General features: G+C 44.9%; 3 protein-coding genes across 9 annotated transcripts; 1 reads left to right on the top strand and 2 right to left on the bottom strand.

Moving 5' to 3' along the window:
- Window positions 1-341: 341 nt before the first annotated feature.
- Window positions 342-21,044, bottom strand: Gskip (GSK3B interacting protein). 3 transcript variants are annotated; one of them, XM_003462997.5, is made up of 4 exons: window positions 20,913-21,044; window positions 4,818-5,076; window positions 2,039-2,242; window positions 342-1,791 (listed from the first exon to the last, which is right to left on the bottom strand). In XM_003462997.5, exons 2-3 carry the CDS (start codon window positions 5,073-5,075, stop codon window positions 2,081-2,083), a joined length of 420 nt encoding a protein of 139 aa, XP_003463045.1. In that variant the 5' UTR covers window position 5,076; window positions 20,913-21,044; the 3' UTR covers window positions 342-1,791; window positions 2,039-2,080. The 3 variants fall into 3 exon arrangements, with proteins under 3 accessions (XP_003463045.1, XP_005000546.1, XP_023417798.1); XM_005000489.4 differs by lacking the exon at window positions 20,913-21,044 and adding an exon at window positions 20,619-20,808; XM_023562030.2 differs by lacking the exon at window positions 20,913-21,044 and adding an exon at window positions 9,563-9,731.
- A 43-nt stretch (window positions 21,045-21,087) lies between these two features.
- Atg2b (autophagy related 2B) lies at window positions 21,088-89,838 on the top strand. Of its 5 annotated transcripts, XM_063241185.1 has the most exons (43): window positions 21,088-21,639; window positions 33,058-33,220; window positions 35,474-35,626; window positions 36,077-36,179; window positions 37,620-37,800; window positions 39,438-39,617; window positions 42,820-42,916; window positions 43,403-43,588; window positions 44,693-44,847; window positions 44,941-45,049; window positions 46,259-46,520; window positions 48,035-48,185; window positions 49,020-49,112; window positions 49,232-49,420; window positions 51,626-51,899; window positions 53,122-53,224; window positions 54,941-55,145; window positions 55,598-55,740; window positions 60,281-60,438; window positions 60,790-60,962; window positions 61,577-61,727; window positions 63,333-63,532; window positions 63,664-63,744; window positions 65,331-65,437; window positions 65,810-65,902; window positions 66,551-66,621; window positions 67,163-67,239; window positions 67,391-67,561; window positions 69,346-69,487; window positions 71,350-71,552; window positions 72,191-72,417; window positions 74,109-74,217; window positions 75,150-75,344; window positions 76,020-76,121; window positions 80,922-81,000; window positions 81,562-81,766; window positions 82,644-82,713; window positions 83,440-83,522; window positions 84,137-84,258; window positions 84,457-84,611; window positions 85,227-85,376; window positions 86,626-86,725; window positions 88,602-88,790. In XM_063241185.1, the coding sequence occupies exons 1-42, from the start codon at window positions 21,478-21,480 to the stop codon at window positions 86,707-86,709; spliced, it is 6,117 nt and encodes a 2,038-aa protein (XP_063097255.1). In that variant the 5' UTR covers window positions 21,088-21,477; the 3' UTR covers window positions 86,710-86,725; window positions 88,602-88,790. The 5 variants fall into 5 exon arrangements, with proteins under 5 accessions (XP_063097255.1, XP_063097253.1, XP_063097254.1 ...); XM_063241183.1 differs by lacking the exon at window positions 86,626-86,725 and having other exon boundaries at window positions 21,089-21,639; window positions 88,602-89,838; XM_063241184.1 differs by lacking the exon at window positions 86,626-86,725 and having other exon boundaries at window positions 21,089-21,639; window positions 44,696-44,847; window positions 88,602-89,838.
- A 28,355-nt stretch (window positions 89,839-118,193) lies between these two features.
- Window positions 118,194-126,607, bottom strand: LOC100379265 (SH2B adaptor protein 2). Its single transcript, NM_001172734.1, is given in 5 exon segments — window positions 118,194-118,458; window positions 119,297-119,444; window positions 120,647-120,917; window positions 121,973-122,583; window positions 126,582-126,607. Coding segments are annotated over 4 exon segments (1,218 nt in total). The 5' UTR covers window positions 122,580-122,583; window positions 126,582-126,607; the 3' UTR covers window positions 118,194-118,266.
- Window positions 126,608-142,867: the final 16,260 nt, after the last annotated feature.

Consider the following 142,867-nt stretch of genomic DNA (forward strand, 5'->3'; position numbering starts at 1 on the left):
CTTTTTCCTTTACAAGTGAAATCCAGGCTCAGTTTACCTGGTTAAACTGTTTACCACAGTACATATAGGGAAAATGGAGGTTTTATTTTATTTTTCTGAGATAGGGTCTCTTTATGCAGTTCAGACAGGCCTTGAGTTCACTTTGTAGCCCAAGGTGGTCTTGAATTCAACGATCCTCCTGCCTCAGCCTCCCGAGTGCTGGGATTACAGGCATGAGAAAATGGAGGTTATAATGCTAGGTTTCTCAGGTAAATCTGTTTTATGTGGTAATAAAAAGAGTAACTCACTTCACCCTAAATCAAAATGTGACGACGCAAAACTAAAACAATGGAAACTGTACCTCTTGCAATTAATCATTTATCGCAAATGAATAATTTCAGTTTTTAAAGATACAAGTGCTTTTCTTCATACTTAACTCAAGTATGAGTAAACAGATTTTATTCGAACTTTACAAATATCTTTTACAGTTAGCCTGAGATTAATGAAGCATGAGAAAGGTCAACCTGGTTAGACTTCACTGCCCAAATGGGAAAGCATCTGAACACAAAGCTGAGAAGGAACACAGTCACCAACACAAAGCACTGCAATGACACGTGACCGTGGGGGCAATGCAAACAGCTCTGGTGTGCTGTGGTCCCACCTGATCTATCTTCTCTGCTTGTGCAGGGTGCTGAACCCAGGGCCTCGCACCCGTCAGGCAAATCCTCTCCACTGAGCTGCACCTCCAGCCTTCGCAGGAACTCAGAGCCTAAAATGTCTATTTTCAAAAAATAATGACGAAATGCCCTGCGGATGATAAACTGATGAAGGTGTGTCTGGGTGCAGGGCTCTAGTTCAGTATTCTAAAGCACCTGCTTTCAATGACTGTTAAGAAAACAACTCAATCTTTACTGTTCAGTATGTACTTGAAAACATGCAGCAGCATGGTCAAGTGGTTTAAGTTTATAAATATCAGTGCTGGTAACAAAATAGAAAATACAGAGGATCTCTTTGTCAAATAGGAAGTCTCTGAACACTGCACTCATCCGTGGGTCTGAACTCACACGGTCCACTCACAGTACACTGCACACGGAGGGGAGGTGGGGAGGGGTTCGCGGAATACCAAAGCCGCGCGTTGTAGAAAGGAAACGTGGGAGCAAAAATACTTTCTGCATATACACTGTACATCATGTAAACAGACATTCGGAATAAGAATCAACACAGGTCAAAGTACTGCATTCCGGGAAACCAGGAGCTTCTCCCTTTGCAGTCACACACAGCGAGGCTGCTGTTTGTTGAGGGTGGAGCCTGCTCCTGTATTTGCTCATGTGCTTAGGTATCATTATTACATTCATTTGCTAACAGTTCCTTCTCTGCTTAGATGGCTGGCTGTGGCAAACGAGGAACACAGAACTATTTTGGTCCCTGTTTTTCATTTAACACACGTTAAATCATATGTAAGGGATTCACTTTTCTTTTTTTTGGTACTGGGGATCAAACTCACAACCCCACACTTGCCAGGTAGGTGCTTATGCCACTGAGCTAAATCCCCAGCCCGGGATTCACTTTTCAATCCATATTTGTAATACAAACAGACAAGGTGAAACAGTGAATTTCAAAATTTGTGCAGGGGAAACCAGTTGACAGTTTGTTTCCAGTAAGGCTAGTCCCCAAATAATCCCTAGGAAGTCAGTCCAAACCCCTGATGTAGCAGGCTGCATCCAAGCTGGAAGTTGGGCAATTCTAATTCCTATATTACTGTGCAAATCTAGAATTTCCTATGTCAAAGGGAGCGCTGGCAGCATCGAAGCCCTGTAATAAAAGAATGAAATACTGATTAGGTTCTGAAATGCAGAGAATTCGTAGGAAGAAACTTAAATGTCTCAGTGACAGTATCAAAGCAATGGCCTGAGACTCCCCGTCATGAGCCAGAAACTAAGACAATTCATTAGTCAGTAACGTTCTGAATGTGACGCAAGTGGTAAGTACACAAAATCAGAGGTGCGTTTTCTACTAGGGCTGAACGGAGAGTTTCAAGTTCAGCGCCTAAGTTCTGTACCAGCAGCAGCAGCAGCAGCTCCCTCCACAGGAAGAGGCAGAGTCACGACTGGCCGTCCCTCTTCAGGGCCTCCAGTCTCTGCAGCAGCGCGTTTCCGAAGGCTTCCCGGTAGGCGGGGCTGAGTGTGTCCAGCAAGGAGTAGACGGTCTCGTGGTAGGGCATCTGCACGTGCTCCTCCACCTGGTCAAAGGCGTGTCCCACCACCTGGGGGGAGAGACCAGTGAGTGAGGACCGCTGGGCGCTTCTCAGCCAGCCCCTACCATTCACAGAGGACAGGGACGCCAACAGCAAAATGCTCTCTGCAGAATGTTTTTCAGAAATCGATTTACCTATTTCTGCTCTTAAAAGGAATCAAGAGAATGAAATTTACAGTTTATGCAAAAACAGTATTTCATTTCCCATTTCCAAAACATACTTCTTTTGGTCCTATTTAATTATATATGTGCTGAGGATCTACTACATTAATGCATAATAGGTAATATTAGTTCATAATTTTTATTAGTACTTAGATTCCTTTTATAAGGAATTCTAGATATTATTCCTGGAAATTTAGCTTTTAACAATCCTTTTTTTTGGTACTAGGGATTGAACAATTCATTTGGTAAGTTTCATCTATTTAATTAAATCGTTTTAGTAACTACTTAGCTTTATAATTAGTAAAGTCAAAGGGCCACTTTCACCTAGTACTAACAAATGCTCAGTCCATGACAGAAAAGGGAATATTACTTTGTGGTTCTTTTTTTCCCTTTAAGCATAACTGAAGCTTTTATTTCTAACAAGATTATAAGATGTATCATGATTCAACAGTTTACCACAGGACAAGATTAATTTTTTGTTGACTTGACTAAAATTTGTAAAGCTCCTGCAGAAATTTTATATTTTAATTTTTTTTTTTTTGTTACTGGGGACTGAACCCAGGGTCTGTCACATGCAAGCATCTTACCAGAGCTATGGCCTCAGCCCAGTGACTTCTACTGAAGCCACCAAAATCCCAAGTTCACGTTAGAAACAGAAGCTGTTTTCCAATGACAAAACAGTACTTGTTTTCCAATGACAAGTGGAGGTAGACACCTAAGGAGAGCGAGTCTACCTCCTCAGCTCCATACTGCTGCAGCCCGCTGCTGTGCAGGACACTTCTGTCCGGTCCCCATTCCCTGCCACTGGGATCTTCCTGCAGACAGGGATCACATCTTGTTTTGTTTTGTTTTTGGTACCAGGGATGGAACTCACAACCTAGCACTTGCCAGGCAGGCGCTGACACTGCTGAGCTAAATCCCAGGCCCCTAGCGATCACATCTTAATCATGGTTTCACCTCCAACTGCGGACTTGGGACGGCTGCTCAATAAAAGCTAAGTCAATCAGACTGAAAGACAAACGTTTGAATGCCTATTCATACCAGGTTTGATGGCTGATCTGAGTCTTTCAGATAATTTATTTCAGGCCGAGGATTTAGCTCAGCAGCATAAGCGCCTGCCTTGCAGGCACAAGGTCATGAGTTCGATCCCCCGTACCAAAAAACAAAACCAGGTAATTTATTTCTATGACCATCCCCCAGGTCCTTTTTTGTTTCTCAGTTCCAAGTTATAAAGTAGGGACTCAGAGAGACTGAGTCCCCATGATCATTTACCTCGAACATTTCTAATTCTACCAGAACAGACAACTGAAAATTAACCAGTGTAATTCAGAATAAATTTACCTTCGTCACTTACCTCAAAATCCAGTTTACCTGTTTATATTTACGATGCCCTACAGCTTCTAGTACAAAGGAAGCACTTTTGAAAGGAGGGCACCAAAACTGGTGAACAGGGCTCCTAGAGCTAAGCAGCTACCTGGGTGGCCGCTGTGAGGAGCCCTACTGCTTTTTCAAGGGGTGTGCGGCACCCACGGCCCCACTGGAGGGCAGGAAATCAGTGTACTTAACGTGACATTACGTCATGTTTGTGCTCACGTAGGCCTTGCTCTTTATCTTATGACCGGTACAAGTATTTCTGACCACCACGGAAGACTGGTTAGGAAGTTAAATGACTTCCCAACAGCTACCCGTGTTCAGTGACTTCTTCACAGCAGAAGCTTTTTCCTTTTTTAAAGCTGCTCACGGGTGTCACTCTCCATTACCATAAGCTAAGGTTCGGGTTTAAAGGACATGGAAGGCCACTCTGCCTAGAGAAGCTGACCTGTAATAGGAAATACATGAAACAAAGGACTGATGGACACTGCTGGAATCTCAGGATTTCATTGGGATTTAATTCCAAGCTGACAGCTGGAAAAGGTAGGAGGTAAGCACATATCTTGTGCTAACAGAAGAGATGTCTGTGTGGTGTGAGGTGCACAAAGATTTGGGACCACAGTGACTGCAAACCTCACTGATTGCAGAGAACAGAATTTTGGGGGACAGATTTAGCTATAGGTGAGAAATTTCATGGGTGATGGTTAAAGACATAACAAGGTGAAAATAGGACTTTTTTCTGATCTGACAAACTTCAATTTCCTCATGCTGATCAGAAGACTTTAAAATTAACAAGAACCAGATAGGCATGATGTACATGCATGTAACCCTAGCACTTGGGAGGCTGAGGCAGGAGGGTCATGGCAAGTTTGCGGCCAGCCTGGGCTACAGAGTGAGACCTTGAAACTAACAAAAACTTCCAGGAAGTTTTCCTTAAATTTTGGAAGCTCCCTGATAACCAGTTTTTCTTGAAGGCCCGTACACTCTCCAGTCCCCTGTCCTTTTTGGCAAGGTGGCAGGGTTTTTTTCTCCCAAGGAGAAGAGTGAGTTACCCGAAGCCCTGCTTCCGTGAGCTCCAGGCAGTATCTGTTCCGCTCCTTGGTCTCCACGTTGATGTAGGCCACATCATCTGCACAGCGCAGGCTTTTCGAAACAAACATGTTCTTGACCGCGAAGAGAACATCGTTCACCACGGCTTCGGCTTCTAGTCTCATGTCTTTGACCTCGGTTCCTTCAAAACCATTGAGCTCTGAGCTTTCTTCAAATCCTGACATATTACTCAGCTCCATGGGATTATAGTCTGTTTCCATCCTGCAAAACAGTTGCACATGCTTTTAATAGGAAGCTGTGAAAAACCCTGCTTGGTTAAAATAGCTGTTCTTCAGCTGGGTGTGGCAGTTTGGTAGTCCCAGCACTTGGGAGGCTGAGGCAGTAGGATGGCCCCAAGTTCAAGGCCAGCTTGGGTTGCATAGTGAGTTTAAGGCCAACCTGGACTACGTGGTGAAACTCTGTCCCGAAAAACCAGAAACCGAACAAAGCAGTTTTCTTTATGATTGCTTAGTATAAAGCAAACTTGCTATCTTTTTTTGGGGGGGGGGGATTGGTCTGTCTAAAACCACTGCCAATAGTTCTCACAGTAAAATTATAGGTATCTTTAGATTTTTCAAACAAGGGTATTTTTCTCACCAACTGCTAAGAAGTCAATTCGCACTAACAAGTGTTTATATTATTAGTTTTTAGCTGCTTCAACCAATGGCTCAGTAAAACCACCACCACACACTTAGCTTCCCATGTGTAACTGTTCCTCTTGTACAGACCTGCAGACCCTGATGTGTTGGGTAAGGACCTCTCTCTGAACAGCTGCCCTTCAAAATTCACCCTTCTAAAAGGCCGTGCTCACCAGCACAGGAAAGGGACATCACAATTCTCACCTACTCTGAGATTTTTAAATTAAGTTTATTGGTACATTTTAGCTACACATAATGACTACCTTTTTAATCTGTGCCCAATTTGAGGGACAAAAGGCGAGAGTTCATCATTTTATGTGTATTTCCTTGAATGAACACTTTTTGGATGTTTATAGGATATTTCTAGTTCTAAAATAACACAGTCATAAAAAGCAAAACTGGAAACAAACTGAAATCAGAGTTCAAGTTCTCGCCTGTGAAAACTCATCACCTCTCTGCAGTATCCTTTATAACTTCTGGACTTGGAGTTTCATGTAAGAAAGCCTTTCCTCCCTCAGGGTTACATTTTAAAAATCCCCAGAGCTATCTTTGAAATTCTCGTTCCATTGGTGTTAGGTCTTTGGTCCCTCTGGAGGTTGTTTCCTGCAGCTGCATTTTCTGGGTGGACACCTACTACCCTAACACCACTCACTACACAACTCAGTGTCTCCACATATTTGAACTGGCACATCTATTGTATTTTCAAAAACACTACTTGTTATGCTAACTTGATCTTTCATTACTGCCAGGCTGCCGTCATTAGTTTGAGCATTTCTTCTGTGAATGGAGCACAGCGGACTCTCCTGACAGTGAGCACTGCGGTAATTGGAAATGTATAGAGGAGACAAGCTAGTAAATGTGAACTGCACTGGAATGGTAAAGGGGCTTCAGTGGACAAGACAATGTGCTTTTCTAGCAGGCTGCACCCGTGAGGACTGTTTTCATTTCTCTGGCATGCACGAAGGATCCGCTGTCTTGAATGAGGCACGGCTCTGCATTCAGTCTCAGATTCAATTAACACTCATTTCCTAGCCCCCGGGCTCTGGGTCAAGGTCTGGTTGCCCCTTTCAGCACGCTGGAGAGGTCAGGCTAGATTACTAACACTCACTTCCTCAGAGGTGCCTCACAGCCTGTTTTCTGACAGTGCCGATGGCTTGTATGTGATACCAAGCACCTATTACATCATGCATTCCATTTCTTTTTCTAAAATTATCTACTTGTGCCCTTGTTTCTGATGTTCAAAATTCTTTCCGTTAATACCGGGCGTGGTAGCTCACGCCTGTAACCCCAGCATTGGGAGGCTGAAGCAGGAGGATCATTTTGAGCTCAAGACCAACCTGGGCTACACAGGTCGAGTTCAAGACCAACCTGAGCTCAAGGCCACCCTGAATTGCATAGCGATACCCTGTCTCAAAAAAAGAGCAAAATTCTTTCAGTTAAGTTAGTGGCTCTTGATTTCAGCTGCTCACTAGCCTTGCCTGGGAACTTACACAGATACAGATGCCCTGGCCACCTGCGGTGAAGCAGAACCACAGTTGCTGGGAGACAAGGCAGCTTTGCAGAGCTCCTGGGTGATTTTGCTGTGCAGGCGCGGCTTGAGTTTTCAGATTTTTTTTTTCCCTCAATGCTGAGCCTCAAACCCAGGGCGGGGCTGGTGCATGCTCTGGGCAAGCCCACTGGTATGAATTACACACTTGGTCCAGCGCCAAGCTTTTTTTTTTTCCCCAAATAACTGTTTTCTACTTATAGATCTGACTGACTGCTACCCTCCAGTTAACAGAGTAGCTTTTTATTTGTTTGTATTTGTTGCTCTGGTCTTCTCTGACTGAAGTCACCATGAAACTGCTTATCCCATCTATTCTGTTACACTTAGTGCAGACAGAAAAGGCAAAAGATCCCTCAGGCTTCGTGCTGCCGGGGCGGGCGGACCCAGGCAGGCAGGGAGCGCTATGGGATACAGCCCTAGCTCTCAAGCCACTTGCTTCGGAATGGAACAAGCCACCGTCTTCCTGCTGCCCAACAGCTCTACACCTTAGCGATGCTAGAGTAAAATGAAGGAATAGCACACCTCAGGCCATTTAGTTTTTGTCATCTATTGTTTTGGTGTGTGTGGGAGTGTCCTGCTGTGTAGCTCAGGCTGGCCTTGAACACACTACGTAGTCCAGGCTGGGCTCAAACCTGCGATTCTCCTGCCTCGGCCTCCCAAGTGCTGGGATTACAGATGTGCACCACCACACCTAGCTTTACATTTTGTCTTCTTGAAGTTTAAACTAAAGCTGAAAGAAAGCTTCCTGGATCTTTAGCCCCAGAAGATTTAGATTCTGCATACACAGACTCAGTCTATTTCAGAGGCCCATCTGCGCGTGTGAAGGGAGTCTCGCATTTTAGGTTGCTCACTCCTTGTAACTCAATGCAGAGGTTACTACAGTTATGGTAAAGAGTTAAACGATGCTTTAAAATTCTAGGTAAATTTTTTTTAAAAGGACAGGGAAAAGGTAAATGACATTTTCTGCTACAGGAAGCAACAGCAAAACTCTTCCGGGCAGAGTTTCTATAGCTGCACATCAGCCATGCAAGAGCAAAGCTTTGCCAGAGGGACTCATGTTCTAAGGGTCCTTTATCTCATCTCCACAGCACTTTACCAAGCCCCCATCGCTAGCAATGAGACGATCACAAAATTACCAACTACTGCTGGAGCAATCTGCCAGCAGCTAAAATCTAATGATGAATTATTATACATGCACACAGGTATATCTGCTTTCTGAAAATTCCTTTCTCTTAGTGCAATCAACATATTGCTTAGTATCATGGTTTTATATACAAGATGCAAGCCCATTTCACAGTGTTACCAGTTCAGAAGATTTTGCATTGTGACTGCCTGTAGATTTCTAACCATCATGAATACCAAACATCTTTATTTGCTTGTGCCACCAAGTAGCTCAATTACAGACACCCGAAATAATAATTACATGAAAACGATGTTTATGTGAGGAAGTCAGACAGTTTATAAAGATTTCTTTTAGCAAGAATCTAAGTCAGTGCAAATAGGGCCTTAATGATGGGGAATGATGCAAAGTCTGGTACTAGAAAGGAAGACATCCTAACAGGGTTGTAAAATAGGTCACCAAACTGCTGCAGTGTTACAATCAGCCCCATACTGCAAAAGGAGAAAGACGTCTTCCCCAAGACTGTGAACTCTCAGAAGACTTGCTCAGGAATCTTTGATGCAGAAAACTTAACGTTTGATGATGACATACAGCAACTAAAAATATTTTAGTATTCAAGCACCCCACATGTATTTTCTAGTAGAATTATAACGTATTTTTGTTGGCTGTAACTGACTCTTTTTTTTGTCTTTTTCCTTTTTATCAGGTACCGGGGACTGAACTCACGACTGCCTGTTTACAAAGGCAGGCACTTATGCCACTGAGCTAAATCTCCAGCCCCTGTAACTGACTCTTGGTTATTAATATTTTCTCTCCGGCCTGATACCCAGGTTTTCTGGGGGACTCAAAATGCTCCGTTCCCGTACTGAGAACAGTAACTAAGCAAAGGGACTGAGACGGACTCCAGACGCAGGGACACTGCTGATGCTATCCAGCTCTGAAAACTCCCTCTGGCCTTTGAGTCAGAATAGTTCAGCCGCAGCACCCATCCCTGGCTGTGCCAACTGTTACCTTGAGAGGGGTCACTAGTCCAAGGATGATGCTGACAGTGGGAGAGAACAGAGCCAACAGTCACGAGGACGCACAGCCCGAGCCCGTCCTGGTTTCCCAACCGCTGCACTTTTCAGTTACCAGGGCCAACAGTTCCCTTTACTTTCCTGGCAGCAGATGGCGTCTTGGCCCAGGAACCCATCCCAAATGAAAAGCATGCTTGAGCTAGCCCCGTGTAACAGCCTGAGAGAGGTTAGAAGGGTTTAAAATACAGAACCCCAGGACAATGGTGAGTATTTTTGTGCTGGCTGTGTAAAAACTGCTTCACAGAATCTGAGTATCAGTACGTGCCTGAATTAGTCTCCCACTGCTGTGTAACCAATCACCAGAAGCTTAGCGTAGCACAGGACTTACCCTCCCACAGTTCTGCAGGTGTGAAGGCTAAGATCAAAGTGTCCACAGGGCTGGGCTCCTTCCGGAGGCTTCACAGAATCATCTCCAGCTTTTGGAGGCACCTGAGTTCCTTCTGGTCCCTTCCACATCTGCCCCTCCTTTCCTGACTCTCGGCATCTCTTCAGTCTCCCTGCGATTACATTGAAGCCCCATGCGATTACATTGAACACACCTGGACCCGATCCTTGGTGCTGTCCAGTCTCAAGTGTGTTAACTTAGCCACACCTGCAGTTCTTTCTGCAATGTAGGGGCAAATTCAGAGGTTCTGGGAGTTAGAAGTAGACATTTCCGAGGGGCCATTACTCTAACTGCCGTAGTGTCCCCACACTATTCACAGGAAAAGAATAGTAAAGGGATTTCTTTTAAATGCTTCTCTTTTTTCCATTCTTTTTCTAAAATCAGTACCAGGGATCGAACTCATGACTGTCTGCTTGCAAGGCAAGCGCTTATGCCGCTGAGGTAAATCCCCAGCCCCAATGCCTCTCTTTTTTAGAGAGAGTTACAACTAGCTTTAATAAGCAGGCAATATAAGGTGCTGGGCAGTTTACACAGCACCAGGTACCCGCCCTGCTCCTTGCCTTCTCATCACCAATGCCAGCATCACAATTCCAGCAAAATGCGGCAGGGAGGCCCTGGTGATGCAATTCATGACACCATCTCAAGGTTGCAAGGGGCTCAGGCCTGTCTTGGGTTAAGAGCTCTGTCCAGTTACTTGATGCTGCATGGCAAATGGCCTATCTAATCAGATTCTCTCTCCAACAGTCTGAAAAGAACCAAAAAACATGAAGTCAGCTGGTGACTTAGTCCACCTTCTGCTGCTGAAACAAAATACCTGGAACTGGGAACTTTCTAAAGAAGGGATCTGTTCAGCTTGCCAAGCCTAAAGTTCAGGACTGGGCAGCCCAATCTGTTTGGTGGATGACATGATGAAGTACAGGCAAGTAGGGGAGACCGCATGGTGACATAGGAAGCCAGAGACCAAGGAGCCATGCTGGCTCTTTTGATAGCAGGTCATGCTTGTCAGAATGAACCAGCATTCTAGGGGAATGGTATGGACCACTTCTTAGCACAGCACCCCCCCCCCCCACCAACGACCTCACCTCCTAAACACTCTGTCCTAGCTTTTTGGGGGGCAATGCTGAGACAGGGTCTTACTAGGTAGTCCCGGCCGGCCTTGAACTTGCTTATGTAGCCCACAGGGGCTCAAACTCACAGGGCTCCTCCTGCGCCGGCTCTCAAGTGTTGGGAAGATGAGTATGCCACCCCATTTGGCTCTACCGTAGCTTTTTAATATTACCACACCGAGTACCAAGTTTCCAGTACTGCGATTCTGGGAAACGCACACCACACACAAATCACAACAGCTGGTGACACTGATAGGTTTTTCCACATGTAGCTCTCTCTGGCGCTGGACAGCGCCCGCTTGTGTTCTTTAAACCCGCGTCAATCCTCCAGCTTTACGCGCATGTGCAAAGGCTCGGCCTATCAGCTGCCAGCGTGTCACTCCGCCCGCCCCTGCTAGGTTCCAGATAAACGGCCGGATTGTTCTGGAAGCTTCTGAAGGCTGCGGGCGTGGCTTCAGCAGCCCCCTTCTCCTGTTAGGTCACTCGCTCTTCTCTCACTTGACGGGAAATCAAACAGGATTGACAGGACCGGGCAAGGAGTGACAGAAACACAGCGCTACACGTGTTAGGAACCCTGATGAGTCACCTCCCGAGCGGACACCTTGTAAATGCACTTCCGTCCCATATCTATACAGTACCATGTATATTCAGCTGCGACTCAGAGTGAGAGCGGTGGATGTACTATGGAAACAGGAGAAGGCACACGCGAAGGCAGGCGTGTTTCTTCTTTCTTCGCACAGTCACTTGCAGCCTGAGTCGCGGTGTTTGGTTTTAGCAGACGCGGCCCCTGGGAGGCGGGCGGGGCAGGTCCAGCTCTGCTTTCTGCGAGGAGCCTGCGCCCCATGCCGATGCCGCCGCACAGGGGGCACAGCCGCCAGAACCACCACGCAGGCGGGCACCAGCGCTCTGCGCGGCCACCGGACAGAGGGCGATGTGAGGGTGAGGGTTCTGTAAAGGTCTCGGGGCTCCTCCTCTGCAGGCTCAACAAGCTACTTCACCTAAGGCAGTCCGGGTGCGCTGCTCAGCGCAGCTGTTACTCAGGCCTCACCCTGGCCAGCGTAACACAGGCGATGAACTGAACATTTTACTAATGTTCATTTACTGAAATATTGAAAACATATAGAGGACATGACAGTCAAGTGAGTTTATATCACGGTTGAGACACATCAGTAAATATAAAAGGCCATGAACTAAATTTCTCACGAGTAGCAAAATTTGGAAGGAGAAAAACACTTAAATCCTAACTCTTCTATGGGGAGAAATCAGCCATCAGGGTTTGAAATAGCAAACATACACAAATTCCCTCCTACACATTAAATTCTTGTTTGTTTGCTTGTTTATTCATGGCAATTACACTCTGGGACTCACACATGCTAGGCAAGTGAGCTAGCACTAAGCTACACCTTTAGCCTCCCAGTCTTGTCTCTTTGGACACATTTTATTAATAGTGTTTCATACCTCATAGTGTACTGATATATCCAGCATTCTGTTTGTGAGCAACAGACTACCAATTAAAGATGTCTACTGAAAGCTTACAGTTTGATCTGGAAAATAAGTATGGGAAATACACAAATAGTAAAGCCATAAATACATAATTATAACCAAAGCAATGTACTTCTCTGTGAGTGGCTAGTGATTAGGGAAATACAGACACACCTTGGTCCCACTACAAACTGTCATTAAACATGCATGAACGTGCCTTGGCCACATAACTTCATCATGTTTTACAACACAAATGGACAGAAGCCTTTGTCGCTCTAAGAATCCTGACCGCCCACGATCTGTGACGGGGATGTGGACTGCACTTCACTCTCGGAACAGGTCCGTCCAAAGTGGCCTGTGATGGACCTGACAGAGTTAAGGACAGCAGAAAGGCCTGAGGAGTTGTGACGGATCCCTCATGTGAACAAGCAGGGGCGGGAGTATGGACAGTGAGGCAAGCACGGCTAAGGGCAGCCTTAACTGAAGTAGAGGGACACTGTTAGCGGGAGGAATTAACAGGGCGCTCAGGCCGAAGCAGCAGTTTCATTCCGATAATAATGGGCTGGTCTGAGGTCTTGGAAGGGAAGTAACAATGTCCTTATAGCTTAAGTGGTTTTAGTTTGGCCCATCTTTTTTTTTGTAATCCAGTCTGGTAACCTGTGCCTTTTAAATGTGGGTGTTTAGACTGTTTACATTTCTAAATACTATTACTGTAATCGATAAAATTATTTTATATTTAATCACATAGTTACTGTTATGGTTTAGATTAGAATGTCCCCAGTTGCCTGTGTTTAGAAGCAGGGATTTTGAAGGTGAGTGGCTCACGAGGCACTACACCTATCTGTGGAAGGATCACGGGTGAGTTCTAGCTAACTGCGGTTCGGAGACTGAGCTTGGATGAAGTATGTCAGTGGGCACGCTTTCCTCTGCCATGGCGCTATCCACGGGACAGCCATGGACTCCCAACCCATGAGCCAGATTAAACCTCTTCTCCCTCTAAGGTGTGGGTGTTGGGTACCGTGTCTCAGGGATGAGAAAGGTGACCGATTCTACCCCTCTGTTAACTTGTCACCAGATATAACCTGTTTCATTTCTTGCTTGAGAAATTTCCTTCAACACTTCTTGGGTGCAGGTCTGGTGTTGATGAATTCTTTCAACTTTAGGCTATCTGAAAAGTCTGGTTCACCTGCATTGTTATGACATGTTTTGCTGGGCACAGAATCCTAGGTTAAAACATCATGTTTCGGTCTTCTAAGTCTTTACAAAGGTTGGTTCCATGGTCATCTTGTCTACACGGCTTCCTGCGGGAAATCTGGTGTCAGTGTTCTTCTGATAAACTTGGCTCAGGCTTCTTTTCTTGGGGTTTGTTCAGATCCTAGCATATGTGAATTTATAGTTCTCATCTTTTAAATCTTCCAAGTTTCTGCCTAGTTCGTGTAATCTCTTCTGTAGCTTTTAGTTTCTGATTGCCCCATCTACCTGTTTCACGGTGTTAATCTGGGGTAGTTTCAACTGATAGATTTTTCTCCTCACTGTGTTATAGGCTGCTGTGTGCCTGGTAATTTTTTTAAAAGCAATTTTAATTGAGTAATATAAAGGCACATTTAGTTAAACGTTTTTATATGAACTCAAGCAAGATAAAAAATGTAGCCAATTTCTACTTTTACGCGCAGTGATTTTGACTGGATGCATAACACTGATTTGGGTGCTGGCTCTTTATATCCCTCTATCACTAAGCATTGTCCTGGGATTTTGCTTTCAATTTTTTAAAAAATGCGTTAATGCTCCATTTAGTGACTAGTTAACTTTGCTCCAGTAGAAAGGCAAAACTTTCTCACTTTTTAACCAACACCCGTGAATTACAAGGTTTTTCCATTCTGGCGCTGAGCAGGAAATATAAGTGGTTTTCCTTTAGCCAAGAAAATCGCTTCCCCTCCTTCCGGTTAGTTCTTTCCTAGCCCATCTGTCCTCACCTGCAGGCCCTCAGTACCCTTCCTCAGCTCTTGCTCTGTGAAGTTCTCTAGTTTCTTGAACCCTGTCCTGGCTGACTCCACATCCCTGGACTCTTCCATCCATGTCATTAATTTAGGGGGACCACCAGCCTTCTTTCCCAGGCAATAAACTGGGGCAACTGGCTTATCTTGTTTATATTCTGCCTCTCAGAGATCACTGGCCATTGCCTGATGTCCAGTCTTGAAAAAGCTTGTTTCATATACTTTTGCTAATTTTTTTTCCAAAGGAGAAAAGATCTTGGCTTATTGTTTCTCAGATTTTAGAGCGCTGTCATTTGGCTCCGAGGCAGAAACATCACAATGAAATGGTGTGGCAGAGGATAGCTGCTCCCTTGAGGCAGCAGGAAAGAGAGGGGGGGAGGGGGAAAAAGGGGAGAGGGGGAGAGGGAAGGAGGGAGGGGGGAGAGAGAGAGAGAGAGAGAGAGAGAGAGAGAGAGAGGGAGAGAGAGGTGTGTGTGTGAGAGGGCGGGGTCGGGCACAAGCTGGGGACCAGGCTGCATCCCTAACTTAAAGGCACACTCCCAGCAACCTGCTTCCCCTGTTGTCTACTGTTCAGGTGAAGGTGGGCCAGAAGCAGAAGTTCCACCAGTCAGTTTTGCGCGAATTTTGCAATCCTATTCCATCAGTTTTTCTTTCATTAACTTTTGCCTCTTCCACACTACTCTGTTTTTCTTCCACACCATTTTCAACCAGCTTTACTGTCTTGATGGTTCTTTCACTAACAAATTAAGATACATTTTTGACACATATACTATTTTATTTGGATGATAGCCTTTCACCCCTTTCTGTGGTGCTGGGGATGGACCCTACATGCTTAGCATGTAGGCTAAGCAACTGCTATACCACTAAGCTGTACCCCATCCCAGACCCATGACTTTAACTTGAAAAATATATATTTTGACTTTTTATTTTTTGAGACCAGGCCTTGCTATGTAGTTGAGGCTGACCTTGAACTCATAGCAATCCTCCTGCCTCAGCCTCCCAAGTGCTGGGATTACAGATGTGCCCCACCACATCTGACCGGACACTACTCCGAAGACTTTTAGACGTATTTGTTTCAGGATTCTGTGTCAAAACTCAAGACAAAGATGACCAAATGACCACAAACTCAAAAGCAGCACCCTAGCAGGATGGAACTGGTACCACTACTAATAATCTGTGTGTCTGTACCATTGCCAACCACGCAGATGGGAGCCCAAGATACCCACTGCACCAGGGCCTGGCATAAACCTGGTCTTTCAGAATATTTTTTGAATGAATTAAAAACAGAAAAATTCTCGTTTCTCCTCAAGGTGTGCGACTCAGGTGTGTGACAAGTAGTATACAAAGACATAGGATAAACACGGTAGACACTCTTGGAAAGCACACATCATCCTTATAGTATTGATGTGTAGGATATGATGCTAAACTGCTTTGAATAAAAAACCCCAAAAGTACAGAAAATATTTGGAAATCTCAAGCCACGTTCTTTTTAGGTTGCATACCTAAACCTCTAGAGTCTCCTTTGCCTTCTGCTAGGAATATGAGTGAAAAGTAAGTTTGAAAAGTACTAACCCAAGGAGTTAACTAAAAAAGGTGGAAATGTCAAGCACTGTGTGTGGCAGGAGAAAGTTACAGACAGATGAAGCAGTAGGTGGAAGGTTAATACTGAGTTAGGCATCTCTAAGGCTGTAACTCTGTTCATTTATGCCATTTATTTTGCGATAAGCAATTAATGATAGTTTTAATTTTTTGTACCCTAATTTTTCTATGGTACGATGAGAATTTAGTTTGGCTTCAGAAAGAAAAGGCGATTAAAATTCTGTAAACTCCTGGAAAGCACGCCGTGCAGGAAGCAGACTTTTTGTGTTTTGGAGAGGTGAGGCCGGCAGTGGTGCACCTCAGAGCCTGTGCTGCAGCGGGCTGCTCTATCACCGAACTCGAACCCGAACACGGGAGAAGGTTTGCCACCCGCAGGGAGGCAGCTGACAAGCACTGCTTCAGTTATATACAAGCCTCACTCCAAGAAGCCTAAATGGGTTATACCTGAAGCAGCCGTTTTGAAAATTCAAAGATGCATAGAGTATGATTAATAGCATTTAGAATTTTGTCAAAGCTAAAACTTGGTTTAACCTTTTTTTCTGTAATACGTAACATTTATGTCTGTTTTCAGTGTTCTGGGATATGCAGTTTTGAAATGAAAAATTTAAAATCTGAACTCAATACACACTTTTCTATTTATGCATCACAAACCAAGCCACCAGCATGGCACTGGGCTTTTGTTGATGCGGGCATGTCTAAGGGTGAAGACATACCTGGAGTAATTTGGGAAGTTTTTAAAACTGTAGGGAGGAGCAACGCTGTATTTCAGTAAACCTTTCCTTCAGAACAAAAAACTGTAAGTAAGATTGTCAGAGAACAGTCAAATGCTTTGAAAACCTCTCAACTTCTGCTTTAAAAACCAGAAACTGGCAAACTCGTTTTTTCCTTCCTATATAAATCCATAAGAAGTAAGGGTTAATTAGCACAAAACTTTAGTACAACACATTCTCACCACCACAGAACAAATCAACAGAGATGTAAAACAGAAACCCTAACTGCGGCCACTCAGGCCTTGGTTCTCTAGGGGACAACATGCTGGTGTCAGAACCTTCAAACACGAATTCCTTCCAGCTGCCGTCCCTCCCTTATCCTGGTAGACTGCACCGCCTCCTGCACAGCTTCAAAATGATTCCTTAAAACACCACACATCAATTATTTAGCAATTAGCTCTTTCTCATCTGTTGGTAAAATTTTTGGGCTGTGCTCTTTTGTGTTTTTAGAGGATTCATGAAACCATTATTAAGATACTAACTACCAAATTACTTAGCTTACTCGACTTCACTCTATTTCGTCACAAATTTATAGCATGAAAGAACTGGAAAAACTGGGGAGGTCTGCTTCGTTCTTCAAGACAGAACGGACGGAGTGATGGTTGTATATATGGTCTGACAAGAAAGAGTCCAGGAGTCGTCCAGCAATCACTAGTATTCAGTAGAGAAGAAAGCCTGACTTTTTAGCTGACATTGTAACAATCAGTGGAGGGCTGGGACTGCAGCGTCTTAATCGTAATTACTATTATTTGTACCTCACACTATGGTCTGGAAAATCCTTTCACCGTGAACAAGAAGTGGCCAGCACAGTGTGGTGGTCAAGGGCCTCTCAAGCAGCCTGGAACATCAGCTAGGTCACTTGGCTACCCTGCAACTCAGGACAGTCTCTCTCAGTTACCTATTTGTCTTCTCTAAGGCGAAGCTTGCAGTAACATCTGCCTTAGGAATATGCACAGAACAAAGAACTGAACACAGTCAGCACTTACACTGGCGCTAGGCACCTGCAAAGTTCAAGGAATGTGACGTGTTAGCTGTTACACACTGAAAACAGTTTCTAGAAGAAAGCACTGAGTATGTAACTCACGGTGCTTGACTCTTAAGTTGGGTGCTTTTTATGCAGGATGTAGCTGCGGCTGCTCCTGCTTTTCTGCAGGACTCTTCCAAGAGTCCTGGAACTTGGGAGCTCATTCTCCTTAGCTGTAAATCTTAAAAAAGGTCAATGACACCTGGTTGCCTTTTCTTTCACATGTTGATTCCTTTACATGGATTTCTGTGAAGGACAATTATGTTTATTTTTAGGGATCCCACAAGCTTATTACCTTCCACTTACCAGGCAAGCGCTTGAGTCAGTGAGCTAAATCCCCAGCCAAAAGGGCAATTATTTTTGCATGACTCATTAGTCTACGGTATCTCTCTTCTAACCTGCTACTTCAAACTTCTTTATGTAATTTTTAAAAAGTTGACAATATTTAATTGGGCAGTTATTTTCATTCTCTAATTATTGTTAGGTGCTGGCATTTTGCACCTTTTTTTTTCCTTTTTAGTACTAAGGATTGAACCAAGGCTCAGTGCATGTTAGGCAACAGCCCAGCCCATTTTTATTTTGCGAGAAAAATCTAAGTTTCCCAGAGTGATGTTGAACTTGTGATCCTCCTACCTTAACCTCCTGCGTAGCTGGGATTATAGTAATGCACCACCAAACCCAGCAGAATTCTGTCTCTGACAAAACACAAAAACAGCACTGTGACTTGCACGTTTTATCTTATGTGACCTAAAGATGCAACCAAACAGGCACTAACATTTATGCTGAATTTCGCTTATGAGAAGCATAAAATGTACAAGGCACATAATGCTTTTACTAGGAGGCATTTGTTATTGCAAAATCTTCAATTTTTACTTTCCTTTCTTTTTTTTTGGTCTTTTTTCTTTTACTGGTACCGGGGATCCAACTCACGACTACCTGCTTGTAAGGCAGGTGCTTATGCTGCTGAGCTAAATCCCCAGCCCCCTTACTTTCCTTTCTCATAACTGAAATTGCGGATACCCAATGGGCAGCTTGAATGTAACTGTACTACGAAGGAAACCACTTATTAAACAGTTACTGAAAGAAGTCCAGTCTTGGCTGCTTGTCAAGTCTGGTTTAAACCTCCCAAGTCCTAATTCACTGTCAGTTGAGATTCTTCCTTTTGACTTTTCACATCGTTTTGTTTAAATTCCTTTTATGGAAAGTACTGTAGTTAGTTCTTACAAACATGTTTTATTATCTTTAAAATATAGCTAGAACTGCTTCCATCCAAACACCTTCAAAGCAACCACTCTGGTCCAAATCACTGAGCTCCAGGCTGAATTACTGCAATTTTCTAACTGGTCTTGCTGTGCTCACCTGTAGCTCCACCCCTATGTGGGTGGAGCACTGACACCATCAATCCAAGCACTAGACAATGAACCATCACAAATGCGCAATGCAAACTCATGAGGCCTGGGGCCACAGACATAACCATGACAAAATGTTTCTTCTGGCTCATGGTTTCAGAAAACCACTCACCTCATGGCTGCCAAGAAGCAAAGAGAGAGCTGAAACGGCCAGGATCCTAATTCACTCTTCAAAGCATAGCTCCAGTGACCTGCTTTCTCCCACTACGCGGAAGTTTCCACCATTTCCCATGGCACTACAGGTCAGGGACCAGCATTCCAAACATGATCTTTGGGGAGCCATTTAAGATCCAAACTATAGCAACTGCTTTACTTTTTCCTATGGCATTCATCACTACTTGCGAATTACTCAGTTTGACTGTTTTCCCTCCCTTTAATGAAATGCAACCTCCATGAAGAAGGGGATATAATCTGTTTACTGCTGTGACCCCAACATCTGTAGCAGTTTCTGCTATACAGCAGGAAATCAATAAATATTAGATAAATGAACAGACCTTCTACTTTAAAATATCAGCTCCTTGAAGGTTCGGGATTTTTTTTTCTTGGTGCTAGTGGCTGAATCCAAGGCAGCCTGCACTAGGCAGACACTCTTAGCACTGAGCCCCAGCCCTAGCTTCTTTCTGCATGGTTATTTTGTTTACACTTTCTACAGCACTAACTATAGCAACTCTTATTTAACAGGCCTTTAGAATATATTTTTGAAAGAAAAGCAAGGGAACTGAAGTTCCTGGGGAAAGTCTACAAAGAATGAGCGGCATCAAAAATCCAACAACCATGTGTAGTGGAGAACACACTGGTCTTAGTTATTTTAGTGTTTTTAAAAAAAATTACTGGCATCTATCTATCTATGTATATATCATTGATCACAGGGAGTCTGAGCCAGCACACGGGTTTTAAAATGGAAAGGCGGCTGTGCAGAGCAGAACCTGATCTGCATCTGTCAATATTTCTAATCCATGTTAGCATTCATGAAATGGTTGCCAAGACATTTAATATTACTTTTTAAACTCGTTATCTGAATTAGTTACCCTTCATTTAAAAGCTGTCTGTTTCAGGCCTTGACTAGGTCTGCGTTCTTCCTACACCATTTAATCTTTCTAAGAGTTTGGACCTAAGGGATTAATAGGGCTCACACATGGAAGAGACAGAGACGCAGGTTAGCAGAGATCAGTGGCAGGTTCAAGGTGGCTTGGTTAGTAAGTGTCAGGAGTTTAACCCAAGATCTCTGGCTTCCCGATCGGATCGCCGCACCCGGGCCTCTCTGGGTTGCCTAACTCAACAGTCAGCTCCGCCTCTGCATGATTTGCTACCTAAAAGGCAGAATTCGAGTGCGTAGGTTCCCAGGACAGCACAAATCCTACTTTACCGAGGTCCCCGCGGAGTTGAGAGGCTTTGGCCATCTGCCACGTTAAGTACTTTTGCATACAAATGCCTTGAAACCCCAAGTTTCTTGGTCGTTCGAGCAGTCGACCCAGGAAAAGTAACTAATCATATAGGAGAGGCGCTCTGCAAACCGCAAACCCCTAGACGAAGAGCGGCGAAGAGCAAGCTCTGGAAACAATGCCTGCAGGAAGCGGGGGACGACAACTTGCTGACAATAGGCACCGGTCAATACCTGGGCTGGGATGCCTGAGAGGGGCTCAGTCCTCGCAGTGCGGCTGGCGGCGCACAGAACGCCTGTTCCCGAGGGGCCGGGATCTGCTGGACGCGAACACCCAGGCTGGATCCGCCCCCGGACTCCCTCAGCAGGACCCGGGGGCCCACCTGCCCGTCGCCCCTCACCGCCCGCCGCTGTGCCGCGTCCCGCCCGGAGAATCTCGTTGCCCGCCCGCCCCCGTTCACCCGCAGCCCGCAGCGCACAGCCCGCAGCGCACAGCCCGCAGCCCGCAGCCCTCCCGGCGGAGCTCACCTGCGCGCGTCCCAAGCCCTCCTCTTCCTCCCTCCGGAGGCGTTTGGAGCCGACCCGCGGCACCGCCCCGCCTTCGCCCTGACGCTCGCCCCCCTTCCCACCACCGGAAGTGCACCGGCCCGGGCCCTTTTCCCCGCCTCCCCGGCTCTCAGTTTTGCGTCACTTCCGCCTGCCGGACCGGCGCGCAGGAAGTCTGGGTCTCGCGAACGCGCCGGGAGCGTCCCTAAGGTCGGGAGCGCGCCTGGTAGATGACAACAAATTTGTCGCGCGGCGGCGTTGGAGGTGTAGCCACTGACTCTGCCGTCTTCCCTCGCGCGGTGTCTTGCACTCTCTCTCTGGGCCGACTAGGACCGCCGGAATCTCCCGGCAGAGGCGGCAGGTCCTACTCGGCGCCTGGTCCCCATCGGGCCTAGCGCCGTCGCCTCGGCGCGGGCGATGGGGTCGCGCTGAGGGACGACAGCGCCGAGCCAGCATGCTGGGGCCGCCCTGGGTTTAGACCTCGCTGCGGCCTGCGGACGCCGGCCGGACCTCGGGACCGGAGCTGCCGCCGCCGCCAGCCGTCACCATGCCTTGGCCGTTCTCAGAGTCCATCAAGAAGAGGGCCTGTCGGTACCTCCTGCAGAGGTACCTGGGCCACTTCCTGCAGGAGAAGCTGAGCCTGGAGCAGCTCAGCCTGGACCTGTATCAGGGAACCGGATCCCTCGCCCAGGTCCCCCTGGACAAATGGGTAAGAGCTGCAGGCGGCCGGCCTGGCGGGATTCGCTCTCTTCCCCAGGGCGATCGAGTGACTGTCGCCGGGGTTGGGGACAGTCAGTCCCTCCTTGGGAAGTGTTTGGACCTGAGTGTGGCGGGGCTTAGGGGTACGTGTCAGAGTGTTGTTTATTCTGTCTGCTCCCCCACATCGCGTGTCTGAGAAACTTACCAGATGTGATGGAGTCTACACACCTCAATTAGGAGAATGACAAGAGTCAGGGCTTCAGGGTCTGTGAAGGGGCTGAAAAGAGCCTAGGGAAGGAGGCGACCGGTCCTGTCCTTTCGGTTTCGGGGATCGCAGGGTTTTGGGGCAGACAGACCCTGTTTCATTGGATGCTATTCCGAAAGGTTACGAATGAAGAGGACCGTTGGGATGTCAAAATCTCCAGTTACTTATTTTGAGTTGGCTGCTTGCAGACCTTGGGTTTGCCTGGTTTGACTCAGTACAGCGTTTGCCGTCTGGAAGCAAGTTAGGGGAAGGCCTCCTTGTCCGGTTTGCCTGGTCTGCCTGATTGTATGTTTACAAGGCCAGCTTGGCTTCCCAGCCTGTGAATGGTGGTGGGGTGCTGGGGAGTTGTGCCTCTTAGCTTCACATGGCATTGCAAAAGCGCGGAAGCCGTGATTTTCAGACGTTTTAAAAGCCTGTTTTGTGCTTGTCATCCAGAGGCGGTGAGTTGACTCATCCTGACTTACAAATGTTTCATGCGTGTTTCACTTCCCCATGTAGGACTGTACCTGCATCTGTGGGTCGAGTGGATAGTACTTTACCACTGTTCCACTTTGTGTTTGTGAAGAATGGAATGGCAGCCTTCCCACCTGCCACCCAGTAGAAAGGCTTAAATTGTGGTAGCTCCTGGTTCTGACATTTGTTTGTGGGAGAGAATAAGAATAACTGAATAATATATCAGTATGTAGATGACTTAAACTAGGGAAAGTATGCAGGATTGTTAAAGAGCTCTATTTGAGTAACCCATCCTACAGCATAGTAGTCTAGGCTGCTATGATTAGCCAGGTAATAGTGACATAGCAATTCATTTGAATTCAATAAACATTAATGGAGTATACATTTCACGTCATGTGCTATATTAGGGTACTGTGTAGGTGTAATTCTTACCGGAAGATAGGAATTCTGATAGATATTTTCGAATTTAACCACCCAGGATTCTGTGCCTTTGGTACAGTTATGAATGATCTCCAATGATGAGGGTTAAACGTTCATTTTTTTTTTTTTTGGTAGCGCTGATGATCAAAGCGAGGGCCATGCACATGCTAGGCAAGCCCAGTACCACAGAGCTGTATACCAGCCCTAGACACTTACAAAATGGCTTTTGTAGGAAGAGTGACTTTCGGTGTGTTACTCTTTAATAAGTTGACATTAACCTTAAAAGGCAGGCGTTTTTGTTTTATAGTAGTGTTAAATAAGTCACACAGTTGTTGGGTATTACTGTGAGGATTCAAATCTGTTTAATTCCTAAGCCTATGCTTCTTCATAAAATACTCCATTAGTCAGCTTTCTCGTTGTACCCAACACCCAACTTAAAGGCTGAAAGTTAATTTAGCTCCCAATTTCAGGAAATTCACTACAAGGTCGGTAGGCTCCAACGCAGAGACTTCATGGTGGAGGGGGATGTTGGGACGACATTAAGCAGAGCAGGGGAACGGGGCCAGAGAAGAACAGGTGAGGGAACATACAGAACTCAAGAACACACTTCCACGACCCACCCACACCCAAGAGCATACTAATTTCCAATGGAGCCGACATGTCAGAATTAACAGCCTCACACGCCATAGCTAAGAATGAAGAGGAGGCAGTTAATGTGTATTGACTGTTTATTTATGCTGGGCATTGTTCCTATGGGTGTGTGTGTGGGGGGGAGTTATTTGATCCTCATGGGAAGGCAGAAGTGTTTTATGTTGTTGTTGTGTGTGTTTTGTTTTTTGAGACAGTGTCTCACTTTGTAATTCAGCCTGGCCTTGAATCAACTCTGTAGCCCAATTTGGCCTTGAATTCCCAGCAATCCTCCAACCTCATCTTTCACAGTACTGGGGTTATAGGTGTGGCCCACCACATCCAGCTCCAGAAATAGTGATATTTCAGTTTTATAGTTTGACTTCAGAATCATTGGCAAAATAAGTTATGACTACACCTAGGATTGTTTTACTGTCATCAAAGTATGACTTATATCAACAAAAATGACAATAGCAAGGCAGAAATATTTGCTGTTGTTGATTTTTAAATTTTAGTGTGCTGTGTTAAGGATTAAGGTCAATCTTGATGTGATACCTGAATATTAACTATTCAGTTAGGGTTCTAAATTCATTTCCCCTTAACAGTTGAGTTCAGTCACTTTCATGGCTGAAAGAAAGATGCAAAGATTCAGAGATCCTAATGAAAGAATTATATCCCAGGCTAAATTACTACTGATTTAATTCTTGTAACTATCAGTTATGCAAAGAATTTTCTTTAAATTGACACTGATAGTCTCTTCTCCCCTGATCTCAGTTACCTTGCTAAGTAATTGTAAAGTGCTAAATTTTTATATGTGCAGAATATGTTAAGCTTAACCACTCCCAACTCTTTGTTCAAAAGATTTAGGTTGGTTGCAACAGTCTTCATGTTTTCAAATCTTTTGTAATCTTTGTAGATAATGACTTTTTAAAAATAGGCTTTTTAAAAATAGACATTGTTTTGAGTAACAAAATCATGGAACAATGGAAATATTTCCAAATATAGTTTTAAAAACCATTCTCTCCATAGTACAAGTACCTTCTAAAAAGGAATAATTTTCATATTTGTAATTATAATGTTTGCTTACTTTGAAAAAGCGGAAAATACTGCTAGGTAACATATACTAGCGTGGCCATTCATCATCATGTAAGTGGTTGGCATTTTTACAGCTATACCCTGGATAAAAGGAAACTGCTCATCTCTAAACTTGAGTTACAAATACTTGGCCATAAGAGAAACCAGGAAACTAGAAAGTTATTGTCGCTTACTGTCTTTACACGACTTGTCCTGCTGGATTTCTGTCTTGCTGTGGTTCCATTCCTTTCTATCTTCCTGTCTCTTGTTTTTGGATGGGAATGTTTGCCCTGTATACTGTAGTTGGTAACGTTTAGTTTCCTTTTGATCGTACAGGGGCTCACAGCTAAGAGTTTGCTTTTGAGTCTCAGGAGACTTTGGACTTGGACTTTCCAGCAATGCTGGAACTGTTAGGATGTGGCAATTTTTAGAGATGGACTAAATGGCTTTTGCATGGGTCTTTTGGGGTCAGGGGCAGAATATTATCATTTCTATCTGAAGTCCCCACAAAGCCTCATGGACTCTTAAAGTGGGGCTTTAGGAAGATGGTTGGGTTATGGTGGCTTAGAACTGACTGCTGTTAGGATGTGGAATCTGGTCTAAAGAGTTGGTCACTGAGTGCATGGCTGGAAAGGTTTATCTTCCTCCCTGACTCCTTTTTTCATGTTCTGCTTTCTGGCTGCCATGACGTGAGCACCTGACAGTGCTGTAGTATCACTTTCTGACCGCTTGTGTTTAGAAATTTAAATTAGTCACAATTGTGGGGCAGAAACTGTGGTGCATATGAACAAGAGAATTCCACCAAATTGAGTTTCTTAGATGGTTCTCTGATGTTAACATCACTATCACTGCTGTCACTGCTTTTGTATACTTTAAAACATGTTGATCTATTTTAACTGTTCATTTAAATTATAAAATGAATTAGTTATTCTGTTATTAGTTATTAGTTACTTTTCTAACTGCTGAGACATAATGCTGGACACCTACAAGTTAAGGGAGGAAACGTTTATTTAGTTCACAGTTTGTAGAAGTTTCAATCTGTAAATCACTGGCTCTATGGTAGGGTGGCATGGCAGACAGATGTCATAGAGGAAAAACAGTTCATGGCATGCAGAAGGCGGCAAAGCAAGCAAGGGCCTTAGCAGCTTCTTCCTGTCCTTTTTATACTCTATCTTATTATACTTAACTATTTTATACTCTTAGCTACTTAGGACGATGTCAGACCAATCAGTGGACTGACTTAGTAATCACACAATCCCAAACTAGCCACATACTAGATTCAGCCACCACTGAAAAAGCCCCACCTGTGACCACATGAGGCTTTGGGGAGACTTCTAGACACAGCCATAACATGCTCATTGCAAAGGAACTCAAACAGGAAAAACACATGTAAAGTAAGAAGTAATTGGCCTTTAATGATATAAAATTGACATTAATCAATAGCTTTTCTATGCCATAATGAACTGTCAAAGAAATCAGAAAGCATTCCATCACATTAAGCCAAACAAAGCAGCAAGTAGGGATCAACCTACCCAAGGAGGTAAAGGCCTCTACAATGAAAATTACAGAACACTGAAGAAAGAGGTTGAAGACTGAAAGAGTGGAGAGATCCTCCACGTAGGCATATCGTTAAATGACCACATTACCATATGCAGCACACACAGAGCCAGTGCAGTTCCCACTAAAGTTCCAATGACAGCTCTTTGTGGCCTCTCCTGTGAGGATGAAGACCGTTCTCAGCAGCAGTGGGGCTGTCGACATTCCAGTGTCCACGTCACTCTGAGGGGCGCATAGTTACTGTGAAGGGCCTCCGAGGAGGGACTTCAACCACACCAAGGTGAAACTTGGTCTCCTTGGGAAGAAGGGACTCTGGGTTGACAAACAGTAGGAACAGAAAGGAACTGGCTGATCTGTAGTCAGGTACAGAATGTAGTCAAGGGTGTTACGCTGGGCTTCTGTTACAAAAAGAGCTAGTGTGAAGAAAAACCAATGTTAAGTTACATGTTCCTTTCAATTCATGGTTCCTTAGTAATAATAGAAAAATAGAACTCCTTTACTAGTTAAACCAAGGCATCAGATAGAGATAAAATAGAACATAAAAATTAGCATGAGCCATTTGATTCACATTTAATTAGCACCTACTATATACAGGGTGCCACACTGCACCATTTTATACCTATGTGCATTCTTGGGTGAAGAACATACCTGTTGAGTGTGGATGGGGCAGGTGCTGGTTGCTCAGTATCTCAGGCCCCAAGGGATGAACTGGTCCTTGAAGGAAATGACATTGAGCTGGTTTCACATCAGCTGCTTTGATTCAGCGAGCCACAACACAGTCAGAAAAGACATTAGAAAAGTTGTGGGAGGCGTCTAGTTCTGAAAAGGGAACAGTCCAGCAGCCTGGTGGATAAGATCCCAGAGTTGTCCAACCAGCGGAAACAAGCTTCTGGGTTACAAGACCAATTTGTGATATTTTAATGATAATAAAAGATCTCTGTTGAAAAAGATTCCAGTGACTTTCTTCATAGAATTAGGGAAAAATGATCATAAAATTAACACAGAAGCAAAAACTCAAATAGCCAAGGCACTGTTAGCAAAAAGAGCAAGGTTGGAGGCACTGCAGTACCCAATTTCAAGGGCTCCTACAGGCCAGACTAACAAAGGCGGGCGGCACAGGCCCCAAACAGAGCAGTGGAATACAACGGGGCACGCGTAAGTGAGCCGTGCAGACCCCAGCCATTGGGTTCTTAGCAGGAGCCCACAGCTTGGTAACTGGGGAGAAGGCGCTGCTTACCTGGACTAAAGAAGATGGTGGGATCGATGACTAGTGGAACGAGTGATCAGGATGTGGCGTCGAGTTTTGGTTTGCCTTGAAAGATCATAATGACCACTTACTAAGTACTTATCGTCTCTATCGGGTGCTTTCACGTACATCATCTTATTTAAATTGGGCCTTGATATTCTTTATATCATGAAATTCAGTAGCGTATTTAGGCACAGTGTTTGTTAGCAGGGTAGAAAGATTTAAAACGCAAATCTTTCTTCTTTCTTTCTTTCTTTTTTTGAGACAGGGGTTGCTATGTAGCCCATGCTGGTTTCAAGCTTGTGTTTCTGCTGCCTCAGCCTCCGGAGTGTGCTGGGGTTTACTGCTGTGCATCGCCACACCTGGCTCCTTTGTTCTTTTTGTATCCCACCCTACCTTAAAAGACTCGGGAATGGAGCTGGCCCTGATTTCTCCTCAAGAGCAAATATGCAATAGTAAAAAGTATGTCCTGTTTATTATGGTATTATGACCAGGTGGTGTGTCACATGGTTGTAATCCCAGTACTCAGAGGAGGCTGAGGCAGGAGGACTCTGCAATTTCAATCCCAGCCTGGGCTCCATAGTGCGTTTAAGGCCAGCCTGCAGTGCATAGTGAGACACAAACAAACAAACAGGGGACTTGGGAAACCTGAGCAGCACTGACTTCATCTTGGAATTTGCCCTCTGGCAAACTTCTGGCCCCTTTCCTAAAGATCCTAATTCTGCAGATTTATGATGCTGAATCTCAATCTCTCTCTCTCTCTCTCTCTCTCTCTCTCTCTCTCTCTCTCCCCCTCCCCTTCTCCCTCTCCCTGTCTTTCTTTCTTTCTTTCTTTCTTTCTTTCTTTCTTTCTTTCTTTCCTTCCTTCCTTCCTTCCTTCCTTCCTTCCACAGAGTCTTGCTGTATAACCTAGACTGGCCACAAACTCATGGCAGTCCTCCTGCCTCAGCCTCTCAAATGCTGGTATTACAGACGTGCTCCTGAAGCTGAGTTTATAATGCGTACCTGGGATAATCTGATGCATGTGGTTTAACTACATCTTTAAAAAACACAAGTACTAAATGGATGGAAAGTTTTTCATTTAGTTGTAAAAACTTGCCTGTAAGCCAGCTCCAAACCCCAGTACAGTTTTGAGAATTATAGTATGTTAGCACATCATTTTGCTTAGCCTCCTGCAAATCCTTCCATTGTGAAAATATACAGTATTTTCCTCTTTTAATTTTATTTCTGCAGTACTTCATGGAAGATGTTTTGTAAGTTGCTTATTTTTTCTGATCAGTTGCCATATTTGTAAATGCCATGTTTGTTATGCAGAACTACATAATTCAGAGCACTATTGTGATTTTAATGCAGTAACATAGGGATAAAATAGTGCAGTGTGGTGTCCAGTGTATTATAGGTGCTAATTAAATGTGAATTTCTCCAAATGGTTCTTGCGAATTTTTATGCTGTTTTATCTCTATCTGATGTCTTGGTTTAAACTAGTAAGAATGTATCATTTTTCTAGTTAATATTAAGGAATTATGTATTGGAAGGAATATGTAATTTAATGTTAGCTTTTCTTACCATCAGGCCACCTTGATGTTCTGACAGGGCTCATCATTGAACTACTGGGTAGGCACTCGGGAAGCTAACGATCAATAGTCAGCATTTAAAGTTTTCATTTGGTACCAGGAACGTGTTGTCTCACCTGTGGTCACAATACCCCTGTGAAATGGTTACAGTTCTGCTTTTATGGAGGAGAAAATTGAGATCCAGAAGTTAATAGCTCATCCAACTCCCCCTGCTAATTGTGTGACTAGCCTGAGCCCGTTGCCTTAGCTCTGATTATGTGCTATAGATATGTCTTCTAAGTTCTCAGTTAGAAACCTATGCATTTCTTGTGCATTTTAAAACTGACAAGTTTTTCATTGTAAGTTTAAATAGTTGTAGAGGATAATGTGTTATAAATATTTATATAAAATTCAGCTTTTAAAATTTTGTCAGCCATTCTTCAGAGGACTCACATCTAAAATATAACTCAAAAAGTTAGACTATCCAAAATAAAAGACTCCATCAAAAATGGGCATTTGAAATGAATAAACACTTCGAAGAAAAATTACAAATGGCCAGTACACATGTGAGAAAAATGTCCAGCATCCGAGAGAATTGCAAATTAAAACAACAGTGAGATTTTTGTCTTACCCTGGAAAGAATGGAAACAGAGATATCAAATAATATTGGCATGGGTGTGGTTAAGAAGGAACCCTTCTACATTGTTGGGTTGTGAACTAGTACATGATGGAAATCAGTGTGAAGAGTTCTCAAAAACTAAAATCAGAAATTTCATTTGACCCAGCTATTTCCCATCTAGTAATCTTCCCCAGAAAGCTGAAGACATCATATTACAGTGACACGCGGATAGCCATGTTAATAGCGGTGCAATTCATAGTAGCTGAGTCCTGGAAGCAGCCTACAGGTCCATCCACAGATGGGTGCATAAAGGAAGTGCAGGGTCTGCATGCAATGGGACACTGTTTGGCTACAAAGAAGGATACATTTAAGACATTTGTAGAAAACGGATACACTTGGAAAATATAAAGTGAAACACATTAGACATACAATCCCAAATAACATGGTATCTCTTTTTTGAGTATGGCAAAATGTAAATAAAGAGCAAAATAAAGGATTGTTAGAAGGAAATAGGGAGATGGATATTTTGCAAAAGGGAAGGGGTCCAGAAGACTGAGGGTGAGGTGAGAAGGGGAAAGGGAAGTAGAAAGCTTTAAGATGTGTCATGGACGTATTCCAGATACCCTCAATGGACATAAACAGATGCCGTAACATGAACTAGAAATAATGATGGTGATGATGGAAGCAGGGAAAGGGGATTTAGAGGAGGGAGGGAGGGCGGTGGGGGGAGGAGAAGAGGAATAAAAATCAGAGGTGTTATGTACCTGCACCTACTCCTAAGATGGGTGTAAGCTTCATGTGTTGCTAATGTGTATCAATAAAACGAAGTTTAACAGAGAATACGTAAAAAATACAGCGCTTTCAGCTGGGGAGGTAGCTTAGCCGCACAGTGGCAAGTGTGAGTTTGAGTTTGATCCCTAGTACCAGAACCAAAGCAAAACAGTGTTTTCATCTAATACGACCTCAGTTTCTATCGTTACTAATTTAAAAATGCCAACAAGCTCCTCATTAATATGAAAGTTTAGCATTATGCCCTTTTCCCTTAACTTTATATGGACATTCATCCTCTGCAGAATTTGATTGCAGTTTACGCAATTTATGTTTAAGATTTACTAGCTGGCAGGGTGGCGCATGCCTATAAATTCCAGCAGTCAGAGGCTGGGGAAGGAGGATCGCTGTGAGGGTGAGACTAGTTTGGGCTACCAAGTGAGCTCAAGACCAGCCTGAACTGCATGGTGAATCCCTGTTTCAAAAGATGAGAAAAAAAAAGACCTATTTATCATGTTGTTATTTCTCTATGATCATATTTTAAAATTTCCTATTACCACCAGGCTTTTTGCAGATTAAATAAATATTGTCTAGCAATTCCTTTAATGGTTTCTCCACTTTTTTCCCTTTTAATTAGTGGTTGGTCTAGGGCTTACCATATCAGCACCTTCTTCCCATAATCATTAGGATTTAAGTGTTATGACTTTGCATATGTATTGTATTGTTGTTATAGTCCCTGCTAAGTGTACAGGTGGTGAGAAAAGTATAAATAAGTTACGTATTTTAAAATTAAACATAAAAACTTGTAGTAGAAATAAAATAATACATGTGGGGTTTTTTCCTCCTCCCTAGTTGGTTCACAAATCTATAAATGAATATACTTACAACTAGAATTCAGTAGGGACCAACACAAATTTAATTCTTAAAATTAAAAAAAATATGCTTGATAAATAGTGATGTCTTAAATAAGCAAATGGGAATTGAAGAGTTTGTAGTGACAGTATTATTTAGTTCTTTGCATTTCTTTGAGTGTCATTTAAAAAAATTTTTGTATAACAAGGGACCAGAAAACGTACTGCTGGCCCTGCCAGGAGAGTTTTTATACTTAGTACATAAGGGAAGACTTAAGAGGAAGGCATGACATTATCGAATAAGTGAGAGAAGGAAGATTATACCGAGAACTGCAGGACAGGAGACTGGACGTGACGCCGCCCCTGAATGTACTCTCAGTAAATGTTAAGCAAAAATGTATTTGGAGGTTGAGAACTGGATGTTTATACCCATCGCCCTGTACTCTTACATGGCCTCGTTTGAGGATGGCCTACTTAGGGAATCTCCAGCGACAAATCGTGAGGCAGTCCAACCTCCCTCTCGGTGTTGGGCTGCAGACCAGTGGTGGCGAGCCTGTGGCTCAGGTGCCGTAGCGGGTGTGCAGAGCCCTCTGTTTGCACGCGGGTCAGGTGTCTGAGTATTCAGTACCCAGGTCTAATTGCAGGGTCGGCCCCTTGTGACGAACATGTGGTTTTCAGATTGGAGTTTGGGCGCTCATCTGTCAAGTTCACTGTCACTGGTACAGACAACAGACTATAGCGCTGCTCTGCACATTGCACCATCCAGGAAGTAACTTGCCTACAAGCTGGTGCTTGGCAGTATTTGTTATTTTGATTTAAAACAGGGATTGTCTGATAAAAGTTGCAGTTGACTGATCTGCTCAGTGTATTTTCCATCCGATCTTCCCTTTGGTGTAGTCTGGTTTGCCCTGTGACCCCACTGAAGGGCCCTCGGGGTCACCCTTCAGACCGTGCTTCCAGCAGGCAGACGTCTCGCTAGCCTTTGGTGCTCTTGCCTGCTCTTCTCTTTCGTATTGGCTTTCCACAGTTTGCTGGGTTATTTTCTACCTGTTTGTGTTTTTTGTAGTTTCCTGTCTTTCTTAACTCGTTTGTTAAGTGTTGGTATTTCTCATGAGCTTGATTTAGTCTAGGCAGGTTTCCAAAGGCTGTGTCCTCTCACCTCTGTGCCTGGAGTTAGTCACTGTCCCCACCCCACTGCCTGTCCTGAGCTCTAGACTGGACTGTCCAGCTGCTTCCTGCACGCTTCACCCAGGTATTTCCTCAGATGCGGAGTTCAGAACTGATTTCCGTAGATTTCCACTAACCCTAACCAGCTTTTCTAGGCTCTGCCTTGGCAAATGGCACTGCTGTCCTACCAGTTGCCCGAGCCAGCATCGTTACACACAGTCTTCCTGCCTGCGTTTGATTTTCCGCTGGCTCTGCTCTACGTGACGCTTGGCGCTGGAATTCTCATGGCAGGCATGATAAAGACGTCCATGGCGTCAGATGGAGTTCAGACTCTTCATCAAGCAGTACACGGCTCTTTGGATTCCACGCCCCTGACCCTTTAGTCTCATCTCTCTGCCTGTTCCCTGCGGCACACTGTGGTCTAAAGCAGCTTTTCAGTTTCATGTAGTCCTGTACCTCAGATGTGTGTGCTAGTACTGTAAACCTTCCGCCCTCTTGGAATCTCACATGCTGCTGCCTCTGCCTGGCCACCTTGCCAGTTAATTCCTTCTCGGCCTCTGGTCTCAGTTTGTGATCACTCCCTCCAGGTGCCCAGGCTAAGTTATATCTGCTGTTCAAAGAACACAGGTGATCTCCTCAGTTAAAAAACTAGTCACAGCAGCGAAATGTGTCTCGTGCTCTACCATCTTGTATGCTTTTAAATTGGTCTCTGCTTTTCTTATCTGTGGTGCTTGAATCATGTCTTGTCATATTCACGTCATTGAAAAGATTCACAGTTTTGCACTCTTGTTCCTGTGATTTCAAAGTAAACTTGGTTTTTCTCTCCAGAGTCTTAATGAAATCCTGGAGTCAGCAGATGCACCTTTAGAAGTCACTGAAGGCTTCATTCAGGCAATCTCGCTGTCAGTTCCGTGGGGCTCTTTGCTGCAGGACAACTGTGCGCTCGAAGTGAAAGGGTTAGAAATGGTCTTTCGCCCTCGACCTCGTCTCGGTAAGCGTGTTGTTTCTGTTTTATTTGCATCTATTTTTACCCTTCAGAAATTGAGAAAGTAACCTACTGCATTAAATTCAGTGTTTATTACTTTGCATTGTATTTGGATATATAAGATGTGTGTCATTAAATCTTTAGAGTTATATATTCTCTGTTTACTCACAGGAACTTCAGTGTACAGATACAGTGTTTTATGTAAAAAAAAAAAAAAAAAAGGGACTTTTCCCCCCTGTACTAGGGTTTGAACTCAGGGCTTTACACATGCTGGCATCCACTCTTTCATAGAGTTACACTCCAGCCCTGTTTAAATTTATTTTGATACAAGATTTTGCCACATTGTCTCTGCTGGCCTTGAATATATGATCCTTCTGCTTTGGCCTTTTTCCCAGTTGGGGTTACAGTCATGCACTACCATGGCTGGCTATACTGATTTGTGATTTAAAAACTCAAAATAATTGTGTCTAGAATAAGGAAGGGTTCTCAAAGATTGATGGCAAATTTTTTTTTATCTTTTTGAGACAGGGTCTCGCTGTACATTTCAGGCTGGCCTTGAGCTCACTTTGTAGCCCAGGCTGGTCTTGAACTCACAGCGATCCTCCTGCCTCAGCCTCCCAAGTGCTGGGATTACAGGCATGAGCCACCCCAGCTCGATGAGAAATATTGAAAGGATACAAATTGAACTTGAAACCAAATCTTGGAAACTGGAGTGTTAAAAAAGAATAATAGATTAAAACAATAAAAAAAATCCCAGTGTTCATACTGACATAAATAAGCATGTGAAGTGGGCAGGAAGAAGAGTATGTTCTTTTTTTTGGTACCAGGGATTGAATTTATTACCTTGAGTTTACCAACCAAGTGCTTGAACTGCTAAGCTAAATCCCCAGCCCAAGTATGTTTTCCTTTATAGTAGAATACCTACTTATAGAATGTAGGAAAATGGATGAGCCAGACAGGATTAATAAGTCTAGGTAAAGTGTAGCTATAGCATACAATAATAAAATTTTTTTTTTTTTTTTCCTTTTTATCGGTACCAGGGATTGAACTCACGACTGCCTGCTTTCAAGGCAAGCGCTTATGCCGCTGAGCTAAACTCCCAGCCCCAATAATAAAATTTTAAGTCTTCTATTAATTTACAAGAATATCTGTCTTTTCACTGTGATAAGTAGATTAACGCTTCCCAATGGAAAGTAAAACTTAAAGTATTTTTTCATTTGAAAATATTTAAAGAGCTTTAAAATTCCATTTTGGGAAGCAGTAATTCTAGTAATCTCCATCAGCTTGTTTTGAATGTCGTAAGGGTGTGCAGTGGGATTGTCTCTGGGTGGATGATGGGAAAGGATTTCTCACGTTCGTGTTTCCTCCTCCCGGGATGCTCTTCTGTTTTGTACAGTTGTACTGATTTCCAGAGCCTGCCTCATCTGCTGCCCTGACTAAAGTTCCTGTTAATTCGTGCAGCTAGGAGAGTTAGCTTTACAGGAGTCAGCCGGTTAGCTTCACAGTGCTTTCTGTTACTATGTAATAGTTGCCTATTAATTCTCCTTAGCCATATGTTACTACTTCTACTATGCCATAAGCTCTGAGTGCCGAAATTTCATAGTTAATTTACTTTTCTGTTTTCTGATGCAGGCTTAGCAAGCTATGGCTCATAGATCACATCAGTCCTGTCACCTGTTTTTATAAATAAAATGTTTTTAAAAGGTAGCGATGCTTATTCACTTTCTGTGAATCCTGCGGATACTTTTGTACTGTCATGGGAGCGTTGAATAACTGTGAAATAGAACATGTTGTCTGCAAAGCCTAAAATATTTACTATCTGATCCTTTACGGAAAGTATTTGTTGTCTCCTACTCTAAAGAATTTAAAATAGTACCATGTAGGGCCAAGGATTTAACTCAGCCGCATAAGCGCCTGCCTGGCAAGTGTGAGGTGGTGAGTTCAATTCCCGGTACTGCAAAAAAAATAGTACCATGTACCTAAAAATACATGTTAAATTCTTAATATATGGGTTGACATTTCATAAGAAATATACAGTGAGAGCAGATGTCTCTGAAATTTTTTCTAGGATCTTTTTTAGTTGTTAGTAAGACATATTTCAATCTTGAGAGTAATTTCTAGAATATTGCATGTCCAATATTCTCCTCCTCCAATAAGTATTACTTATTATGTTAGCAAGCTATTTGAAATGTATTTCTTTAAGAAGTGGTATGGTTGTGATTTGAGAAATTGTTTAGGATTAATCTCTCTTTTCTGCAGCAACTGGTTCTGAGCCTATGTATTGGTCAAGTTTCATGACCAGCAGTATGCAGTTGGCCAAAGAGTGTCTTAACCAGAAACTAACAGATGAGCAGGGAGAAGGATCCCAGCCCTTTGAAGGACTTGAAAAGTTTGCTGAAACCATCGAAACAGGTTTGGTGTTATTGGACATTTTGAAAATTTCAGATTTTAGTTATTAACTTGGTATCTTGAATAAGCCCCATGGAAGAAACTAATTCTCTTGGGCTGATTTTAAAAGAATTACTGTTCTCATTTCATAACTTTAGAGTTGAGATTAAATATTGTAATTAAATATTTAAAAAAGACTTTTTAGAGTCTTTCCTTGTTTAATTTGTTAAGTTGCAGAATGACGAGATAAACAGACAACGAGATAAACAGTGTTAGGCATCATTTTAAGTGTCCGTTGAGATGTGACTTGGGGGAGTACTCAGTGAGGAAGCTGCTGGATACAGAGCTTAGAGTACGTGACTGTAAAGGAAAGACAGCTAGTTTAGTTCTTAAAAGGCCCTACAAATTAATCTTTTTATTAAAAGTATTTAGTGTAATACGGCTCTTCCACTGATGATTACCTCTTTACTCTAGTACTAAGAAGAGTAAAAGTCACTTTTATAGACACAGTTTTGAGAATTGAACATGTGCCAGAGAACTCCAAAACTGGGACTGCACTTGAAATTCGAATAGAGAGGTAAGTATTTTTATATCTGAGCGGAGACAACACTATTATGACTGTCGATTAAATTTCAGGGTGCTGGGCCAGGGCCCTGACAAACCTTGAGATCTGTCCCCAGTGCTGAAAAAAAAAAGACTAGAGGTGTTGATATTAAATTAACATATTGTATAATTTGAGAGTAAAATGCTACTCTCTAAGTTATGTTTTAATCTCATTACTGAAAACTTACAGTACCACTTGGACTGTAAATATATATAATACTGTGTTGATTTCAAAGCAGTTAATATCAAATCAAAATAATCTATTGAATGCTACTAAATTTAAGTTGCTCTGGAGCTTTGGGGTTTTCTTCATGTGGACAGTGAAATGAATATAGGCGTGTTTCATTAATGAGACTTGTTTACTTTGCTGTCCTTATTCTGAATGCTGTTTCTGTGAGAAAGGGGAAGGGCAGTTTCTTTTGAGAATTCTGTGGGGATTATTTAGAGATTAATATGTGAAGTAGCGATTAAATGCAATAAACACAGTGCTTTTAACTTTTTCTGTACACTCATTGGATCCATATGAAGAGCTCTATAGAGTGGAGAGCGACTTTCATAGGTACACCTGAGTGTGGATCTGAGGTGGTAGCCGTCCACCTGTGTCAGTGCCTTATGCCCTATCAGCAGAAATGGCAGGAGGACTTTGTCCAACTGAGCACCAAAGACACCTGGTAACTCTCGGAGTCCTGTACCAAGATGTGTTACGGTTTCTGTCTTTCATAAAACACTTACTAGTAAAACAGTTATTGTAACAGATCTGTAAAATTAGGAGCCATTATTTAGCTGAAATAGTAAAACAGACGTCTTGAGCGTTTAGAACCATTTGTTTTTTTTTTTTTTTTTTTTGAGATAGTATCTTACTCTGAAATTCAGGCTGGCCTTAAACTCACTGTGTAGCCAAGACAGGCCTCCTCCAATATGAGGCAATCTTCCTGCCTCAGCCTCCTGAGTGCTGTGATTACAGGCATGTACCACCACACCTTGCCCTAGAACCACATTCTTTACCTTGTTTAAACTGGATATTGGTCATATAAGAATTCAAAAATGTCATTCTTTGTCAGACTTGTGACTTGGAACTAAGTGTTGTCTCACTGCTACCAAGATACGTTGTTTTGTTTGAGGGCATGTTGGAATTGTTTTTCTTGAAGGAAACTTTAGGAAGTTGCTCAAGCTCCCCAACCCCCTAACTTAAGAGACTTATAAAACTTACCTTTCTTGGAATTAAGGTCTCTTTCTGAAATATTTATTTGAAGCATAGTGACACTGACCTACATTGTGGGCACTATTAGTATAGGCATTTTCTAAAGAGAACTAACGCCTGAAAAATCTCTTTAGAAGTTCTTCATCATTTATCATTGCAAGTAAGTTTTCCTGGAGTTTTACACAAATGCACTCTTTGTTTTTTAACTTTCAGAACTGTATACTGTGATGAAACTGCTGATGATTCCTCAGGAATTAATGTACATCAACCCACAGCTTTTGCTCACAAATTGCTTCAGCTCTCTGGAGTGTCTCTCTTCTGGGATGAGTTTTCTGCATCAGCAAAATCTTCCCCCGTCTGTTCAGCTGCAGCAGTGGTAAGGAAAAACACCCAGGTACAGATTTTTGGAAGGCTAAATTTAAATGAGGGTGTTGTAGTCAGGGGTTGCAAGGAGAACAATTTCATACAGGACACAGAATTTATAATATTATTTTATGATGGTTACCTAGAGTTAAATTCAAGAAAGTGCGGTAAATTTGTCCACAACACTAAAGACCTGGAAAATCCAGCTGAGGGCCTTGGTCCCCCAGCATTGTCCTGCATGAGTCCAGCTGAAGACCTAGAGCCCATGACAGTGCCTATTGCAAGTCTGTTTCATGGATCTGCACTGGAAGACCCAAAGGTCAGCGGTGGAAGCTAAAAAGTCTATGCCACTGGAATGAAGGATCTGGGCTAGTAGGTTGAGGGTTCCCCAGTGGAGCCAAGAAGCAATGCTCAAAATAAGGACCAGAGCTCCCCTGAAAAGTAGCACAGCAGCAAGGAGGTTGTGAGCTCCCGTGACAATGAGAACAGCCAAGCACATGTCAGGAAGCCAGCAGGGCAAGCTTCTCTTGGAGACTAAACAGCACAACATCTTCTTCGGAGCCAGGAAGCGATGCTCCAAGTAAGGACCACAGCTCCCTCAAAATGAACCACAGCCACTTTCAGCGACAAGGTCCTGAGCTCCTCCAATGATAATGGTCGAGTTTCAGTCAGGGGAACCAGTATGACAAGCTCCTCCAGAAGAGCCAATAGCTCCAGACAACACTTAGGAGAACCCACATGCCTCCCTTTTCCTCTCCACAAGTCCTTTTATGCTGGCAGCAGTCCTCAGGTGGGCCATCTACACTCAGCACCAGGCTGATTTAATTCAGCTGGTGTTAAGTTGACCACCAGTTTTTAATCCATAACAGAGGGCTATGAAATTTGCAAGGGTATGTAGTATAGGTTAATGCCTCTGGTTTGAGAATCGACACAAATATACAGTGATGGCAATATGTATTTCAGAGATTTTGAAACATTCAGAACTAATACCTTTCCCCAGTTTGCTGTTCATTAGTTTGCTAGAGGGATGTTGGATACTATGTCTTGGGGCAAAGTGGTATATTTACGTGTAATATGCTTTTACAGGAAATTCAAGAATTAAGCAGTGTTCAAAATCACCTTCATAATGAAGGTATTGCTAAAAACTTATCTTACAAATCGTATCTTTAAAAAAATTTAAAAATTAAGGAGCTCTGTTAATTTTTTTCAGGAGCACAGATTCCGTTGGTCAATCAGTCATTCCATAATTTCAGTTTTTTTTTTTTTTTTTTTTTAATTGGTACCGGGGATCGAACTCACAGCTACGCGCTTGCAAGGCAGGCGCTTATGCCGCTGAGCTAAATCCCCAGCCCTAGTTTATTCCATAATTTACCATTTACAGTATTTCACAAATCAGATTTTCTTAATTATGTAGGGTCTATTAGCTTTTCTTATTGCTATAACATGGATAGATATGTGTTTCTTTTGTAAAATTCTTTTCCGTGATTTATCTTCATTCCTAAGGTACTATGCTAACCATCCTGCATTTCATTTTAGCTACAAGACACTGGCTTATTCATTATAACAGTATGATTTTTTCATGTCAAACATTTTAAGTTGACATTTGTTTTAAATTCCAGTATATTTCCACTAACCTACTTTAGTTACTTTATTCTTTCATTGTTGTAGGAAACTGAGCCAAAGCTGTCACCTAGCTGGAACCCCAAGATTGTTTATGAGCCTCACCCACAGCTAACTAGGAATTTACCTGAGATAGCACCCTCAGACCCAGTGCAGATTGGACGGCTAATTGGTCGGTTGGAATTGAGTCTCACATTGAAACAGAATGAAGTACTTCCTGGAGCGAAGGTCAGTTTTTTTTGTCTGTGGTAAAACTATGACTATTCTTTAATCGATAGTTTCCTACTGTTCGATTACTGTAGGATCTGCTGTCTCCAAGTCGGCATTTTACTCTCAGTTAGTGTAATGTCTTAGGGCATGGTATACCAGTAAGACTGCCTTCACCCTATGCTGCAAATCGGGGTTTATGAAGGGCTGTCTTCTGTGCAGTCCAGAGCCAGACACAAACAAAACCCCAAAACAAAATGAAAAGTGAACCATGTTTTGTATTAAGGATAGTTAAGATGACTGGGAATTCATTATGCAGTCTCTCTTTGGGAATTGCTTGCCAGGCAGGAGCTTATATCCCCAGCCCTACAGTTTTTTCTACCATGACAAAATTAAGAAATTTAAAAGGGAAAGAGGTTTGGAAAGTGAGGTGTCAACTATAGAAGATACTTAATTATGTATGTATGAATAGAAGGACTATTTTCATCGTTGTATAATATAAAAAGAGGTTGACCTTTCTTATTTGCCCCATAGCTTTGAAGACATGGTTTAAAGATAATTGTACTTATTCCCTAACAAATATTGATCTGTACTGTTAGAGAATCAGAAGCTTCATAATTACTTAACCAATTAAAAATGTATTTGTTGCTGAGTGTGCTGGTTCATGCCCGTAATCTCAGCACTTGCGAGGCCGAGGCAGGAGAATCATCATGAGTTTGAGGTCAGCCTGAGCTACATACACAAATTTAAGCCCCAGCCTGCACTACATAGTGAGACCCTGTCTCCAAAAACAAACAAACAAACAAAAAATATATTTGTCACACTTTATTATCTTATTTTGTTTAAATCAAGAGGCTATTTTTCTTATTGATCTACATAGCTGTAGATGTTTGAGTGACTGCTGTCAGGCCCTGTGCAGGTTCTTGGAACAGATGCAGGGATGGGTGGGATTCTGTCTTTGCCTTAATGAAAGATACCCCGAGGAGTATATAAAGGGCTGTGGGAACACACAGAGGGAGCCACTAAGTACTTGGGAATGTGGACAAAAGGATTTCTGGGGATTGAAGAGTTCCCGGAATTCCTTTCTTGGATTTGAGATACTTGCCTAGCCTTGGAGGAGGAGCACAGTGCTGAGTAGGATGAAGACTTTCCTGGTACAGATTACTGCTCTCCCTCCTCCCATGGTGTGCGATCCTTTCCTGATGTCCCAGTCTTTCCGTGGGCACAGGGCTAGTTAGAGGAGCAGGGAGCTGCAGGTGTGTAAACACCCAGGGAGTCCCCTGCTGTGGCAGCCTCTTTGGCAAACCATCACATCTGTGTCTGGGGAATGCATCTGCTTGAGAAGGAAGAACACAGCAGCAACTATCATAGTTGTGTTTTTGACTAATTATATGTAGTCTTCAACACTGATCTCAGGCCATAGGCTGAGAAGCCATAGTCTCCAGCATTTGTGTGTGTTTGGTCTTCATGCAAAAATTGTGTGTTGATTTGCATTAGTGCTCTTTATGTTGTACTTTGAGAGTTTTGTATATTAGGGGATAAATGAACACCTGAAAATTTTGCATGGTGACCTTGTAATCCCAGGTGGGATTTAATATTTAATGATACTATTATCCTTGCCTATACAGTAATTTTTGTGTAGTAACTTGAGTATTTTTGATTTTGTTTTTATTTAATGAAAGTGAGTGCTAATATGAATATACTATAATGGAAGACGTGAATATTGTGAAAATAAAAGTTCTATAGATTAACACTGAGGAAATATAGATAACCTTAATACAGTACAGAGAAGATGCTGTTCTTGGGAGGCCCAAGGTGCTAGGGCTTTAGCTGTTTGTAGTGTTCATTAAACCTGTCTTTCAGCTGTGGATTCAAAGGCTAATGGAAAATGGTGTTTTCTTCTTTTAGTTCCAAGGTTAGTATTCTTGAGTAGTAAGTCTCATAGTTCATGTTCAATTTTGGCATATGTTTTTGGGAATGCATTATACAGTATATGAAAGTAGGGGGCTGCCTGAAATAAAGACTTTCTTTTTCAATACTATGTACACTCAGTTGAAACTTTACTTAGTTATTTTTCTACCTTTTATATTTTTGAAAGAAATACAAACTTTGTTCTACATGTGCCAGATTCATAATATACTAATAATGAAATATTTCTTTAAAAATTGAAAATGAGACTTTCAATCATTTGAATGAAGATCAGAGATTTTATTCTTACTACCAAGAAAAAAATCGACATTTAGGATTCCTATTTAGGAATCCTAAATAGTCAAAAATACATTTTCCTGCTCTCCTTAGCTTTAATTGAGGCCATGGCTTGGAATGTCAGCAATCACCTAAAAATACTTTAAAAAGGTAGTAATGATAACTTATTAAATAGTGTATTATACTCTTAGATAGATCATGAAAACTTAGAGTCATTGTATATTTTATTGTTTTTAGAATCAGAAGAATTTATTTTTTCTTGGACAAGAAGCCATTTTTTATCTATCTATCTATCTATATATATATTAGTTGAATTATTTTCAAATGGCATAATGCTGATGATGGAAGTTACTCTTAGCATGTTAGAACCTAAGAGGAGGTAAATGAAAAGTGAGGGAAGGATATACATCTTTTCACAAGGTAGTGTAGTGAATAGTGAGTGAGCCCTCACTCCAGGAAGAGAGTGTGATGAGCTTTGATTTCCGGAAGGAAAGGTGGGTGGACACTCGCAGTGATCAAGGAAGTCCGCCTGAGTACCCTCTTCTGGCCTCATTTCTGCCGAGGCTGCTGTCCTCACAGCCCAGAGGGCACGGCCTCCGTGGAACACAGGGGGACTCTGACGGGGGCAGCGTTGTCAGTGTATCACCTGTGAGCAGGCCTGCGAGAGCCAGCTGCGTTTGCTCTTGTTCAGATTGGGCTGTAAGGACCAGGACTTGGGTCTTTCGAGGGGCTTACTGTTCACTGTTCCCTTACTACCAAGTGTCACGGCCTTCTCCAGCACCAGATACTCGGAAGGCGAAGGTAAAATGTGCGGCCCTGGGCTTGCCGACACGGGTTCCTCTGGATGTTCCCTTTTGGTTCAGTGCGCTTTAGGGCTTTTCACTTAGACTGCACCAATCAGTAGAACCTTAGGTGAAGGGGTCTAAGATAAAGGTAAGTGTTTATCTCAGTGCCTTAGATGTATGAGATTTATGGTGATGACCTTAAAGGGTACTCATCATGGATTTTTCTTTTTAAGTTGGATGTGGATGGACAGATAGACTCTGTTCACCTGTTCCTGTCACCAAGGCAGGTCCACTTGCTTTTGGATATGTTAGCAGCTGTTGCTGGGCCAGGCAAGTATAACTCTACTATTAATTTTTTTGAAACTTTAAGTAATATAACATTCATATAGGGAAGTATAGTTTTGAATATGTAAAATTAAAGATGTGTTGTAAATAGGAATCCTAAATAGTTCATTGTATTGGAGCTTTTGAATTGTGTTACAGCAAAAATTTGCATTCAGATAATTCGTATTACATTCTTAACTCTTTCAAAATTGTTCTGATTTATTTCTTTGATTGGGATAGCACTTTATACAACTGAAAAAATGTAATTTTTGAACGTAATAAGTAGCACACATGTTAAAATAGTGTTAATGACTAGTGTCTATCACAGAGGTAAGTTGTCTGTTCCTGGCCACTCAGGAATAGTTGTAATTTTACACTGATTGTGGTATTCAGTTGCCATTAATCTAGCATAAATGGGTTTCGGGAGAGAAATGCTTAAGTAAATTACTCCAAATTTAATTACTGTCTTGCTTTCCTTTTGTATACTTGTAGAAAATTCTAGCAAAATAGGGTTAGCTAATAAAGATAGGAAAAACCGACCTATGCAACAGGAAGACGAGTATCGAATTCAGATGGAATTAAACCGGTATTATTTGAGAAAAGATTCCCTGTCTGTGGGTGTATCTTCAGAGCAAAGCTTTTATGAGACAGAAACGGCTCGTACACCTTCTAGCCGTGGTAAGCAACTTGGTTGACACCAGAGTCACACCTTGTCATGATAGGTAAAAGTAAATTTAATTAGCAATGAAAGAACAAAAGACCCATAATATGAGAGTTTTAGTTTATGACCTAACTACAGCTTTATAGCGATGCACCAGTGCACGGTTGCTATGGCTACCTGTTTTTGGTTGTATAATTTTGTCTTATCAATTATTTTCCTAGGGAAAGTTCATTTATAAGATATTGATTTACACAAAGATAAATTGATAGTGATTCATCATTTTGTCAAATTATATGCTCACATAATGATATACAGTAAGTTCTTTAATAGGAAACTTTTTTATTACTCTTTCGATCAATTATATATAAATATGAATGCTTTCATGCTTTTTTTTGGTACCAGGAATCAAACTCACAACCTTGTGCTTGCCAGGCAGGCACCGTACCACTGAGCTACACTTCCAGCTCCTCCATGCTTATTTTACATTCACAGTTGTTGCTGAGTGTTTAAGCACTGATAACATAAATAATAAGAATCAATTTAACTATGGAATGTTGAACCAAATAAAAAATTAAAACATTTTTTGGCCTTAACACACTTTACTTGCATGAAGGTAAAACATTTTCCAAAAGAAAGAATTGAAATATAAATAGAATTCTAAGTAATGAATTTGGTCTTCTTTTTTGTCTTTAAAAGGTAGTAGTACTATCCACTTGAAACCAGAGATTGCAATATATTTATTCTATCTGTTTACATTTGGGTATTTATGGAGGCTTGACATTGAACTCAAAGTCTTGCACTTACTAATACCCACATTAAAATCTGAATTTTGACTTCTAAATTGTCATATGACACTTAAAAATGTACCTGATAAAATCTTAGTATATTTTTAACAGCAAAATATCCGTTAGCCGGAGAGCTTAACCTTACTAACTTACATTCATTCAGTGGAGTTTTCACTGTGCTGTTAATACGGATTCAGATAAATTATCCCATTGGAGTAACGAATACTATATATCAACAGTATGAAGGAAGAAGACTGTATTAACGTGTATTAGCCAGCTCTAAAGACTTGACTCAGTGGAATTATAACATCAGTAATGGCATTTAATTTTCTCCAGAAGAAGAAGTTTTCTTCTCCATGGCGGATATGGACATGTCCCATAGTCTCTCTTCTCTTCCACCCCTCGGGGATCCCCCAAATATGGATCTGGAGTTATCACTAACTAGTACATACACAAATACCCCAGCAGGATCCCCATTAAGTGCTACTGTGGTAAAGTATTATTTAATATATTCTTTTTATTCTTGAAAAGTTGCTTCTAAAATTCTGTGCTTTATTCATGTCCTCTGAAACATCCTTTCAAAGCTTCAGCCAACCTGGGGAGAGTTCCTTGATCATCCTAAAGAGCAGCCCACGGTGAGAGGGCCAGCTTTTCCACCCAGCCTGGCTCACCCAGCACCTTTGCAAAAGGCAGGTGAGCATGAGGAGGGTGCTCGTTGTCAGTTTCCACTGGAGTTTTTGAAAATTTAAAAATTAAAAAAATTGTTTCTTTTAAAAAATATCTTTCTACCTTCTTTTATTTTTATTTCTTTCCTAAATAGATGTCAGTTTTCTTTATTTATTTTTACTTTGATGCTGGAGATTGAATTTAGGGTCAAACATGTACTTGCATTTTTAGCTTTTGTTTGTTTCTTTGTTTTGTGTTTCATAAACTTTCTTTTAGTTTGGGGCATTGAACAAAGTTAATTCACAGTGAAGTATTTTAGAATAGTTGCTCATTTATTATATTCTTTGTGTATTCAGATATTGTGATATTGTTAGTGAAAAAGTAAACATACCAGTTTCTTCTCCTTTTTACTGTTAGGGCACTAGGAGTCCTCCTAAACCAACGGTTTCCCTCCCCACCTTCCTTCTGTTGCTGGGGAGCTGATCTTGGCTTGGCCCATGTCAGCCACACACTCTGCTGCCGAGCTGCTCCTCAACCTTACAATCCAGTGCCTTTTTGCCTGTGTGTTTATTAGTTCACTGTTTACATAGTCCTTAAAAAGGGAACCTTATATCTCTACTCTGCACTTTGGTTTTGGGGTGCGCAGTGGTGAAAATGGAGCCCAGGGCCTCATGCATGCTATGCTGGCACTATATACCTAAGCTACACAGCCCTTACTCTGAAAATCTTTGCTGGAGTAAACACAAGGCCCAAAGAAAGTTCAGTGCACAGTTTTTGTTTAATCTTGATTTTCCCATATAGTTTTATTAATGCAAAAACTTTGTTCATGTATTATGATTGTAGTATATGCTTTGCTATTTTGGAATTGAAGATTGTACCCAGGACCTTTGCACCTAACTACATTCCCAGCCCTTTTTATATTTTGTTTTGAGACAGAGTCTTGCTAAGTTGTCCAGGTGGGACTAGATCCTTCAATCCTTCCACCTCCCAAAGTGCTGGGATTACAGGCATGCATCATAGGACAGAATGTAATGTACTCTTTTGTACTGGAAATATCAAAGATTCTGGATATGAGATAGAGCAAGATAACAACTCATTTTATCTTAATTGTTTAATATCATTTTATTGTGTGATCAACTGTGTTTAAAGCTAATATGTAATTGTTTTATGATTTTGGTTCATGAATTATCTTTAAATATTAAACTTACATATATAATTTGAACACATGTATTTCAGCTCTCCCATCTAGATCCATTTCAATGGATGAATCCAGGCCTGAGCTTATTTTTAGACTAGCTATTGGAACTTTTTCAGTCTCTGTGCTTCACATTGATCCTTTATCTCCACCTGAGACATCATTGAACCTCAATCCATTAACACCAATGGCTGTAGCTTTCTTTACTTGTATAGAAAAGATTGATCCAGCAAGATTTTCAGCAGAAGATTTTAAGTCTTATCGAGCAGTATTTGCAGAAGCTTGCTCACACGATCACCTTAGGTAAACTCCTTTTTGTTCATTAATATCCTCGAGAAATAGGCAGATGTGGACATTTGCCTCTATCTGTCTGCCTGTCTGCATTTGTTTTCATTACTCATGTTTGGTTGATAAATGAGTGAAGTATTCTTGCAGTACTGCAAAGGTGTATGACGTCAACACTCTCACTCAGATTATGCAGAGCAGTGCAGATACAAGTCTTGACAACCTAGAGCTTTGCTAAAGTATATCTGTAGCTCCTTGCCCTGGTTTTGCCAAGGTTCTTTGATGATTTTGCTCTCATCCCATTGCAACTGTTACAGCCATGAAAATGTTGTTGCTGGCGTTAGCAGGACCAGTGGTAGTGAGAGCAGAACTCACAAGAGGGGCCTTGGAAACGGTCCCCTGGCTGCTAGCCAAGAGGTGAGAAGCAGTACTGAGGCTGGTCCTGAGCTTGGATGCTACAGTTTCTGCTTCTTCAAAGAGTATCAAAAGCTGTCCAAATTGCCAGTGATCTCTTATGAGCTGAGTCCTAATAGTTGAGGAGATAATTGAATTTGTAGGTATGGTATTGTTAACATGCAAATACTACTTATACTGTAAATTGTTGAGTGATGGATTAAGCGTACTGATTTTTTAGAAACTACCTGAGGGTTTTCTTTTATTGTAATATTTTTGAAGTATTAAAATTAATATGCAAAGTAGCTTTGATACCTACCAAAAGTTACCCTAGAGATTAGGGCTGTGATATTTATAATCAAATTATAAAGACATTTCCCTACCATTTTTGACAAGGTTTCAAATGTCTACCAGTTGGAAAACATTACAGATACCAGCCGGGTGTGGTGGCACATGCCTACAATTCCAGCACCTTGGGAGGCTGAGGCAGGAAGATTGCTGTGAGTTTGTGGTCTGCTTAGGCTGCATATTGAGTTCAAGGCCAGCCTGGACTACATTTAAAAAAAACAATTCAAATAAGGTGATTTTTCTTAGCTGGGCATAGTTCCATACCATGCCCAGCTAATCTGAGCACTCAGGAGACGGAGGTAAGAGGATGGCTCTGAGTTTGAGGCCACCTTGTCTCAAAACAATACCAAGAACAATAAACCCACAGAAAGTAGGGATAGACTTCCTTTGGATTCTGTCAGTTGAGGTTTTAACAATATTATGTAATACTTTAAGATAATTTTAAGAAACAGTTTTTAACTTATTTTATGATTTGAAGCATTTTATCTACTGAAATACAAATTTTAAAGTATAGAAGAAAGAAGGGTAGTGTTGGGAAATAACTGTATCTTGGAAAAAATTTCCCAGCAACAAAACTAATTTGTCAGGGAATAGGAAATTTGAAGCAGTTGCTCTGGTTACTGTCCTTAGGAATAAACTCTATATTAGTTATTGCTCGTTTGAACTTTTTGGAATAAGTGGTGAACTAGTATACGTTATGAACATTTGTGTATTATTCTCTGACTGTGATGCATTGTTAATCTAGAAGTACATGGATACCCTTAACTACTGCCTGTTTTTTTTGATAATAGATTTATAGGTACTGGCATCAAAGTATCCTATGAACAAAGACAAAGGTCCGCTTTGCGGTCTTTCAGTACGGATGTGGCCATTGGCCAAATGGAGCTTTTAGAGTGTCTGTTTCCCACGGATTTTCATTCTGTTCCTCCTCACTATACAGAGGTAAATGCTGTTTAGTTCCTTTGGAATTATTCTTTAAATCTGCCTTTTTTATGAATTATATAAACAGCAATGGTTTTCTTAAAAATGTATAGGAGGAAGTCATAAAGGAGAATTACCACTTTTTGTTTTGTTAAAATATTTAAAAATATGGCATCCAAGACAATTGTAAATATATAAAAATTTTAACGTAGGATTGAGTTGTTTCAGAGTATCAGATTATGGAACAAATGCTTTCATTTTATTCATTTGTGGAACACTTAAGAATTCTATTACTGCGCGTATACTGAGGGGCTGTTATGTGCTAAAGCAGTATTGGAGACAGGTAGAGAGTTTTGCATTCTTCACCATCAATATGATTTTTTTTTGCGAAATGTAAAAGTGTGACCTAGAGAAACTTCTTAAAATTGGCAAGATAACATTATTACTGTTTCCATTTTATTTTTATAGTTTTTTTTGAGGAAAGGTCTTGCTATGTAGTTCAGGCTAGCTTGAACTAACTGTGTAGCCCAGGCTGGCCTCTAACTCAAAGCCAGCTTCCTGCCTCAGCCTCCCGAATGCTGGGATCACAGGTGTACGCCACCACACCTGGCCTATGGTCCTTTCCTGGGCATTGGTTTATTTGAATTCTTACATTCTGCAGCTGAGACCCCAAGTGTCACAGACGTAACTAACTGGACTAAGATTTGCGTCACTAGGAAGTGGCTGGGAAGAAGCGCAAAGCCAACTGTTCTGACTTCAGGGCATTCTTCCCTTTATTACTTTGACACCTCTGTGAATTCATGTGTTAATTACGCTTGCTGTCATACTTAATCTATCTTCATCTTTGTTTTTAAGCTTTTAACCTTCCATTCTAATGAAGGATCTGACATCCATCCTCCTCTGTGTCTTCAGCTTCATTATAAGCATTCAGAGAACAAAGGAACCCAAGTAAGATCTTTCTGTGTGATTACCTCCTGCAACATTTAAGAGCTATTTTCTCACAACTGTAAGTGTTTGAACTAATCTTGTATGATTAGTGATGCAGGGATATCTTTTTGTTTTTAAAGGGTCATCAAGCAAGACTTACTTCGGTTCCTCAGAAGGCAGAATTACAAATTAAGCTAAACCCTGTGTGTTGTGAGCTGGATATCAGCATCGTGGACAGGTTAAATTCCTTGCTTCAGCCACAGAAGCTTACCACCGTGGAGGTGATGGCCTCGCACATGTACGCTTCATATAATAAGCACATTAGCTTGGTAGGTATTCAGAAAGTCAGAAGTAATCATAATTAGTAATGAGCTTACTGGGATAATTTCTTAAGCCAAATCTGCTTAATAGATTAAATAGGACATTAAAACGGCATTATTTGTAATGAAAAATAGGGATCCTTTCGTGTTTTGGTAATAGGCTTGCTAAGTGTTGATACTAAACTAATGAACCTTTATGCAGTCACTCTAGATGATGGCTATGAGGAAGGTATAGTGACTTGCAGGAGCCTTGGGAAGAAGTAGACTTGTGGTCATCTGGCTCCACCTCCCAAGTAGCTGGGATCATAGGCGCTGGCTCCCCCCAAAGGAAATAAGGAAGAGGCTTGGAAGTGGAGCTCAGAGTCTCCGAGTCCCTTTCCCAGTACTGGACGCAGAGATGTCTTAAGTGCAGAAGTAGATTGTATTATTTCACATAAACTTTCTCTAAGCTATGTGAAGAATATTGATGTGTAAAACAGGAAGAGCAGAAATACAAAAGTTGGTAGCATTTATGTTACAATTAAGTTAGAGTTCCTTTTCTGTTTATCCGAATTCTGTAAATTATGACTGTAACATCAAATTTTACCTGATAATACATTTAATAAACTCCTCTCATTACCTGGTTTAGAGGCGAATAAACTCCTCTCACTACCTTTTAGAAGCGAATGCTGGGACTGAAATCCAAACCCACTTACTCATCACAAAGAGCCAATTCTGTAATTAAACCTGACTACTGAGCTTTTAGTTTAGAAAAAAATGATTTATACTATAACATCTTTTGTCTTAAAAGCAAAACTAGTGACACATGTGCTACAGGTTCACTACCACTGATCTAAACAGGTTAGTCCTAAGAACAGAAGATGTACTTCTGCAAATAGGAAGAGCTTCACATTTTATCACTAGACATGTGGAGTCTTTTCCAAGAAAAACAAGCCAAGTTTGTTGCAAGAAGTTGAGAAATTTTGGGGCTAAAATTTGGGGGCTGTAGACACAGGACCAGACATAGGCAACTTTAGTTCAAAAGACAAGGAAAGAGAGATTTATTTTCCTACTTATTTGCTTTTCTCTTATGGTTAGTATTCACATGAAATCCATGTTCTTTAGCTTTTTTATTCTCACCAATTGCTAGGTATTTTAGGTTCTGTTGGCTCATCCGCATTTGCTGTTAACAAATACATGGACTGGGATTTTAACTTAATTTTGTGGATTGTTTTTTGCCTCCGAGTGGGGGCCAGTATTCAAAAGTCAATATGGGAGTTGATAGAATAGGTTTGTTAAAAATTCAAGTCTCAGTGAAATGGAAACTTTGTCTTTCCTTTCTTTCTTTTCTTTTCTTTTCTTTTCTTTTTTTGAGACAGGATCCTGCTATGTAGTTGATGCTGGCTTGAACTCACTGTGTAGCCCAGGCTGGCCTCAGACTTGCAGTAGGCCTCCTGCCTCAGCCTCCTGAGGGCTGGGATTGCAGGCTTGCACCACTACGCCTGGCCAGGAGCTTTCTAGTTAAGAGATTAACAGACTGATTCAAGAAATTAAGGAGTATTACCATTTGCCATGGACTAGAACTTTATCAGTTTGGATACATTCTAGAGAAAAATTAGAAATTGACTTTTATTTGGTAACATGTCCTTTGAGTCTTTTATTGTAACATGGTTTGGATCCCTGGTATATACGTTTTGTTTTCTAAGAGCCATTTGATGGATCATACCCTTAGATTGGATAGGAGCTCAGAGTGAATCACTTAGTAAATATTTATTTAGAATTGTACCAAAGCTTTAGACTTAGTCCTGAAAATAAGATGAATCACATACAGGTATTTGTTTTTGACAAAGTTATCTGAGTTTGCAGAAAGTTTTTAAAGTAGCTATTGGTTGGTAAGTCTCACAGTGAATATTGGATACCATAGTGATTTTTAACTGTATAAGATTTATCAAAAGGCTAGTTTATAATTTTTTGTCTTTGGTTCAGCTTTTATTTTGATGTATATATGTTTCTTATCAGAGTTTACTGCCATCAGTTCTGACTTTTACCAATAGTGTTGCGTTGTAAGATTTCATTATACTAAATTAATATGGTAATTGATTGAATTTGTATTTTAATTCACTATACTGCCTGGGGAAATAATGATTGTACGTATTATGATGTTGAATACTAATGTCATTTATGTTGATTTACTTAATTTAATATTTTGACATTTTTTGATGTTTTGTGTTTTAGCACAAGGCTTTCACTGAAGTATTTCTAGATGATTCCCATAATCCTGCAAATTGTCGGGTGTCAGTACAAGTTGCCACTCCAGCGTTAAATCTTTGTGTTCGCTTCCCAATACCTGATCTTCGGTCAGATCAAGAAAGAGGACCGTGGTTTAAGAAGTCACTTCAAAAGGAGATCCTTCACTTAGCATTCTCAGACCTGGAATTTAAGACCGAATTTGTAGGAGGATCAACCCCAGAACAAATTAAATTGGAACTTACTTTTAGAGAACTAACTGGTGAGATTGAAAGTGCTATAAAAGAGACATTGTAGATATAAATAACTGCTACTGAAGCTTATAGGGTGAAAAATATGTGGCAGCTCCAAAATGGAATCAATGAAAGTATATTGTATTAAAAAACAGAAACAGCATTCCACCACTGTATACCCATATGTTACATGTCAGTTATTTTTTAAAAAATTACAGGGCATGATGATTTAATCACTTTGTTAAAATACTTAGTTTCAACTGAGTATGATAGTGATTTTACCTGCTTTCCACTTGTATGGGTTTATATTAGCTAGAATATTGAGGGTGAAGCACTTTACACACATTATTTTATTTCCTTTACTTATCAGAATATGGCTTTTACAGTTTTATAATTTAGTAGATGAAAGAATCAGTGTGCCTAGAAGGAGATGATGTCCAAGATCACATTGTAATAAACAGAAGAATCATGATTCTAATTCAGACTTGACACCAGAGCTTGAGTTTTCCACCAATCATACTCACTCTAGTGACTTTAGACTTTTCTGTATTGCTTTGCTGTTGTCAGCCAGAATGAGCATAAATGTAGAGGGACCCAAGTCTGTAAAGCAGTCCAGATCTCTGACCTGTAGCTCCTGTCCTGCTTCCCTGCCCTGGCTCCCTCCCCTCTGCAGCCGGGAGCCCTCTTCTTAACCCTTCTTGGAACAGGCTGCGAAGGGTCCCTTCCCTCTTCTCTCTGAAGTTTACAGACCTTTGGAAATAGATCGATTTGCCAAAGTAAGACTTCATGAAAGAGCCATGGAATTATCTGGTCATTCCTTACCTCCAGTGCCAAGAAGCTCCTTACTTGGGAGGAAAACATTCTTTTCAGTGGCAGAATTCAATGAAAAAACATGCAGTATGTAAAATTATTTTGAATAGTGCTTGGTAAAAAAAAAGACATTTAAGAAAATGTGGAGATCTTTGTTTCTAGTGGTAGATTAGCTATGTCAATTTCTCTTTTGTGAAGAAATCATTATTTTAATATCACCTGGCAAGTTTACTACTTCTCCATTATATACCATTATACCCAAAACATTGGTACTTGTGAAATTTAGCTTGAATACGCATGTCAAGTGAAAGCAGGGTGAACGAAGAGATGCTGGAGAACTTAATGGTGCATTGTTACCTTCAGGGAAGCTTTGCTTCTCTAAGGAGAAAAACCTTGGAGCATTTGACGATGCTATCCAGTAAATCAGTCTTGTTTTATTAGGATCATTCCAGGAGGAGAAAGGAGAGGCCTCTCTTAAGTTTTTCCACGTGTCTGGAGGTGTAGATGGAAATACAGCTTCATCAGATGACTTTGACTGGCCACGGTAAGCAGATGAGTAGGGGTACTCTTTCCAAAGTGAAGTGTGCTAGTCTTTTTAACCAGCATTTTGGGCATTAAATTTAAAGTAACCTTAGAGAACCAAGAGGATGTACAATAAAGTTGAACACTACTTTTTGAAAGGTGTATATTAGGTACTAGAAGAGCGAGAAGGAGGTACAGGTGTGTTTTGTGGTGTCAAGCTACCTGATCTAATTAGAGGGACCAAAGACTCAGTAGCCACCCTAAACATACTTTGGGGGCTACCATAGGAGAGATGTTATAAGCCAGGTGTGATGTGAGCTCCTATAGTCCCCACCACTCTGGAGGCTAAGGCAAAAGGATTGCTTGAGTCTGGAGTTCAAGGCCAGGCTGGGCAATACAATGACAATGAGATCCGTGTCACAAAACAACAAAGAACAAACAAAAGAGAGATATCATAAGTCACCTTTGGGTGGTTGTCAAATGCATTTTATAATCAATGGTTTTGGTTGATGTTTTTAGATCTGAGGAGCTTTACAAAGTTTGAGTCCCAACCTGAGATTCTGGCATAGTGTATTTAAAAGTGATACCAGATAATTCTAGTATATATTTGGACTTGGACAACCAGTGCTCCATGATTTCTTAGGCAAGAGGAGTCATTCCTTGGATTATGTTAACGTGATAGTGGGCTTTGATCGTATTTCAAAGAACTTAGTTTACTTGAATTAATAATCTGTTGTGATATTGAACACAGTTATTTGAAAGCTATCTAAAAGTTATCCTTTTGGGTCATTTTCCTGCTTGCCTTCTTTCATACCTGCTCCTGCTGTGTATTAGCCTATCAGATTCTTAGGACCAGCACCTTCGATACCGGTTTAATGATGAGCATGAGTTTAGGCATGAGTTTTTATCAGAAGAACCAGATCTACTTCATATAGGTGATTTGGAAGCCCAGTTTCCACTAGGATATCCATAAATTAGCAAACAGTTATGAGAGTGTACTAGAAGCAAACAGTACCAAGTCTTAGGGAAAGTATGTTGAGGTATAAGAATGCAGGTGTCTGAGGGCTGTGTGCCGAATCATCGGAATGGGCTGCCATGGTGATAGAAAGGGGAATGAAGAGCCTGGTCGGTCACCTTCTGTAGAAGAAGGAAGGGAATGAAGTTGTACTCAAGCCAAAGCTTGTCAACTTTTACAGTCAAAGGCTGTGTTAATGAAGTGATACCGTGGAGTTTGTAGCTACAAGCAACAATAGAATAGACAGTTTATTACTGAATTTCCTGCCTGAAAGTGTAATTTTGTAGTTGAAGTTCAAAACCCACTCCCTAATCAGTCTCTGCATTTCCCAGGAGAGGTGTTTCTGTAACACGGGGTTTCTTAATAGCTAGGCAAGCATTCCACTGTGCAGAGCAGTCTGCGTATGAGAGGGTTTAGTTCTTCTGTAACAATTCAGAGGCTTAGGCAAATTTTGCTGGCTGTAATGAAATATGAAAGCAAGGCCTTTGCCCTCAAAAGGTCATATTTTTAGTTAGCCAAGTATAAAATGTGAGTAGTTTTCATTTACTTGTTTTAGTTTTATACTTTTGAGTTTACAACACGTTCAGCAGTGAATTATTAAGCATAGATTTTCTAAAGAAATCTAACTCTGATTAAGAGCTAATTGATGTTCTTATTAGTGTGCACAAAGTTTTCTGTTTACACTTAGGTCTTGATTTTTAAAATGTTTACCTTTGCTGTCAGAATGGTACTGAAAATCAATCCCCCGGCCATGCATTCCATTTTGGAGAGAATAGCCGCGGAGGAGGAGGAGGAGGAGGAAGAGAACGACAGTCACTACCAGGAAGAGGAGGAGGGGTGCGCGCATTCCCTGAAAGATGTCTGCGACCTGAGGCGGCCGGCCCCGTCTCCGTTTTCTTCCCGTAGAGTGATGTTTGAAAATGAACAGGTAAAGGAAGGGTGTGAGCACGCAGCACGGCTGTGTTGGAGTCTTTATTCTCCTGTGGTGCTGGGGACTGAGCTCCGGAGGAGCTAGCTCTAGTCCGTTCCCAGCCCTTTTAAATGTTTTTGAGGCAGGGGGTCTCACTGAATCGCCCAGGCTGGCCTTGGACTCGCCATCCTCCTGCCTCTACCTCCTGAGTGGTCGAGATTACAAACATATGACACCACGCCCGAATTGATTTTATGTTTAAAAATCTTCTCTGTGTAGTGTGCTTGCTAGGTTTTAATTAATCCCCAAGATGGATTGTAGTTTTTGTCGTGGCGGTACTGTCCCCAGGTGAATGTTGGGTGCTCATTTATTTGCTCACGTATAAATGCTGTGGGTACGTAAGGTGCTACTGCTTCAAACATAAAATTGTTATTAGATGTCTTTTTAAGAATTAAACTATTGTGTTTTAGATGGTGATGCCTGGAGACCCTGTAGAAATGACAGAGTTCCAAGATAAAGCAATGAGCAATTCTCGCTATGTGCTGGAACTGATGTTACCAAATATTCACATAACACTGCCTAATAAAAGCTTTTATGAGAAGCTTTACAATAGGTGAGTTTAGACACATTTAGTTGAATCTTTGGAGTCAGCCTTTCCGCCTCACTGGCTCTGTGTTTCACCTCTTGCACTCTTTTTTCCCTTGCTTTTTAAATGCTGTCTGTTGTCGGCATGTACTTTGTATAGCATTGATGGCTGTGTAACTGTCGCCATTATGATGTGCTGTTGTCCTAGCAGAGTCTCACCTGCTGTGTCCCTGGGCTGCTGGCCATGAGGTCTTATTCCTTTCACCCCAGAGTGGCTGGTTGCCCCCTCACCCTGTAGGCTACTGAGCAAAGGCTGTTTTTCCTATGCGGGCAACAACGTGCAGGGAGTTAGGAGACTGGTGCAGAGAGCCGGCAGGTGCGGCTTCCCCTCAGAGCCCTCGGTGCCTATGCGGAGGGGAGCGACTGTTGGCATTCAGAAGGCTTCTTGTTGGAAATCTACTTACAGACTTGTGTACAAAATTTGTATTTCAGTACCCCTCAACATGTGTATGAGACGGATGTGTTGACAGTAATAAACTGCTGATTGTGAGAATTTCCCCAGCCCCCAGAAGCCTCAGTCTCTTCATCCGCAGAGTGGAGAGGAGTCTGGGCCTGCTTCAGAGGCTGCTTGGAGGACTGGACATGTAACCGCCAGGGGTTCTGAGGGGCGATGCTGAGCTCTCTGATAGCACACCCGAAAGACGGTTGTGCGAGTTTCCAGAAGGCCTGGCGTCGTCATCATAGCTTCCCACATGTAAACGAGTTGTTCTAAATTCCGCTCAGCCTGACAGCTCCCCCATGTTGTTCCTGCTGTGTGTCGTTTTTTTTTTTTTTTTTTTTTTTTGGCGTCGGAAGTCGAACTCATGACCTCATGCTTGCCAGGTAGGCACAGTGCTGCTGAGCTAAATTCCCAGCCCTCTGCTGTACGTTTACTTGGTATCAGCTATCCCTGGCTTTGTTCCTTAACCATTAACACTGAGTCTTCCCTCAGATTGACACGGACTATCTTAGAATCAGTTAAGTTCTAAGTAGGACCTCAAGGTCACATGAGTTCAGTGGTGTTGACAATAGAGTCACAAGACAATGTACAGAAAGAAATGCCCAACCTATATTTCTGTATAACGCACAGTATAGTCACACATAATTTATAAATTCATAATTTTTTTTAACTATTGGCGTTTGTTTGCACGTAATCTAAAGTTTGGAAACCACACATCTGCAGATTCCTTGGCTTTGTAGGTGGGTGATGGCTGCTCATTGCTGCCCTGTGTAGGGCTAAGTCTGAGGTCAGGGAGCGTCTGTCCTCTTCCTGTCTCAGGGGGGCAGGTTTCTGTTTGTTAGATTGGGACATAAGACTGCAATGCAAACCATGAACTTCAGCTGTGAATGTACTCGTTTACCACTTCTCCACGCAAGGGCTGCTGTGTGGCCGCCCCAGACCCCTGGGCGCCCGCAGGCTTGCAGGCTTCTTGCATCCGCCTGCTGTGTAGCTGCGATTCCAGGGATATGCTGCTGTGCCTGGTTCTGCCACTTGTTTGAAATATAGGTCAGGGCCTTTTCTTTGAATATGAGCTGTTGGTTAGACTTCCACCTTGTCTTTTTTGCATAAAGTATACCCAGAATTATAAAGATTACTTATACTTTGGTTCTGGTTCCTTTACAATGTGGTGAAAAAAATTATTTTCAAGGTAATCTGAGGGTAGAGTCATTGTAAATTCTCAACATTTTCCCACACCAATCTAGGTATTTAAAATTAATCAGTTACCACATAGTAGTTAATTAAACTTGTACTTAAAGTAGGAAATACAACCCAGTTGTGTTGTCCCTTGGTGACTATCTAAGATGTGTAACTTTCCTGTTTGAAAAGTTCTCGGGCGTGCTGGAGAGCAGTCTGTCGGTAGCAGGCAGCCGTGGTGGCGACAGCATCGCTGTGGCTGTCTGTGGCTGTCCGAGGCTGCTGGGTGTCGGCTGCTTAGCTGTGGGAGCCGCCGGAGCTGCGCGCTGCCGCCGGAGTGGAGAGACTGTGGGGAGCCTGTGTGCCGCCTTCTCTGCTGCTTCGCCAGCTTCAGGCCCTGGAATTACAAGAAGTGGGGTTAACTGCCTCAGGGTGTGCGTGCCTTGCCTCTTACTCGGCTTTGCATTTTTAAGTTGAGTTTACTTAATTGTTCAGATAATCTCAGACAGGCAGCTTACAAAAACAGTACAGGAGAATTTCCCCTGCCCAAGTGTTTGAGGGGACGTTGCTAATGTGATGCCCCCTTGGCCTTAACTGAGGACAAGCAAGGACATTTTATATAACCTTAATCATCCCAATCAGGAATTTAGTATTGATCCATGCTATCTACTCAGATTTTAGTAAATGTCTTAATAATGTCCTTTTATCCTTTTTTTAAAAATCTTGTTCTTTTGTGCAGGCATTCTAGCCAACTCTGCCTTTATTTTGTGTACTTAGAATACTGGTTTATTTCTCTAGGATCTTGGTTCATTGTCTCTTTTTGGAAAGATAGTTCCAGGTATAGGAAATACTTTTCTGCGTCACATATCCTTTAGAATATAAAAAATGTAATGCTTATCGAGCATCTCTTGTTTCAGGCTCAAAAACACAGAGTCATGCTGGTAGATCCTTAATATCGTAAGCACCTAAATGTCTTTCTCGATATTAAAAACCTCATCCAGTCAGGTGTAGTGGTTTACCTGGAATCCCAACATTCAGAGGCTGAGGCAGGAGGATTGCTGTGCGTTCCAGGCCAGCCTGGGCTACAAGGTGAGTGTAGGCCAGCCTGAACTGCATAGCAAGACCCTGTCTCTAAATTCAAAAAAAGAAGAAAGAAATGAAATAAAAACATCACCTGACATTTTATAGTATTAACAGTATCAAGACTGTATTTGCACCCCCATATAATCAAGGACACTAGTAAAATGATATGAAACCTGTAGGTCACGTGCCATGAGCCCCCAATTTTATTTAAAGTAATGTGTTCTCTTTAACCTATGAAGAGCAAATAATGCTTGCAGGAAGTAAGGTAAAGGAAGATCCTTTCCTGAGCGAGTCTTCGTTTCATACCTTTCTCATGCATGTACATACATTTTAGACCAACATGTGCATTTACAGTCTTTTGTCTTTCCTGTGTATGCCCAAGAAGCAGTAAGTACCATGGTGCTTTTGGGCATGGCTGTCAGTGTGTGTGAGATGTGGCAACCCTCTGCTGGACTTTTGGCATCTTTCATAGTGATGGCTCCTAAAGGAGGCTTTTTGGGTGGGGTTTGTAACTCACCGAGAGTCACTCTACCACCAGCTCAGGAACCCTCGTTGGTTGGCATGGTGGTGGGTATCACACTTGGCTATACTTAGGGTCCACTTCGTCCTCCGTGTGAGATATCACCCGCTGCCTTTCTTCACCAGCTGCCAGTGCCTGGCAGAGGCAGTGGTGACTGTGCATGGCTGCCTCTCCAGTGTCGTGGGGCTGGTGGTCTTGGATAGGAAAGGAAGAAGCAGAGCCAAGGGCTAAAGGTGTGGTGAGGGCAATGGGTAGCTGGGAAGGACGTGCTGTGGGTCCTGAGCTAGCATAAGGCTTCCTAGAGAATGCTGCTGAGGTTGGGTTTTCCTGAACCCATGGAGAGGGGTAGAGGGGGGAGGTGAGGAGGAAGGCTCTGTGCGTGGTGGCAGGCGTTTCTTGGAAAGGTAGGATGCACTGGTAGCCTAGTTGCCACCCCACTGGTCACCAGTGTTGATTGGGTGTTCTAGCAAGTTCTTCCCTGCATTCCGCTCAGTGAAGGTGGCGCGAATCTCAGATCTTTTTAGAGAAAAAGTGAATTGAGAGTGATATTTAATCTGGACTCCCATCCTAGCTCTTCTGCTAAGTGGCTGTGCGACCCTGGGAAGGTCACTTATCCTGCACAAGGCAGAGTCTGGGTGTCAGGCGAGAACAGCCATTCTCCTGGCCACCCGCAGGACTGCGGGGCGGCCCGGGGCTGAAGCAGGAGTGCTCTCATTGCCAGCGGTCTTCCTTTTGCTCATTGTGGGCTTTTATTTTTAGTTGGCTTCTAAGTACAGTTAGATGTGCAGTAGGGGGTGCTGAGCTGAGTGTGGGGCACTGGTGGATGCAGGCGAGGATCTGTTTAGGTGTCTCATGTGTGAGGATCTAGTCATATATCTCAGGGCTTTGCCGTGGCCATGCCAGTGCTTTTTTCTTTTTTTTTTTTTTTTTTTTTTTTTAATTTTTTATTTAAAGAAAAGGAAACAAAAGAATACATGGAGATTTTAAAAAGGGGTAGAAATGATACAAACTTACAGAAAAACAAACGGTAAGAAATTGCTGGTTGATAAGTTACACATTGTCATCTTAGAAATAGCTGTTCATGTTATGGAATTGAAGCATTTAGAACCGCTCCGCCAGTGCTTTTTTCATTGAGGTAAGGTCGTTAAAAAACTCTTTCATAGCATCTAACTTCCATTTCACCGTTTAAAAAATATTTGGTTCATCAGATCACCTGCAAGTGTATTCTTTACTGTGCCATCAGTTAGGAGAAGGGGTTATGTGTTTACTTCTCAGTTTTTGTCTTGATAGGATCTTTAACGACTTGCTGCTCTGGGAGCCCACAGCTCCCTCCCCGGTGGAGACATTTGAAAATCTTTCCTATGGGATCGGGCTGTCCGTGGCCAGTCAGCTGATTAACACCTTCAACAAAGACAGTTTTAGTCCACTTAAATCTACTGTTCACTATGGTAATGTATTTTAAATTCAGCCTAACTTAAAATCAGTACAGTAGTTTCTATTTCAAAAATGTTTTCTTTATATTTTCCATTTGTAACTGTATATCATAATTTCTTTGATAATTTGCAAGGACACTTTCGTATTAATATCATCACTTGACTGTGTTATCCATCGAGTAATAGCGTGCACATTAAAGTTCAGAGCTAAAGAGAAACATATAAAGGCATGTTTTTATTGTCATCCTCTATTCTTTGTACAAGTAAGCAAATTACAAATAAAAATATTTATGTGCAATTTTTTAAGTTGCCGTTGTATTGTAATAAGTTCTAAGAACTATGTAATAGCATAGTTTTTTCTCGTAGATGAAGAAAGTGGATCTGAGGAAGAGACTTTGCAGTATTTTTCTACTGTTGATCCCAATTATCGTTCCCGTAGGAAAAAAAAATTAGACCCTCAGAACAAGAACTCCCAGAGTTTTCTCTCAGTTCTTCTGAATATTAATCATGGATTGATGGCAGTGTTCACGGATGTAAAGGTGAGGATTATGGATCATAAATGCACAGTGTTTTTGAATGCACCTGATTGTAAAGAATACAAGGCTGGGATGTAGCTCGGCGGTAGCGCACTGGCCCAGCATGCATGCGCCCCAGGTTCATTTGCGCCCCGTGACTAAAATAGATTGAGGTTGTTTAGTGCTGGGGAAGGCCAGTGTGGAGGCTCAGCATGAAGGTAGACACTTCCAGCACACAGCAGTCATTGCCAGGCAAACTTCCTTTGGAAAACGGGCTAATTTTGCTCCTGAGGTGGTAACTGCTAGTTGGTCTGCTTTAAGGGAAGATGAAATACAGAGCTTGATGGCCAGAAGAGGTCTTGCCAGCATTTAATTACTCAGCTGTTAGTGTCTCCATACTGACTGGTGCGAGAGCGGGCTGCTTTCATGGCAGTGTGGGAGAGTCTCCTAAGCTGAATTGGAAGTGTGTATTCCAAGAGAGGCTCTTCTTTTTCTGTACTCAAATACCAGATTTGGGCAGCTGAGGATGGAACTCAGGGGTAGAGCACAAGCCTAGCAGAGTGAGGCCCTGGGTTCCACCTGCAGCATTGAAATTAAAATCTAAATTATAACTTCTCTGTTTTTCTCATTTTTGTTAGCAAGATAATGGAGAACTGTTGGAAAACAAGCATGGCGAATTCTGGCTGGAGTTCAGTAGTGGTTCATTGTTTTGCGTGACAAAATACGAAGGTTTTGATGACAAGCACTACATTTGCCTTCACTCTAGCAGTTTCAGTCTGTACCACAAAGGTAGGGCAGATGTGTATTTGTTCATTTCCATTTGCACATGTTTAAATTTCTTGATTAGTAAAGAAAATCTGGTGAGAACAGAACTGTGAAATTGAAAATTATTTTTTGTATGAGGATCTGATCCCACTGTCAAAGTAATGCTTAGTACAAATTAGAAGTTGGCTTACGTTCTTTTTTTGGTAATGAAATGATGAAAGTGGAATTTATTTACTGTACAGTTCACACCTGTAAAGTGTGTACCTCAGTGGCTTTACGGTTTCACAGAGTTGTATAGCCATCATTAGAACAAGTTTCTAAAACAGCTCCGCAAAAAGACTTTCCTTAGGGGGCTGGGGATTTAGCTCAGCGGCATAAGCGCCTGCCTTGCAAGCAGGCAGTCGTGGGTTCGATCCCCGGTACCGATAAAAAGGAAAAAGACAAAAAAAAAAAAAAAAAAAAAAAGAAAGACTTTCCTCGAGGCCCTCCAATCCTGCCTTGCCCTGCTGCCCTTAGCCATTTTTGCTCGAGTTTCTGTCTCCATGGATTTGCACATTCTGAAAGTTTCATACTTAACAATAGTTGGGATTGTACAACATATCATCATCTTTCATTTGACATGTTTTTAAGGTTTGTCCAAGTTATATCAAGTATTTCATTCTTTTTTATTGCTGAGTAATATTGTGCTATGTGGATATGCTTAATCTTATTTATCTGTTTATTAGTTGGTGGCACCTTGCGTTTCTTAGTCTATCTTAAGAAATGTTTTCTAGCCAGGTGTGGTGGTGCTTGCCTGTAATCCTAGCACTTGGGAGGCAGAGGCAGGAGGATCATTGTAAGTGCAAGGCCAGCCTGAACTGCACAGCAAGACTGTCTCAAAAAGACAAAAAAAAATTTAAACTTACCAATAAAAGGAAAAGGAAATATTTCCTTTTGGTTTTGAATACAAAATTTATCATTCTTTGAAAAGTTGTCCAAGTTACTTTCTGAGTAGGTATCAGATACACATTTTTGATGTTTATAAGGTTTTCCTCCTTACATTTCATTTTGCTTGCATTTCAGAATCTTAGGTTTTTCTTTTTTAAATGTTTGAAGTTGTGCCCTGTCAGTCAGTTGTACCTTTTTATACCAGTGTTAGCAAAGAGGAGTAGATAATTAATACCACCCGGGTTCTTGGTCATCACACTGCTAGGATTTGGAAGTACAGGTTCAGTATCTCTAGGCTAAATAAGAACCGAAGTCTGAAGTGCTCCAAATTCCAGAACTTTTAGTGCTAACACAGTATCATAAATGGAAAAGTCCACACCTGATCTCACATGATTGGTTGCAGTTAAAATGGAGGCACAATAAAAATATTGCATAAATGGTTTTTAGGTTGTGTGTTTAAGGTGTGTGTGAAATAGGAATTTTGTGTTTAGACGTGGATCCCCTCCCCAGATACCTCATTATGTACATGTGAAAATTCAAAATCAGAGAATGTCCCAATGTAAAACACTCCTGGTTCCCGGCATTTCAGGTAAGGGCTTCTCATCTGGTATGTGGGTTTTTGTTTCGAGTTTATAGAAGTCCAGACAGAGAACTAATTTCAGGTAATTGTTTTGTTATATTTTCGCCCCGTGGTGGATCTAGGCATAGTGGATGGAGCGATTCTTCCCACAGAAACACGCCTGCCCTGCTCAAGCCGCCCACACTGGTTGGAACCTACTATTTATTCCACTGAGGAAGATGGGCGCAGTAGAGCTGCTTCAGATGGTGTGGGAGGGGATAATCTCAATATGCTCTCTGTTGCGGTCAAGATACTGTCGGATAAGTCAGAGTCCAATACGAAGGTTTGTGTTTTATGCCTTTTTACTGTTAAGTACTTGCTGTCATTTGATTACTAGCTAGGACTGATGGTATAAGACGTGGGACATTGCTTTGCTCTGGTGGTAAATGTAACTCCTCGTGTTGTTCTCTGTAGGAATTTCTCATTGCTGTAGGACTGAAAGGAGCCACCCTTCAGCACCGAATGCTTCCGTCTGGGCTTAGCTGGCATGAACAGGTAGGGCAGCTCTTACACTGAGTTTATTTTAAAGTTGATATTGGCATATAATGCACTTAAAGAAAAGGTTATGAGTCATAAATGTTCTCCAGGAAATTATCATAAAGCAAATACTGTGTGTCACCGTGCTTAGATTAAGAAATACAACATTAAGATTGCTGCAGAAGTAATAGATTTTTTTCTTAAAATTTGGTTCCTCAAACTTGTCAGTGACAGAGTTGGTATTTTGGCATTAAAGAAAAGTAAAGCACTCTGTGTTCAGGACCAATGGATGCCTGTCATGAATTGCTTTACAAGCAGGAGAGTTTGAAGTGCCATGATTTCTGCCCCGTCCCCAGGCCTGTGAGGCTGCAACCCCAAACCCACTTGCTTACCCAAAGTTCCAACACTGCAACTGAACCTGAATAATGAGGTTTTAGTTTAGAAAAAAACTACTCTTACATTAACCTCCTTTGTTTTAAAAGAAAAACAGTAACATGCGATTTGTCACCACTGCTCTAGGCCACTAATGTGATGCTGCTTTAGAGCACTTGATCAGGGTTTCTGTAATTAATTTCCACTTGAATAACTTCTATATGGCAGAGGTAAGATTCAAAAAATTTCGTTTTGGCAGCGCTGATGAGCAAAACCAAGGTTTTGCACTTGATAGGCACATATTCTGTTGCTATATTCCAAGTCCCATAAAAAAATTTTTTTTAAGTTTCTATTATGTTAGATTGGTTATTTTTGAGTAATAAGGACTTTAAGTATGAACTTTGAGGAAGAAACAGATAAATTTTGAGGTCAAAGTAAGCTTTTCTTTATGCGAGAATGAAAAACAAGTACCCTATGATTTTTTAATATTCCTTAGAAAGAGGAGTTTTTCACTGTTTTGGGAAAATTAAATTATTTAAAAATTTGAATGTTCCGAGGGCTTAGGAAACACAAAGCTGTTTGCCTGGGAGTAGATGGTTAGGATCAACATTTAACCAGCTGTAAGGGAGTCTTCCGTGTTTCTTTAGAGCTGTGGGAACAGGCGGGGGTCAGAGGGCCTGGTTTCCAGGTGGTGTATACATTAAGGAAAGTGAGCTTTCTTCAAGAGTGACTTATACAGCAAAGTAAACCCCTCACTGGTTATTTAGGGAACCAGATTTTCTTTTTCAAATAGTCTTCAACATCTTTTAGAAGATTGTTCTGAGAAAAATAATGTGAAATTATAGATACTTTGTTACTAATCAAGATATGATTTTCTGAGATCTTTTGGCACTACAATTGTTGAGTGGATGTCTGCATTTCAAATTGTAGGGTTTTTCAAGTACTGTACTCCTCACAGTTTTAGTTTCATCGTACATATGTAAGGTGTACAGGACAGTGAGATGGCTGCGCAGGTGGCGCTGAGCATGTCTGTCACCTACTGGATTTCCCTTGCTTGTGTGTGTATGCAACTTGAAATGAATTCCTTCAAAATGATTTTTCTTTTACCATTATGAATTTCCAAATGAATGAATACTTTTTCTGTGCAATACTTTGTTTTATACTCATTAAATATATTACATCAAAATTTTTTTTCTTCTAAAGCAGGGCATTTTATATTTTTGTGATTATAGATCTTATATTTCTTGAACATTGCTGATGAGCCTGTCTTGGGATATAATCCTCCAACTTCATTTACAACTTTTCATGTTCATCTTTGGAGCTGTGCACTTGATTACAGGTAAGATCACAAATGTAACAAAAATCCTAAGTGTGTGTTAGCTAGACGTGGTGATGGCTGCCTGTAATCTTAGCGTCCTGGGAAGCTGACACTGGAGGATCATAAATTTGAGCTCACCCTGAGCAACTTAGGGACGGATGTGTGATGACTTTGTCTCAAAATAAAAAAAAGGGCTGGGGAAGTGGCTTGTGAAAGGTCCTGGGTTTAATCTACAGTGTTGCAAAAAAAAAAAAAAAAAAAAAAAAAAGAAAAGAAAAGAAAAGAAAAGAATACTAAGTTTTGAAAGCTATGTAGTTTATTCAGTAGGGTTAGATTCAAAATGTTTTCTAAAAAGATTTTCTCGTACATTAAAGTGATGTCTTTTTATTATAGGCCACTTTATTTGCCAATCCGATCTCTTCTTACAGTTGAAACGTTCAGCATTTCTAGTAGTGTTGCACTGGATAAATCTTCTTCTACTCTCAGGTACTGGTGTTGATGTCACTGTACGCTAAGTGTAGCTATTCAAAACGTATTAACTGATGTTTAACTAGCTAGTTTATTCAAGTCTCAGTCTTTTGTTAAAACCATCATTCCTCTACTTGTAGTCATGTTCTTTTGTCTAAGTCACTCATTCCTTTTTCTCTGTTGACTTGCCCTATTCTACTCTTTTCATTGTTGTGTTTAATTCTTGGGAGTCTTAGTTTGGTTTTTAGAACATTCGGTAAACTTTGCAACAATTGACTCACTTTATCCTTGTAATTTAAACCTTGTGAATTTGGAAGCCAGATAGAATATGGTGGAGCACAGCTGTAATTCTAGCACTCTGGGAGGCTGAGGCAGGAGGATTTCAAGTTTGAGCCCAATTGGGACAATTTAGCAAGACCCTGATGCAAAAATAAAAAGATCTGAGAATGTTGCTCATTGCAAAGCTGAGTTCATTCTCCCATAACACTTAAAGATTTCTAGCAGTCTTTATGACAATGAATTTTTTAAAAAACTAATATTAGAAAATGCACATGAATTTGATGATGTTTGTGTCAAAAAGAATGATGCCATTAAGCTTAGAGGGATCATATGGTATATTTTTGAAGCTTAGCTTTTCACATGTTGGTTTTATCTTTTTTTCTTCAGAATAATCATGGATGAGGCTGCTGTACATCTTTCCGACAGATGTAATAATGTCACTATAAATTTGAATAGAGGTAAGAGTTAAACTCTCTAGTATATTAATACTGCTTTGCTTTTTGCGTGTGATTATTGGAATGCATTTTAATTCTGGAGGGATGCTAATTAAGGATGTCGTTAAAGATCTTTAAAGGTTAAAGGATAGAGTGATAATGTGCTGTGTCCTCTGGTTTTTTTTTTTTTTTTTGGTATCGGGATCAAACTCATGACCATGCGCTTGCCAGGCAGACGCTTATGTGGCTGAGCTAAATCCCCAGCCTCATGTCCTCTGTTTTTTAAGTAGTGACGTTTCAGTTGGCAGTTATAATATTCTTATAACACTAACTGCATGCACCAAATTATATGTACTACAAATATATATTTAGTATAAGACAGTTTGGTTCTAACTAAAAATAAATTGTAGGGTGAAACTAGGCAGCATGTCTATCACATTATAAACATTTGTAGTACTGTCTAAGATGAATTTTAAGAAATGTTACATTCCTTAGGTGTTGACTGGATAAGCAGTTTTTGAAATCTGTACCAAGGCATTTTATTAATTGTATTTACAAATTTTAGATTATGTTCGTGTGATGGACATGGGACTTTTAGAATTAACCATAACCGCAGTGAAGTCCGATTCTGATGGAGAGCAAGTAAGCTATTCAGTGGAAATTTTCTGTGTACCTTATTCTTGTGATGTGGCAAATGATCCCTATTTTACTTAGCATAAATCTAAATGAAAAACGAAACGTTCACCTCTTGTTTGGAAAACATCCCATTCCTCTTCCTCTGCATCCTGTGTAGACTGAGCCCCGCTTCGAGCTCCACTGTTCCAGCGACAGCGTCCACGTCAGGACGTGCTCAGACTCCTGCGCCGCGCTGATGAATCTCATCCAGTACATCGCCAGCTACGGTGACCTCCACGCGCCCCCCAAGGTGGCATCAAAGCCCGGCACCCCGCAGAGGAAGTCAAAGGTACGCAGCACTGTTCCCCTCTGTCCCTGCCTCGTGCGTGCCGCGCTGGTGACGCCAGGATCGCCAGACGGCCAGCAGGTAGAAGAGTAAGGCTGAAGTGGCCGCTGCCTCTGTCTTGTGGGCAGGGTGAGAGCTGGGCCTCCTGGAGAAGCCGTCCACCTTTCCACAGTCTTTGTTCCAGAACACGAATCTTCTCAACAAGTGTAATGTGGTACTTTCTTTCTAGGGTTAGGTTATTTTCATCTGCTTTCAGGGAAGAAAGAAAGCGTGTATGAGAGGTGTGGTATGCACAGTGCCTGTAAGAATGCGGAGCCGAGTGGGTGAGGGTCCCTATGAGAAGCACCTTGTTCTGTAAGGAGATCTCCCCTTTGTTAACCTGTGATGCTCCCCGGCTTCCAGTGCTTTCCTTCCCCCTCACAACAGCCCAGTGAGAAGCTGACGATTATTATGTTTTACAGATGAGCCAGGTAAATCCCAGGTCATTTAGGAGATTTGCCCTAACTAGGAGAAGCAGCAACAGACTCAGCTGTTTTGTTTCTGAGTTCAGTGATTCTGACCTTTCGTGTTAGGCTTGCACACAGTCCCTCCTGTGTAGCATTTACCTTTTTCGGGTCATTTTTCTTCATAGTTGCTTTTGTGAACAGATTCTCAATCCACTCAGTGCAGGGCACCTCTATATACTTTTTAACATTTCATTTCATTTTATTTTATATATTGGGAATCAAAGTCACAACCTGCCTCTTGCTTGCTAGGCAGGCACTGTGCCACCAAGCTATATGCCTGTCCAGGGCACCTCTGTTAGCCAGGTCTGCCTCTGTGGCATTCTCTCTTGTTCAAGACCCTTCCACTGTGTGACACTTCTGCATGTGGCTCCTTGCTCCTGCTGTACTTCCACTGATAATGTGATTCATAATTCATTTATTCTCTGTTAAAAGACACTCCCCAGCTTACTAAAAGTTACTTTAAATTATCCTCTTCAATTTAGATCTTTTCATTTTAGACTCATGCTTACATTTTAAAAACCACAGCCCAGGACCAGGTGTGGTGGCACATGGCAGTAACCCCAGCTGTCAGGAGGCTGAGACAGGAGGGTCACTGTGAGTGCAAGCCCAGCCTGAACCACACACTGAGACCCTGTCTCAGAAACAAAGTAAAACAAAGCAAAATGAAACAAAATGCGTAGCCTCGACTGAATGCGTCTGCCGCTTCCTGCAGAGCGATGAGGCAGCAGTGTTGCCAGGGTGCCCTGTGAGTCATCTTAGTAGTTCTCCTCCTTTGCAGACCCTCGCTGTCCCGAGGAGTCCCTCCTCTGTCTGCACTTGTGAATGACCTTGCGGCTGTCAGATCTGAGCAGATCAAATTTAGTATGCACCTCCTGCCCCAGCTGTGACAGAGCTCTCAGCTTCCTGTCTCCCGGAGCATTGCCCCTGCAAGATCATGGTTCTCTGTGCACCTTTGAGGTGATGACACCTTTGTTCCTGGACAGTGACAGTACTGACAGTGAAAATGTAACAGCTGCTGGGCAGAATATGGAAAAGTGTCTTGTCCTCTGTCTTATGCTTCTGTGAAATAATATTTTCTAGGATAAAATAAATGGAATGAATTGCCTCTTAAAGAGTTATTTTCAGGTTTTTTTTTTTTTGAGGCAGGGTTTCTATGTTGCCCAGGTTGATCTCTGGGGTCAAGCAGTCCTCCTGCCTCAGCCTCCTGAGTTGCTGGGCCTACAGACACTTGCTACATTGTTCACGTCTTCCACTGTTTTCACGTAGGGCTTTTGTCTGCAGGTAGAGTCCAGTGTTCAGGCCTCCTCACGTGGACCTGTGCTTCCTGAAGCAGAGCAGCAGATCCTACGAGACCTGATGAGTGATGCTATGGAGGAGATTGATATGGAGCCAGCCACTTCGACTGTAAAACCACAAGCTAATGGTAAGGCTGGGACTTTTCTCTGGGAGTCCTGTGTTGTATTCTCATAGAGTTAAGGAAAAGATACTGTGGGTTTTGGTGGATATTTGTTAGCTAGTGAGCTTGTGTTTAGTGAGTGTCTGGTAGATAAATGACACAGGTTAGGGTGATATGGGGCACATAGAGTAGGTGGGACACAAACCTTGTATTTTGATAGCTCCAGTCTAGGGGAACAATTTGACACTAGATGATACTGGTGCTTAGAGTGACCGACACGTGACATAAGGAAACCCCTCACAATGTGGCATCTGCTGTGTTATTTGGAAAAGGTTAGGATAGCTTCATGAGACTGTAGTGAGAATGAGATGAGCTGCCCTTTAGAGGTGGTGAGGGGGTTAGGACGTGGAGAGGAGGAAGAAGGCGGATTGTCTGTGGCGCAGTGTAGAGGCAGACATGAGCCTTGCATATCCACTGTTGCTGGTCTCCCAGGCCACAGACACTCCTGTGGTGACAAAGGTCAGACACAAAGCTGGCTGAGAGGGAGGTGCCGGATGATCAAAGAGCCTTGAAAACCACTGGAAGCATCTGTATGTTTGGAGGCCTTGTTTTCAAAAAGTTTCTTTAGTTGAGTAAATACAACTATTTCTATTATGGAATTTTTTTTTTTTTTTGCAGAAGTAAAGGTTAAACCTAGGGGCTCATGCATGCTAGGCAAGGGCTCTACATCCCCAGCTCTTTTTAAACTTCTGAGACAATGTTGTTAAGTTGCCTTGATTGGCTTTGAACTCACAACTCAGCTGCCTCAGCCACCTCCCAAATTGCATGGCATCTTAACTTTTAAGTTTTTCATGGTGTTATAAAGTTTGGCTTTCATTTTAATTTAGGATAACTGAGGAAGCAAATGGACTTGTAGCTCCCTGTGTACTAATTTGTAATAATACCAATAGGTGTCTTCACACAGGAAAGGAATACTTAATGAGTAGTTGCTGAAAGGCTTTAATAGACAGCACCCTTCACTGAGCCCTCGGCACTTAGGAAGATGTGTGATGCAGAGGGCTGTCTTATGAGTTTAGAATCTCATGAACCGGCCTCTTGAGGCCAAAATGTGACATCGTTCACTTTCGTGTTCTTGCGCACATCACAGTGTTAGGTTTAAGTGTGTGGAGAAGGAATCAGTGACTTTCACATGTAATATAAATGTATGAAGTGTGTGGCCGCATGCAGATTTTCACGCATGTGCTGTCTTCTGTGAACTTTATATTGAAAGAGCTGCCTGAGAACAGGTGCGCAGAGTGGGTATGTAGTACTGAAGAAATTGTCATCTTTCCATCGCTTGGAACTCTGCCCTCCTCTCCTCCTAACACATGCTTGGCAACTGTTCCTCCCTCCCCTCCCATAGCAGAGAGCTGTAGTTTTAGGAGAGGCTTTGCTAGATAGAGCCAGTTTCCCTTCCTTTTGCAGCATTTTCTAAGAAGTTTCTCCAGAGCTTTATTCATGGGACAGAATTTTCAAGAGTTTGAAAATCTGGGCAAACCAAAACTCCAGCCAACCCTAACCTGTCATTACCGAATTCTCGAGCTTCCCCAATGCTAAATAGCAGAGGGAGCCATCTACTTTAAGACACTGCCATTTTCTGTTTTTTGAGAGAATGTCGAAGTTATTTTTAGTCTTTTATGAATGGCCTTTGATATATTTCTGCCCCTGGATGAGGTGTTTCAGGCCAAGTTGTTTTAGCTCTCCTAAAACCCTCGTTCCACAGAATTATTGTAGGACGTGGGGTTTTGCAGGTGAAACCATTCAACATAACATGTGTCTGGCCCTTGGTTAGGCTGCTTAGTGTTATGTCAGTGTTGGGAGCATGCCAAAATGTTGGTTCTTTTTCCCAGGTGTTTTGGATGAACACTCGCAGATTCAGGAGCCATGTTGTTCAGACCTCTTCCTGTTCCCAGACGAGAGTGGAAATGTGTCCCAGGAGCCAGGGCCCACTCACACCTCATTCACCCACCACCCGATCAGCGATACCATGGCAGGTGTGCCGACTGAAAATGACGACTTCTGCATCCTTTTTGCACCAAAAGCAGCTGTCCAGGTAATAAATTGTTCACATTTTGAGATCTTAAAATTGTGTTCCAAATCAAGTTAGCAGCAGGATTCTCAAAGAAAAACCTTTAGATTTTATAAATTCTGTACAGTTCAAATTATTTAATTTTGTAGTTCACTGTTGGTGCTTGTTGTACTTTACATCTTCAGAGCTGCATAGGGAGGCTCTGTCTTTGCAAGGTTCCTGCATAGGTTTTGAACTGCGGAGGTTGTGTAAATTTTTTTTAACAAAAGCTCTCTAGCTCACAATAAACGTATTATTAGGTACATGATAATTTGGTCAGTGTGTGAAAGTTTGTCAGGTTTTGGTTAAGAACTCGATACTGACTTTAAATAACAAAACACACACATGGGCAGTCGGTGCCTTTTTTATTATCAAATACATAGTAGGAGCCAAATTGTAAGCTATAAAGAAAGCTCATGGGGTAATTTATATGCAACAGGAATGGAGTTCATTTTCTGTATGAAGCGGAGTGTTTTATGTGATAATTACTATTAGAAATTACCTCACGTTACATACTGAAATTCTTTAAAAGAATACAGACTCAAAAATGCCTTTGAGATATAAGCCATGAAGAGATCTTTCTGAAGAGATGAGATAATGTGTGACCTGTTGACCGATTTCAGGAGAAGGAAGAAGAACCGATTATAAGAATCATGGTTGACGATGCGATTGTGATCCGAGAGAATTATTTTAGCCTGCCTGTCAAGAAGACAGATACGAGCAAAGCCCCTCTACACTTTCCAATTCCGGTAATTCGGTATGTGATTAAGGAGGTCTCCATTGTATGGCATCTGTACGGAGGCAAGGATTTTGGAGCAGTTCCTCCCACTTCTCCAGCAAAAAGTTTTATGTAAGTTAACTCCTGTGTGTTTATTTGGCAGACAGTATCTTCTCTCCATAGGAATTGCATGGACTTTTCTTTTTTTTTTTCCATGTGGGACAGTTGCTCTTGAGCCTGTGGGGAGCAAGCTGGCCCGAGATCTCTCCAAATCACCGACATGGACTTTTCTTAAGAATTTTTTTTGGTACCAGGAATCGAACTCAGGACTTTGCTTTTGCCAGGCAGGTGCTTGTGCCACTGATCTACGTCCCAGGCCCTATCTTAAGAATTGATGTTAGTATTTAAAACTGTATAATTTTTTTAGAAGGGATTTTGTTTTTCTTTAAATTCATTTTATTTCGAAGAGAAAAAAGAAAACAATTTCAAAACACATCAGTTGGGGGAAGGGGCAACAGTGACACATACATGGCACGTTGTCATCCCCAGATCATTCGCCCAGACAACAAGACAGCTGCATTCAGTTGTCTGAACCAGGCCAGCACAGACCTTTCTCTTCAGTGAGCTCAGAGAAATCATTAGTGTAACTACCTTAGGTGTGTTTATGTACTTACCCAGGCATGTGTACATTTGCTGTTTCAGCCTCTCATGCTGACGAGACAGTGCAGTGTTCACACACGTCAGTCTGAGTTATTCCTTATGAGTATGGTCTCGTGCTCATATTATGAGTTATTCCTTACGAGTATGCTCTCGTGCTCATACTTATGAGTATGGTCTCGTGCTCATATTCATTTACCTATAGAAGTCTCCAGTTTATCATTCTTTATGGTTCCATTGTATAAAATACCACATCTTTTTTATCCATTCCTCCGTTGATGGGCATTTAGTTTGTTTCCGAGATCTGACTGTTACAAATGGTGCTGCTATAAATATGAGTGTATGTATATAAAACTATATAATTTAAATGTCACTTGTAGTTTCCCATTTGTCAACTTATTTATATTGCTTGTTTTATTTACTTAACTAAAATATGACTTATATGACGTTCATTTACCATAACTTTTAGGTATCTACCATGTGCCTGTTTCTTAAAAAAATACCCCCCAAAACAGAAAACCAAAAGGCCCAGCCCTTACCTTAGTTCCCAAGAGAGAGACACAGCCAGTCACGTGGGTGACTGGGCGCAGTGCAGTGCACACCCTGTGCCCAGCACCCTGTCCTGTGGTGCGTGCAGTGCCCTCTGCACAAGAACGCAGCGCTCCGCAGAGCAGGAAGAGCTAAGACAGGCAGCTGAGGCCTGGGGGCCGCATTCCCTGTAGAGTGGGGACAGGCGTGGACAGTCCCCGTGGGGCAGTCAAGTTTGGGTCACTCTTTTAGCACTGTGTTCAATGTAAAGTTACTTTGAAAGGCTGGTGACTGGAGTAACTCCTCCCGTGATTACACGTTCCTGTTTTCACCAGCAGTCTTGGGACCTGCGGACTGCCCTGAGAAGACAGTTTGAGGTAGCAGGAAAGGAGGTCTCGTTTCCGGGTATATCCTGCGATGTGGGCCCTGGCGTCATCATCAGGGTTTTCCTAGTTCTAATTGTGTACCAAGCAGATGACGAATGGCATTAAGAAAGTACATTTTCAGTATCTCTAAATAGGAAGGAGGTAGCTAGTCGTGTGATCTTATTTTCTCTTCTCAATTTTCTGATGTCATTCATTACATTTCTTCAGACGTTCTTATGCAGTATTTTTTCTCTTTTTGGTTTCCGTTTTTAGTAGTCCCCATAGTTCACCTTCTCACACACCCACAAGACACGGACGTAATACAGTGTGTGGGGGGAAAGGAAGGAACCATGACTTCTTAATGGAAATACAGTTAAGCAAGGTAAGTTGCCAGTTAAGGAAAAAAATCCACCTAGGAGTGTTGGAAGGCTCGTGGGTCACCCACTGCCCCAGGTCTGGACCTTACGTCCTCACCTTTGCATTAGAATTGTACAGGGGTCCTGTGTGAAAGACTTACCTCTGTCCTTGGCTGTTCTGAGAATTCTGCAGTGTTTTTATGCTGCCTTGAGGAGGGTCCTCAGAGTTGAGTGAGCTCAGAACCTCCGGGGGGCTTTTTAAGACCCAGGCTTCTGGGCCCAAGCCCAGGCTTTCTGATACAGCCAGTCTGAGGTGGAGTTGGAGAATTTGCATTTTTAGTGAGTCCCCAGCTGGTACAGGGACTCCTTGTCCTAGGCCACTTGGTGACCCACTGTCCCAGAATATCTGGGAAGCTGCCTGTGGGTAGCGCATATGACAGGTCCTTTGGGAACCAGTGTCTAGGGGCCATAGAGCTAGGCCACTGAGCATGGTGTCCTCATTGAACTTTGTCCGTGTGTCGAGGTGTCCCAAGTGTCGTATTTTAGGATAGCGTGGAGATGATGTCATGATGACAAGTCCCTATTCATATTTAGTCGTATCTTTGCCCTCTTTTGCAACTTGAACCCTGCTTCTATTGATTGATTTTTTGTGTAATTTCATTAGCATGCAAGATGATAATTTTATGTCTTCCAAATGGGAATTTTGCTTGAAAATGACAAGAGATTTTACTAAGGTCAGATAAGAATTGTTTGTGAAGTTTATCCAGGCCCGATAGGTTGCAAATAGGTCAACATTGAATAAATATTGAACAAATCTCATTTAGTCATTCAAAAGTGGAATTATAAGCTGAGGTAGAATTAAAAAAACAATGAATAAAATGTTGCATTTTAAAGAGAAAATCTTTAAAGAAAAAAATTCAAATAAAGCGTCCTGTATTCCTTTTCCATGTCAATTTAGGTGAAGTTCCAGCACGAAGTCTATCCCCCATGCCAGCCGGATCATGACTCCAGCCTCCTCGAGCACCCTGTCTCTCGGCAGGTGTTCATTGTTCAGGATCTCGAAATTCGGGATCGCCTGGCAACATCACAGATGAACAAATTTTTGTACCTGTATTGCAGCAAAGAAATGCCTCGGAAAGCTCATTCCAACATGGTGGGATTTCAGACCTCATTTTGTTGTTAGTTTTAGAGATGCATTTTGTTGTTGTTATTGTATCTAACAGCAGAAAAATTAGAGTGAGAAAAATCATTAGAGAAAAGAATTTTAATATGAAAATTCCTTTTAAATATGCTAAAGTTTTATGTGTTTGTTTTGGGTACTGGGATTGAGAACTCATGACCTCACGCTAGCCAGGCAGGCACTTGTGCTGCTGAGCTACATCCCCAGCCCTTTTAAAAAGTTTTAAAAAGTTTTACTTGTCACTTCTAGGGCCCATTAACTATAGTTTCTTGATACCTGGAGAAAGCCAGAAATCCATAGCACAAAATAATTAGGATTGCTGGAAGTGTTCTAGAATTCTAACGTTTTTAAAATTTACGATAGTAATGGTTAGCTCAGCACCTTGCAGATTCCTAGAAGTTGGCTTTGAAGATGGGCTATGGATTAGCTTCAGCTCTGGAAGCTTTTTTTGCCTGCAAGTATGGTATCCACCCGCAGTTTTTCCTTTAAAGAGAATTCATGTCTAGTATCAGATTCTTAGGGTTGTGAACCAAAAAAATTAGATTCGGGCCTTTATTTTGAGTTCACAAAAGTTTTTTTTTCCTCTCATTTAATGACAGCAAGGTTATAGCATTGGGGAAAAACAGTTTTCTCTTTCTTGTCTTGTAGTTGACAATTAAAGCGTTACATGTGCGTCCAGAGTCCGGCAGGTCACCGCAAGAATGTTGCTTGAGAGTGTCATTAATGCCACTTCGCCTCAATATTGACCAGGTTTGTAGCGTGGGCATGGGTCATATAATTGTGATGAGATAAATGCCATTTGTCTACAGTAAAGGAACTGCTGTGTTTATTACCGTTGAACTTTTGTGAAAGTAACATAAAGCTTACTTCCGGTAAGCCGTAGGATGAATGCATTAGGGTTCTGGAGCCCGAACTTGTGGTGAGTAAATATTGCCAATGTTACTTCCAGTATCCATTGTCTGTGACTGGGACTAAGGACCCACCACTGTGTGTAGTCCTTATGGACCTGCTCCTCCTCATTCAAATACATAAACATTTCCAAGGACTGTTGAACAGTTCCCTGGTGATGAAATGATATAAGGGATTGTACTGTAATCACAGAATCTGGAAGAAATTTTTCTGCCCTGGGAAAAATAGAAATTAATAAATTATTACCTAAAGACTTTTTGGCACCAGAGATCAAACTCACAACCATGCTTGCAAGGCAGGCATAATTGTTGAGCTAAATCCCCAGCCCCTCTAAAGAGTTTATAAACAGCAGATTTATGGAAAGAGATAAAGAAACCCACCTTCCCATATTCAAGCAAGAATCCAGTCAAGTTCTTCTGGACCTTGATTTGTCCCACAGAACTGCTTAAAACATAGCAGGGCTCTTTGAAAGCCTTGTTTGGGATTTACAGGATAAGAGACTTACAGCAGGGTGGGGAAGAGCCCAGCTTTGGAGTTAGCCTGGGGTCGGAGCTCAGCTCGGTAACTTTTCCTAATTTTGTGGCTTTGGGTAAGTTATTTCTCCAGCCTCCATTTTCTCATTGATAAAAACAAGAGAAACAGTAATACATGAATAAGTTTTTTTTTAATGTTAAATATCTTTGTGTATGAAGAACACTTACCTTGGTGCTCGGTGCTCTGTGCTAAGGATGAGTAATACTACCTGTTGTGATTAGGGTATAAAAACTGCAGAACATGAATGGAGTTTTAAAATCCTCTGCTTTAAGATAACCTTATATTGACCTGAGCTCAGATTAGGAGGTATTCACTTGTGTGGTGGCATCATTCATGTGTGTAATATTGATTAGCTATTGCTTATTAGTTACTTAATGAAAGTTGAATAATCCATTGCAAGCAAATATTTCTGGATTGAACTTAAATATTTAGGTGGTAAATAAAATATAGGCACTTCTTAAGGAAAAATGTACTGTGAAGTATACAGAGCTATGGCTTGATTTTACAGTAGTGCTTGTTGGTTTTGAGTTCTGTCAGACTTTAGATTTATGTTTTCTCATAAGAATATATTTATATATCCACATTTTAATATAGTTAATCCACATATCAGCAAAATAGAAATATAATGAAATAATCATAGGAAAAATCATCTGTGGAAATCACTGGCAGGAGCAAGACTTGGACTATTATTCATATTTGTTGCATGACTTTACCAAACTTAGCAAGCTTAATATTCTGTAATAGTTTTTTTAATACTGAGCATAATTTTTTCTTTAAAACTCTAAACTTGATGACTTTAAAATGAGGAAATATTAATCTTAGAAAAGACAGGCAAAATTTAAGATTATATGGAGGAGAGAATGGCAATAATTCCTTAAAACGTAAAACCTAGCAAAATAAAGCCATGCTACAGATATGTATCTTGCTAAATGAATAAAATCCTTTCTAGTTTACATCTTCTAAGATTGACATACCATATTTTGAGATAGTAAACCACTGCTGAGTAGAGAACTTTTATCTCGTGAGAACAAATCAGTTGATAAACGATACTGCTTTGAGTAATGCTTTTCTTAGCAAGCATATCCTGTCCTTGATTGATCTTAATCTTCATTAAGTCTGAAAGGAACACATTATTTTCTTTGACTGTGTGATTGGTTGATTGACTGGTTGACTGGGTCTTGAATGTAGGAGGCAGTCACTCTACCACTGATCTGTTAACTCTAGCCTCTTCATTTTGTAATCCAAGCTCATCTTGCTAGGTGCCTAGGCTGGTCTTGAACTTTTTGTCTTCCTGCCTCGGCCTCCCGAGTAGCTGGCATTATAGGTGTGAGCTGGGGTTCCTGGGCCTCTCCTGGTTTTGCACAGCTCTCGGAAGTTGAGTGCAGTTGCTTCCGGAGTGCATTATGCCCTCGGCACAGGCAGCGAGCACCACAGACAGAATGAGACCCAGCCAGAGAGTGAGGGGACAGCTGGACGTCCTTCCTGGTTTCCCAGGCTCTGGTTCATCTTAGTAGTATCCTGCTTGGGAGTGTGTTTCGGGAAGACATGAATTAATTCAGACTGTTTCCTGACTGCCCGCCTTATCCAGGTTCCAAACTGGGATGGGGGATACAGGGATGGGTGAGAAGGCTCAGTCCTCAGAGATCCACAAAGCACATGTGTTTAATATGCTGTGGTGAGCTCAAGTAATAAGATGGGTGATATGCCCTGCCAAAGGGGAGCTTGGGGCGCGAGGGGTGCCCAGAAAGGCTCTGCGGAGGCAGCGATGCCCGGGCCAGGTGTGCGCGGTGCTAGGGAGCTGGCTGGCCGGCCAGAGGAGACTGAAGGCACGGAGCAGGAAGGGCTGGGAGGAGGGCCGCGGTGGGGGCAGGGAGCACTGGGGCGGGCGCCCCTTGGCCGTCCTGTTTGTCAGCCTTAGCTGCTTGGGAAGCTTTTAACACTTCACTACAAAAATATTCACATATTTTTGTCATAGCACCTTAAAGCTAGACATAAATATTTTACAATTAAATATTAATACCAAAGTTTTAAAGGTTTAAAAATTTGAGTTGCGGTGTAACTAATAATAAAATACAGATCTGAAGCACTTAGTGGGGCTTCGACACACTTACACACTTGAGGAGCTCCATTCCCCGTGACGCACAGGACAGTCTCTAGTGCGCTCGCCGCCTGGGAGCACGCATTCCTGTTGACCGTCAAGGTCGGGTCCGTCCTCCGGTGTGGCCGAGCGGAGGCGGCCCCTCGTCTGGCTAGCTGAGCCCAGCGTGCCAGAGATCGCTGGCTTTGATTGCGATGCTATGCAGCGCTGCCATTCCTCTGCGGGCGGCCGCGCTTGGTTTGTCCGCTTACCTGCTGATTGACGTTTGCCTTACTTCTTGTTCCTGTGGACGGACGTGTTTTCGTTTTTCTAGCACACAGTAAGAGCAGGATTTGTGGCTCATGGGTTGGGGATGTTCCCCCCACGGGGCGGCACGCTCTCCTGTGTGGCCGAGCCTGGGCTGTGAATTCCCAGCGGAGCCCTGAGCACCTTGGGCCCGGCAGGGCGGGGCTTTGCAGCCCGCGCTGTTTCTGTAGTGCTGTGGTTTCCGATCGGATTTCCCGTTTGGTGGTGTTGAGCATCCTTTCATGCGTTTATCAGCCGTTGGTCTAGCTGCTTTCATGAAGTGTCTGTTTCTTGTTAGCTTTAAGACTGAGTCCTTATGGAACTAGATGTTTAGCATAAATACCAACATAAGAAAAATGTGAGACTATTTTAAAAGCTACTGTTTGTGTCCTTTTGTATTTTTGTGTACTGTCTCTTTAGTCTTCCTTTTTTTCTTGAAGAACAAATGGCTAACTGAAATTTTCTACTTTCTCCAAAGACATTCTTGGAATGAAAACATATACTGCATTAAAATATCACCATCTAGTGGTCAAAGAGTAGCACTACATATACTATTTGTTAAAACGCAATGCTTGATATAATACAAATAAATTAATAAATGCAAGTAATGTAAATAACATATAAATATGCACAGGGCTGTAAATGTGTGAAGCCTAACAATCCACAAACCCACTACCTGCCTCAGTGCTACAACCCCTCTGTCCCCACGTGCCTGGTTACCTGGCATTTTCTTTTCACCTCCATCATCTGTTTGTGTCTGTGATAAATGGGGTTGCAGGTGATCAGATCCTTGGGAATTGGCAGACTTTTTTTGTGTGCTATCAAATACTGTGAACCTGTAGTTGACCTTGTATTTTGGTGTATTAATGTTTTATATTAACTTAGGACCTTTTGAAACGGAAGGGAAGATAAGGAAGATAGGCGCAGCCATCTAGTTTTTAAATCCTCCAAGATGTGTATATCAGCTGGAGTGCGGAAGGCAAAATGAAGCTGCCGCTAATGGGCAGCTGTAACCGCAGTATCGGGCCAGCCACGTGTTGTTGTTTATACTCACAGTTTCAGAAGAGACCTCCGGAATGGATGATTTTGTTTCTCCTTATTTTGAGTATCGTGCCCAAAGAAGAAAAAAAATTGAAGCAATTATAGCATTTTGGGAAAGCAGAAATAAGTCAGTAAGAACTTTCAGGGCACGTGTTAAGTGCCCAGTGCGTGTGAGCTGCTGTTACTGATAGTGACATAACCACCACCAACTAATAGTGAGAACCAATGAGGAGGAAAAGGGAAAATGCTGTTTCTGTGACAGTTAAAAGGCGCTCGGTCCTCTGACATGATTGCCTGTCATTTAGATGTGACTGTCTGTACTTACACTGATTTTGTTTGCCGTGAGTTCTTTTTGAGAATATATTTATATCTTTATTCTCACTAGAAATTTAGAATTCATTCCTAGCTTCGTAATGTTTACTTTCTCTATTTCTCCATGTTTGCCTCTATCTGTTAATTTCTCAATGCGTTATGAGAATTAATGTGTGTATGGAATGTGTGGGAGAGAGAGAGAGAGACAGGGAAAGAGACAGGGATAATGTCTGACACGGTGAGCATGCAGCCAGTATAGCTGCGTTGGGACAAGGAGGAAACGTGAGGCTTGAAGGGTCTCATTTCACAGTTTTAGAAGCACCGTAGATGTCCTTTTCCCCTCTGGTTATAATGGCATCTCTTCATTCTAGGATGCCTTGTTTTTCCTGAAGGATTTCTTCACAAGTCTTTCTATGGAAGTAGAACTGCTGCTGACTCCAGATCCAGAAGGTATTTCACACATGCATTTTAAACATCCCTAACAAATACAGGTGCCTTCACTTCAGATGGGCTTATGTCCCAACAAGTCGATTTCGAGTTGAAATACTGAGTGAAAGCACACGCACAGCATCTAACTACTGAGCGTGCAGCTCAGCCACGGCCGCTGCAGAGTGCTGGCCACTGAGCCCGGGGCTGCTCCACCAGCCTCGCTTCGGGGGAGAGCTCAGCTGCACAGCGAGGCTGGGCGACTGTCACAAGCCAGCATCTGATGTGCGGTATCTGCTGCCCGCACCTCCCCTGATGCGGTCGCTCAGTTGGTGCCACACCACCACTGAGTCAGACCTTGTTCAGCTGGTGCTGCTTATATTTACACTGATTTTATTCATCTTCTAAGTTCTTTTTGAGAATATATTTTTCTTCCCATATACGTGTGTGTGTTTATCAAGTAATGCAAATACAAATGTAATTTTATGTAAAAGTAATAATTTAAACTTTATTAATTGCGTGGTGGCAAAACAAGTTACACTAGAGAAGCATGGCTGGTTTTCAAGTGTGTGCATTCCATTTCAGTTAAAAAGTCCCCTGGAGCCGATGTCACCTGCAGTTTGCCAAGGCACTGGAGCACCTCGAAGGAGCCAAATGTAGTTCTTTCTTTCCCCGGGCCAAAACAGCCTTCCCAAACTGATAGTGCCAATTCAGGAGATATGGCTAACGGAGTGGAAGAGGAGTTATCAGCTGAAGAAGCATCATTTAGTGATCAGCCTGTGTTTTTTAGGTAAGTAATTCAATTTTGCAGAGTTCTGGATGGCAGCGGTGAGCCAGGCTTGTGACTCTGCATGAGGGAGTTAATGCCCAGAGGCCGTGTGCCTTGCTCAGGACCCAGTTAGTGGCTGAGCCTGAGCTCGACCACAGTCTTCTCAGTCGTGAATCCACGTGAGTCCGTGCTTTGCCGGCAGTGGTGTCGTAGGCTCTCCTTCGGCGTGCACGCTCTTTCACTCTACAGCTGTTGGTTGGGCACCAGCTCGGTCTGTATTGGTCTCAGTGTGTGAAAAATGTTTATTTAATCCCACTTGCAGGTTAAGTACTCTGGGCTGTAATCTGTGCCACGGAGCAAAGACGAGTGGGAAGGGGGTACCGAGGGCAGATTACTCAGGAAAGCAAATGGAGACGAGTATCCAGGAGACGAGGGCGGCAGCCGCCTGCCCTGGAGCTGCCAGGGCTGGGTTCACACCGGGCTCCAGACGTGGCTTGCCCAGGGCCACAGCAGTCCCCTTGCTTCTTCTCTTTCTGACTTGTTGCTAGTAATTCTATTGACTGGCTTAATCTTGAAGGTCACTTTTATTAACTTATACTCTGTATCCTCTGTATTGAGGATATCTACCAAAATACATTTTTGAGAGAATAAACAAAATTTAATAAATTAAAACTTTTATGAAAAAATTTAAACAAAATGTATTGGATGACTGACATTCATTTTGATATCTTACCTGAAGAAAAGATAGAGTTCGAAGATATTCTCTCTTATTTTAGTTGTAAGACACTCATGTGGTATATGTTTTTCGTTTCATTCTCCAGTTTAACAAATTAATCTATACCTAATGTCAGTAATCAGCAATCAGAATATAAATAACTCATCCTTTATTTATTTCCAGAGAATTCAGATTCACATCAGAAGTTCCTATTCGACTTGACTATCATGGCAAACACGTATCAATGGATCAGGTTGGGAACCTTTGCACAGATATGCTCTATAAAATTATCTAGCTTCTTTTTCCCTGATGCACTCAAACTATTTTTAACTTCACTGTGTTGTAGTGTGTGTGTGTGTGTGTGTGTGTGTGTGTGTGTGTGTGTGTGTGTGTACAGTGTATGGCTTGGTTTAGGAGCTTACTTCGCTTTGTGATTCTGGTTGCAAAGCACACTGATCATAAGCAGTTCACAGGTGATGGTTAGGGTCAGTCGACTTTATGGAGAAATCGGGTTCACTTCTCACCCACTTTGGTTTGTGACCAAAGTCATGGAAAGAATTAAGGTAATACACCAAGGTACCACTATGTATAAACGAAGTATAAGGTTTTTAAATTTAGTTCTGTTTTTATAAATTAAATATCAGTTATAAAAAAGGAAAAAAATTAAATATCAGCTGCTTAAGTCCCATGAATATATATTGGGTTGTAGATATTATTATTATTTATTAGCAGTAGTAATATTTTTTTTTGGTACTGGGAATTGAACTCAGAACCTCACGCTTGCCAGGCAGGTGCTGTACTGCTGAGCTATATTCCTGGCCTGGGTTGTAGATGTTATAAAATACATTTTTTCCTGTAAGCATCTGAAGTATTTTGGCTTCATTAATCAACACTGCTTTGATTTTTTACATAGCCACTGTGTTAAACGCTGAGTCTGTTGTTAATTTACAGATTAATCCGGACTTTCTTTATTTTAAAGGGAACGTTAGCTGGGATTTTGATTGGCCTGGCCCAGTTGAACTGCTCTGAGCTAAAGCTGAAGCGGCTCTTCTATCGGCATGGGTAGGTTGCTTTATTGTGTGAGACCCTGAGCTGAGGTTGCTAATGCTGGCTCGCTAGCTAAGTGTGGAGCCTTAACTTGTGTGTGTCACTGAATTATTTTACAGTGCTATCTACAGGAACCTCCTTTCCAGAAGAGTCCTGTTGGTTGCGGCTCATTTCTATTCTAAGGGGGAAGTAGTGTGAATAGGGCAGTATCTTTCAAAAATAGGTACAGTTTAGAATACTCTTAATAATTTCTGAAAACTGTAAATTAGCTTTTTCAGTGAGAAAACTTGAAACTCTCAAGGTCATAGTTCTTAGCAGCAGTTAGTAGCTACTTGTAGACTTTAGCTTAATCTTGTGCCAGAGACTGACATGTTCAAGGAATACCAGCAGTGGAGTGGGGCATACACTGTCTGAGCCGTGAGGAAGTCAACCTCACATATTTGTCTATATCTACCTAGAGAGGGGATGATTCAGATTGGGCCTACCTGGCTGCTTTGTATTTCTTTGTGACTTCAAAAATGTTAAAGCTGTTTTTGGAGCATCTGTAATATTTTGTCTTGAAATTTGTGAATTTCTTGTAAGTAGGAAAGCCTTTCTCACTTGTGTGTACTAACAGTCACTTGCTCCAGCTTGCTAGGTGTTGACAAGTTACTGTCCTACGCCATCACTGAGTGGCTCACTGACATTAAGAAGAACCAGCTCCCAGGAATCCTGGGGGGTGTCGGGCCTATGCATTCCCTCGTACAGTTAGGTGAGTGTTCGCCTTTCCCCCCTTGTGCACTTACGAATGGCCTTGCAGGTCTTCACGGGCAGTGTTTCTAGAAGACCTCCGTGTCTGCTGACACACATACCCCTGTGCCCCCATTTGGAGCTTGAGAACTCCAGAGTTAGGACACTCCCAGAGTTCTGAGCGCCGTGACTGAAGGTGCTTTCTTTCTGATTGTTGTAGTCCAAGGCTTGAAGGACCTGGTCTGGCTGCCCATAGAGCAGTACCGGAAGGACGGCCGCATCGTCAGAGGTTTCCAGAGAGGCGCGGCTTCCTTCGGCACCTCCACAGCGATGGCCGCCCTGGAGCTGACCAACCGGATGGTCCAGACCATACAGGTACCTCGCCCTGGGCCACCTTGGCCAGACCGGGGCAGACACGGCAGATGTTTGGGCTCTATTGTTTTTAAAACAACACTGAAAATATGCAGAGTGTTGAGAATAGATATTTCGTGTATAGTTATTCAATATTAGGCTCACTTTATTGCTCATGCGTCCAGTACTAGCATAAAAGCAGTGAAATGATAGTCAGATTTGTTTGTCTATTTCAGGTAGATAATAGCCGTTAAATTAGCGGGGGCTGTATTTCACCAGTCTGTCTGAAAAGATCGTAGCTAACAGGAAAGCTTACCTGAATAAACAGTGGAAGTGTTAAGGCTTCTTCCAATACCTATTAAGCTGCAGAGATTAGCCTGGAAACCTTGAGCATTTTCGTGGAGATGAAGGGACTGAATAGTTCAGCTCAGCCCAGTCCGAGTTTTCAGTGTAGCTTCCATGGTCATGTTGCAGAAGTCACAAACTCTTGTGCCTGGTGGAGCCCTTGGAGGAGGCGTGGATCCTCACTCTCCGTGGGAGATGCTCCCCGTTCGAGGAACTCCCTGTGGGAGGAGCGTGCCTGTGTGCGGCTTGCCAGGCTGTCTTCTGAGCTCTCTCTTCCTCTGACAAACCCACCAGGCAGCAGCAGAGACCGCTTATGACATGGTGTCTCCTGGGACCCTTGCTATTGAGCCCAAGAAGGCCAAAAGGTTTGCGCATCACCGCCTAGCCCACCAGCCAGTGGACCTGAGGGAAGGCGTGGCCAAGGCCTACAGCGTGGTGAAGGAGGTGCGTGAACACTGAGTGTGAGCCCCAGCCCTCCGCGTGCTTCCCTGCCCTGCCCTGCCCTGCCGGTGAGCACAGCCGGCGATCTCAGGGTAGGCATGGGCCCGGCACTGCTGCCAGCACCACGCGACACGTTTGTGGGAAGCGAGGGGGAGGCTCGTGATGCTAGGCCCCCAGGCTTGTTCCAGTTTTGTCACAGAAGTTTGTAGTCATAACAAAACATGCCAGGGTTTATAGTGTAAGTTTCCAAGCTGGTATCATTCCACAACTTATATAGTTCAAGACATATCCATGTTGATAGAGGCAGTCCCATTAAGTGATTTTCATAGTATTCAGTGTAGAACACACACTTTGCTGTTGGCGGACCTGCATTCCCATTTTTCTCTGGAACACTGCTGGGGGAGCGTTTATCTGCATGCACCTGTGCAGCTGTATCTGCGGGGCGGAACCGGTGAGCTGAAAGTGGCGGTCCTGACTTTGAGGCAGCATCGCTGACCCTCGCCTTGATGGTGTGCTAGTGAGCCTCGGTCTTTCTCAGCGTAGCAGGGCCATCCCCAGGCCTCGTGTATCTGGGCAGCCTTCTTATCCGACACAAGCTGGCAGTGGGTGTGTGACTCGTGTTTTGGGATTTCAGTAAGGGTATTTTCTCAGTCGTGGTCACCTGACAGTCAGAAGGGTGTCGCCAGTCCTTCACCTGACAGAAGTAGTCTCTGTGGCCCCACATCTGTGGGAAGGCCTCTGAAGTGTAGGGCCAAGCAATGTATGGGTGGGCATTGAAAGGGAAGTCCAAAGGCCAACTTTTTTAAGAAAGAGATTTAGTGGGGAGCCCAAAGAGTATTACAAAGCAGACCTGCTCCTCACAAGAGACGTGCCACAGGCCAGGTTTGGAAAATGAGCCCTGGAGTTCAGGGCACAGCAGGGGTCTGGCCGCACAGGGGCGAAGCACTGTGATGTGGAGCATTTGCAAGGTGCTTGCCTAAGTTACTGGCTATATCCATTTAACATGAGACTGATGTGCTTGCTTTCTTCCAAATGTACTGTGGTATTAGAGGCTTTCGGATGAGAAAACAGCTCCCCGGGACAGCAGCACCCCGTTGTAGTGCAGCCAGGAGGTGGTGGGCCAGGACTGGAGTCTGGAGAACTAGATCTGAAGTTTAGTTCTTCTCTAAAATGCAGCAGAAGGAATGCAGGAGGGAGGGTCCTTTACTAAGGGGTTGTTCTGACTGGTGAAATGGTTGTTACTATGTAACAGGTGAATAGAAAAGTCCCAGATGTTCTGTGGAGAGCTTACCCTTTCCCTCAGGGGTTGGCAGACTCGCCTGCAGGCCACATCTGACCCAAGCCTGTCCTGGGTGAGTGTATCGGTCAGCTTTCTGTAGCTAGGACAAAATACATGATACCCACAGTGTAAAGGAGGCGAGATCTGTTTGGCTCACTGTGTCGGGGTGTAGTCCATGGCCAGCTGGCCCCAAGGCCGGGCTGTCATGGTGGAAAGGTGTGGCAGAGCAAAGCTGCTCACCTCGAGGTGGTATGGAAGCAGAGCACAAGGGAGAGGGCTGGGGGGGGGGGGATAGTGCCCCAGGGCGTGCCTCCATGACCACGCAAGCACACCCTACTCATTGCCTTGCAGTAATCAAGCTGACAGTCAAGATTAACTGTCACAACAAACCCTCGAACGATGTTTCTTTGCAGTTGGAAACAATTAGAAAAAAAATGTGAAAAAATTGCCCGCCAATCTCTGGCATCTGGCCCTTTGTAGAAGATTTGCCAACCATTGGTGTCATTCTGTGTAGTGTGAACAAGTCCTTGTGAGTGTGGTGGCGGTCACCTGGACGCATAATGTCTTTAATTCTGACAAACACCTAGGAAGAAGGCAGTTAGCTAAGCGATGAGGCTGTGGTTTAAAGGTACTTCCGTGTTTCCATTCTTGGTGGTGTAGTAAACTAGTGTCTACAGTTGCTAGGACAGGGAGGGTGGCAAGGCAGGCATGCCGGGAGGTGATGCTGTGTGTGTATAAATGGTAAGTTTCTTTCTACTCTGTTCTCTACTGGCTGTTACATTCTAGAGAGTTTTAAAGTAGCACTTACATTTCTTTTTTTTCTGGCACTGGTGCTGGAGTGAGTGTGTGTGTGTGTGTGTGTGTGTGTGTGTATGTGTGTGTCTTTGTCCCTGGTGTTAGATGTTTTGCTTGGTGCACTGGGTAGAAACAATATTTCATTAGCTTGCCAATGTGATGGCTAGATTCTGGGTAGATTCTGGGTTAGGGACAGGTCTTTGATTGATCTCCCTGGGGACCCAGAGTCCCTTCAAGGTGTACCTGTCACAGTGGACTGGTGCCTCGTGTCCCCTGGGGAGTTCTGAGTTACAGAATGGCAGAGATTCAATTCATGTGAGGTTTTTTCCCTTTAGCTGCTGTGCACATTCATGTGTTCACCCTGGCTTAGCAGTCGTGCTTGCTTTATTAGCACGTGTGCAGTACCTAACGATTCCAGTCATTGTGAGGAGCTGGTCATGGAGACAGCACAGCTTAATCTAGGAGGGAGCACAGCTGTGTCTCCCTCCCTCCCTCCCTCCCTCTCTCTCCCTCTGTCCCTTGGTTCGTTCCCATTTGCAAAACGTGTGTCTCCCAGTCATGATTACTTTAATATTAAATGGTGAGAAGACAGAAATGCTTCAGCTTTGTTTCTAATAATTAGGCAACAGGTTCCTGCTCCACCTTCTCAGAATTTTCCATTTAACCCAATAAAATGTTCTGTTTGGGGTTTTATGTGAGCTGAATGTTCCACAGATACCTTTTCAAATATGTAGTGAGTAATTTGAAGCAGACTCAGTGATTTTCTGGAGCGCAGTAGAATGAACTTTGCTTGTGTTGCGTCAGAAGAGCTATCACTGTAGCCTTTTCGTGAGTGTGTGTACTCAAGCTCTGTTTGTGAAGTCGATTTAACGGGAGTGATTAATTGTACCAGAAAAGCTACCTTTGATCATTAAATAGTCCTTGTGAGAAATTGTGGTTTAGCGACATTTTCCACTTACTAATGTCCCAACAGAATATTAAATCATAATAGTTGCCTCTTTCCCTTGTAATCGGAGTTTTGTCATAAAAGTAACTACCGTGGGGGATCTCAGAAGCAGGGTTTCTGCGTGTCCTATCGTGGTCCAGGGCCGAGCAGGGTTGGTGCGCTAAGGGTCTCCGGCAGTGGGTCATGCCCTCTCCCTTCCCTGCCGCAGGGCATCGCGGACACGGCACAGACCATCTATGAGACGGCGGCTCGGGAGCACGAGAGCAGAGGGGTCACCGGGGCCGTGGGCGAGGTCCTGCGCCAGATCCCCCCTGCGGTGGTGAGACCTCTGATCGTGGCCACGGAGGCCACGTCCAACGTGCTGGGCGGCATGAGGAACCAGATCAGACCGGACGTGCGGCAGGACGAGTCGCAGAAGTGGCGCCGCGGGGAAGACTGAGGGCCGCGGCTGGCTGAGGGAGCGAGGTGGACAGCGGGAGCTGTGTGTCCCATCGCATTCCGGCGGGGACTCATTTTATTTTCTCGTGTTCATCTCAGGAACAAAGCGTTGTTTAGTTCAGTAATTTAATGTCAAAACACACAACCAAAAACTTCTGCATCGTAGGGCGCGTCGGGCGTTTGCCTGCAGAAGTGTGTGGCGGCTGGTGTCGAAGGTCATTAAAGCATTTGCTGCCCTTTAGTGGAATGCTCACCTTTGTTAATTCTCCCTGCTCCCGACAGAAGAGACCTTGCATGGTGCAGAGCACTCAGGCGACGCTGGAACCTCAACAGCGCTGTCCGCGTGGCTCTTGGGAGCTGAGTTCTCTCAAGGCGAGGCGCAGGGAGAGTCACAGCTTCAGAACGTCCACGGAGAGCCTGGGCAGCCACAGGGGAAGCAGAGCAAATAGGCTTTTCAGGATAACGTCAAAAAAATACTAAGCTGCCCGGTGGAGTGCGTGTCGGCGCCCAGCACGGCGTGCCGGCCCCTGCCCGGGTGGGAGCGCGCATCCCAGACGGCCTGTGTCGTGTTGCACTTTATCCTCTGTGTGTGTGGGGGCGTGTGGGTGTGTGTGCGTGCGTGTGCAGCTCAGTGCAAGTCACCTGCTGTATCCTTTACGTCATGTACAAAGTTACACAAACACGAAGAGGGTGCACGTGTCTGAGCGTGTTCCGCAGAGAGGAGCCGAGGGCAGCGGGCTGCTGTATCGCGGGTGGGAGTGGGCTGCGCCTGTGACGCCCTCAGCCCAGCGCTTGTTCCCACGCTGCAGGTTAAGCAGGTGTGGTACAGCTTGCTCCGAACGTGTGCAAAGGGAGAGTGGAAATTGTTTTTGCTCTTTGAACATCAAATAAAAATCCTTAGAAATATGCCCTAGGCAACTAATTCAGAGTACCATTTTTACTTGGTTACAATGTACATTTTGATAACCTGGCAGGAATGAATAAAGTATTTTTATTTAAAGGTAAAATGGTTCTATGCGTCCCTGAGTATTTTGCTTTTCTTAGGATATATTCATAGATGCAGTACCCCAGAATATTGGGGAACACTTTCTCAAAGTCAACTGTGGTGAGTGTGAGGTGAATCATTAGCAGGGAGGAGAGGAGGGACCACTCCTCAGCCTGTGACCGAGCAGAAGGAAGGGGACTTGGCTGACACAGCTTAAAGAGTGTGCGTGGCAGGGTGGGTGGTTTCAGAACTGTTTGAGATTTCAGAACTGCATGCAGTTTGGGGTTGGAAAATGAAATAAAACCAATTTCATTCTCTGGAGTTTTCTAAGTAGGCCAGCAATGTGAACCCCAAATCCAAACATTTAGAATTTTTGAAAGAATGGTGTTAGGCAGCATTTAAGTTTTATTTTTTTACTGGGGAAAATGTAAAAAGAGAGTGCTACAGTGAGCATCTCAGGAAGCATTGGGAACCAGCTGTTACTGCTCTGGAGCTGAAGTCCGTAAAGGCGTGGCCTGGGCAGACAGCAAAGGGTAGGAACCCTGTTTGATCATGACAGCCAGCGCCTCTGGGCCACGCCCTGGCCCCTGGGTGCTTAACTCTGGTATTCTGGGTATTCTGCGTTTGTCCTTCTCATGAACATTGTGTCACTTGTAATTCGTCAAAGTGAAAAACACTTGATCAGGCTTAAAAATGTACAGCTTTTAAAATCCATAGTTACCCAGAGTTCGATTGGAGTGAGTGGACGTGGCAGGTGGGCCTTCGTTTGATCAGCTCAAGCTTCTAAAGCCTGCATCTTCCCATGCAAACTCTGTGCTGCTCCGTTCTGGCCTCCCTTACCTGCCTGGCTAACGTCGATGGGGACAGAAACCCTGGGATCACAGGGTCAGTCTTGGAGGCCCGTGCATGGTCATTTTAGCCAGATGCTCTTTATTTTAGGTGTCTGCGCAGTGGGTGCCTGGCTCAGTGACAGTGACCCTCTTAAAGACTTGGTTCCTTAAACTGCCACTGCAGCGGATGTGCTGCTGGCCTGCCACTACTGACCTAGCAGGGAGCACACTCATCTCGTCACACCCCAAGCAGCCAGGAGCTTCTGCAGATCTCAGGACTTCAGAATGATCCGTTGTGAAATCTGAATGGGTTCAGCTTTTTATTTATTTGTTGTTTGTGTTTTTGAGACAGGATATCACCATGTACTTCAGCCTGATTTTGACTATATTCAGGCCACTGACTATGTAGCCTTGGCTGGCCTTGAAGTCACTGTGACCCTCCTGCCTGCACCTCCCAAGTGCTAGCGTGTGGCTTCGTGCCTGGCTGTATGTGCCATTCCTGAGTGGAGCAAGCTGCACGTGGCCACTTGTTGCTATGCTGAATTCTTCTGGAGCCTCCCCCGAGTTCTAGTAGCTAGTCTGCCAGTGAGGCTCTATTCCCTGCAATCCTGTCTGCGCAGCCGACCTCACATCCTAAATGGACAGGCGGCGGCGGCGGCCATCTCGAGGTCTTCACCTTGCATGGTGTGACTTAGAATCCCCGCTTTGCCCTTACCGTCTGCCCCACATGGCTGTTACTGCTGAGCAGAACGTCTCTGAACATTTGCCTTTGAGGATAAACAAGACCCAGTTCATCCTGCAACTGTCATAGCACTGCACTTTCATTTTAATGGAGTTTGGGTACGGTTGGGACTTGCACGTACAGTACACATATTTGACATCAACAGTTTTGTAACACAAAAGTCCCCTTAAAATTTTTTTTTTGTAGTAGCAGTGTGCCTAAGAGGGCAAAATACTAAAACTCGGGGTTTCCTGTTTCTTGCCACATGTCACTTTTAAGTACTCTTGCCGTATTTCCAGCCCTTCGAGAACTGCTTTTTAATCATCCCCTTTCCACACTGCTCCATGGGTTTGGCGCCCTTGTTCAGCTTCAGAAGTGGTCAGACAGCTGTACATGTCCCCAGTGCTGCTTGTTCTGAGGCAGACACATCCCTGCAGGCCTCTGGAGACCCAGGGCCATGCTGGACGTCAAGTGAGGAGTCCCATTTGTGCTGTGGCTTCAGAATTTCCTGTTAATTGTCTTCATATTTAAATTTTGTATGTATAAAAAGCTGCAAGACTGGGTGTAAGAAAAATCATTCGGTTTTTACTGTTGGATTTCTTATACCTGTATCGCTGTCATTTCTCAGATTCAGGGATGTGCTGGGCAGTGTGGGGCGCTCTACCCTGCTTCCCATCCTGTTGACTCCCACAGGACACCGGACAGTGTCTTGAGTTTTTATTCTTCTTTTTCTTTTCCAGGAAATTTTATTTTGCTTTACTGCAAGCTATAGTTTCAAATGTGCTTAAGACCAAGTGATCTTTATCTCAGTGTCTTCAGCACTGTGTGGGGCTCACGGCTCCCTTTAGTGGACATCGTGTGCCCACTGCAAGTGGGCCAGTTTGATTCAGAAAGTATTTTCCTTAAATCACACTGTCTGCAAATCTGAGGCAGAAAGGCATTTCAGTAAGCTGCTGTGGCAGGTTTCTTTGGGGTTGAGAAATTGGGGTTTCGACAGTCCCTAAGTTTGCTGTCAGCAGTTCTCTAAAGGCAGGAGAGGTATATAGTACTGTCCACCCCTTGGTTTCAAGCATATAGTAAATGTACCGCTGCACAAGAGGGTCAGAACACTGTCTGCCGTGTGTCAGGACTGTAACGGTGATGTCCACTGCTCAGTTACATCTTCATTGCCTGGAGGGTTGAGATAGCAGTTGCCCTTCTTAAAAAGTTTTTTTTCCCTGTGCTGTTTCATACACATTTTGTACAAAGGAGGCGGGTTGCTTCCCGTTTCTGGTTGGGTGTGTCTCATGTGTGTCTAACGTGCTGATACTGTGGCTGTTTGCTTTTTCATTGAAAAATGTAACAAGAACACTGCATTCTGCTTCTGTGTTGACCTTCCTGTCTTAGACACTGAATTATTTCACGACAGTAATAAGAATGTATATGTATATGTTGGCCATCTTTATTTTCTTAACTATGGCTGTGAATAAGAATTTTGATGCTGTACAAGTATTTTTGTGGAAATGTAACTTGTTAGTGTATTTAAAACATGAAATTAAGAATACTCACGAAGAAAATTAAATTATTCTTTGGAGTTTGCTTAAAATATTACTGTCAACTGAGAATTGTTTCCAAAACCTGTATGAAACTCTTTGTGGGTGGCATAGGTCTGTGTGAGGGCCAGATACTACAGATGACCTTCTTGTGATCCTGGGCCCCCTTGACAAATAATCTGGTGTTTATCTGCTACTGGTATTTGAGACATGAGAGTAAATGATGTTAAAGTTTGTCTCTCCTTCCTCTTTGGGGTATTAATCAGTATATTAGTTATCCCTATGATGAAGACTCAATCCAAATATATCTTACAGCTTTGGTCTTATGGACTCAGTCTCTTGCCCTCGTTTTACAAAGAGGAAACTGAGGCACAGGAAAAAAAAAAAAAGAATTGTCCAAGGGTAGCAACATGTGGTTTGGATCAAGATCGGGAAGGGCTTCCATGCATCAGGAAAGTTGTTGGGGTTTCTGTTGATGCCCCTTACGTAGCACACAGAAGCTGCTGCCAGAAGGGTCAGGGGCTTGTGACAAGGACACACAGCCAGAATGCAGAGAAGGGTGATGAGGGTGATGACCCCAGCCTGACTGATTCCTGCCCAGCTCCCCACATTTCCTGCATCTCCTCCCATCAGTGGCATTGCTGACTTGCAGGACCCTGGAGCAGGAGTTTGATGACTGTGTCCTGTGACATCTGGACCTGGGCTGCTGCTGGCGAAGCCATGAGACAGCCTTATCTCTGAGACAGCCTTGTCTCTGAGGCCTTCCCAGGCTCTGCCTTTGGTCTCGGGGTATGTCTTGTTCTGTCTTACAGGGTGGGAAAAGTGGGGTTCAAGAGTGGGGCAGGAACTTTCCCCAGGCCACACAACTTGTCCAGCTGCGCTGGGAGCTGTCCGGTGTCTCGTTAGGGTTGGGGATGCTGTGTGTGGCTGGGGTGGTCACTTGAACACGGCCTCCTCAGTGGCCGGGACCTTGGCTGCTGCTCAGATTATGGGTTCTTGGATAGCAGGAACCAGGCCCCGGTGTCCCAGTCCCGGGCCCAGCTTTGATGCTGTCATGCAGAATCTGTTCTCCATAAAAAATGCATTTAGGATACAAGGGGTGAGATCATCACTAGTTCCTACCCAGGATGTTGTCACCAGCTGGTGCGTGACTTTTGGCAGATGTTATGGTTTATACCTCAATGTGCCCCCAAAGGCACATGCATTCATAGGTTAGGCTTTGGGGAATGATTGGATCATAGGTGTGATAATGAGTTTATAACTGCGTGTCATAGGGAGGTGAAGCCAGGTTGGAGATGGGTCACTGGGGGTGTGGCCTAGAAGACCTAATCTCCCCCTCTCCTCCCTTGATCTTGATTTTTGCTACCATGTTACCAAGTGCTGTTTCTCCTCTGCCAGGGTGCCTTGCTTTGCAGTCAGCTGACTGTGCACTGAAACCTCTACAAACTATAAACCAAAATAAAACTTTCCCCCTTTAATTGGTGGCTGTTGGCATTGTGCCTTAGAAGTAAAACAGTAAGACACATTTTGATACCCACATTGGGGTTGTTGCTGAAATGTGACCATGTGGTTCATGTGAGGAACAAGCCCACCCCCGCTTTGATCATGCACAATGCACAGATCAGACAGAGAACAGGGAGTGCGGGAAGGTGAGACTTTATTTCCCCAACTTACAAGAGCAGGTGTGAGCTCAATGGGAAGGCAGGTACAGCTGCATGGTCACAGCAAGCAGTTTATCCCTAGCATGCAGCTCCTGGCCCCCAGTTCCTGGTCAGCTGAGTTGTGTGGGGGCACAGTCTTCTCAGTCTCTGCCTAGACCCTTAGCCTCCCCTTGGCAAATATTTTGTGGGCTTAAAGGCAAATGATTAAGCCACAGGTGCGTAACTTCTTAATTGCCGGTACTTGTGGGGGATGAGGTGTCACTTTGTAGGCCCAACCCCCTCTAACCTGCAATTTACAATAGCCGCCCTGGTATGCGAGAAGGAGGTAGAATAGGAATGCCTGTTCTCAGTGAGACCCCTCACCCTCTGGAATCCATACTGTGAGCTGGCTTTGTTTTGCAGAAGTCTTGAGGAAGTGGCTGGCCACTCTTTGTGACACTAACAGCAGACAAATTAACAACATTCTTGAGCTAATGAATTTCTTCCTGGGCTAGAGAAGTTATGAGAACTGGTTGTGATTATTTACTTCACTTAGATAGCTTTAGAATAAACATTGTAGTCTGTCACGTTGTAGCTTGCCACAAAGAATGCCTTTTCACTACTTAATTATCTGGGCTCTGTGAACTGATCGGGTTTACTATATATGAATCCTAAAATAAAGATTGTGCGTGCAGTGCAGTGTAACGCGGTGCAGACAGTAAAAGTGCCGTGTCCTGTCTTCCTTTCCGAGCACTGTACCCCCCGTGTCCCGATCAGGCGTGTGTGCGTGTTTACCTTTCCCGGAGTTCAGAGTGCTCTAAGACACTCACGACAAGTGGCGCCCGAATTCAGGGACTCCAAAGGTCGCTTAGGAAGGTAAGTATAATTTTATTACGGGGAAATGGGACAATCTGCTTCCTCTCCTTTCTTAAAAATTCTTAAACATTTATTATCTATATATGGCATATCGCTCAGGTCAGCTGACTTGGATATGTGTATTGATACAATTAAAGAATATAATCCTTGGTTTCCAGATGAAGGAACTTTGGATGTAGAAGTATGGAGGAAGGCAAGGGTTAGTATAGAAAGGGCTATGCAACAGGAGGAAAAGATTCCTTTACGTTTTTGGGCTATTTGGTCGGTTGTGTACTCTTTATTAAAAGCTATGGAAGATGAACATATTGTAGAAAATCTTCAACTAGAAATTAAGCCAGTTATTCAGGAATTGCCCCTCACAGAGGAGGAGCAGAATGTAGTTCAAAATGACGCTATCGCTTTAAGTAGTGAAAAGGCGTCCAAACTGAAAGTAAAATCCGCTACAGCCGACTCAGCTTTAGCTGCCGCAGCAATATCAAATTATGACAATCGCCCAATTTTACAGGCTATACAGCATTTAACACAAGAGGTGAAACAACTCTCTGTTAAGCAGAACCCGCCTATAGCTCCCTCTGCACCTCCTCCATCTAACCCTAATTGGAGTAAAGCCAAGCTAGCTTTGGCTGATCTACCAAAATTAGGGGATTCTGATGAGGAAAAGCCTGCCTTTGCTTTCCCTGTAATCAGGCCGCAGCCAATAGATGGAGAGGCAGTTCCCCCTAGATGGGAAGCATTTAATATGGATGATTTAGCAAAATTAAAAAAGGCTGTAACCCTTTATGGCCCTCAGGCTCATTACACTAGAGAATTAATAACATCGGTAGCAGATCAGTATGGTAATCTTGCTCCTTATGATTGGAAAGCCTTGGCCAAAATTCTTTTAAAGGAGCCAGAATATTTACAGTGGCACATGTGGTTTATGGAAGGTTGTGCGGAAAAGGCAAGACAAAATGCTGACGATCGAGATCCTAATATTAGACTCATTTCTTATCCCATGCTCTCTGGTACAGGTTTCTTTGATACTGTTGAGCATCAGGCAGGAGCTCCAAGAGAGATTCATGCTCAATTAAAAGATATTGCTTTAAAAGCTTGGGATAAAATACGGCCTAAAGGATCAGAATATGGATCTTGGGCTAAAGTTCTGCAAGGAGCCAATGAACCGTATGTTGAGTTCGTTGCAAGACTTCAAAATGTTATAGAAAAAACAGTAGTGGGACAAGACTTACAAGAGCATCTCTTAAAAATGTTAGCTTTTGAAAATGCTAATGATGAATGCAAAAGGGCTTTAATTCCAATAAAAGATACTGGAACGATTGACAATTTTATAAAACAATGTAAAGATTTAAATTCAGAATCTAGGAAAATGCAACTGTTTGCTGAAACCATGGCAACCACGTGGACTAATTGGCAATCTAAAAAGGAACAGTCTTTAAAATGCTTTAATTGTGGTCAGACAGGACATGTAAAGAGGGCCTGTCCAAAACTTGTAGGCAATGATCAAAAAAAGAGATCTAGAGCTCCTGGCTTATGTCCAAAATGCAAGAAGGGAAATCATTGGGCTCGTGAATGCAGGAGTAAACAAGTTAATTCAGCTGAACAGAAGGGAAACGGGAGAGCGGGCCCTACCCCGGGCCCCGGACAAATCAATGGGGTAAATCTACCATATTCTCCCTACAGCCAGCCACCCAACACAGTGCCGCAGTGGACATACCAGCCTTAAAAGATGTAGAATTAAGAGGAGGACAATCTCCCGTGAGAATTCCTACAGGAATTTTTGGTCCCCTGCCTGCGGGAACTTTTGGCTTGCTCACGGGTAGATCTAGTTTAAATCAAAAAGGCATTACTGTTCACTTAGGAATTATAGATGCAGATTATACTGGAGAAATTCAAATTCTGATGTCCTCACTTACAGATTATAAATTATTAAAGGGAGAACGTATAGCTCAACTCATTTTACTGCCTTATATCCCAATAGGATCCTCTGTTGTTCAGCGAACAGGAGGGTTCGGCAGCACTAACCCTATTAATGTAATGTGGACAGCTAAATTATCTCAACAACAACCTCTTATTAATATTTTTATTGAGCATAAGAAAATTCAGGCTCTTATAGATACAGGCTCGGATATTACTATTGTTAAACCCACTGATTGGCCTTCTCATATTACTTATACTATTATTCCATGTAATATAAAAGGAGTAAGTAAAACTCCAGTAAATACAATTGGATAAGCCACAATGCATATACATATAAAAAATGAAGAGGGTCAAGTTGCTGTTATTAAACCTTATATCTTAGAGGTGCCAGTTTCTATTTTAGGAAGAGATATATTAGAACAATGGGGAGCTTATATACATTTTTAATATTTTGCATGTTTCTACAGCTTAGGGAAATGAATCCTTTAAAGCTTAATTGGAAAAATGATGACCCAATTTGGATAGATCAGTGGCCTTTGACTACTCAAAAGTTACAGGCAGCGCAGGAATTGATTGATCAACAACTTTCTCTACATCACATAGAACCATCCACATCTCCTTGGAATTCTCCAATATTTGTGATAAAAAAGAAATCAGGCAAGTGGAGACTTTTAACGGACTTACGTGCTGTAAATTCATCCTTATTTCAAATGGGAGCCCTTCAGCCTGGCATTCCTTTACCCTCAGCGCTCCCTGCTGGTTGGTTTGTATATGTTATAGATTTACAAGATTGTTTTTTTAACATTCCATTACATCCAGAAGATAGAAAACAGTTTGCTTTTTCAATTCCTCAAACAAATTATCAAAGACCTTATCAAAGATATCAATGGAGGACTTTACCCCAAGGAATGAAAAATTCCCCAACTATATGTCAAATTTATGTTGATGCAGCATTAAAACCAGTGCGTGCACGATGGCCTCAGGTTTATACGGCTCATTTCATGGATGATATTTTATTCTCATATAGTGATAGAAATGTTTTAGAAGATATTTTAAAAACTTTACCTCAATATTTTTCTCCGTTTGGACTTGTAATAGCACAGGATAAAATTCAAAAGGAAGAAGTTAGTCATTATTTGGGATATATTCTTACTAGACAAAAGGTGATTCCACAAAAAATGTCTATTAGGAGAGATAAGTTATCCACTTTAAATGATTTTCAAAAATTATTAGGGGATATTAATTGGCTTCGTCCCACACTAGGTATTCCTACCCATGCATTACAACATTTGTTTGCTACTCTACAGGGCTCTTCAGATCCATCCAGCCCTCGTTCTTTAACAGCAAAAGCAGAGCAAGAATTACAGTTTATAGAACAACGAATTAAAGATGCATTTTTAATTAGGATTGATCCTAAATTGCCTCTAACTTTATATATTATTAATACTTTTCAATATCCCTCTGCAGTTTTAGGTCAGAATGCTATGCCAGTAGAATGGGTATTCACTAAAACTAAGCAATCTAAAAATGTCACACCGTATATCGATATGATTGCAACTTTAATTATGAATGGTAGAGCTCGTTCTATAACTTTGATAGGAGAAGATATAAACAATATAGTTATCCCTTTAACTAAGGAACAATGGGAATATTTGTTGTCAATTACTGAAACCTTACAAATTGCTTTAGCAGATTTCATGGGAACTTTTTCATATCATTTTCCTAAAAGTAAATTATGGGATTTTTTTTAGACGTCAACAATTTGTGGTTAATACCTTACTAGCTGTACAGCCAATTCCACAAGCTTTGACTATATTTACAGATGGATCTAAAAATAAAGCTGCATATTGGACTCAAAAATCTTACTGGGTACGTCAGACAAATTTTAACTCTGTACAACAAAATGAACTTTTTGCTATATTACAAGTGTTTTTAGATTTTCATAACCAACCTATTAATATAATAGCCGATTCAGCCTATTCTGTTGGAGTAGTGACAAATATCTATTCAGCTGTGTTATATTCTAATAAGCCTGCCTTATTGTCTTTATTTCAAAATTTACAAATACATGTTCAAAAAAGAAATCATTCTTATTTTATTACTCATTTACATTCTCATTCTCAGTTACCCGGACCATTAGTATCAGGTAACAATGCAGTGGATTCCTTAGTTATGTTCACTATACCCGTTGAAGAACATCAATTTAATCATGCGAATGCAGGACATTTGCATCTTAAATATAAGATACCTTTTACAAAAGCTAAACAAATTGTAAAAGCCTGCCCTATTTGTAGACCATTACATTTAAGAATTATTCCCGCAGGTGTCAACCCTCGAGGAACTCAACCTAATGAGTTATGGCAAATAGATATTACACATGTACCTTCTTTTGGTCGGCTTTCTTATGTACATGTAGTTATTGATACATATTCTTCATTTCTATGGGCTACTGCTCAACAGGGAGAATCCACTAAAAATGTTATTGTACATTTATTGGAGACTTTTGCAGTTATGGGAATTCCTTCTAAAATCAAAACAGATAATGGACCTGCTTATACTAGCAGAACATTTAAACAATTTTGTGATCTCCATAATATTATTCATATTACAGGGATTGAATATAACCCCCAGGGTCAAGCTATTGTTGAAAGAGCACATGGCACTCTTAAGTTGCAAATTAAAAAATTAAAAAGGAGGAGTCAGGAGGATATTCAGATACCAATACTGTTTAAATTGTAAAACAGTCCAAAAACATTACTGCATCAAGCATTGTTTATTTTAAATTTTCTCAATTTACCACAAGGTGAAATATTAACAAGAGCTGAAAGACATTTCGAACAGCAACAACAGCCCTTTGTGATTAATGAACCTATTTGGACTAAAACAGCTCCAGAGGCTGAATGGGAGAAGGGCACACTGCTCTATAAGGGGAAAGGTTTTGGTTATATCTCCACAGAAAATGGAATTCAGCAGTGGGTCCCTGGACGATGGATCAGGATCCGCGCCTCCAGACCCTGTTCGCCAGCCCCGGAGACAACTCCCCAAGGAACCGGAACCGTGCCTTCAGAAGCGAGCGCGAAACCAGCTAGAGGCTGAAGATGCTGAGCTTGTTCCTATCGCAGCCATGGCCAGATTACAGCTAAGAAAATCCCGCCGCTCACAGCGACCAAATTTAAATCCCCTCCCTACATGGGGACAATTAAAGAAATTGACCATAGAAGGGCAACGGCTTGTCCTTCAAGCAGGAAAGCCTTTAAACCCTGAAAACTTGTTTTTAGCTTTATGTGCCTTGCTCACCGTTGCATCGGGGACTGAGGTACCTCCACATTCGTACTGGGCATATATTCCAAATCCCCCTTTATTAGAACCTGTAAAATGGGGAACTAGTGATATTTTACTTTATACCACACCTAGAGAAATTTTGTCAGCACCGTGGGCTGATTTAACCCCCCACAATCAAGATGATGGGACATTATTCAATTTTACTTATTATGGTAATCAAAGGCCTATTTGCATTGGGGAACCGCCTTGCATCCCTCTGGGATGGCAGTATTGGATTCAACATGGAATAAAAGCAGGCAACAAAAGGACAAGGCTTCAAGCCTTGGCTGCTCAAACCTTTAATGTTACCTGGAGAAATTTAACAGCACCTGACTTAAATACATTTCCTGTATGCCCTGAATTCACTTATAAAAATATTTCTTATAATCCCATAATTTGGCAACTATGTATGGGAAAATTTGCTAAAAATATTGATGGGTATATTATTTGGGGACCATTTGGAAAATTCGTTAATGGATGTGCTGAATGGAATGAGACAAGATGTAATCTCTCTGTTGTGTATAGTCTTCCAGATCCAAAGAAAATAACTGACGGAGCTCCTATATTTCCTCAGAAGACGTCTCTTTTGTGGTGGGGAGATGGTGGAATCGCTAACCCTGCTGTTGCAGCCGAAGAATACCCTCATCACCTTCAAAATCATATTTGGAAGATTCCAGCCGCTATGCAACCTGTAACCTTGTACAATGTTTCCTACTCAGGGACTAGTCGATCTGTATCTACTACTTATAATTTTACTAGGTTTAAAATGTATAATATTACTGTTTGTGCACCTCTGCCTTATGTCTTTTTAGTGGGAACTTTTAATTTTACACATTTTTCTTGTACTTGTTTAAATTGTCAATTGTTTACATGCTTAAATAGCACACTAAATTTCACTAAGCCTTATACAGTTATGCTGTTACAACAAAAAACTCATATTTGGTTGCCTGTAAATTTAACTCGACCATGGTCTCAAGACCCAGTAATTTCTGTTACTACTGAATTTTTTAAACATCTGTTAAAACGTACAAAAAGATTTATTGGAATAGTGGTTGCTGTACTGTTAAGTCTGATAACTGTAGCCTCCCTAGCAGCAGTCTCAGGAATAGCTTTACAAACCTCTTTGCAAGAAAAACATGTTGTAGAATTATGGCATAAAAATTCTCATGAACTTTGGTTAACTCAGTGGCAAATAAACGCCAAACTACAACAACAAATAGACCTCCTTAAACAAACAGTTGAATGGATGGGTAGAAAAATATTGGCTCTTCAGCATCAAGTGTTTTTAAAATGTGATTGGAATTCAACTACTTTCTGTATAACCCAGCGACCTTATAATCAAACAGAACATAAATGGGAAGTGATTAGAATGTATCTAAATGGAAACACCTCTGCCCAGGAGGAAATAGAATCTTTGCATAATCAAATTGACAAGGATTTTGCAAAGCAAAATGATGATGAATCCCTAGCACAATTCGCGCAATTGCTTGCTCAATCTTTGAAAGGATTAGATTCCAAAGGAATCTGGCAGAGCATAACCCACACTTTAAGTGGCATGGGACTTAGTTTAATTATAGTTCTCATTGCCATAGTTCTTGTGTATTTTTACTACATAAGACGAAATACTATTAATAACCTGATCTTATGGAAATTGTTGTTAAAAAATAAAAAGGAAGGAAGTGTGGGGGATGAGGTGTCACTTTGTAGGCCCAACCCCCTCTAACCTGCAATTTACAATAGCCGCCCTGGTATGCGAGAAGGAGGTAGAATAGGAATGCCTGTTCTCAGTGAGACCCCTCACCCTCTGGAATCCATACTGTGAGCTGGCTTTGTTTTGCAGAAGTCTTGAGGAAGTGGCTGGCCACCCTTTGTGACACTAACAGCAGACAAATTAACAACATTCTTGAGCTAATGAATTTCTTCCTGGGCTAGAGAAGTTATGAGAACTGGTTGTGATTATTTACTTCACTTAGATAGCTTTAGAATAAACATTGTAGTCTGTCACGTTGTAGCTTGCCACAAAGAATGCCTTTTCACTACTTAATTATCTGGGCTCTGTGAACTGATCGGGTTTACTATATATGAATCCTAAAATAAAGATTGTGCGTGCAGTGCAGTGTAACGCGGTGCAGACAGTAAAAGTGCCGTGTCCTGTCTTCCTTTCCGAGCACTGTACCCCCCGTGTCCCGATCAGGCGTGTGTGCGTGTTTACCTTTCCCGGAGTTCAGAGTGCTCTAAGACACTCACGACAGGTACTCTTCCAATCCGAGTTAGCAGAGTGAAGTCATACTGTATGATCTACCTCTCCCTCTTCATTTAGGGACTGCTTCAGACACATGACCCCCGTCATGTCTGCAGGCAAGCTGGCAATTTTGTCTCCTAGTAGCTTTCTACTCAGAGTTAAACACTATCTTGAAAAGGACTACTTTAAGGTTCAATGTCTTACAGTTCAGGAGCCTTTGGAACTGGCTTGTGGGAGGAATTTGCAAAGGTTTAGAGATGTCACCTGGAGAGACAGCCCTAGAATGCCACATGCCACAAGCCATGCTTGATGGGAGATTCTGTCAGAGCTTTGAATACTAGAATGTGGACAGTAATACAGATGTAAAGACCAGGTTCAAGAAGTTTTGGTTGTGACCAAAGCCTCTAATGACAGTTGTTCTAGGCCATGTATATTAGTCAGGGTTTTACTAGAGAAACAGATATAACACAAGATATACAGACACATAAGAAATTACAAGATTGGCTTATGATGGCCACCCACAGGGTCAGATGAGGAAGCATGCAGTGTCTGCACACAGGAGGCTGAGGATTCAATCCCAGGTCTGGAGTTCACTGTATCAGGAGGCTGAAGAGTCTACCCTGAAAGTCTGAAGAGCCAAGGCAGAAGCCAGAGTCTGCACTGGAGACAGGGAGATGAAGTCCAAGCTGAGGCTGAAGACTGGAGCTTCTCCAAAGAATGGAACCCTGCGGGTCCTTCCTCCTCCTCTTTCATACCCTCCAGGTGATGAGCCACCCTAGAGTGGGTCTACTACACTCTTGGGCATAGAATTGCTAAGCTGGTTTAGTTAACACCAAACTTCTCAATACAATCAACCACTCCACCATGTGCGTTATGCTCTGGCAGAAAACTTGTCTACAATTGCTCTTTGACAGAGATTGAAATTAAAGAGCACTGGGCTTTTAAACAGCTTTTCCTTGTAAATCAAGGGAAAAACACAGCAGAATGATTTAAAATATTCTTTGGATCTGGACAATATAAAGGATTCCTTGGGGAAGAGGGGATCTGAAAACTCCACCTTTCATGGCCCAAAAAGTAGAAAAGTGAAAGAGTTTACTTTGAGCAGAGCAGCAGCCTAGGGAATGGAAAATGATTCCTCAGGATTCACTTGGCTGTGTTCAGCCATCCAGGCACTCAGAGGCCTCTACAAACCACCAGCACATGCAGAAGGGCTCAGCTGCTGCTCAGGTGGCAGCCCTTGATGCCATCCATGTAGTGCTGGTTTACTGTGGTACCTCAGTTCATGAGCTTCTTTCCATGATTCCAGTCATAAACGGACTGGACAAGAACTGAATGAAATTTCCCTATAAGAACCATTCTCATCCCATTTAGCTTGTGACCACAATTGTGGAAAGAGTTAAATCCATAAACTCAGGTACTACTGTACATGCATGCAAAATGCAAGAACCATGGCATCAGTCAGGTAGGCTTCCGTCAGATTTCAGGAGGCGACGGCTTGGAGGCCAAAGCAATGTGCTCCTGAGACAGCAGTTCATGCGGCTCTAAGTATGAAACTGAAATTGCAGTGGCGAGGCCAGAAAGTTACATAAACCAGGAGCATGGACCACCTGAGGAAAGCCTCAAGTCGTGAGCAAAGCCTCCCCAAGAGACAAGCCATGAGAGCTACAGCCACTGGCGGTGCACAGGGGCAGAGCCACAAAGCCCTTTGGAGTCCACATCTCACCCCAGGCTGCCCAGCATTCTGGATATGGAACTCCAGATTTAATGTTTGCCCTGCGAGGTTTTGGTCGTGGTTTGGCCCCATTCCTTTCTATCTTTTCATTTCTTTCTTTTGGAATGGTTATGTTTACCATGTGCCTTCATACGTTGGAAGCATTTAACTTTCTCTTCATTTTGTCAGGGTGCTCATAGCTAAGTTTGCCTGAAATCTTAGAGGAGACTTTAGATTTGAACTTTTCAGCAATGCTGAAACTATCACCATTCTAGGTACTCTTAGACAGATGAAATTCATTCTGTGTAAAGAGCTTCCCATGAGCCTTTTGGGGGGCCAGAAGTCATTTAGAGGCTATAATTTTATAGTTTACATATCTGCATGTCCCCTCAAACCTTGTGTTTATACATAGGACTCGGGGAATGACTGGCTCCTAGCTGTGTGACAGTCATCAGTGGGTTAACCCACTGGTGACTTTATAGCTAAATGTGATACTTCATAGCTAAATGAGGGTGTACAACCTGGTTGGATGAGCCGGGTCATTAGGGTGTGGCCTAGAAGAGCCTATCTTCCTCTCTCCGCTCTGGATCTTGTTCTCTGCTTTTTGCCATTGTGCCCTGGACTGTTTCTCCTCTGCCATGCTGCCCTGCCTTGCAGCCAGCCAACTATGGACTCTGCAACTACAAGCCAAATATAAGTTTTTTCCTTCAATTTGTGGGTGAAGGGTATAATACAAGGACCAGAAAATAACTAAGATGGCAGATATTTAAGGGTCTCCAAAACTTGTGTTCAATATACAATGGGGGGGGGGCATGGGATGAAATCAGTAGCCATCAAAACTGACACCCAGATATGATCCGAGAGGACAGGACTTGGGTGAGAGCAAGGTGGATTTTGCAGACTCCCAGCATCAGGACAGGGAGAGAACACACAGATGAGATCCAGGGACTTAGGTGCGGAAAATAGAAGGGAGGAAAGAGAACAAAGCTTACAAGGCTGCTGCTTTCTTATTTATCAATCAGAACCCTGACCAACAATCCCAACCCCAAGGGATTCTGCTATTTATCCTAATAATTTTATTTTACTTTTCTAAATAATGACACTTTGAACACCATGACAAATACCATATCATACTTCTATACTCAACCTTTGCCTCCTTTGGACCAGCTGGCAACCAACGTGAAAGCATGCTTTGTAAATCTATAACCCTGTGAATTTGTGATCAAATGACCCAAAAATGGAAAAAGAGAAAAATTATTGAGTTCAAAATAAAAGGAACAGCTGTTCACAGAGCAGACAAATGGACAAACACAGATGATCTGTACAGATTCAAACACAGAAACAAGCACACAGCTTGTCAGGGCCTGTGAGAACCCTTTAAGTTCCCCAGGGGCCACTATGTACTGCTACCCTCGCCCCTTGCTAAACAGGCTCACGGACCCCCCCCCCCCCACACACACACACTATGCTCTCAGGGCATTTCTAGGTGTTCTATGACACGTAGGCATTCTTGTATGGGCATTTTTGCTTTTTGCTCCATACATGTGAATGGATAAGTAGGCTCAGGAACTCCTAGCAACTGCTTACAGACCGGACAAACAGACAAGAGACACACAGATGGACTGACAAACATCTTACAAAATCTGAGTGCACTCAAACATTTCCTTAATCAAACTGAATTACAGTAACTTTTTGCAAACTTAGAATCTACAACTATAAATCAACCAGCCCCATTTGTTATAGGCCAATTAGCAGAGATCTTATAGGAAAGGATCTTGGAAAGGACTGTGGGGTTCTGCAGGTAAAGAGAAAATAAAGGGACATAGACACCAAGGGTCAGCAAAAAGGCTGCCTCCCGGCCACCATAACCAAGCAGCTTTCATCTGAAGTACCACCAGGTGAGTGGGGTAATCATTCAACAATAAATTTCTTACTACTCTGGATGCAACAACAGCCCCAGTGGGCAAGGGGCTGACAGAAAAACGAGCCAGGAGAGAGGGCAGTCCTTCGGGACTTGACCCGCCACAGCTGTGGTGCCTGTGTGAGCACTGCTCTGCAGGGCCTGCTGTAGAGGAGGACAGTCAGACATCAGCAGGATCTGTGTCACCTTGTAAAGCACCAAAAAGAGCTAAAACCTGAAAAGAAAAAGTTGTCAGTAGCTAAGAGAGGCTTGGGCATTTATTCATCTCCCAGCGGAGTAGCAGAAGCCACCATGGTGGATCCAAATCCTTGATATCCACGAGTAACATCACGAGCTTTAGAGGAGACATGAGGCAAGACAATTCCTTGAGCTACAGATTCAGAAACATTCAGCTGAATGGGCAGAAGAGATCACACTTAAAGAACATTCCAGTACAATCAGCACTCCAACTTTCAAAGCTGGGCTCTTGTCCTTGTTGACACAAAACAGGACAAGCGATTAATTTCCCATGTTGTTTACCTTCTTGGGCTGGCTTTTTCATGGGAGTCAGAACCTGCGGGCAAAGGCTTTACAAGGCTTGATTCTAGTGGTGGAAGTGGCGAGGGGTCAGAAACTTACAGTGGAGAGGTGGAAGCAACAGAAGCAGCACTCCAGGGTAACCAGGCCGCCGACCATGGGGTGTTCCATATGCCTACCTGCCAAATGTTGTCACAGCATCCCAGCAAAGATACCAGGTGTGCAAAACAGAGATAAGAGCTCGAGGCTCCTCAGACAGCAGTTTCCCTGTCTTGTTCCAATCCTCCACAATGAATGGACCCCCCTCAGGAAACCAAGGGCACCGATCAGATCATGACTTTCCAAGAGGGGCATCACAATATCCTTGGAGGTCACAGGGCCTGCCTTGCGGAGAAGAAAAAGCCGTGCTACTTTGTGGTTCTTCTGGGCTTCATAAAGAGCATTCCCCATGACTTACCTGATGAAGGCTTTTTGCAAAAGAATGAAGATAAAATAGACGCATGTCAGGATTGTGTTCCACCCCAGGAAAACAGTGAAGGAAGGTCACCCTTCATACAGACATCTCCACTGTGGAGTCTCTATTGGGGTGCCAAGCTGTTGTGTTCTGTACGTAGAGCTCCAATTATCCTAATGGGTGCACAGTGAAGGCCCAAAAGAATGAGACACGTGGCATGGCCTTTAGGGTTGCAGGAGGGAAATCCTCAGCAGAGCTCCTTACTCTGCGAGCTGGCCTGCAGAGCGACCCTGGCAACAGGTATTTAATCAGAACCAGCAAGGAGTTCAGTGGACAACAGAGGAAACCTCAACAGGATCTTGGGAAGGGTTTAAGGACCCCTCAGAGCAACAAATGAGGCCAAATAAGGAGAACTATCCAGAAAGTCTCCAGGTGTGGTCCATCTTGCCCCCCAAGGTGTCTCCTCATTCTCAGTTCAATCATGCCCAGGCCATGCTGACAGCGCTTTTTATACCTACTGTATGAAATACCTACTATAATTCCATAAGAATACATTCTTACATTTGAAGATAAATTCTTCTGGTTTATTTACGGAAATATTTTAAAGTTTTGCTCTCACATTTGGTCTTTAATCTATATCATACTGAGTTTTACATGTTGGATGAGAGAGGTTAACTCTCACTTGATCCTAACACTGTTGTCTGGCAGTTCCTTTGAACAGGGTTGGCCATATAAAAGCATTCCAGATCCATCTTGTCTTGAACCAAAAATTGGAAGATGCAAACCAAAAACGGAGCCCAAAGTGCCAGTTGGATGTAAGACCCAGGTGGGGACAAGGTGGGGTCAAGCCGAACTGCAGACCCCAGGCAGAAGAGCCAGGTCCATGTGGGAGAGTTTCCATGACTGACAGTCGGGAAGCTTAAGGCAGAAATCCCACACCTCTCTAGCTGTGAGCAGGAATTCCTCTTCCTGAGAGTAGGGTGGGGCTCTGGTTTCCATGCGTGGCTTTGTGCAGAGCACAGAGAGGACCAGCAGGCAGCAGTGCCCTGGGAGTAAGGGTGCAGTTAAAAGGCCAGCACAGGAGACTGATGTTCCCAAGGGCACCACTCGTGGGTCCTCGTGTTTCGGGGAAAATTTAGTCAACAGGAGCCATGAGCTCAGGAGAAAAGTGGCAGTTGTATTGACACTCCCAGTGGAGTACTCTTCTAAGTCCAAGGTGCTGATTATGGAGAGCTTTTAAAAACCTTTTTAAAAAATAGGATAACAGAAGTTACAAGAATGAGATAAGCTTTAGCTGAAGGCCGTGGTGCAGTGGGTATCTTGTGATGAGGAAAGGCGTATACTTTGGTTTCAGTCACTTTGGTTAGACATCTCGAGGCAAAGATAGTTTGGCTCATCTTTTGTTTCGGGGATCCTTGTGGAGGTCCCTTCATTAAGAAGAGAAACACATGTTTCCGCATCTGGTACTGAGCACTGAACCCAGAACATGCACACTCAACTGCATCCCCAGATTTTCTATTTTGAGGCAGGGTCTCAGTAATTTCCCCAGCCTGGAATGGAATTTGTGATCTTCCTGCATCAGCATTCCAAAGTCCTGTCATTATCTTGTGCAATAGCAAGCCTAAGCACAACACCTTTTTTGAGGCATAAAAGAGAGGGAGTGAAATCCTTCAGAATTGCACTTCTCTATAAATTCTTTTCAGCGTTAATTCGATCAGAGAAGTAATTTTAATAATCTAGATTTGGACAGCACTGAAATACATAGCTCAGGGAAATGTGTGGATCTTAAATGTAGTTAACTGTGTGATTAACTCTTAAGATACTTGAAGAACCCCGAAATGAAGAGCTTGATAACCATCAAAATGACATAGCAGTGTTGCAGAATTTGTATGAAGCAAAAAAAAAAAAAAAAAAAAAAAAAAAAGCCAAGCTAAGGTATGAACATTGGTAGGAAATATGCAAACATAAGGAAATCGCCCAGGTAAGGCCGCCCTGAAGACAGTGAAGTCCCAGACGACACAGCCTGGGCAGTGGACAGCACAAAGGGAAACGTGCTGCAAGGGGTCCTGGTGTGTCCCTGTGGTTCCCTCAGTAGTGTTGTGGTTGGTGTCAAGGTGGAGTGGGCTCCCCACACTCTCTGCTGCACAGTACGGGATTCTGGGCTGTGCAACCTGTGTCATCTGTGGCAGAGAAAAGCTCTCCCTTTGTGGGGTGTGAACCAAAGCGCTGGGCTGTGTTTCCATAGAGCTGTATTGAGAGGCACAACCTTGGACCTGCCCTGGCCCCTGATGAGAATTTGTGAATTCCCGCTGCAGGGCTTAAGACTTGAAAGTATATAACTGTGACCACGTGATACCTGTGCCTTACAGCAGGACGACCACGCTGAAGAGAAGGAGAGAAGTCTGACATCAATGAAGAAGGAAGACCTAGCAGGGCTCAGAGAACCAGAGCGTCCCTCCTCCACCCAGGACACTGGGGACACTGAAGGACAGCTGTAGCCCTGCTCTGTGAGAAACAGTGCCCGTGAGCAGACCTGAACAAGAAGGCCAGGGAACACCGCATCATTCCAAGAAAGTACAACAAAGTACTGGAGCTCACGGCCACTAAACAAGAAGGCATCACCAGGCTGCATAAGAGGTAGGGAAGGTAGTGACCATGACTTACAGAGTGAAGCCATGCGTAGCTTAGCTCCTCCCGGCCTCAGATGGGATACTTTGGATGGTGTCAAATAAGAGAAAATAAGGAAAGCATAGCATCGAAATTATCACACGAGATTTTCTAAAATGCTCCAAGAAAACGAACTAGGATGCAGTTCCTGAAGGGAAAGGGTGTTGGTTTGGAGCAAGTAGGGCCCAGAAAACAACAGCTTGATTCTGGGTGCGGCCTTGGTGGGAGTCTCAGGGGACTGGGACATTTTACATTGATAGTGGTCTGCAAGAGGACCGATCTTGTGTGTGTTAGACGTTTACTTGTTGGTGTTGTGGTTTATGTAAAGAGTTTCTTATGCGGCCTCTGAATGTGTCTTCCTCAGATTACGAGATACTTTGGAGTATTTTGCGTAGGAGAGTAAGTTTTAATCATCCTACTAATTAGAGAAAAGTTATTTAGGTGCAACTCATCTATTTCTGTTTTTTACTTTTTATTTTTTCAAATTCATTTTGTGATAGATAAAAAAACTACCACAAAAGTTTAAAGTACATCCTGGGTAACAATGGTGTGTACACTGCACGTTGTCCTCTAATTCATGCACTTCTTTACAGCAGAAATACTCAGAAGAACATTGAGATCATATGAATTCAATTCTAGGCCTGCATCAGGCCTCTCGTGAAATGTTGTCAATTTGAGATTCCTGTAGGACAGAGGAGCGCTGTGAAATCCACACTATGTCTCTTCCCCTGATCTCCATCTGAAATGCCTGTGCCTCAGTGATCCTCGTCTGTGTGGATTGTGTGTGTGTCACTGAAAACAAGTTTCTGGAACCAGAAATGACACCTACACAGGATCCAGCCCTTTGCTTTGTTGGCAAAGGGAAATGCTGGGGACCCCAAAACTTGACTTGAGGGGTCAGTGGTCCCCACCCTGGCATCTGAAGTGTGTGGCGTGAGAGCAGCGCAGTGAGCATATTAGGCTGTGTGTGTCCTCACCAGGCTCTGTGACGTGTGGGCCGCTCTACATACACTGTTGTTTTCCAGTGCCGAGTATTGGATCGAGGATACTCACACTGAGCTACATCGCCACACAGTATCCTCTCATATGTCCTGAGATGGGATCTGGCTAATTTGCTAAACTGTTCAGGCTGGGCTCAAACCAAGGCACAGATCACCACACTCAGCTCTACATGCTGATATTAAGCCTCCTTACAGAGCTGTGACGAGCTGGGCCTGGCTGGATAGGTGGGAAATTTCAGCACTCTTGGAGGCTGAAGGAATTGGATTGAAATTTCTAGCCCATCCTGGACAATCTAGAGACTTTAGTGTGACTGTGCCTCAAATGAAAAACAAGTAAAAATCTATGACTGTAGATTACTCAATACCAAACAACAAACAAAAACAACAACAGCAAAGGAACCCACAAAATCAAACTGTGCTGATTTTAATTACTGTTTATGTGTTATGTAAGAAGGCTTAGTGAGGATGTGACTGATCAGAGCGTGTCAGATGGAACCCAGGACTAACTTGGTTTTTTTGTAATTTCTGTACTTTTCACAGTAAATGTCTGAAAAAGAGATGACAGGCACATCCTGTCACATCCTGGACTATCCACCTCGAAGTGTAGTCTGGTGGGAAGAAAGAGAGTCACTGTGCTGTGCCTTTGAAGGGATATCCTGACCCTCATCACTTCCTGTCTCTCTGTGCTTCCTGACTGCCATGAGTGAGCAGATCTTTTCCACAGGACCTTCCCTGAGGTCCTGTGCTGCCCCAGACCCAGTGTATTAGGGTCTCTCACACTTTGAGCCACAGCCAACCTTTTCCCTTGCTGAGTACCTCTGGTGTTCTCTTAGACCAATGCAAAGTTGAAGAACACGCTCCTCGCCTTGTTACCTGCCCGTTTCAGCTGTATCCACATCGACAGCCTGGCCAGGGAGTCCAAAGCTTGAACCATGGCCATGCCTCAGGCACAACCCAGCTCTGCAGCAATCTGCCAACCTTTCTGGGCCTGCTCTGCAGGAATCCTCTGGGCACAGCTAGAGTAAATGCCCAGAATGGATTAATTTTCCAGCTTCAGTGGGCCCCAAGACGCTGTCACCCTTGCCTAGTGAGCTCTCTTCTGCTGGTCACACTGCATCCTCCTGATACGCCTGCCCTCCAGCCCCAAGCTCTCCATAACTGGCTGGTTCTTTCCCTTCCTCCAGCTCCTCAGTCCTGACCTGCACACCTGACCAGCCCTGTGTCTGGCTGGCTTCTGTGTCCTGAACATTTCTTCCCCCATTTTTTGATCAGCTGCCCCTCACTTGGGTTGGGTTATAGGTGGCCTCTCTGGAAGCCTAACTGTCCCACTTGCCTCCAACCTGGGATGCCTTGTGTGCACTCACATCTGCGTCTGTCACTTGTCTGTGACACCCTTCTTACAATGGTCCCGGTGCCCTGAACTCCTTGAAGACAGACACTGTCTTCAAGGGGGCTCCCTGAGAACTGGAGACAAGGAAGGTGCCCACCAGCCAGTGTTCAATAATAATACTCTTACCTGGTTTGCTCTGAGCAGCCCACAAACATGATGAACTTTCAGAAGGAAGAAGCCCTGGTGACATCTGACTGCAAACTTGGCCCCTTGACCTGTGCTGTTCAATGCACCCAATGTGTGGTAATTCCTTAGAACACTCCAATCTGGATCAGGAACACAAGAACTTCAGATCAACCCGTACTGCTTCAGAGGGTACTGCCCCTGCCCCTTCTACAGGGCCCGAGTGTGGCTGGGACCTGTGTGACAGGGTCCTCTGCACCAGCTGCTGCCTGTGTTGGGAAAGTCAGCCAGAGATGGGGATTTGCTTTCCTCCCTTCCTGGGCTTAGCCTGGGTACACCTGACTCATGGCAGGTGCTCACGCTGTAGACATCCACAGTAATGTAATAATATTAGGTTGTCTGAGATATCAGAGGGGACAGTGTACACCTGCTACATGGTACAAAAGGAAGCTTTCTGTTTATTTTCCCTGAGACACATGAGCTCCTTTTGTATTCCTCGATCCTGAGAGACAGGACACGCAGTCATTTCCTTACTCAGCGGGAAATCAGAAGAGCTCCGGGCTCCGGCTGGCTGCGGACTGTGAGTGCTGCCTGCATGGCTTTCTGTGCTGGCCACTCGGTGTGATGGGGTGACCTTAAATCACATCACCTCTGCTCCTCCAGTTCATGGGGCTGCCCTTATGCGAATCTTTCAAGACAGGGGAAGACAGGGGGTTTTGGCAGGAGCAGGGGCCCTCGTGCCTCTTTGTGATTTGGGTGTGGGCAGAGACTACTCAGCATCTCTCTGCTGCCAGGCTGCCCTCCCAGCAGGCGCTATAACTGCCAAACAGGCGCTATAACTGCCAAACAGGCTCTGAGTCCCTGTTTTGGTTTCTAGACTCCCCAACACCCACATAGCCTCAGCCTGCACTGAATGACCCCCCCCCACACACACACACACAGTTGGCCCCTGAAGGCTGCGGTCTGGGAGACAGCTTATGTAGAGCTAAATTCCACACTGCTCCTGCATTTTGGTCATGCAGGTGCCCAGCCAAGAAGCCATCCATGAGGACCTGAGGGCCCCAACAGTGAGCACAGAGCAAGTCTGACTCACACAGTGCTCAGCGCCCCTTGGGGTCAGAGGTGCTCCCTGGCAGCTCTGAGTGCCAGCCTCCATGTAAGTGGGCTCTATAGGGTTGGACCACCCTGGAACTCACATTTCAGAAACTGAGAAAGTCCTGGCTTTCCTTTGAGTCAGGCAGCGCATCCTATCAACCAAGCCATGGAAGCTATGGCTCTGTGGATTTCTAAACGCTGTGTTAGCAGGGACCCAGCTAGGGCAGGATTCCAGGCTACTGTCCCTGCTCTTGAGGGGCAGCCCCCACCACTCACCATGTCTGGAACACAGGGATGTCCTTCCATTCAGATTTGGGACTTTCTTTACATTTCTGCCTTCTGTGACTGATACCTCAATGGAACTAATTGTGCTTCAAGCTTTCCTGCAGATTTTTACTGTTGCTAGAAATCTAAAAATGGTGGAAGAAGATGAGAGTGGGAGGAAGAGAAGCAAAAGCAATGGGGAGAGGAGGAGGAGGAGGTGCAGGAGAGGAGGAGGGGAGAAGAGTCCCAGAGCAGTAGCTGCACCCCATGATCTCCTCTACAGTCTCCTACAGCAGAAGCGTCTGCTGGACGGTCACCATGGGCTGCCAGGGCCTGGCTAGGAAGACCAACCATTGAAGGAGTGGTCTGCAGCCCTTCCCGCCCAGCCTGCTCATCTGGCCATGCCGCCGGACGCTCTGTTACCCACAAAGACATCAGCTCACCTCCTGGCTTCTCCAGCATGGGCTTGGCCCAAGGTTATGCCTCCGCCCCATGAATCCTCAGCTCACCAGGCTGTCTCTGTATTGCAGGACCTCTTTCAAATGCCCATCCGCAGCGCTCTGAGGACTAGGGAGCCCCTCAACCTCCCTCGTGGCTCAGAGCCAGCTCTGGGATCCATTGGCGGTTATGTGCTGAGTTCTGGGAGACCGCGAGGGCTGGGGAGTCACGCATGCACACACTGACTGCAGCCTCTGCTGCTGGAGGCCTCTAGGCCTGGCTTCACCTGCCACCGGAGGTCTGGAAAGCCTCTGAGCTGTCCCTCATCAAGCAGGAGCCTCTGGCTGGGGCCTGGCTCCTGCACTAAGGATGCCCAACACCCGAGCAGCCCTCACTGCTACAGAACGGGCAGTGCCACTGTTGCTTCTGGCTGGACTGCAAGGCTCAGCGGGAGATGGGGCTGACCAGCTTCCCCAGCAGCTCAGCGAGGTACCTAGCCCTGGGGCTGTGTCCTTGGCCACCACAAGTCCCTGGGTTAAGTGACAGCCAAGTGTGGGAGAACTGCCTCCTCCTGTCAGAGATGTGAGGTCCATTCCATGACCCACCTCCAGGGTGAAATGCCATTCAGGCCAAAGCCCCCCTGAGAAGCCCACGCACTCCTGTAAGCAGAGATGACAGGGTTCCTTGGAGCCTGGCAGTGCAGCAGACATCCAGGATGATGGACGCTTGGCCCTGAGGCGGGGCCTGAGGGAGATGCTGGTGGCACCTTCTGGGTTTGCCCTTTCATCTGGGCTAAATGGCTCAGCAGCCCCTCTGCCAACAGCCACCCAAGCCTACCTTGTGGCCTTTGCTTTGACAGCCACACAGCTCACACAAGCCTCTCATGGGTGCTCGGCATCTAGGCTCGCCCACGGGAACACAGCCCTGAGCGGACCAATCCTGGTTTGTTTGTCAATACAACTTAGCTGCTTCTCTTTTGATTTTGAAGATTAGCATGATTTCTTCCACTATGGTTCAATAGTTTTGCTATGTTTTTTTTAAATGAAGAGTTTTTTTTCCTTTGTGAATATTTGAACCAGGAGAACATGCGTGTACCATGACATACCTTGTCATCCTCAATCATTTCCCCCCTTTCTTCACTGAGACCAATCCGAATGTTTCTTTTTTCTTATCCTCTTTAAGTCAGTAGGCATGTTACATTCTGAGCAGATGGACCCAAACTCAGGGTGAATTATATTTTTGTTTCCCTTTATTTTCCTGTTAGTGTCAGTGATCCTTCCTCAGTTGAATATGTGTCCTTGTATGAAAAGAACCCCTTTCCCTCCAGACACAGCACAGAAAGTTCACAGATGGGTGCCCCCAGAGTAAATGCTTGGATTCCCTTTATATGTTGGCATTCCCTGATGAATTCCTAGATGAGCAAAGGCAGACACAGTGTATCCTGACTTCTGGGTGGTGGGGTGACAGCTCATCTCTTACGCTGACTGTGCACAGCCCTTTCTTCCTGCTAAAGTCCTGTGTGGACACCTGATCTGGGGTGTGAAGCTGGGAGAAGGCAGCGTCCTGGGGAGGGATTGGCTCCTCAGTGCCCTTATGCAACCCTCCCCACTCTGTGGGCACAGTGAGCAGCTTCCCCCTGGGAACCAGGAAGGGGCATCACCGGGTGATCTGCTGGCTCCTTGGACTTCCTGTCCCTCAGAACTGAGAAACAGATTCCTGTGATCAGCTCCCCAGGTAACGGTGGGTCATTGCAGCAGTCCCAGGAGCCTCTGAGAGTGACATAGTACTACTGAGCATAACACTAGCAGTTTAAAGGGTTCTTTACTAAGTCCTCTTTCTTCTATCGGTGTCCAGTGCACACTTTTTCTTACCACAAGCTTTCATACAGCCCTAGCACGTGTACAGAAAAGCTGAGAGATGTAATGTTTGTTTCTGTGTTGTTATGTGGCCCTTGCCGGGTGTGCTGTTTTCAATACCTGGCGTGTGAAACGCTTGCTCCTCATCCACCATTCCCATCCCAGCCCCACTCCTCTGTGCTCTGCTCTTTTCCCTGCTCATCAGATCTTCTGCCAGGAAGGCCACCAGAGCCCTGGGCCTCACGTTCAGTCCATCTTGGCGTGGACTGACATTGCCGAGTCCGGTCCTCTTGCGGGGTCCCTCTATTCCCACTGCTTATGTCTCCCCCTCAGATTCGGGGCAGATCCCATTTTGATCGCGTTTTCCTTTATTTTGGCACAAAGGAGTGAAGACAGTAGGTTATTTTCTTCTAGTTTTGTAATGATTGAGACAGCTCACAATGAAAGCATTCAGTAACTCTTGCCCATACTACCTTGGATATATTATCTGTCAGTGAGATACAGCTATATTATTTATAGTTATTTTATTATTTGTTATTTTGTAGGTTTTCTCACTGTCATGACACATTGCAGCTTTCTAGCTGAAAATGTGTCTCTGTTTAATTATGTGTCGTGGAACATTTATCCCATAGTTCAGTAGTTAATAGGAAAGACCCTCTGTTTCTTGGGTATCCTTGGCCACTTTTGCTTTTAGTTTTTGTTGTGTTTTGCGGTTGGCTTACTACAAGGGTATAGCTCACCCCACCCTCAGCCTTTTAAAAAGTTAGAAAACATTTTTTATTCATGGTCCTGCTAAGTTGTCTAGGCTGGGATCAAATGTTCCAACCTTTGATGTCTGTTTTGCAGGGTGAGGAGTCACAGGAGTGGCATAGTCACACTTTTTACGATTCCTGTTTTGCTATTGAATTTTGACCTAGAGTTACATGATAATCAATGATTAATTCTATTTTGACTTCTTGGCATTTCTTCCAGCAATAGAGTTTGCATCCAAACACTTGTAAAATTTCAATTTCAATCAAGGTCTGTTTCCAGGAACTGTTCTCAACCTTTGGAGGATTTTTTCCTTGTGCATTAACAAAATAGCAGAAATACGTAGAATAAATCGACCCTGTAAGTTAATAAATTTCCTTATAAATAAATGGGATGGGGAGGCTGGGAATTGAAAGTGCTTCCTGCCCTTCAGCCCAGGAGTCCAGGTCACCACCTCCTGCAGCACCATGGCCACACATCCTGGGAGCAGAAGGGACAAGGGCCTGGTGGTCATGGTGATTTTGAGAGGGGACAGAGGCTGGACCCAGAGCCCTTCTTGGGGAGAAGGCGCTGCTCCACAAGGAGGCTGGCAAGGCTCCTAGTGTAGCGGAGGAGGGAGGAGAGGTGAGGTCGGTGCCAGGACAGCCCAGGGGGAGGAAGGGCTTCCAAGTAGAACAGAACACTGGGACAGGGAGGGCACATTCTCGCTGCATGTGGGCTGGAGATGCAGCAGCAGGACACCTGTGCAAACAGAGCAGCTCTGGGAGCAGCAAAAGGGGCAGCAGCACGGGTGTGACTCTGCCTGCAGGGGGCGCCAGCATGTGGATGGTGAGGGTTGTGAGCTAGGCTGGTGGATTCCCTCAGGGATGCTGAGGAGACTTGCTGGATCCTGGGCCCTGGGGCTGGAACCTGAGCTCCATGGCGCCCTCATGATTTCCAGGCAGGGCTGGAGATTTGGGGGCAGAGGGGCCCAGGGCCTGTGAGGTGCGGCCCTAGCCACAGTCACCCTTCCCAGCACAAAACCTCACACCTCTGGATGCAGGACACCAAGACAACCCACGACCTGGTCTTCTCAGAACCTCAGGGTGCAAAGAGAGATTGAGACACAGGGAAGTGGTATTCATATTGTTTAATATCACCAGGGCGAGGGGAGATGGGGCTGGCGGGGGGACTGAAGCCGGAGAGCAGTTACTTCTTTGTGGGATCCATCACCTTCCCCACGAAGAGGGGCGTGTCGGTGGAGTGATCGATGATGAGAAAGAGGAAGGGCTTGTTGAAGGACAGGTCTTCCGGCAAAGACATGGGCATGAATTCCATCATGGTGGCCCCCGCAGCCTCTGTCCCCTTCTCGTCGATGGTCAGCAATGCCTTGTGCAAGCCCTGCAGGGGAGAGAGGCAGAGGCAGGCGCTGAGGCTGGGCTGTCCCCACTCAGGCTGCAGCAAGGCTCGGCGAGGAGCCTTTTCCCAGCAAGTCCTCACAGGAGTCCTCCTCCTCCTGGACGGTCCTGCCATGTATGAAGCCCTCTCCCCGCAGGGTCACACGAAGCATTTCCCTTCTCTGTCTTTGCCTGATCTGGCCCGCTGACCTCTCAGCTCCCGTCCTAACCACCATCTGTCACACCCTGAATACAGCCCTCCTGCTCAGGAGGAGAAGGTCGCATTGAGGCTGTGCCTCTCCACACAGCTGCCCATTCCAGTGTGTGGCAGTGAGCTCCAGGACAAGGACTCTGCTGGTGACTCTCCTGTGTAGACCTTTTGAGCACACAGCCTGCACTGCTCTGTGCCTGTTCCTGGTCAAATTTATTTCCCTGAACCGCTGGCACCTTTGGCTGGGCTCATTCCAACTGAGACCTGCTGGGTCACCGGTATCTCTGTCTCACTCACGGAAGATTCCAGAACGCCCAGTGCATTGCCTGAGGCCAAGCCTCTCCATATGAATGTGGGTGAATTGAACCCAGGACCCTGAAGGTCCTAAGAGAAACCGAGACCGAGGGTTGGGAAAGCCACTGAACAGAGGTCCCTACCAATGCGGCAGCACGAGAAGCCACCTCCCCAGCTCTCTTGCCTTACCCTGATTTGTCCCAGTGAATCTTGTTTCCTGCGGAGGAGCTGGACCTGGTGGGTGTCCTGGATTCCCTTCCTCATTCTCCTGTCAACTTGTGTCCTACACTGCATTCTGCCCTTCAGATACTAGGACATCACCATCATGTGACCTCACCTTGGAGATTTTCAGGGGGATGTCCTCTGTGACCCCCGAGAGGTCGGCAGCATCACTGAAGACATTGGTGATGCCCAAGTGGCCCAGGACCTCCTTCAGGTCGTAGGTTCCAGAAATGGACAGTTTGGGGAGATGCACATTGGCAAACCTGGCATGAAATGGTGAATGAATGTGATTCACAGCATCGCTCATGCTCCGTGGAGACCATCACTTGTGACAGGGTTTCCCTCCCCTCCTGTCTCCTGTTAGTGTCCTGTCTCTGCACAGCAGGATGGGACACTGCCTTGAGTTGTTGGAGTTTCATCATCATCTGTCCTGGGGACAGACAACATTAACATCATGGGGACCATGTGTCCCGGCAGCCTCTGAGATGCCACCACCTCTGTGAAGTCCTGGGGGCAGTTGCATGCTGCTCTCCTGGGAGCAGGTGTCATCCTGCCCTGCAGAGTTTTTTCACCCCTCTCCCCTAGCCAGGGACATTTTGTGGCCTAACTCCCAGGGGAGCATAGGTCACTGGGGCCGAGGCTGAGACAAGATGGACCTAATGAGGCTGAAGGCCCAGCTCTAGTGTCCAGTGGGCATAGGTGAGGCCCCATGGGGTCTGCACTTAGGGAGGAGATGGCCCGGGGCTGGCGACCAGCTCCAGGAGCAGCCCGGACTTCTGGTCTCAGCCTGGACATAGGTACGCTGAGAAAGTCAGGATGACACTGTAGTGACACTGCACATTCACTCTTAGCCTCAGGTACATTTCCACATCTGTTTACAGTGACCTCCATGAAAACGTGCCACAGAGCGCTGGCTCAGTTAATGATGTACCAACTTGTGCTCGTCTGCAGTCCTTTGGGGGGACTACGGGCTCTGGGGACCCTGTAAACCACACTAAGAGACAGAGAAGAGGCGCATTCTGCAAAGCTCCCTGGACTGTCCCGTGGTGGCCTTTCCCATCTGGGCCCATCCCCTCTCTACACAAGCACAGCCCAGCCTGGATGCCACACTCGGCCGCCACCTCCACCTTGTACTTCTGAGTTCTGCCATGACCCCTGCTGCTGCTGTCCCCACCCCAGGCCCTGGGTGTGGGGAGGAGACTGTGCATTCTGGGAAGTTCACCCCTACCCCTCAGCAAGCCCTGTGCTTCCTCACTCTGCCCATCGTCCCTTTCAGAGCCTGGCCGGTGCTAATGGAACAAAGCGCTGCTATTTTGTCTTTTGAAAGCCCCAGGTCATTTCGGGGAGCTGAGGCCCAAATGATGTGGGCCACCCACTGTCCCTGGCTACTGGTCAGGGTGGCCAAGTGGGTTCTAAACCGGCTCAGAGCTTGTGCGCTCTCTATGCTCCCTGGCTGGAAACTCACATTCTCTCTGTCTTTCGAGCGAACTTGAAGATGAGCTCCGGGGTGAGTGTTTCCTCCAGGTGCTGCATTTTGCCCTCCTCTGGCAGGAGGAAGAGAGCGGTGACATTGCCTTCGTAGTCCAGGAGCAGCACCCAGCTCTGGATGGTGCTGCAGTGAAACGCTTTGTACTTGCCCTCCCGCTTCATCATGGGCACCTTCACAGTGGTACTCGTGTCCACGTGGAAGTCCTCTTGCGTGGTATGCTTAACGTCAAAGGGTTTCTCCCATTTGCCTGGAGAGGGGACAGTAGCAGTACCCAGGGGTGGAATGGAGGTCAAAACGGTCTGCATGCGACTGTAACTGGGACTGCAGGGCAGAGGGAGGGTACCACCCAGACCAGGGGGCCCTGGAGTCTTCAGGCCAGGTGAGCAGGGGACCAGCCTGAGGGCACCTAGCAAGCATTTTTGCTTGAATTATATATTTAAGGTTGGCTTGGAGATTACAAGTTAAAATTTGGGGTAGCAGTCATTTTTGTGACTCCTCATCCAGGGTGCCCCATAGTACCAATCAGGACTTTCTGGGTTTACCCTGCTCCTTTGCCTGGACCCGCATATGCAGTACAGTGGCGCCCTCTGCTGTACTAGTGTGCCCTGGCTTTCAGGCTGTTGGCATGTGCAGGTGACTCTGGGACCCCAAGCCCACCTTTCTTGTTGGACAGGAGGAGGTGGTGAGACTGGCGAGTGGACAGGAATTGTCTCAAGTGGCAGCAGAGCTGGGACCTAAGCACCAAGGCCTGGGTGCTCTGCTCTCCTAGAATGGCCAGGAATGAGGACCTGGCCTGGACCCCCACTTTCCTCCCCAGGCTGTTTCCCTGGGTCCCATGGGGTCCTGGCCCCCTCATGGCTCAGAAGTGGGAGGGTAGGCTGAGTATTAGTGGATCAGCTATGCATTCTAAGTCCATGCCCCTGTGTAATGTGACTTGGTATCCACTTTCAAAACCTGACAACAATGGTATTGTTCTGTCCATGAAAAGACCAGACAGTCCCACTTCAAAGAGGTAGAGTGCCCTCTCCAATGTGAAGACTAATGCGTGGTGGATTTAAAAACAAGTTTTTTTTTTTTTGTGGTAATGGGGATTGAGCCCAGGGTCTTTGCCCTGAGTTATGTCTCCACCTGTAACTTAATTTAATTTTCAGACCGGATCTCAAATTGCCTGAGCTGGGTTCCCATTTGCAATCCTCCTGCTTCAGCCTCCCAGGGTGCTGGGACTATATCCCTCTTAAGGATTCCCAGTGAGCATTACGGTGATAAAGTCTAGCTCAGTTTAGGCCACTTGTGCAAACTTACCTCTAAAGAAAATGTAATTCACCAGGGCAAGAACTGTGTCTGCGCTCAAGTCTTTCACCAAATCCACAATTTTCCCTTGGGTTCCTTTCTCCACGTAGGCGTTGATCTGTTTCTCCGCCTCTTTGGGGTTGCTGAAGTTGGTGGGGAAGGCTTCTGCGTGGTAAAGGGTCTTGACGTCCTCCGAGAACTTCTCCTTGAGCTTTAGTTTCTGGTCGAGAAAGAGGCCATTGCCGGTGGTCAGCTGGTGCTCGCTGTGGGGCCTGTTGAGGGTGTGGAGAAGGTTCTGGAAGCCATTGTGGATGTCAGCCTCAGCTATCTCCGTGAGGTTGAACTCCAGGCCTCGCAGGATCTGCGTGTGAGTGTCCCCTTTGGCTCCCACGGAGACCATGGCCAAGGCCGTGGCAATGCTCACGGGGGAGAAGAAGATGTTACTGGTGTTGGACTGCTGAGTCAGCACCCGGTACATGCTGTGAGCAAAGTGGGCCAGGCTCCGGGGGATTTGTTGGCTGGGTCCTTGTGCCACCTGAGCATCCTCAGCCATGATGCCAAACACCAAGCAGCACAGGCCTGCCAGGAGCAGGAGGCCTCGGGGAATAGCGGACGGCATTGTCCTGCAGGACAGAGAAAGGGGACAGGAGCCCTGCATTAGGACCTGTCACATTGCCCATGGGCACCGACTGACACCATGCAGCAGTGGCCGCCACGCGTCCAGCCCGTCCCAAGCACTTCCCTACCCTGCCCTCATTTAAAAAATCAGAAAAGCTGCAGTGATACCCTTGCACTAAGCTCGGTCCTCACATGACTCCAGCTCTTCCCTGCTTGTAACAGCGCTGTGAGCAAAGGGCCACATTCCTGTGCTTACCCCAGGGATGCCTCGCAGCCCAGGTCTGCAACTCAGTGACGGGGCAGAGTCACAGTGCAGCCTGTCTGGTGCTGAGCCCATGTCCTTGACAGCTCTGCTTTCATCCCAAATTGCCTTCGGAGACACTGACCAAAGCAGAGGTGGACGGGATTGGCATTTCCTGGGCAGTCCAGAAAGATCAGACTCAAGCATTGCTTTGAGCCAGGACAGCCTCTAGAGGTCATCCATCCAACTCCGTTGTTTAACAGCTGGGAACCCAGGTGCCCAAGGAAGCAGGGAGGGAACCAGGCTGAGGCCTGGGAGCTGGATAAGGTCCCAGGGGCGCTCCACCCTCCCTCACCAGGCCTTCCAGCCTGGAGGCTTTTCCTGTGGGCTGGCTGTGCTGTTTTGCTGTGATCCAGCTGAGTCTGGGCTGGGGCCCCTACCATCAATGCCCCACCATCTCGCTCCTCTCATGGCCCAGCTCTGGGGAGGACAGAGATGGCCCATTGCTCCTTTAGAATGAGGGTGAATGTGGCGAGGCAGAGGTGGAAAACTATTGCTCAGACAGCCGTGAGTTCCCGTGCAGGATAGGAAAGTGCTTGGGACAAAAGTGTTCGATCATAAATGGGCCCCATCTGTAAAGTGGGGTTGCAGGAGGGTTCCGTGAAATAGCTACAGACACAGACGGTCTCTGGGGTGTCGGTGGAGGGAAGTCACTGCAGGTGTCACAGACCCAAAGCCTGCAGGTGACAGGCAGCTGAGGGTTATGTGGTTCCTGGCCGGGGGAGGTGACGGAGTAGCAAGATCTGCAGCCGAACCAGTGAGGGTGGCCGTCCAGAGGTGGCCACAGCCGCCAGCACCCACAGCAACCCAGAGCCTGCCTTCCCCACAAGGCTGCCTCGACCCCACACCTGTCCGGCCAGGAGCCACTGGTCGGCAGCACTTGTCTTCTTTACATATGGGGAAACTGAGGCTCGAGTTGCAGACAATGTGCCTGGAGTTGCACAGTTAGCTATTGATTGGCTCCTTAACTACAACTACCACCTTACTACAGCACAGAAAGAAAGGTGTCTGGGAAATGGGGATTTGAAACCTTGAGGGGAAAGGAAAGGTTGGGCCTAAGAGTCCCTGAGTTTCACTCGGACTCTGGAGCTCTTGGGAGTTTCATCCGCATTAGATGGAAAAAAGAGTCACTGGGAAAAAGTCATGTTCTACCAAACTCCACCGCTGGGCTTTGTATATCAGAGAGTGAGAGAGAGAAGGAGAGAAAGGGAGAAGGAGAGAATGAGAGAGACAGTTGAGAGAGCGACAGAGACAAAGAGAGAGAGAGAGAGAAAGAGAGAGAGGGCTGTCACGGGTTTCCACGTTTCTCCCCCAGCTGGTGTGTAGATCTGAAAGCACCGTGTTCCCATCCCCCTTAGACCTTGCCTTTCTTCCCCGTCTGGAGCTTGGGGCAGCCCCATGGAAATCCCCCATCCTGACAGGGATCAGGGGGACACCGCAGGGCGGGGATGTGAACTGTGCTGACTGGTCTTGGGGTCAGAGGCTGCGGACAGCACTGCTGCTACCTGTTGGCCTCAAGTGGCACCTGTGGCTGCGCTGTCCCGGGGACCTCACTTTCCAAAGGGCTGAACCCCCCGAGTCCAGAGGCAATCAGGGTCGGTGTCACCCAGAGCAGCAGCCAGCTGCCTGGCCACAGAGCACCCTGTGCTCCATGCACATCCAGGTGACAAACCATTGTTCTGCGGCCCTCAAAGTGTAACTCGCTACAATGGGCCTGGATTTTTCTATCACTCGGGTCACAGCCTAGGGGCTCAGGCTCCAAGGACATTAGGGCTGAGCCCAGCCTTGATCCCCAGTATCCTCTGGGGCTCATTTTGTGCCTCAGTCTGTTCTCCCGGCACCCTAAGCCTAGAGCTGGGAGGAGAGAGTGGCCCTGAAGGTGCAGAGGCCCAGCTTCCTGCTGAGGATCAAGAAAGGAACAGGGTCAGGGTGGAACCCAGGGCGGGTTGCAGCAGCCTTTGTGAGGCAGGAGGCACAGCGGCAGGTCACCCCAGCTCTCAGCTCCCACTATTTCCACCCAGGAGCATAAAATGAGTGGCCAAGAACCCCCTTTCTGGGAGGTGGCCCAGCGTAAGGTAAGGTCACTAGCTGCTGAGGCCAGGCATGAGCCAGTCCTGGCCTTCCCTGCAGGTGGCCTAGGCCGGTGACTTCACCTCCAGGTGCCTCACTGGAGAGGAAAGCCTTTGCAGACAGAGGCACAGCACCAGCAGTGAGGGTGGTGGGGCGCTGGCAGGGCTGGGAGCCCTCCTGGGGACCTGTAGATATGAAGTGACTTTCTGACCAGTTGTTGCATTGCTGGGGGCCAGAGAAGGGAGTGCTGCTCAGCAGGGAACTATCCCAGGGCTGGCAAATGTCCCCTCCTTTCTCCATGTCCTCCTGCACTGCCTGCTGCCTGATCCGTGCTAAGTAAACCTCAGCATGAGTGTGACCCTCACTGTGGATTTCCCAAGCACTATGCGCAATCTATGCAGCCTCACCTAAGTGTCCTCGTCATTTATCTGGTGAGGTGGAGACTATTATTAGTCCCACTTTACAGATGGAAAAATTTAGGCCCTGACCAGGTAAGCCTCCTACTAAAAATCACAGAGCCAGCTGCCTACAGAAGTGGGCGCTAACTCTTCTTGTCAGAACTGGGCAATTGATCCTTCTCTAGGTTTATTCACACTTGGGGTCAGGAAACCTTGGAGGTGACCTGGCATGAAGAGAGCTAACAGCTTGGTGCCTAAAATTAGGGGCTCTGAGGGCAGGTTGCTGAATCCAACTCGCGATTCACTGTGTGACCTTGAGCAAGTTATACAGCCTCTCTGAGCCTCAGTTTCCTGGAGGTGATAGGGTGCCTCTGTACAGCTTCACCGAGCGACTGTATGAACTAATATGCACAAAATGTCTAGAAGTGCCTGGAAGCAGATGCCATAGAAGCTCCAGCTGGTTCTGACCATGCTGGGGTCTCTGTGCAGCTGGGTGTGGGACCCAGGCTGCCTTGGCCAGGGGCATCTTTCCATTCTCATCTCCAAAACACAGCAGTAGCAAAGCCAAGTCCTTCTCCCTCTGCAGAGATCAAGGTTGGAGGGCAAAGGTCTTCTTGTTTGGCTCATAGGGCAGAGCAGTGGAGCAACTCCCTGTCACAGAGCCTCGGGGCAGGGAGTACCTCGGGCAGCCCAGGCCTCCTGCTCCACAGCCAGGCTGAGACCCCAGGTCTGTGTCGTGGGCCGTGCGGGATTCGCAGCGGGGTTCAGACCTCTCTGTTCCCATCCATCTCCCATGTAAAATGGTGGTAAACATAGCGACCACCTCCAAGGGCACTGTGAGGTGGCTCAGCTATGCCAGCCTGTGCCCTGGGCCCAGAGACAGCTGGGCTCAGCCCAAGGGTCACACAGGATATCAGCTCCAAGGACCCCCAGCCGTGCCCTTGGAGGGGGCTTCCCACCCCCAGGGTGCACAGGGAGCCCCGAGGCGTTAGGAGGAGGAGGGGCCTCCTTCCTCATCCTCTGAAGGGAGAGGCTGGATCCCAGGCAGCAGGAAGGGGAAGGCTGAGGGCAGGAAAGGCCCTGGTGGACACGGCACGCGGAACTTCCCTCCGGTCACCACTGTGGCTGTACCTTGGCTCCCCGGGACCCCTCTCTCCTCTCCTCCTCACCAAGGAGGCAGGCAGGGAGAGACCCTTGGGGCCCCAGCGTCCCACCCAGGGAAAGGCACACTTACAACTCGGTTCCAGGCCCAGCGGCAGAGATTCAGGCTGAGGAGCAGAGCCCTGTCCTGGTCCTTCTTTAAGTAGCGATGCAGAGGGGCACCAGGGAGCTGCTAGTGAATATTAACCAAGGTGGCCTGCTCATTAGTGGAGAGCAAACAGACAGGGCCTAAGTTCATGGCCCTGCTCCGAGCTCCCACCCACGCCTCCTGCCTCCAGTTCTTCCTGGCACCACAGCCAGTGTGACTGAGGGCATCCTGTCCCCGAGGTGGGTGGCTGGCCTGAGTCAGCCAGCATCTGGGCCAGTGCCACTCTGCTGGCCCTGCATCCTCGCTGGGGCATCCATGGTGGCTGCCCCACTGGAAGCAGATCCACCATTTCCTCAGCCAGCTGCCTGGAGATCCTGGGCTACGGACACTCTCCCACCCCGGGAAAGACCCAGTGGGCTATGAGCCCGTCTGACTGGGGGGGAAACTAAGCCCCAAAGCAGGGAGTCTGCTCTTCCACAGGGAGCCACCCAGCTTTAGACACCCAAGTCCTCTGGATTCGTTCTCCAGGGAAATGCAGAATGAGACAGAGCTCCAGCAGGCTGGCGCAGGGGACTCTGGGACAGGCCAGATGGGGAGGGAAGCTGTGCTGTCTCAGGCAGACACTGTCCCCTCTCTGAAGCAGGAGGGTTGTTTGTCTGCATCACAGAGGGTAGGATGTCCCTTGAGAAAGTCCTTGGGAAAGCCAGGCACACAGCAGATCCTGTCTTTGCCTCTGTCCAGACCTCTGTTTGTTGCACCCGGCTTCTCTGAGTGGCAGGAGGGTCCCTCTGGCTGGTCCTGGGTCTTTTCTCCTTAGGCCACCTGAAGTCTCCTTGGGAATGCAGCCTTGCCCAGGGGATGCAAGCCGTGGGTTACAGTACAGCCAGCTGTGTGGTGTGGGTGCCAGGCTGGCTAAAGGGCCCCACTTGATTTCAGTGCTCAAGTCTCCCCTTGGCACCCCTTGCACCCCGTGATAGCAGGGTACCCAGACTGCACCAGGGGCTCCGTGCTGAGTGACTGGTGGATGGCTTTCTCTGCTGCCCCCACCCTGGGGCTCTGCAGGATGAGGGACCGATGGGACTGCAGCACATAGGCACAGACTAGGGAGCACACTCAATCAGTGAGGCTGTGGGTCTGGCTCTCTGTCCATATGGTGGGGACCGTGACAGTCATGCCTTGTTTGGCTGCTGTAGGATGAGATGCACCAGTAGCAGAGCCTGGGCCCAGTGTGCCCGGCCAGCTCTGTCAGAGCTGTGCCCCACGTCAGGTCACTCGGGTGGGCTTGGGGTGGCCAGGGAGCTTCTGGCATTGCCTCCTTCAGTCCCTCAGTGACTCCTACAGGAAGTGGAACCTGTTCATGCTCCCCTCCCCAACTCCCCTCCCCCACATCACCTGGCTTCAGGGTCCTGGTCTGTTCCGTGGCACGGCATGGACCCCAACCCAGAAGCTGGCTGCTTTACATCCAGTCCCAGCTGAGAGAGCTCGGCTGTGGCCTTGGGGAGGCCAGCCCTCGGTAGCCCTGGGCATGTGTTGCCCTCTCTGGGCCTCTGGTTCTCCATATGCACAGTGAAGTCCATGGCAGCCAGCTGTCTGTCCTGTCTGCTCCACAGAGTGGGCAGTGGTAGGTACCCTATCTTCTGAAATGTAGACTCTTTAGGTAGGCAGGCAGCCTGAGGCCCTTCTTGCCCTATGCCCCTCTGCCTGGCATCCTGGTGACCCTGGAGCAGGTGTGTCTCCTATGGCGATGGCTGCCGAGTTCCTTGGTCAGCTCTCGGGTTGCAGCACACAGACTGGTGCCTGCACCCCAAGCTCCCAGTGTGTGGGGCTCTGTCTAGAGGAGCGGAGTCCTGGCTGGCAGTGGTCCTGGGTCCGAGAGGAAGGCAAAGGCCGGGACAGGAAGGGGCCTTATCTCTTGTCTGACAGATGCCAGTCAGCCCTTCCTGGCTCAGGCAGTCCTATGTGTCCCTATGAACCTGCTCTGTCCAGGCTGGGTAACGCAGGCCATCACCCACACCATCCCCAAAGAGGAGCCATTGTCTAGCTCACAGTAGAGGAGCATTGCACTCACTCAGGACTACTGGGATTGACAGCCTCTCCCTCCTGGCATGGAACCCGATGGGCACCAGCGCCTTGGCATGTTTCCTGGGCCAGCTGCAGAGGTAGGAGGTTAGAACTACCCTGAAGTGCCCAGTGGAGCCCCTGAGACTATGGAGGGTCCATGAGTAAGGGGTGGCATGTGTCACAAGCCTGGCAGGGGTGCCCAGGGGCGCCTGGGCATTTGGAGGGGGAATGGGGAATGGCCCAGAGTAGGAACAACGAGGCAGTCAAGAGGCTCAGGAATGGGCGCCTTGAGCACTTGATTTGGGGCTCCATGCTCAGCCTTCATCTGTCATTAAACAAAGCCTGGGAAGAAGGATTGAGTAGAATCTCCAGGGTGGGGTGTGGCTGGGTTGTTTTCCAGGACACTGCCCCACAGGCCAGGACCCAGCAGGGACAGTCTTGTCTGCTGATGTTTCTGGACTTATCTATTGCATCATCTGTGCTGAGTCCCTAGCAGTAAGATGTGTCATAAGATGTACCTCAAGATAGGAGCCCTGTGATGTGGGCTGGAGGGCAACTCCACAGGGAGACCTGGAGTCTGCAACAGGGAAGGGGTGGGGACAGGGCATTTGACAGGTCCTGAGCTAGCAGATCCAGGACCCAGGACAGGAGGCTGCAGGGGTGGACCTCGGGGCAGCTGACCTGCAGAGCTCCCGGGAGGGTGTGGGTATCCATGGCCCCACCCAGACTGCAGGTCCCCGTGGAGGACAGTGTGGGTTTGGGGCTGAAACTAAGGGTCTGGGCTCAAGCCTCACCTCCACCACTCCTTCTGTGACATCTCAAGCCACATAACTGCCCTGTGCCTCAGGTTCCTTGCCTGTGAAGTAGGGCTTAGAATAGCCACTTGCACCAGGGCAGGGAAGAAGAGCACGTGAGGTGACAGCAGAGAAACTCTTCTAGCACACGGTGGCCCTGCCACCGGACTACACGTGACTCATAGGGATGGGCACAGAGAGCCTTCCCGGCAAGTCCTGGCATCTGAGCAGCAGACTTACTGCATGGGGCCCCTGCCGAGGGGAGCAGCACTGTACCCGGGGGGCTCCTGGGACCCAAGCTGTCATTTACCCAAAGGTTCCACCTCCCCAGGGGCTGTGCTCCTGCTGCTTCCCAAAGGCACAGGGCCAGGTGTATTGGCCTCTTTCTGAGCATGTGTGATGGGCAGCTTGGGCTTAGGGGGAGGGGCTCTCTGAGCCTCAGTTTCTCCCCCTGTGCAACAGAGCAGCGAGCTTTCTCATGTACTGCTGCCATGAGGTTTGAACAAGGTGCAGGAACGGGGTTCACACAGTGTGCTGTGTCGGCAGGGTGGCCCCCACATCCGTCTTCCCTGAGCTCGTTTAAATCCAAGTGTTCTGGGCTTTATCTCCTGGGAGAGGAGCTGAGTTGGCCCCTTGCTTCTCTTCCTCCTCCTGGCAGCTTGCAAATGGAGCAACCTGCAGCATCCTGCAGGGATGTGTGTAACCCCACAGGGCAACTTCCTGCGGGGGACAATTTCCACCTTCTCTGGAATCCACTTCCTGCTCACCCTCTTTAGAGTGCAGGAAACAAGGGGATCCCACCTCGTGGGTGAATGACAGTGTCGGCAACAGCGGGAACCATGGCTCCGTCACTTTGTTAAAATCAGTGAAGCTACCATTTGATTACCACTAACCGTTCTGACATTAGAACCTTACTCTTTTGTTTTTTTTTTTTTTTTTGTCTTTTTCTTTTTTATCGGTACCGGGGATCGAACTCACGACTGCCTGCTTACAAGGCAGGCGCTTATGCCGCTGAGCTAAATCCCCAGCCCCACTCTTTTGTTTTTTAGGCTTGAACCTTACTTTTAGATTCTGAACCATTTTGGCCATTGTGGACTTTCAGTTTTTAAGAATTCTGCTTGTCTTATTTAACTGTAATCACACTTTCCTTTTTTACATTTTTAAAAAAAATTTTGGTACTGGGGATCAAACCCTCGACCTCTAACTTGCTGGGCAGGTGCTTATGCCACTGAGCTAAATCCCTGGGCCATAATTTCTGTTTTAGAAGGTCAAATCGCCACCTTTTGGCCAAGAGGAGGCCTTTTCCGGGCTCTCTCCTCCCCAGGCAGCAATCCCCTGATTTTTCGGTAAGCTCTTGTCTCTCGGTCATAGAGTCCAGGACCAGCTTCAGCTTCTCCTGTGCCATGAATGATACTGATGCCTTCCCCTGGGAAAAGCCAGGCTGAGTGTGCAGGATCAACCCAGGCCTGGGCCCTCTGGGTCTTGTTATTCTGAATCAAGAGCCCCTTGTGGGGACCTGGATCACAGACAGCCCTGGCTCTTAGAACTTGCCCAACTCAGACTTTGGCTGGAATTGTTTTCACCACCAACTCTGTTGACTTTTGCATGTTGACTTTTGAGTGTTTCTGTTTGCTCGGTTTTACTGAGCCTCTCAAGGCTGTCATTTTCCACTACAATGCTGACTGTGACACAGGGAATCACCTCTGGCACTGCACACTTTGTATCTCCCAGGCTTGGTGTTAAGCAGCATATATGTATGAACTCACACAATTCCATGCAAAGGCTGTTCTTATCACCCAAACACCAAAAAACCATGCACAAGATTAAAATAAAGTAACCAGTGTTTAATTCAGACACAGCATAGATGTGCAGATTGGGAAAACGCAAGCCCAGTGAATTCTCCCCCCAGGTGCCCGTGGAGGACCAAGGCTTTTTGATGAAAAGGATCTTTCTTTTAGGTGAACACGACTGACCTAAATTCAGAAGCCAGAAACTGACTCAAACCAGGTCAGCATAAATTTTATCTACTGGAGAGTTCACACTGGCCAAACTAGTATTTCTCAAACTGCAAAACTATTAGATTCTGGAAAAGTGTTCCTTCTGATTTGCCTCTGGACATGATGTCTCGCTCTCTGATTTTTGGGGAGATTACAAAGATTAAACCTGGGGTGCTCTACTCAGGAGCTGCATCCCTAAATGTTTTTTTTTTTTGGTTCGTGTTATTTTGAGGCAGGGTCTCTGTAAATTGCCCAGGCAGGATTTGAACTTGTAAACCACCTGCCACCGCTGTTGCTAGGTAATGGGAGGCTCAGCTCATTAGCTCTTTATGTTGTCAATCCTTAGAGCAGGTGGGGACACCAAGGCACAGTGTCAGAACTGGACTGGAGGTGCACTCCTCCCTCCTGGCCTCTCTCCCTCTGGTGCCTCTGCTGTGCCTTGTGATATGATCAAACAGCTCAGCACACAGAGGCTCCCTGAGCGCTTCACACATTGGACTCCCCACCCTGAGGTCCGGCCCTTGAGGCCCAGGCTTCTGTGATCCCCATGCTACAGATGAGACAAGTGGGATCTCTGAGCTCCAACAAATTGCTCTAGGTCAGTGCAGGGCTGCAGGGGTGGAGGGACATGCTACCCCTGTGAGGGCAGCATCACCAGACCTCAAGTTGCCTGAGTGCAGGAGCTGTGTTTTTGCATTTTTTTGATTCTTTACTGAGCACAAAAAGGAACCCATTGAGTTCATTGATGAGAATAGAAATGATTTCTTCCATCAGGTACGTTAAAGTGTTGTCAGGTTGGGAATGTGCTGAGTTGTAGAACGCTAAATGCTTGTATGCGGAATACAACTTCTTAGGTTAAAATAGCAAAACTGACTGAGGGGCAGGGGTGCATGCCTATAGTTCCAGCTACTCTGGGGGGGCTGAAGCAGGAAGATTGCAGGTTTATGCGCGGCCTGGACAATACAGTGGGGTTCTGTCTCAAATGAACGGAATAGAATGGAATGGAATAGAATTGGATAGAAGTGATGTTTTGTTACTCAATCTGGAAGGAGAGACTGGAGAGAGAGAGGACATCAGCCAGGATGTGGGCCCGGAGTGCTGAGCGAGGTCCCAACACACCCAAAGGTGCTTCCCTGACATGCTTCTGAGAAAAGGGAAGAGGTCCCGGTGGGATGAGGGAGCCAGGCTGTGCTAAGAGCATGAAATTGCATCAGTGCGGCCTCCCCTGCCTCCTGCACCTCTGCTCCTGAGGCTCCGACTGGCTGTCCGGTCACCTTGACCTCCCTGCCTAGGCACTGACCAGCAGGTTCCCGAAAAGCCCTCCGTTTCCCCATTACCTGTGGGTGACAGTCACCCTGTTAGCCAATCTGTGTACATAGCTCTCCTTCCTGCACGGCTAGGCCAAGAGGGTTTTATATTTCCTAGCATATAACCTCCTGGGTCCCTCCTGGCCGCACCCCTCCACTGTCCCATCCTGCTGTGCTGAGTCTCTTCCCTGCCTCTCGTCCCAGAGATTTTTTAAGGTGTCTTTTACATGTAGGAGGAGCCTAGATCCTAAGGGAGTAACTCGAGAGCTTTTTGCACTTTGCACATCCGTGAAAACATACTCTGAGCAAGACAGAGATCAAACCCAGATAGGAAGCCCCGTGACATCTCACCCCGCCGTACCACCCTGCAAAGGCCACTTCATTCTTCCTCTTCTCTTCTGGGAAGACAGGATTTGCCTTTTCTAGAACAGTACAGAAATGAGAGAATGACTAAGGAATATGTTTGTGTCTGGCTTCTTTAGCCGATAACCATATTACTGGGGTTCACTTCCCTTGTGTGCTTGGGCTTAGGGTTCTTTTTGTAGACAGACCACAGTCAGCCCATCTGTTGCTGGACATCGGCGTTGCTCCTGATGTCAGCTGTAGGGGTGATGCTCCTGAGCGGACCCACACTCAGTGTCTTTGTCCGCCTGGGCCTTCGCTTCTCTAGGGTGGTCAGAGGTTAGGAGCTCCTCTCTTGACTCTACAGCTGCTCTCTTAAAAGCTTCCAGGAAGACAGAGGAGATGTGCCCAGAGCAACAGAGTGCAAATCCCGAATCTGTCCTTAACGTTGGGGACCCGGGAGTGGAGGCTTTGTGTCCTCTCCCTGTGCAGTGGACTTAGGGGTCCTGACGTCCTGCTTCCATGCGGTGCCCTTGGGAAAGGCCTGGCTCAGTAAATACCTGCTCCACCCTTGTTGCGGTGGGACTTATTTGAACTTCAGGCAAATAGAAATAAATAATTTAATGAGAAGGCTAGGAACAAAAACCAAAATTGTTGTAGGAATTTGTGAAAAATTGCTCCTCTTTTTTGAGGATCCTGTTCTCAGGGCTTGTATTTAAATCCCTGCAGGCTTGCAGAGTGTCGGGCAAGCCAGGCATGCACTGGGGGTTAACAGTGCCTCTTGCCACCAAGGTCCCCACAGAGCAAGCAGTGAGACGTGTGCGCCCTGGCTCCTCTGATCCCTCCATCCGGTCCTCCATGGGGGTAAATAGAGGGCAGGTTGGGGCAGTCGTGCTGAGACCCCAGGGTCAATCAGAGGAGGCCATGTGCCCAGGGAGAAGGAGGAGAGGGCACAGGTGGGAAATCGCCCTCCTCGTGTGGCTGGAGTCCTCTGGGTCTTAACGAACAGGCCCATCGGGCTGGGAAGGCAAGTTCTCTGGACATGCAGACCACCCAGGCAGCCACCCGCGCCCAAGGCTTTGGGGGTCTCCGTCCTTCTTTGTCTGACGCACCCTGGAGAACTGATGGGCTGATACCTGCTGGACAGTAGGGACTTTTCAGGTTCCTGGGATGTGGGCACAATCAAAGCCAAAGACCTCTGCGGTCAGCTCACCGCAGACAAGTCAGTTACCCAACCCCTTGGGCTTCAGCTCCCTTATCTCAAAATGACCTTATGGTTCTGAGGTCCTCAGAGGGCTGTTAAGACAAGCCACATGGATACGTGCGCCTCACTAAGTGCGGGGCTCTTTCTCCTCCTTCTTCCTTCTCTTTGCTATTTTCTGTGGACTTGAGCGCAGTCGTTCACAGCCCACTTGGAAGAGCAGCTCTGTCCGTGTCTCTGCACACACACACCCGCGGAAGCCTGAGTGTGAAGGTTCTGGAAGAAGACAGAGCGGTGATTATCCTGGATGCAGATTTCCTGGCTGGGCCACTTCTTCTTGTTCTTCATATTCTCTTACGCTGCTGAGGTTTCCACACGCATACATGGCCCATCTAGGCAAGGGCACCTCGACTTAAGCCTAACAGAGGGTGCTGTATCTAAGTACGTGAATTTTCCGCCAGGAAAGGTCACCTCCTCAGGAGTTCTTATTTCTTTTCCACCTCTGGGGTTTTCCTCCTGAATGCTCTCACTTGGAAAAGGCGGGTGGTCAAAAGCTCTCATGGTGAAGTCAGAGTGCTCAGGTCCTCACCAGCTACTTCCTGGCTGTGACTCTTAGGAACATTAATCTCTGGGAGCCTCAAGAACACAGTCGGGCTGCTATCCTCCAGGGAGTGTGTTGGGAGGGCTGAGCAAGACCATTGAGCACCCAGAAACTGCCGTGACGCATTAGGTCAGTCCCCAGGGCTGCTGCCCTCGACGACACTGTATAGTAGTTTTCCAGGCTGTCATCTCACCCTGCCAGGAGCAGCAGAAATAGAATCCGAGTGCCCTGCAGAGGAGGTGGCAGTGCCCCTCATCCCTGCACCTCCAAAACAGGTGGACTTCATGTCCCACAATGGACGTATTGTATTTTGGCGCTGACCCTGGTGCTGGGAGAATGCTGGGTGTGTTTTGTCATGCACTTGTTCTCTTGCAGTTTGTACCAGGCTCCCCGCAGCAGCCTGCCTGGGAAAGAGATCCCCATGGATCAGACTTTAAGAATGAACTTGTCAGCTTTGTTAGCATGGAATGGTCCGAGGGAGTCCAGTGTTTCTGCATCTAAGAACACCTTTCAGATGCAAAGGCAGTATTGCAAGTCTTGCTTAGAATCTTTGCCTCAATATCTGTTTATACCGGTCATCTGCTTACTGAGGATGAGTACTTCTGAAACTCTAAGTGGTTTTCTGTCCTGCAGCTTGTTAATCCTGTGGGATCTGCAATTCTCCTGAGCTCCCAACAGTCCTGAATCAGGTCCCCGGTGTGACGTCTCCATGATGAGTCCAACCACATGGATTAATCCACAAATGCGTCATTCATATATATCCGCCTGACAACTTCGAGCCCAGTGTCTTATGTCACATCAGGAAGGAGGTGCAGGTCTGGGGACCCCTGGGATGATGGGGTTGGGTCTCTTTGTCTTGGTTTTGCAAAGCCTTAATCTGAAGTTTCTGAATGTGCATGTTCATTCTAAAGCCTAAAATTCTCCACGTGTTTCTGTGACTTCTTTCTCCTTTTGCCTCAGTTTGGCATCAGTGAGGATCCAGGCAGGACCCAGGTTTAGAGTCTTGATTATCTGTCTGCCACACCATGCAATAAGCATAACTAGTTAATCTGCCATGTGTCCTGCCTGAGGGATTTCCCCAATGGCAGCCGGGAGCAACAACCTGATCTTATGATTTACATGAATGTCTGGACTCTCCATTTCCTTATAGCTTTATGGGCTAGTCTCGCCTTTTGCAATGAGCTTGTAATGAGACACTATAGTACGTTTAAACACACACACACACACACACCAATTTAACACTTGGCATTTATTTATTTTTTTTTTTTTGTCTTTTTCCTTTTTATCGGTACCAGGGATCGAACTCACGACTGCCTGCTTTCAAGGCAGGCGCTTATGCCGCTGAGCTAAACCCCCAGCCCCTAACACTTGGCATTTAAATACCTGGAAAATAGGGGCCAGGGATACAGCTCAGTAGCATAAGTGCCTGCCTGGCAAGCACAAAGTCCTGAGTTTGATTCTTGATAACTCCCCAAATAAATACCTCGAAATCATACCCACTGTGGCTTTGTGACTAGAAACAACAGACCAGTAAGAGCAGTCATGAAGCATACAGCAGAAAGAAACGAACAAGTCCATAAATCCTCCTAAGTTCCCTACTGCTGGCCGAGAGGCCACAAGGCTTAGTGAGTAGCCATGAACATTTCCGGAATTCCTGAGTCCTACACCCAGCCAAAGTGAACTGAGGCCCTCCTTTTTGGCTGCCCATTGGAAAAAGAACCCTACCCAATGTGCACAACGAGCAGTGTCCACGGGACCAGGTCCTCTGAAGTTCCAGCCCTGCCGATGCAGACTCCATAAACTGGCTCGAGTGAATGAATTACCCCCGCACACATCAGAACTATTTCCCAATGTTCTCCTGGAGAGGTTCCTCGATATCGGGTCATGTCCAGTGGAGGTTTTCTGGTTGGGTTGACCAAGAAACACTGTGGGTATCTGGAGCTCAAACAGGCAGTTAGTTTGGAGAACTTTGGAATGAAAAACATGTACCTGAACAATTCCTCCAGTTTAGTTCCTCCTAAATGAGTGGCCTGATGAGCTTGGTGCACAAGCTCTTGTCCTAGTGCTTCAGGTAACAGCACTGGCTTGTCGGGCAGCTGGTACCACCCCCTGGAGTGCAGGGCTTGGCTCCAAGTTGAGATGCGAGCTGTAAAACTGTCTTCGCATAGACTGGCTCTGACAAGGCTGGAGGGCTTAACATCAGGGCAGTTATTTCCTCTACAGGCCCCTCTGATGTGGTTGCTATTTTCTGGGCGGCCTGATCTGCCAAATTGTTTCCTGTGATGACGGGGTCATCTCCTGTTTGGTGTGCTTTGCAATGAATAATAGTGACCTGCTGAGGTAGCCAGACAGCTGCTAGCAAGTCTAGAATCTGTGGGGCATTTTTAATCTTAGTCCTGGCCGAGGTCCACAGACCTCATTCATGGTAGATGGCCCCATGTACATGTACAGTAGCAAAAGCATATCTGCTATCTGTGTAGATGTTTACCCTCTTTCCTGTGGCTAGCTTTAATGCCTCTGTCAGTGCGATGAGCTCTGCCTTTTGGCAGAAGTGCCAGGCTCTAACTGCTTAACCCAGAGTACCTCTTTCTCGGTGGTCACTGCTGAGCCAGCCACTCGCTTTCTGTCCTGGATGCAGCTGCTTCCATCAGTGAAATTGTTGTCAGCGTCTTTAAAAGTCTGGTCGGTTAGATCAGCCCGCAAGTTCTGTTGCAACTCGAGAATGTCAGCACCCTCGTGGAGAGGCGTCTGTTGACTTTCTGGGTCATCGTCGGGCATGAGTGTGGCTGGGTTTAGAGCTGAGGAAGTCTTGGAAACTACTGATTCTGGGTTTAGAAGCAGGGCCTGATAGTGTAGAATTCTGGCATTCGAAAGCCATTTTTCTGGAGGGGTTTTAAGAAGAATCTCTATGCTGTGGGAGGTTACCACAGAAATCTTTTGTCCAAAAGTGAGTTTCTTAGCCTCTTTGAGTAGTAGCATTGCCACAGCGGCCAAAATTCTTAGGCACAGAGCCCACCCTTGGGCCACTGGATCAAGTCTTTTAGAAAGATAGGCTGTAGATCTGTTCCAGGGGCCAATATCTTGAGTTAGAACTCCTTTTGCTATGCCTCTGAGTTCATCTACAAACAAGGTAAAGGGTTTAGTAACATCAGGGAGCCCCAGGGCTGGAGCCTCAGTCAGGGCTTGCTCGAGCTATTGGGAAGCCTGCTCGCAGTCATCTGTCCAATCGAGTGATTTTTGAGTCTCTCCCTTCAGAGAGTCATACAATGGGCGAGCGATTTCAGTGAAATTTAGCATCCACAGTCTACAGTATCTGACACCGCCCAGAAACTCCCGCACCTGTTTCTTAGTTACTGGGGGTGGGATCTGTAATATGGCCTGGATTCTTTTTTTCGATAAAGTCCTCTTTCCTTCTTGTAATTTATAGCCCAGGTGAGTCATGGCCTGATGACACAGTTGAGCCTTTTTAGCCGAGACTTTATAGCCTAATCATCCCAAAGTCTTTAGCAGTTCCTCAGTTGCCTCTTGACATGTTTCTAGAGATGTTGAGGTTATTAACAAATCATCTACATATTGAAGGAGCACTATCTCGGGATGTTCTTCTCTAAATCCTAAGAGATCTCTTGCTAACGCCTCATTAAAAAGAGTGGGAGAGTTCTTGTAGCCCTGAGGTAACTGTGTCCAGGTCAGCTGTTCCTTTACCCCTGTATCTGGGTCAGTCCACTGGAAGGCAAAAAGGGATTGACTCTCCGGAGCAAGAGGCAGGGTGAAGAAGGCATCCTTCAGGTTCAGGACAGAGTACCAGGTGTTCTCCGGATTGAGGAGGCTGAGCAGGGTGTAAGGATTTGGCACTGTCGGGTGTACGGTCAGAACTCATCCATTAACTTCTCGGAGATCCTGTACAGGGCGATAGTCATTTGTCCCTGGCTTCTGGACTGGAAGCAAGGGTGTGTTCCAGGCAGAGACACGAGGAATGAAAATACCATTGTCTCTTAGCCTCTGTATGTGGACTTTAATCCCTTTCCGGGCTTGCAGGCTTAACGGGTATTGCCATAAGCAGATGGGGCGTGCTTGGGGTTAGAGTTCCACCACAAGGGGGACTTCGTTAACTGCTAGCCCTGGAGGGTTGTTTTCTGCCCAGACTTCTGGAATCTCCTGTTTCCATTTGCTCAACAGTTTTCACTCTACGTCAGTTTGTGATGACTCAGGTGCACTGGACAAATTTCCCAGCAGGCGGTAATTTTCCCCTTCTGGGACAAGAGCCAGCACTCTAATACCTTCCAATTTCGAGGGTGTGTATGTCCCTAACTTCAGTCTCAGTTCATTTGTAACAAAGTCAATTTGCACCTGTAGTTTATGGAGGACATCTCGCCCTAAAAGGGGGTCTGGGCACTCAGGGACCCAAGGAAAATCATGTTGGATCAGTCTATGTCCAGGTCGAGCCAGATTTGCTGTCACCTTTGGGTATGATTTCCAGCCCCCTGTGGCTCCTATTACATTGCCAGAGTGCTTAGTTTTCCTAATGGTTGAGTCAGCACAGAATAGGTGGCTCCTGTATCCACTAGGAAGTCCACTGGCTGCCTCCCCTCACTTGGAGAGTTATCCGGGGCTCGGGGGGGGGGTGGTGGCCAGCCCTGACCTCCTCATTTCTGAGACAACAGGGCCTTAGGCTCTCGTTGTGGCCTAGGCTTTAACTTTAGGCAATCCTTATGCCAATGTCCCATCTCCTTACAGTATGCACATTGATCTTTGTCTAGAGGAGGTCGCTGACCTCGAGCTTCCTTCTTCCTAGGGCTAGCTGAGCTCTTGGCTTCTTTTTTGCAAAGTACTGCCAGTACGTTAGTCATGTTTTTGGTTATTGCTTCTTGAGAGGTTTCCCTATTGTTAAAAACCTTTGCTCGATCTCGACCAACTGGCTGAGGGGCATCCCCTCGAATCCCTCAAGCTTTTGTAACTGTCTCATAATGTCAGGGGCCGACTGGGACACGAAAATAACATTAATTGCCCGTGCGCTTTTGGGTGCCATCAGATTGATTGGAGTATATAATCTATAGGTCTCTAAGAGGCGCTGCAAGTACATAGCTGGAGACTCATCGGCTAACTGCTGCACCTCGCTGACTCAGGACAGGTTGGTGGGCTTCTTAGCAGCTGCACGAAGTGCATCTAAGAGCCTCAGGCGATATTCTTCAAGAGCCTTCTTACCTGCATCCGTGTTGGGGTCCCACTCGGGTCGGGAGGAGGGGAACAAGTCCTCAAATCTTTGCCGATCAGTGGATGGAGATCCGTCCGGTTCTCGGACTCCTTTCTGCCCGAAAACGCAGATTTGCATCCTTTGCTGTGAAAAGGATACGTAAGATCTGCTGACAGTCATTCCAAGTGGGGCGATGGGTGGAAAAAACAGACTCTATAAGGTTAATCAGAGATTCTGGGTCCTTTGAGAAAGGTGGGTTCTGACTTTTCTAGTTATAGAGGTCAGAGAAAGAGAAGGGGGTGTACACAAACATAGAGCTCCTGCTTGGGGCAGGGACCTCCCGCAGAGGACACAGTGGCGTTGCCTCGCGGCCCTGTTCCAGAGGTCCCTCTGTTCGAGGGTGATGGCGGGTTCAAATTTGACGTGGCGGGGAGGGTGAGGTGGAGTCAGGTTGTGGCTCAGGCAGGATACGGAGGAGGGGATAAGGGAAGGATGTGTAGCGGGTCAGAGAAGTCTTCACTTGGAGGCAAGTCTGAAGGTGCGCTGGGCTTGGATGTCACCTCTTCAGCCTTCTCCTTTGGTTTGAGGGCTGCTAGAACTCCATCCGGAGGTGGCTTAATCCAAGGGGGAGCCTCATAGATTATATCTATCCAAGCCTGAATATAGACAGTGTGATTGGGGTGAGCAGGGGGCCCAAATACATACTGGGGGACTGCTCGAGCTGTCTCCATATCAAAGGACCTGAAAAGGGGCCAGACTCCCTGAATCCCCAGGGGCCACTCCTGTGTGACAAAGGTTGTTAGTCTGGCTTTACGAACCTTTTCCCCATATCTCCCACCCTGCCTCTGGAAATCTTTAAAATGGTCAAGGACAAGGCTAAGGGGAGTGCTGGGGACAGATTTGTTCTGACCCATAATGGACTCATTCTGACCCCTAACGGACTCGTTCTGACCCATAGCCGGTGGGGTCACTGACTGGTTTTTCCCTGCTGAAAAACTTAAAAGGCAAAGTTAGGGTTAAAGGGAAAAACTACAGAGGCTAGACAAACAGCCGGAATCACCTTCACCCCCTCCGCGTTCCAGGAAGGAGTTCCTAGGAGAGAAGGCTCTGTTAGAGTTGGGTGACCAAAAGGGGAACAATTTGAACAAATGGACACACAAACAAACATGCAAGACAAGACAAGCTGCAGCAAAATGGCCTTTGCTCAAAAATTAGTCAAATTTTGGGATCTAGAGGAATTAACAAATTAACCAACGGAGCGGTTCCCCAATCGGAGCAGAGTCACAAGTGGACGAGGTTAGTCCCAAAAAATAAAAACCAAAAACCAATCGACACTGTCTTCGGGAGGTTCCCACTCCCCGAATTGAGGGTGTCCCCTCAATATTACAAATTGACCACGGCCCAAACAAACCCTCCACAGCACTTAGTTTCAAATGTTCAGAAATGAGTCTGGGGTCTTGCTCCCATCCCAGACGAGACCCCAAATATTATAACTTGGGCCCTGGTATAAAATCGAAGGAAGCAAGAGACCAAAATTTAGGTGGCAAAGGCTTTATTGAGCCAGTCCTGGCAGCACAGTCTCTCCCGGATCAACCCAAAGACTGCCGCGCCACCAGACCGGGGAAAGGGGCTTTTAAAAGTAAGGAAAAGAGGGGGAAAAACCCGCAGGGCCATTTCATTTGTTGACCTGCATCTGCAAACTGTACAGCTGTCCACTTAGTTCTGATAACCTCGGGAGCCTTTGGCGCCTTTTGAGTTACTCCCATCCTGCAGATTAACGTTATTTTGGAGTGGCACTTCTGCAGCAATATTTGGAGAAGAAAGTGGAGAGTTAATTATCCCAGGACAGCTCGTTTTCGCAAGTGGGTCGGAAGGGAATGAGAGTTACAAGAAGCTGAAACTTAAGTTTTATAAAGATCTGATATCTAACCCATTTGATGCATATAGAACAAAAGGAGAGCATCGATTAGGGATTTAGCCATAGTATTTCTCGGTAATTTCTTTGAAGCTAAAGAGTTCTTAAAAATGGAGCAGGCTCATTTTATGACAGATCAGCACCAGGTTGGGAAGAGGTCACCAGAAACCCAAATTCTTTATGGCCTAGATAGAGAGGTAAGGGGAGAGGAGAGGCAATAAGGTGCGCTACCGAACAGGAAAATGGCAGTTATGTTTATCTATCTTTCTGGGGAGGGGTATCAAGGTCAGGTAAAGGGTTAAGCTAATGCGCAAATCTCCCTGCATACAAACAAGTTACTTCAAACAAGTGTAAATTAGGGGCCATCCTAGTTTTCTTTAGCTCTTTAGCAGAGAATAGAGGCGCCTAACAGTGATTAACAACCCTTGTTAGCTTGTTTTAGCACCACTCTTCTTGTTTGTAGAGGGCAACTCTGGTTAACATATCAAATAGGTGAGATTTTTGCAATTCTTTACAGAGGAGAGTATTGCTCAGCATATCAATTAGGTCACTTAACGTATCACTTAGGGAAAAAGGATAAAAAACACATTCAATAAGCCATGTTGCAGGTTTGCTACAGTTCAAAAAATTATGAAGCTATTTTCTTAGAGTACAACAGTAAAAAGACAGAAAATGAGTAAATACGTTTTAGATTACTAAAAGGTCACTTCAAGGATTTTGTTAAAGGTTTCAATTTCTAAAAAGCAAGAGAAAAAGTAATTGACTTTTGAAATTGAAGTAATTGAAGCAGGAAGAGAAAAAGTAATTGACTTTGGTAATGAAAAAAGAGGTGGTTTTGCCTTAAAGTAAAAATGTAAAAGAG

This window comes from Cavia porcellus, unplaced genomic scaffold, assembly GCF_034190915.1.
Source record: "Cavia porcellus strain 051 isolate PalLab524CR breed Dunkin Hartley unplaced genomic scaffold, mCavPor4.1 scaffold_31, whole genome shotgun sequence".
Classification (NCBI taxonomy): domain Eukaryota; kingdom Metazoa; phylum Chordata; class Mammalia; order Rodentia; family Caviidae; genus Cavia; species Cavia porcellus.

Coding starts and splice junctions, on each gene's coding strand:
- Gskip (XM_023562030.2), bottom strand. CDS start 9,690: ATGTGGAAGGGACCAGAAGGAACTCAGGTGCCTCCAAAAGCTGGAGAT. Junction 5,077..9,562: donor ACCTGCAGAACTGTGGGAGG/GTAAGTCCTGTG, acceptor ACTGTTTTGCAG/GATGGAAACAGACTATAATC. Junction 2,243..4,817: donor TCACGGAAGCAGGGCTTCGG/GTAACTCACTCT, acceptor CTCTCCCCCCAG/GTGGTGGGACACGCCTTTGA.
- Atg2b (XM_063241183.1), top strand. CDS start 21,478: ATGCCTTGGCCGTTCTCAGAGTCCATCAAGAAGAGGGCCTGTCGGTAC. Junction 60,963..61,576: donor CAGTGTTCACGGATGTAAAG/GTGAGGATTATG, acceptor CATTTTTGTTAG/CAAGATAATGGAGAACTGTT. Junction 72,418..74,108: donor TCTCCAGCAAAAAGTTTTAT/GTAAGTTAACTC, acceptor TTCCGTTTTTAG/TAGTCCCCATAGTTCACCTT.